Source organism: Sceloporus occidentalis, unplaced genomic scaffold (genome assembly GCF_023333645.1).
Source record: "Sceloporus occidentalis isolate IW3139 unplaced genomic scaffold, rSceOcc1.0.p SCAF_247, whole genome shotgun sequence".
In the NCBI taxonomy this organism is placed as follows: domain Eukaryota; kingdom Metazoa; phylum Chordata; class Lepidosauria; order Squamata; family Phrynosomatidae; genus Sceloporus; species Sceloporus occidentalis.
The window spans coordinates 575,810-719,988 of NW_028317227.1; the positions used below are offsets into that span (position 1 = coordinate 575,810).

Sequence of the window (144,179 nt, forward strand, 5' to 3'; positions counted from 1 at the left end):
ATGCGATTGCGGATACTGCACCATTGGTTTTATTTAGGGCTGCAACTAACGATTATTTTAATAATCGATTAGTTGCCCGATTATTTTTTTCGATTAATCGGATAAAAAAAAATATGCAAATTTTTTGTTTATTTAAAATAATTTAATGAACTGGATGTTAAAAAACAACTTAAAATTTACATTAACATTCTTATTTTGTTATGATGTAATAAAAAAACAATATTTTCAAAGTACAAAAACCCAAACACAATATTTATGAAACAAAATAACCCCAAACATTCTGAAAAGAGGTGGACTATTACTGTTCAAGAAACTTTGCACCCAGCACTTTGCACCCGGCACTTTGCACCCAGCCCTGGCACTTTGCACCCAGCACTTTGCCCCACCCCTGGCACTTTGCACCCGGCACTTTGCCCCAGCCCTGGCACTTTGCACCCAGAACTTTGCACCCAGCACTTTGCACTCAGCCCTGGCACTTTGCACCCAGAACTTTGCACCCAGCCCTGGCACTTTGCACCCAGCACTTTGCACCCGGCACTTTGCACCCAGCCCTGGCACTTTGCACCCAGCCCTGGCACTTTGCACCCAGCCCTGGCACTTTGCACCCGGCCCTGGCACTTTGCACCCGGCCCTGGCACTTTGCACCCGGCCCTGGCACTTTGCACCCGGCCCTGGCACTTTGCACCCGGCCCTGGCACTTTGCACCCGGCACTTTGCACCCAGCCCTGGCACTTTGCACCCAGCCCTGGCACTTTGCACCCAGCCCTGGCACTTTGCACTGTGCCCCTGCACCCAGTCTCCAACTCTGCCCTGCCCCCACATTCTGCCCTGCCCCCACACTCACACCCTGCACCCACTCTGCTCTGCACCCACACTCACACCCTGCCCTGCACCCAGTCTCCAACTCTGCCCTGCACCCCCACCCCCACTCTGCCCTGCACCCAGTCTCCTGCCCTGCCCCCACACTCACACCCTGCCCTGCCCCCACACTCACACCCTGCCCTGCATCCCCACCCCCACCCTGCACTCAGTCTCCTACCCTGGCCTGCCCCCCCCACCCTGCCCTGCATCCCCTGAAACCCCACCCCCACCCCCGCGAATCGCTCTGTGCGAACGGAGCCACTCGCACAGAGCGAACAGCTCTGTGCGAACGGAGCCACTCGCACAGAGCGAATCGCTCTGTGCGAACGGAGCCACTCGCACAGCGAACCGCTCTGTGCGAACGGAGCCACTCGCACAGAGCGAACCGCTCTGTGCGAACGGAGCCACTCGCACAGAGCGAACCGCAACTAAAAGAAGGCGCGTGTAGCGGAAGCGGGGAACGCTCGCGGAGGTAAGTAAAAGGAGCCGAGTGCTCCAACAACGAATCGATCACTCGATTAATCGATAACGGAAATCGTTGACAACTATTTCCGTTATCGATTATCGATTTTATCGATTCGTTGTTTCAGCCCTAGTTTTATTTATAATTTAGATAATAGAGGATTTTTCTACTTATGATTGATTGTCACCTGTTTGTATGCTACACCGAATGTTTTTTTTCTTTCTAATCGGGCTCATTATCTTCCACGTTTGTGAGTGAAATTAATTCTATATACACCACATATTGCTTCGTACTATATTACACTATCTTTGTTTTGTTTATTTATGTATTTGCTCCCCATGTGAAGGAGTGAGGATTTTTGAGCAGCTGAGGGTAATCTATAGTCCTGCATCAACATCAGTATTGCATTCAGGGCCCGCCCTACTATGGAGCAGAGTGGAGCAATTGCCCCAGGCGACACTTTTGAAGAGGTGCACACCGTGGCAGAGCAGGGAGACTCGCTGCAGGACTGCTGAAAGGTAAGTATAAAGGGGGGGATAGGGTAGATAATGACCCGTGGCGGGGGGGCGGCATTTTAAACTTCGCCCCAGGTGGCGTTTATGTCTTGGGCTGGCCCTGATTGCATTGCCATTGAATAGAGGATTGTACCGTGATTGCTTTTGTACCCTTCGTGACAATGGCTGTTTATCATTTCTATAGTGCTCGTGTTTAGCTGTAATTTTCTTCTTTCCCGTTTACTGAACCCATGCAAGTTATATATTGTTTCCTGGACAAAAAGGGCTTTTTTTGATACTTTGATTGTATCATACCGTTTACTTTAAACATAAACAAAAAAAAGATAATATGGTGAAACATTTTTCGAAAATACTTTTTCTGACTTTTACTTGAAAAATCTTTTACTCATCTAAAAAAGCTAATGAAAAAGCCTGCTAAATATTTTTGCTTTCTTTTTTCTGCACGTTATGGGGAAATAAGTACAGATAGCGTTTTGCTATTTCAAAACCATTTTTTCCAAATCTGGTAATTCTTCCTCGTGCCATTTCGGGTATCTTTTGAAGCTGGCCAATGCAATTAACCCCATCCAAACCATATATTTTTGAAGACTAGACACCCCAGGGTATTACAAATGTCAGTATTTTATCTCTTTCGATGCGCTAATTCTACCACAAGTCTTTGTCAGACTCTGGTAGTCATTGTTTGTTTTCACACACATTTAATTTCATGTATGAGTTAACAGATCCTGGTATATGTCACTGCCACACAACATCCCTATTAGGGCTGCAACAACTAATCGATAAAATCGATAATAATCGATAATGAAAATCGTTGCCAACGAATTTCATTATCGATTAGTTGAATTGATTTTTATCGATTATTAAATGAGGGTTTTTTCAGAGCAAACGCTCTGAAAAATACCCCTCATTATATAAACCGTTTCAGTGACTCACAGCAGCAGCTCCTATTTACCAGTCCCTCCCTGTAATCACTGTGACAGCTGGCCCCGCCCCCTTCATTCTCCCAGAAGGCCAGAACCACATGGCTGTGACACTCATCTAACTGTGTATAAAATTAATATTTGGGCTACTGAAAGTTAGGGGAGGTGGGAGTTAATTTAGGGGCTGTTATGGTTAATGGGGTGTTTAGGGTTCATTTAGGGGCAGTTATGGTTAATGGGGTGTTTAGGGTTAATTTAGGGGCAGCTATGGTTAATAGGGTGTTTAGGGTTAATTTAGGGGCAGCTATGGTTAATGGGGTGTTTAGGGTTAATTTAGGAGCAGCTGTGGTTAATGGGGTGTTTGGGGTTAATTTGAGGCAGTTTTGGTTAATGGTATGTTTAGGGTTAATTTAGGGGCTGTTGTGGTTCATGGGGTCTTTAGGGTTAATTTAATGATGAGGACTGAGGGTTAATTTTATTAATTTATTAAAGTTAACTTAAGGTGCAGTTGGAGATAAAGGGGGGCAGACTAAGGGGAATCTAAATCCTGGGGGCAGTGAAGATTAACCCAGTACTTATTTATAAAAGTATGGTCTGTGACTCTATGAGGGGACTATGAGATATCTGGGGGGTATAAGGCATATCTGGGGAGGACGGAGTGACATATCTGGGGGTATAAGGCATATAGGGTATATAAGGCATATGTGGGAAGGGCAGTGTGGCATGTCTGGGGAGGACAGAGTGGTGTATCAGGGTGTATAAGGCGGATCTGGGGCCACAGTGGCATATCTGGGGGTAGAGTGGAGTGGCATATGTGGGGAGGGCAGTGTGGCATGTCTGGGGAGGATGGAGTGGTGTATCGGGGTATAAGGTGTATCAGGCACAGTGGCATATGTGGGGGTAGAGTGGAGTGGCATATGTGGGAGGCAGCGTGGAGTGGCATATGTGGGAGGCAGCGTGGAGTGGCATATGTGGGAGGCAGAGTGGAGTGGCATATGTGGGAGGCAGAGTGGAGTGGCATATGTGGGAGGCAGAGTGGAGTGGCATATGTGGGAGGCAGCGTGGAGTGGCATATGTGGGAGGCAGCGTGGAGTGGCATATGTGGGAGGCAGCGTGGAGTGGCATATGTGGGAGGCAGAGTGGAGTGGCAAATGTGGGAGGCAGAGTGGCATATGTGGGAGGCAGCGTGGAGTGGCATATGTGGGAGGCAGCGTGGCATATGTGGGCCATGCATGGCTGTGTCGGGCTGTTTGGGGGCTAAAAAGCCACATTTGGGACGTGTGCATTTTTCAAATTGGAAATTAGACATGTGGACATTGTTGAACCAGGCCAATTCAATTTACCCCATGAAATCATTCATTTTTTTTTTTATTTTTTTTTAGTAGACACCCCATGGACATTTAACATGCTGGTATTTTAACTTTTCATGTAAGAAAATAAAGCACAAATTTCAGGATTTCTCATAAAAACATTTATAAAAATATCTCACAAAGGTGGGTACACCGCTTACATTTTTGTAAATATTTTAATTTTTCATGTGACAACACTGAAGAAATGACAGTCTGCTACAATGTAAAGTAGTGAGTGTACAGCCTGTAGAATCGCGTACATTTGCTCAACACACAGCCATTAATGTCTAAACCTTGGCAACAAACATGAGTGCATCCCTAAGTGGAAATGTCCAAATTGGGCAAAATTACCCATTTCCCCTTCCCAGTGTCATGTGACTGAGGAGCAGGTGTGTTAAATTTGGTGTTAACGCTCTCACACTCTCTCATACTGGTCACTGGAAGTTAAACATGGCACCTCATGGTTAATAACTCTGAGGATCTGAAACAAAGAATTGTTGCTCTACATCAACGGTTCTCAACCTGTGGGTTGCGACCCCTTTGGGGGTTGAACGACCCTTTCACAGGGCTCGCCTAAGACCATTGGAAAACAAATTTCACAGTATATAATTACATAATTTTATGGTTGGGAGTCACCACAACATGAGGAACTGTATTAAAAGGTTGCGGCATTAGGAAGGTTGCGAACCACTGCTCTACATAAAGATGGCCTAGGCTATAAGAAGATTGCCAAGACCCTGAAACTGAGCAGCAGCACAGTGGGCAAGACCATACAACAGGACAGGTTCCACTCAGAACAGGCCTCGCCATGGTCGACCAAGTTGAGTGCACGCGAAAAGATATCACATGTACAAATATGTGAGGGCTGTTTTCTTGTGAGATAGGTGTGTGTGTGTGTATGTATGTATAATATATATATATATGAGAGAGAGATTATTATTTTTTTGGCCTTTTTAAAATAAAGGTGTGTGGCCTGACCTCTCATGGGTTGCACTATCATGTCTGCCAACCACTGTTCAAAGTGAGTGCCTGTCAACTCATCTAATGGAGCAGAATGCCTTTCTTAAATTGAATCTGCTCAAGCTCTTAACTTGGAGAGTTAATTATCCCAAAAGTGCCCCTCCCCCCCAAATGGTAAAGGCAGTAGTTCTCCCTTCTGACTGTATCTGTTTGCGATGTGGTAACTCCTGCTATCTCCGCCAGGGTAGCAAGCTAAAGTTAGGGCCTGGTGTTTGTGCTTCTGAAATTCGCTTCCAAACTTCAAGGACTAACAGCGTTTGGATGCTTTGCCCTTAGGATGGAACAGGTGAGTGGGTGCCCAATGTCATGCAAAATGGTAAAGTTAGTTATTTTTAAATTTTATTAATTATATATCTTATAGTTAAACTTAAGAGTAATTGTAGACTGGTTAATCTTTATTGGGTGATGGTAAATCATTGATATTAGTTAATTAACACCTAATTAAACATTAAGATCATTGAACTAGTCCACTACTATCCTTAGCCCTATAACTCTAAGCTAATTTTGACTATCTTTCTTCCATCCTTTGGCATCTAATTCCCTATTCAATGTCTTTACACAAGCACAAACTTTTCTCCCGTGTCTAGTTATAAATACTGCTGTTTTAAATGCGGAAGGGGGATCTAGTTTAAAAAAAAAAAAAAGAAAAAAAAAAAAAGAATAAGAAAAAAAAAAAATGATGAAGTCAATCAAATTGGTCCGGTTTAAAGATGCCCCAAAAATGCACACAGCGCAAAGATGGCCTTGTACCTTCCACATAATTGAATTGGCCGGCTTAAAAAAATGTCCCAAATGGGACATGTGCACTTCAGTTTATCAACTTGGAATTGGACACGTGTCCCAAATGTGGCCTATTGCCCCCAAACAACCTGACAAACCCAAGCATGGGTGGTGTCATTGTACTCGAGGGATGTTGCTAAACACATTGGGGTGCTATTTGATAGTGACATGTACCAGGAGCTGTAAATTTATACCTGAAGTAAAATGCGAGTTAAAAAAAAAAAAAACGCAATCAAAATTACTACCACAAAGTCTTTCCCGGGACAAGCACTTTAAAAAGATAGAAATAGTTAAGCTCAACCCTCCCCTTACCCTATAACCGTACTCACGGAAGTCCGCAAATCTGTTAATAACAAGAGGACCAACCAGTAGAACAAAAAAAATCTTTATTAATGAAACACGTACTGCCACTATACTGGGGAAAAGATAATTTACAGTAAGTAAAAATTTCCCGGCGTATAGTGGCGGTACCGGTGGGATATATCAATATCCCCCAAAACAAAAAAAGGGAGGGAGTTAGAAATTAAAAGCGTGAAGAACCTGACTCCCAAACTCGGCTTCCCGAAGCAGAGGAAATGTCCAGTCTGTAATGTTTAATGAAAGTGTTCCAGGAGGACAGTGGCTGCTTTACAAATCCCCTCTGGAGAGACTGAAGAGCTGGAGCCTTAATCTGAGCTGGAAGAACCGCACCACAGGAGTCATATGCCAGACGGATGGCGTCCGTGAGCCATCTGGCTAAGGTTGATTTTTGACACTGCTTGACCCGAAGACTTGCCATGGAACTGAAGGAACAGATGGTCAGATGAACGAAAGGAAGAAGTACGCTTCAAATAAACGGTAAGAGCTCTAACATCCAGAGAATGCCATTCATTTTCTTCCGATGACAAAGGGTCTGGGTAAAACATTGGAAGGACTATAGGCTGGTTAATATTAGCTTGAGGCACCAATATTAGCACCTTAGGAAGGAAGGATGGCCTGGGATATAGAACCACTTTGTCTTGATGAAAAACTATAGTCTTCCGAGGCTGAGAGAGCCTGGAATTCCCCAATTCGTCGTGCTGAGGTGATAGCTACCAAAAATGCAGTTTTCAGGGAGAGGAATTTGAGTGAGACATCCTGAAGAGGCTCAGAGCACAGAGCCTTGAATACTAAGGTAAGATCCCATGATGGAAAAAAAGATCTAACAGGAGGTCTTTTAATCGTAATGGCCTAAAAAAATCTAATGAAACGCTCTGATGCTAAATAGACTAGCAGAAAGTGGCTGAGAGCAGAAATCTGATCCTTAAGGGTTGCGACCTTGAGGCCTGCTTCAAACCCCAGATTCAAAAAGTGTAGAACGACCAGGATGGACAGAGGAGAAGTCTGCAGTCCTTGAGACTGACGCCATTCAAGAAATTTTCTCCAAAAGGAGATTAGCCATGACTGGGTCTATACCTTGCCCTTTCAGGATTAGCCTTGCAGCAGCCATGCCGTCAATCTGAACATTTGAAGAGTGTGGAGTGGAATCCCGTTGTTCTCAAAGATGTCTGAAGATAACGGAAGTTCCCAATGATTTACTGAAAGTTGGCAAAGGTCTGAAAACCAGCTCCGGTTTGGCCAAAATGGGAGAACTGCCAGCACTCTTGCCTTGTCCATTCTGATCTTGAATATCACTCAAGGAATCATAGATACCGGAGGAAAGATGTACACCAGATTGAACCGCCACTTGATCTCCAGACCATCCATCTTGTAGAGAGAGGCAAAAAGGGAAACTTTCCCATTCAGTCTCGTCGCCATGATATCCACTTCTGGAAGGCCTACTTTCGTTTGGAAAACAGTCGGGTGTAGAGACCATGCTGGTTGGGAGCGAGTACATTGTTTGACCTGGAGATGGGCTCCCCAGCCGGTTTCGGACGCGTCCGTGATAACTATAAGCCAGTGCTTTGGTTGGAATGATAGACCGCTTTTTAAATTTATTTTGACTTTCCACCGTTCTAGCTGCTGAAGTACTTCTTGAGATATAAGAATGTTCGTGTTTAGGTACTCGTCCCTTCCGGACCAGTGGGACAGAACGTGCCATTGCAGACGTCTCATTCTTGCTCGTGCCCAGGCAACCGCAGGAATGGTGGATGTCATTAACCCCAATATGCTCATTGCCCTTCTGACGAAGCAGAGAGGATTCGTTTGTAGCTGGGTGATACTTAGCCGAATGCATTTGGCTTTGTCCTCTGGAAGGTACAGACGTAGAGAGATTGAGTCTACCAGAAACTTGATCTCTGTGGTTGACTTGGCTACGTTTAGAATCCAACCGTGGTCTTTGATAAGAGCAATAGTGTCCTGTAAATCGATTAAAAGTTGGGCAGAGGATGAAGCTTTTATCAGCCAGTCGTCCAGATATGGAACCACTGCTATTCCTCAGCTCAGCTCTGCCGCCAACAGAGTGAGAATCTTGGTGAAGACTCCTGGAGCAGTTGATAGACTGAAGGGTAGCGCCTTGAATTAGAAGTGACTTAAGCCTTTGTTTGTATTTACTGCAAATCTTAGAAGTCTTCTTGATCTTTCCGCTATCGGCACGTGCAGGTAAGTGTCCTGGAAGTCTAGGGAAGCCATATAATCTACTCTCATATGAGGGTAACCGAAGAGATGGTTTCCATACGGAAGTGTTGATATGGAATATATTGATTGACGGACTTCAGATCTAGTACTGGCTTGGAACCAGGAACAAGCAAGAGTAAACTCCCTGAAATAGATATTTCTTTGGAATGTTTTCTATAACTCCCTACTTGAGTTTTGATGCTGCCATGACTGGCGCTGCATTCTTTTTCATCGGGCATGAGACTAGGAAAAAATCGTGTGGGGGGGCTTGCAAAACCTGATGGCCGCGCCCCCTACTGAAGTCTGAGCGGCATCGAGAGCTGTAGTAGATAAGGGGGTGGGGGAGGTTGTTTCAATGAGTATGCCTGTGAGGGAATGAATGAGTATATGAATGAATGTGTGTGATAGCATGGATGTGTAAGTGCTGGAACCTAGGCATGATGGGACTGTGATTGCTGTTAGCAATCACACTCCTATCATGCCAAGTCAGCCAGTCCATGCTGAAACCTGGCTAGCTGCCCCCCTTGTGTATTGATGCTGCCAGCAGTATGGGGTCTGCACTTACAGCCACCCTGTACCAGCATGTACTGGCTGACTTAGCATGATAGGAGTGTGATTGCTAACAGCAATCACAGTCCCATCATGCCTAGGTTCCAGCATTTACTGGTTGCCTGGGTATGAAAAGAGTGTGTTTGCTGTTAGCAATCACACTCCTATCATGCCAAGTCATATTGTTGATTTTTTTGGTCCAATTGTGGTGTGTTACTTTTAATAAAAGCATGGTTACACACTAAAATTGGACAAAAAATACAATGCCCAGCCAACCAGTACATGCTGGAATCCGGGTATGCCTGAGATTGCTGTTAACAATCATAATATATAATTTTTTGTTCAATTTTGGTGTGTAACTTACTTTTATTAAAAGTGTGTGTGGGGTCACTTTTTAGTTTCGGCTAAGTGAACCCAGAATTTTCGGTTTTGGTCTAGAATTTTCATTTTAGTGCATCCCTAAAATAAAAAGAACTATTTCATTTTAACTTAACCAGAATCCTGAATTCGTAGTCACAAAACTTTCTAGGCCCAGAAATCAGTGAGAGGAAAAGTAAAGGATTTGTGTCATTTACTTTATTTTAATCTGCATATCTTATTAAAGGCCATATTTTCACACAGTGAAAAATGAGTGCGGCCCGCGCACGTATAAAATTCTGATGAAGTGGCCCACTGCAGAAAAAGCTTGGACACCCCTGGTCTAAACGGATCTTCTGAAGGACACTGAATCAATGCTACTGGAGGAAACGCCTATCCCAGTCAGAAATGCCACCTTATGGACAGCCTGTCAAGGAAGTGCGGCGAATCTTGTTTGATTGAGGCAAAAGCCGAATCTTGCAACCAGGGAGGTGACTGTCTTTTTGGTTAAGGACCATTCCGCTTGCGACCACCTTAACCTGCTAAGATCGTCTGCAATCCAAATGTCGCAGCCTCTTATATCGGTGGCCGGTATGTCCTCTAGATGACGTTGGGCCCAATTCATCAAAACTGCACAAAGAACCTGAAGGCTCCTTATCCGTGTCTTCCCCCCCCCCCTTGCTTGTTTATGTAGGAGACGGTAGTTGCGTTGTCCGACTGAACTTTCACGGAGAGACCTTCTATCTGAACGCTAAGAGGGCTAGAAGAACTGCCTTCAGCTCCCGTAAATTAGAAGAACTAAGCGAATCTTCTGGAGACCAACTGCCTTGCCTGAAGTGACAACCTAAATGGGCACCCCAGGCGATTCCGGACGCATCCGTGGTCAGAGTGATCCACTCGAGTGAACGAAAAGAGAGGCCTCTGGAGAGATGAGAAACGTTCTCCACCAGGTTAGTTGAGATAAGACCTGCCCCGATATCGTGATGTCTAGGTCTTCCTCCCGTCTCGACCAATTCCAGGAATTTTTCACTGCAGGGGCCAGAGCTGAGACTTTGCCCATCTGACCGCTGGGATGGAGGCTGTCAGCTGAAACAACTAATCGATAAAATCGATAATGAAAATCGTTGTCAACGATTTATCGGCCGGTCTCTCACTTCCGTCTTTCTCCCCCTCCCATACACCCCTCTGACTCCTCCCCCCTCCCATACATCACTCTGCCTCTCTACCCGACTCCGTTACTGACTTCATAGAAGCCTCAGCGTAAGTGAACGGCAGTAACGGAGGCTGTCTGTGCGTATCGTTTAGACCCCCACCGGCTGACAGAGGATCATCCTCTCTGTCAGACGGTGGGGGTCTGCATCGCACAGACAGCCTCCGTTACTCACCTTCACTTTCACTGCAGCTTCATAGAAGCCTCAGCGTAAGTTCCTGTCAGTAACGGAGCCGGGTAGAGAGGCAGAGCGGTGTATGGGAGGGGGAGGAGTCAGAGGGGTGTATGGGAACCACCCTCCCATACACCACTCTGGCTCCTCCCCCTCCCATACGGCGCTCTGCCTCTCTACCCGGCTCCCTCGTGTCTTGTGAACCTCCGTGGCTGACAGGAGGCAGAGTGATGTATGGGAGGGGGAGGAGCCAAAGTGATGTATGGGAGAGGGAGGAGGCAAAGTGGTATATGGGAGGGGGGAGGAGGCAGAGTGGAGTATGGGAGGGGGGAGGAGGCAGAGTGGAGTATGGGAGGGGGGGGAGCCAGAGTGGTGTATGGGTGAGTTATAGTGGTGTATGGGGGGTATTATGAATTTCAGGGCATATAGGGGGTATTAGGCATATCAGGGGGGCATAAAACATATCTGGGGGTAAAAGGTATATCAGGGGGCTCAGTTGCATATCACTGGCATATAAGAGGTATAAGGCATATATGGGGGCAGAGTGGCAAGCTGGGGGTCAGATGTGCATAACCGGGGGCAGTTTGGTAAATAAAAAAAATTTAAACAAGGCTTTTTTTCTCATAGTTCTTATTAAATATGAAAAATAGTTAACATATGAATTAATATTTACTAATAACTTTGTATTAAAACCTAGTTTGAGAAACACTGTGTTTGGGTTCTTGTAGCTTTTATGTCAGTAAAATAAGAAGGTGAATAGAGAGAGGCCATTGTGATAAAGAGATGAAAGTGTAAATTGTACGTTTTTTATTACATTATTTTAAATTGAAATTTTTTTTTTTATCCGATTAATCGAAAAAATAATCGGCCAACTAATCGATTATTAAAATAATCGTTAGTTGCAGCCCTAGAAGAGACGCGATCTCCCTTTTTATCTTCGCAGTTGGTAGAAAAATACCCTGGGAAACTGAACCTACCACTAGGCCCAAGAATTGGATCCTGGTGGAAGGCAGGAGGTTGGATTTCTTCCGGATGATGATCCAGTCATAGTCCAGAAATTGAATCGTGGTTTCTAAATCCGCCAGGAGCCTCTTTGAAGATTCGGCTTTGGTAAGCCAGTCGTCCAGATAAGGTATAATAGAAATCCCCCTTTCTCTGAGATCTGCAGTCAATGGACACAAAACTTTGGTGAAGATCCTCGGAGCCGATGACAGACCGAACGGAAGTGCTCTGAACTTGGGACATGAAGGTAGGGGTCCTTCAAGTCCAGCGTGACCATCACGTCTCCCTTCTATAGTAACTGCGCGACTATTAAATATTTTCTATCCGAAAGTGGTGATACTGGATACAGCTGTTCACCCTCTGCAGATCCAAAACGTGGAGGAATGAGCCGTCAGGCTTTAGAACTGGAAAGAGTATGGAATAAACCCCCTGGAAACGTTGAGAAACTTGAACTCTCTCTATAACGCCTTTCGACGAGAGAGAGGCTTGGTGAACGATTGGTGAACGATTTTTCGATGGATATGAGGAGATCAGGAAATGACTCCTGGGAAGATGCATGAAACTGATCCTGTACCCATCTGAAATGATGTTCCGGATCCACCCGTTTTGCGTTGTCTGTTACCATCTGTGTTTGAACTGCTGCAGCCTTCCTCCAACTATGTCAGAATTTCCTTTTTTTCTGTTTCTTGGGACGGTCAAGGATTTTTCTGTCTCCATACAGACCACGAAAATTCTGCCACAAGGAAGACGTCTAGAAAGGCCTGGTGTTCTTATATGGATATCTCCTATTCCACCTGGTACGTCTATCCTGAGGGAGAGCCCTCTTGGTATCTGACATCTGTTTTATCAGATCTTTTAAGGGGGCTCCAAACAATTTTTTCCCTTCAAATGGTAAATTACAAAGGGATGCTTTGGAGGCAGTATCTGCTGTCCAGGTTCTCAACCATAGGGCTCTCCGAGCTACAGAGGATAAACCCATATTCTTAGCAGATATTTTCACCATCTTGAGAGGAATCTGTCAACAATTTATTGGGCAGTCTCAAATTTTTCAGTAGCCTGGAGATTTCAGAATCTTGGTCTTCTGGTGACACGGCATCCTGTGCTGAGAAATGCCCATGCAGACAGACAGGAACGAAAAAACCTTTTAAATAGGTTCAAATTTGGCGCTCTCCATTAGATCCTATTCGCGCATGCTCAGCAGCGCGATCGGATCTTCGGTGGAACACAACGTTGCCCCCCCCCCCCCCCCAGGCAGCAACCCGTGCGCCTCACCAGACTGCCATCCGGATCTTCGACGGAAAAATCTCTCAGCAGGAACGCATCAACTGTCCATCCCTGTAAGGGACAAGAAAAAAACTGGGGATTATTTTAGGAGGCTCGCATTTATGGGTAAGGAGGAGGGGTTTGTTTTATTTAACCCTTTATTGTTTCAGCATCTTCTTGTCCAGTGAGAAGCACTACCCACTCAACTGCCACTGTATGCCAGGAAAATACAAGTTTACTTGAAAGTTGGGGGATGCTTGTCATGTTACAAGGAATATGTATTAACCCCTTAATGACAATTGCCGGTTCTGGCACATCATGCAATAACATCAGGTTAGTGACAATTGACGTGCCAGGACCGCCATGACTTTAAACGGGTACAGAAAGCGATCTACGTTCTCTTTCTGTACCCAAACAGTGTCGCTGTAATCATTCAGCAACGCCACGATCGGCACTAGGGGCCATGTCTGGCACCTCCCCGGGGCGGACGCCCGTTTTAATAGCGTTTAGGAGGCAATCAACGATCACCTCTTAAACTTCAGTGGTGTCGCTGGAATGCCTCGATTAGGAGGCATTCAGCAACACCAAATACTTACCCCAGGAGAGTGGTCACAGCCCCCGCTGCAAGTGATCTTCACCATCCGCAAGATGGCGGCCGTCCTGTAAAAAAAGCAATCAAGTTGAAAAAGTTCGCTAGACGGTCTCCAGACCCTCTAGAGAACTCTGGCTCCACTTGCAGGTTGAATACAGGTGCTGCATTCAACCACGCAAGTCAATGGAGCCCAGCTTTTCCCACTGCTGTCACTATCAGGGGAACCTTCAAATTGAAAAAAAATGTAAAAAATTAAAAAGGCAAAAAAATAATATATAAAAAATATTTTTGTGAGCAAGTCCTAAAATTAGCACATTAGCTTAAAACAATTCTCGCATGGAAAGAGTTAAAATACTGGCATATTAAATGCCCATGGGGTGTCTACTTTTAAAAAAAATTATGATTTGATGTGGTAAATTGAATTGGCCGGGTTCAACAATGTCCCAATTAACACGGGGGAAGGATGGCCACACATCTAATTTCCAATTAGAAAAATTCACATGTCCCAAATGTGGCCTTTTAGTTCCCCCAAAAAATGACAAACCCATGCATGTGGGGTATCACTGTACTCAGGAGATGTTGCTGAACACATATTGACAGTGGCATATACCAGGAGCTGTAAATTCATACATAAAGTAGGTGTGTGGGGGGGGGAATACACACAAAAAAATACTGCAAACTTTGAAAAAATGCTCGTGGTAAAATGTGTGCATACAAAGAGTTAAAATACCAGCATTTAAAATACCCTGGTGTGTCTAGTTTTCAAAAATATATGGCTTTATTGGGCACACTGAAATGGCCCGGCTCGAAGATGTACCAAATAGGGCATGGGCAGTGGATCAAATGCCAAATTTCAACATTGAAAAATGCGCATGCCCCAAATGTGGCCCTTTTCCCCCCCCAAACAGCCAGGCAAAATCATTCATGTGAGGTATCGCTGTACTCAGATGTTGCTGAACACATATTGGGGTGTTTTATGATAGTGACATATACCAGAACCTGTTAATTCATACCTGAAGTAAAATGTGTGTGAAAAAACAAATGCAAAAATATGACTACCACAAAGTTTGACAAAGACTGGTGGTAGATATGGTGCACGGAAAGCGTTAAAATACTAGCATTTGAAATACCCTGGGGTGTCTAGTATTCAAAAATATGATTTGATGGAGTAAATTTCATTGGCCGGCTTCAAAGATACCCAAAATGGCACATGGGGGGAAGAATTACCAGATTTGGAAAAAATGGCTTTGAAATAGCAAAACACTACCTGTACTTATTGCCCCTTACACTTATAAAGTGTAGAAAAAAGAAAAAAAACATTGGGTATTTCTAAATTCAGGAAAAATAGTAGAATCTATTTAGCAGGTTTTTTCATTACCTTATTACATTAGATGAGTAAAAGATTTTAACTAAAAGTTAGAAAAAGTCACACACTTCTAAATTTTTCACCATATTTTATACTTTTTTTTTTTAAAACAATGTCATCTAAAGAAAGCCCTCCTGAAAAACAACAATATATAACTTGTGTGGGTTCAGTAAATGGGAAAGAAGAAAATTACTGCTAAACACGAGCAGAGCAGAAATGTTAAAACGGCCATTGTCACGAAGGGTACAAAAAGTAAAATCAGCCTTTGTCACGAAGGGGTTAATAAGCTATGTTTGAGTTTGGTTTCCAATATTGTTGAATGGACCAGGCAGTGGCTGAGTGAGACAATAGGGGGTTGTAGTCGATGGCATATATTCCAAGTGACATACCCAAGGGATCTGTACATGCTCCCATTCTCTTTAATATTTTTATTAGTGATATTGCAGATGGTCTTGATGGTAAGGTATGTACTTCTGCTGATGACATATTTGCAACAGGGTTGATGTTCCTGTTGGGATAAGCCAAATGACAAATGATTTAGGTAAACCAGAAAAACAGAGCTGTGGCAACTTTTGTTTAATGTGGATTTAGGTTAAGTACAGGATAATGCACATAGGGCAGGGGCGTCCAACATGCGGCCCGAAAGGCAGCCAGGGCAACCGGGATCACAAGAGCCCTGCTACTTACCTGTGGGAGGGTCTTTTGTACTGCACAGAGGAAGCACATGACTCTGCTCCAGTCCTGCTTCCTCCTGTGCAGTACAAGAGAACGCAGAGGGAGGCCGCGCCCCCTGCTGAAGTCTGAGCGGCATAGAGAGAGCTGCAGTGCAGGTAAGGGGGTGGGTGTTTGAATGAGTGTGTGTGATTGAGGGAATGAATCTGTGTATGAATGAGTGTGTGTGTGAGAGCATGGATGTGTAAGTGCTGGAACCTAGGCATGATGTGACTGTGATTACTGTTGGCAATCGTACTCCTATCATGCCAAGTCAGCCAGTACGTGCTGAAACCTGGGTAGCTGCACCCCTTGTGTATTGATGCTGCCAGCAGTATGGGGTCTGCACATCAACTACAGCCACCAGCATGTACTGGCTGACTTGGCATGATAGGAGTGTGGTTAACACACCAAAATTGGACAAAAAAATACAATAATTTATATATGATTGTTGACAGCAATCACACTCCTATCATGTCCAGCCAACCAGTACATGCTGGAATCTGGGTATGCCTGAGATTGCTGTTAACAATTTATATATATATATATATATATATATATATATATATATATATATATATATATAAATTGTTATTATACACTTTTTTTTTTGTACAATTTTGGGGTGTAACGTACTTATTAAAAGTGTGGGATTTTTTTTATTTTTAAAGGTGGGGGGGTCATTTTCGGTTTCGGCTAAGTGAACCCTGAATTTTTCATTTTGGTCCAGAATTTTCATTTTGGTGCATCCCTAGGATAAATAGAACTATTTCATTTTTACTTATCCAGAATCCTGAATTTGTAGTCACAAAACTTTCTGGGCCCAGAAATCAGTGAGAGGAAAAGTAAAGGTTTTGTGTCATTTACTTTAATCTGCATATCTTATTAAAGGCCATATTGTCTCACAGTGAAAAATGAGTGCGGCCCCCTCACGTATACAATTCTGATGAAGTGGCCCACTGCAGAAAAAACTTGGACACCCCTGACATAGGGCATAAAAAAAACCCAGGGGAAGAGTGTAGATTATTTGATATTGGCCCTAACATCAGTAGTTGAATAAAGGGATTTAGGGGTAATTATTTCAAAGGATTTTAATGCTGCTCTATTGTATTGTCTAGCAGAATGTTTGTTTCTATAGGGGAGGTATTAGCAGCAGAAAGAGGCATGTGCTTATGCTGTTGTACAGAGGACGGGTGAGACCTTACTTGGAGTATTGTGTACAGTACTAACGTCTAAAGTATTTAGAAATTAAGCAGACTAGACTGCCCGAATGGTTCTTCTCTGCCAACACATTCTATGTCATTTATTTAAACTGTTATGTGGTGTAGGTAACAACCTTAGAACTGGCAAAAGGTTAAAACTACAAATAATTCAACAAATCCTCTTTTTTTATTAATAAATATAAAACTTTCATTTTCTTCCTTCCACCATGATAATATGATATCCAAACTTGGTCTTCACAGGAGGGTCAGTGTAAATAGGTTTGTCCATTGTACTGACTGCCAGGGCAAATGCTGCATCTTGGAAAGGTCCCACCATTGAGCCTCTTGTCATCCAACCAAGGTCTCCCTAAAATTAGTGCAGAAAATTTCGACAGTTCTCAAGCTGTTTATCTATAATATTTCTACAGTAGAATACTTATACTTACATTCTTGGATGAAAGTAGGAACAAGTCAATTGAAACTGGTAAATCAGTGTCACTGCCTGTTTCATTTTTGCCTTTTATATGGGAAAATGTATATTAAGAACCTCTCGTAAAATACAACTCCAATAATCCTCTGTTACTCAAAAGGGGTGTCATACCCTAAGCTGGTTTCATGGTATAACCCCCCATCTTAACTGAGCCTAGCCTGCAACACATTGTGTACCATCACCTACCGCTGTGTGAAAAAAGAAAGCACATCCTCTTTGAATTATATGGCTTTACATATTAGGACATAATCATCTGTTCCTTAGCAGGTCTAAAAATTATGTAAACATAACCTCAGATGAACAACACAACATTACACCGTGTGATTATTTGTTCAACAAAATTAAAGTCAAAATGGAGAAGTGTAGAACTACCTTTAGCAGCAATAACTTGAAGTAATAGTTTTCAGTCTTTCACATCATGGTGGTGGAATTTTGGCCCACTCCACTTTTCGTTGCTTCAATTCATTGAGGGTTGCCTGCATTTGTTTATGCACAACTTTCTTAAGGTCTTGTCGCAGCATTTCACTCAGGCTGAGGTCTGGACTTTGACTGGGCCATTGCAACACCTTGATTCTTTTCCTTTTTCACACATTTCTGCCAAGCTTTAGCTGTCTGATAGATGGCTTCACATTTGACTCTGGAATACTTTGGTATACAGAAGAGTACATGCTCGATTCAACGACTGTAAGATTACAAGGTCCGTTGGCTGCAAAACAAGCCCAAATCACCCTCCACCACCGTCATTGACAGTTTGCAATAGGTGTTCGTGCAGATATTTGTTTGGTTTCACCAAACGTGGCGCTGGGCATTATGGCCAAACATCTTCACTTTGGTCTCATCTGTCCAAAGGACATTGTTCCAGAAGTCTTGTGGTTTTCTTAGATGCAACTTTGAAAACCTAAGCTGCACTGCCATGTTCTTTTCAGAGAGAAGAATCTTTCTCCTGGCAACCCTTTCAAACAACCCATACTTTGAGTCTTTTTGTATTTGTACTGTCATGAACTTTAACATGCTGAGGCCTGTATAGTCAGAGTTTTGGTTTTTTTTGCAATTTCTGTGAGAATTGCATGGTCTGAACATGAGGTGAATTTGCTGGGACATCCACTCCTAGGAAGATTGGCAACTGTCTTTAATGTTTTCCACTTTAGAATCTCTCACTGTAGAATGATGGGCTGTAAATTGTTTGGAAATAGCCTTATAAGCCTTCCCAGATTGATGGTCAGCAACAATTGCCGAGTTTCTTTTTCTTCTTGGCACACACCTGAAACACACACACACACACACACACACACCTGAATGCTCCGGCCCAGGAAATTGCTAAAACTCCAGTTGTTATAGCAAGTGTGACCACCTCCGATGATCAATTAATCAAGGGCATTTGATTGGCAGCACCTGTCTGCTACTTGGTATCTTAATTCCTATGGAAGCAGTAAGGAATCGTTTTTCACAGATGGCTTCTCCATTTTGGCTTTATTTTTATTAAATAAATTGCCATGTGTTCTTCACCTGAGGTTGTATTTTACCTAATACGGATATGTAAAACCATAGAATTCAAAGAGGATGTACTTTATTTTTTCACACAACTGTACATCTATTGAAAACTGTAGATACTAGGCTTTTCAAGAACAAGAAAAGTTTTGTTATGCTTATTATTTGGTTTGGCAAAAGAGTATGTATGGATTTATGAAAAGTTTTTAAACTATTCTGGGGGGGAAAAAAATTGGTAAACTGCGACCAGTTTAAGGTTACCACATAAACCTATAGCAAGACTGCAACAATCTGGCTGGTCTGAGGGGGAAGATATGTCCAAATCATGGATTTAATAGGGTTAAACCCAGCTTCTATGTGATGGACACAGCCTACGTTTGGCAGCATAACATGTATCTGTGTTTAGCAACTGGATCCACCGCAGCTTTGTTCAATAGACTCATGTTATCAGTGAGCATCTCCTGCAATAATCACTGACCAGGTCCTGTATAATTTTTAGAGCGGTGAGTGAGGTGAATTTCACAGACTAATGTTAACCAGACTGTCCCCTCTCAGCCACACAAGACATATACTCAAACAAACATGCCGCTAACTAACACACAGTATTCTTAACCATGTGACACTCGCTCAAAAGATACACATCTCAACCACACATACCCGACTCAACCAAATAATCGTACCCCTGTCTGGGTCGGAGGACAATCACTCTTCCAATTGAGTTTGAGTAACAACATAACTCCAGCTCCCACGACTATCAGCACCTGCCTTTGTGTTATTGATGGGAGAGTGGCCCAAAAGCACAAATCAATACCATTACCCAGAAATACTGTTGACTCTGTAATTGCATCCTTGCTTTTATTAAGTGGGTGGGACTGGAGCTATAATTTAAAAGACTCTGTTATGGCACCAATTTCAGACTCTACATTTATTATGCAAAACCAGGGCAGCCTTTCGTAATACATAAAATTAGTAAAAATTATATGTGCTATTGAACAGACCCACAATGTACACGAGCGCAAAGCCTTACCCCTTGCCTGGCCTTGTCTTCACTATACTGTGCAGCCACTTCACTGAATCGTATTCCAGACTTTAGCTTTTCCATGGCTTCCATAACCTTTCCATGCTTCTCACACAGGATGTGTCTTACCTGAGAAAACACAAGCTTTTCTAGTTTAGTATAGTATAGGTCAGGGGTGTCCAAGTGTTTTCAGCAGTGGGCCACTTCATCAGAATTGTATACGTGCGAGGGCCGCACTCATTTTTCACTGAGAGAAAATATGGCCTTTAATAAGACATGCAGATTAAAATAAAGTAAATGACACAAAACGTTTACTTTTCCTGTGACTACAAATTCAGGATTCTGGATAAGTAAAAATGAAATAGTTCCATTTATCCTAGGGATACACCGAAATGAAAATTCCGGACCGAAACCGACCCCCACACCTTTAAAAATAATGAAAAATCCCACACTTAATAAAAGTAAGTCACACACCAAGATTATACAAAAAAAAATAATTATATATAATAACAGCAACCTCTGGCATACCCAGATTCCATGATAGGAGTGTGATTGCTAACAGCAATAACACTACTTTTATACTCAGGCAACCAGTAAATGCTGGAACCTAGGCATGATGGGACTGTGATTGCCGTTAGCAATCACACTCCTATCATGCCAAGTCAGACAGTTCATGCTGGTACAAGGTGGCTGTAAGTAATGTGCAATACTGCTGGCAGCATCAATACACAAGGGGGGCAGCTAGCCAGGTTTCAGCATGTACTGGCTGACTTGGCATGATAGGAGTGTGATTTCTAACAGCAGTCCCAGTCCCATCATGCCTAGGTTCCAGCACTAACACATCCATGCTATCACACACACACTCATTCATATACTCATTCATTCCCTCAATCACACATACTCATTTAAACACCCTCCCCACCCCCTTACCTGCACTGCAGCTATCTGGATGCTGCTCAAAGACTTCAGCAGGGGACGCGGCCTCCCTCTGTGTTCTCTTGTACTGCACAGAGGAAGCAGGATTGAAGCAGAGTCATGGGATGTCACGTGAACTCTGCTGGGTTCCACTTCCTGTGTGCAGTACAAAAGACCGTCCCACAGGTACTAAGCAGGGCTCTTGTGATCCCGGTTGCCCTGGCTGCCGATCTCACGCGGGGGGCCGCATGTTGGACGCCCCTGGTATAGGTGCTACCATCGCAGATTACGTGATTAACTATAGCAAAAGAATCACCACAATGGTATAATAAAAATAGTTATTAACTGGATTTTGGAAATAAAAAGGTTGCTCACTTAGGTGTGATATATAGACTCCTGGGGAAGCAGAACAGCTTAATCATTTTACTGTTATGGGGACTATAATCTTTAATATAGACTGGGAAGAAAACAAGCAGCTGGGTCAGCCATGAGTAGGCACATCCAAATTTAATACAGGGATTGTGTTTTAGGCAATTGTTTGAGGAACCACCAATGGAGACTGTTCTGTACTTCGTATTCACAAATGGAGACATTATTTATATGTCCCAGTAAGGGTTGTGTTTGGGCTCCAGTGATAATCAGTGTGGTTTAACATACGGAAAGATGTTACAGATTTTACAAAGGCTGATTTTTTTCTGCAATGGAAATATGCTTTTTGATACCACTTGACGACCTGGACATCTTTAGATGGAGGCCAGGAAAACTGAATTACCAAATACAAGACAAGGTTTTTTTCTTGAGAAAATACCCCATCTCTTATATTTGAAGTTGTCTTATAATTAGATCTCAAATAGAGGTCTGACTATAAGACTAAAATCCAGATCCCCCACCGGGCTGCAGGGGACCTGGATCCTCCTCTCTGGCAGCCGGTGGACGTCTGCGTGATGCGCTTAGACAACCTCTGCTGCTACCTGGCACTTCTGCCGGGGCTTCTATGACTGAGCACCGGAACGTCATGTGCTCCATCATAGAAGCCCCAGCGGAAGGGCTGGGCAGAAGCAAATACGGTATTTAAGAGATGTTTTGCTAAAGACTAGAGAATAGGGCTACAACAACTAATCGATAATGAAAATCGTTGCCAACAAATTTCATTATCAATTAGTTGAATCGATTTTTATCGATTATAAAATTAGGGTTTTTTCAGAGCAAATGCTCTGAAAAACACCCCTCATTTTATAATCAGTTTGTGACTCACAGCAGCAGTTACTACTTACTAGTCCCTCCCTGCAATCACTGCCGGAGAAAGAAAGGGGCGTGGCCAATCGGCAGTGACTGCAGGGAGGGATTGGCGCCCCTCATTTCCTGTAGTGTCCACATGGCTGTGACACTCATCTAACCGAGTATAAAATTAATATTTGGGCTGCTGAAAGTTAGGGGAGGTGGGGGTTAATTTAGGGGCAGTTGTGGTTGATGGGGTCTTCAGGGTTAAATTAGGGAGAGTTGTGGTTGATGGGGTATTTAGGGGGCAGTTGTGGTTAATGGGGTCTTCAGGGTTAATTTACTGGCAGTTATGGTTAATGGGGTCTTCTCTTCAGGATTAATTTAATGCTGAGGACTGAGGGTTAAGTTAATTCATTTAATAAGGTTAACTTAAGGTGCAATTTAAGGTAAAGGGGGACAAACTAAGAGGAAAATAAATCCTGGGGGCAGTGAAGATTAACCCTGTATCTATTTATAGAAGTATTGTGTCTGTGAACGAGTCTGTAAATCTATGAGTGCACTATGGCATACCTGGGGGGTATAGGGCATACCTGGGGGGTATAGGGCATACCTGGGGGGTATAGGGCATACCTGGGGGGTATAGGGCATACCTGGGGGGTATAGGGCATACCTGGGGGGTATAGGGCATACCTGGGGGGTATAGGGCATACCTGGGGGGTATAGGGCATACCTGGGGAAGACGGAGTGACATATCAGGGGGTATAAGGCATACTGGGGTATATAAGGCATATGTGGGGAGGGCAGTGTGGCATGTCTGTGAGGGCAGTGTGGCATGTCTGGGCTCAAATGTGCATAACTGGGGGGCAGGTTGGGAAATAAACAAGAAATGCTTTATCAAAGTTTTTTTATTATGCCATTTGTTTAACATCCTCCGTTACTTTATTAAATTTTATCCGATTAATCGAAAAAATAATCGGCCAACTAATAGATTATGAAAATAATCGTTAGTTGCAGCCCTACTCGAGAACATTGCTTGTTGGTTAGACCACAAGAAAACAGAAACCACTGTGGTACTCCATAGAAGCAAACTCTGAATACGGAAGATGAGAACAAATATAAATCTAAGCTAAAAGGATCAATAAGTATTGTTAGAAGCGCCAAAACAAAGTTAGGAGAATACTGCTATGTTAACTAAAAAGGGTGCTAACAATTGCTACATATGTAAGGAGAAAGTGTAAACAAGGAGTAATTAGCATAAAATTGAGAGTTTTATAAAGGAGGATAAATATCTACCCAAATAGGTACTTTTGTAAAATGTGTGGTTACAGATGAAGTTCTCCATAGTGAAAAGGATTAATCAATGGGACCCAATTGGATGCACCCCGATTATTAAAAGATCTTTGGAATATTCTTGCCAAGCCATTAGCAAGGTTATTTAAACAGCCGCTATCAAGCCAGGCCCTCATTTACAAAAAAAACCCCCACAGTACATCTTTCTGAACTGAGCTCACCGGGGGTTTACTTGAGCACCAGAACTGTGATAAACTGGTAAATTAGAAGGTCCAAAATGAACTTCTTGGCGCTTCCTCTCTTACCACTACTACCCACCCATGGATACATCTGTGTTTCTTCTGGTTTAACAAGACAGGGGCAGTTTGTTGTTTTTTTAATTGAAACGTTGCATAAAGCAAAAAAGGTAGGCACATGCGTCAAGTGTGAGAGTGCATTGAATCAATTTGTGGCTCAATGTTGTTTCCCCATCATTAAACGCTGTATCTGTTATTAGTGCCTTGTTGCAAATAGTTTTGCAAAGGGATTCAACTGGGAATGCTCTACAGTACCTTGACAGCAGTTCCACCTTTGGGTGCTTGCGCTTTCTTATCAGCTGCTTCCCCTCCAGATGCCCCACCTAAACCAAAATATAGACAGATTATGTTATGGCAGTTCACAAGTTTAACGATAGCGTACAATCACAGAATCAAATTGCACTTGGTTGGAAGATAGACACATTCATTATGTATTCTATGGAACCACTGACTGAAATTCACAGCGTTGTTGCTCCTATGTGTAAAAGTTAAAGAGAGCTCAGCTCCTTTCACCAGAAGGCCAAATCATTATGTAATACGACAATTGAGCAGTTATGTTATAAATGTGTAATCACCACAACTTGTAATAGTTTAGCGATTACATCTACATTATTCAATACTGACATCTTCCATGACGCTTTCCTTCGTTTACCGAGTTGGACTCATCTTAACAGACACTAACACGGTATTAATTCTATTATTGTTAGGCAGCCATAAGAAAATATTCCACCACTAAATTACCTTTCCCCCCCTTTCCGCTTTTTGGTTTCGGCGGCATCAGCGCACAAAATTCTCGAGCCTACCTACGAAAAAAATAAGAGGAAAAAATCGCTTTCGTCGCATATATGACGTCATTTAGCGACGGGACCCATAATTCCATCAGCGAGACGCTGTGGTGGAGCGCAGCGTAAACGTGAGAATTGCGTGTTTGCAATGTGAATATTATTTACGTAAAATTAATGAAGCAGCTGCTTCTGTTTTCTTTACTATGTGAACGTGCGCTGGCTGGTGTTGGCGCCAAACCCAGCGGCCTCCTGTGTGTACCGGAGACGTGTATGCCGGTGAAACAGTCCGGGTTGTGTGACGCGTTTCCACAGCAGATAATTATATCGAGACCGAACCCATGTAGCTGTTCATGTCTCTAATGACACGTGCTTTAAATCCTAATTCATACTCAGAGCCTATACAGCTTTCGCAATATAGGATTAGAACGGAAATGTAAATATAAATACGAAATACTTACATTCGCATAGTTCAAAAGCGTCGTAGGATTGCTGAACAAATCACGAGGTCTGTATCCATGTCTGGAACATGGTTTTATACCCAGATCTTACGGTTGTTTTTGCATGTCCCTTTTTGTTCTAGCAGCTAAGAGTATGAATGTACCGCAATCTTCTAAAAAGTTATGTGTAGAGAGGGAGCAGAAAATATTTGACACATTAGTCTGCCCATTTTTCTTGGTTTTGTCACAGATTCAGGATAAATGTAGCACTTTGCCTATCCCATGCGTGTTTAAATTCCCCGTATTAGTATTAGTCTTTACTGGTAGTGTGGTGGATAAATGGGACTGCCTCCCAACAGAAGCAGTAAAGTAAAACTTCCTTACATTACATCTATATGTCTGGCCCAGTAGTTTTAGATCATGATCTCTTGTCCTAAAATTTCACCTCTTTCCCTCCGGCACCTTGTTAAATCACTTAAAGCATTTGAATGTTTCTGTCACATCTCACTGTTCTCTTTTTTCCTGAAAGCTGCACCTACTGAGGTCCATTCATTCGCTTAGCTATAGGATATGGATATTAGGAGGCAGATTAGTGACATTTTTATATTTGCTAAACTATTTGGTTTAGCATGGTTTAAAAACCGACAAAAATGTGAGTTGGACATCACTGTTAGTTTACTACAGTCTAAACTTAAGCAATTGTTACTAACAAGATAATGTTGTCTCTGACACAGCCTGCTCAACTTCCGTAAGGAACCCTTCAAACTAAATATCTTAGATAATTACACTGATTGACAAGGCACAAAAGCAATAGGTTTTTTTGAACACATCAACAGTTCTTTTTGAATCAGTGCTCTGTGTGTTGTCACGTTCTGGTGTATGTAACACTACTCCAAGAGCAAGTTCTAATAGTATTTTGTCACTTTGTAATATATGTACTTCTTTTCATGTGATTATTAGTGCTGGTTTCATGTTTTCTTTATGTTGTATCTTGATCAGGGTGGATATCTATCGATTTTAAGAGTGGCTTCATTCTGTATAGCTAAAAATCATGCTTCAGCTAACAGAGATAAAGTGATCGCAATAAGCACACTATTTTAAGAACTGTGATTTACTGGGTTACATGTTTTTTTTCTTCTTCTTCAATACCCGAACCAAACAATTGAAGCAACCATTTTTTATGAATTATGCAAAAACAGTTTAGTATCCCATATACCAGGGGCGTCCAACATTAGCCCCGCGGAACCTTGAGGTGCGGCCCGCGGAATCTCGAGGTGCGGCCCGCGTGAGATCGGCAGCCAGGATCGCAAGAGCCCTGCTGCTTACTTGTGGGAGGGGCCATTCTCTGCTCCAGTCCTGCTTCCTCTGTGGGGAGAACGAGGGAGGCTGCGCCCCCTGCTGAAGTTGAAGTCTGTGAGCAGCATCGAGAGCTGTAGAGCAGGTAAGGGGGTGGGGTAGGTTGTGTGAATGAGTATGACTGATTGAGGGAATTAATCTGTGAATGAATGAATTTGTGTGTGTGTGATAGCATGGATGTGTAAGTGCTGGAACCTAGGCATGATGTGACTGTGATTACTGTTAGCAATCACACTCCTATCATGCCAAGTCATATTGTTGATTTTTTTTGTCCAATTGTGGTGTGTTACTTTTAATAAAAGTGTGGTTACACACTAAGATTGGACAAAAAATACAATGCCCAGCCAACCAGTACATGCTGGAATCTGGGTATGCCTGAGATTGCTGTTAACAATCATAATATATAATTTTTTTGTACAATTTTGGTGTGTAACTTACTTTTATTAAAAGTGTGTGTGGGGGTCATTTTCAGTTTCGGCTAAGCGAACCCTGAATTTTTGGTTTTGGTCCAGAATTTTCATTTTAGTGCATCCCTAAAATAAATAGAACTATTTTATTTTTACTTATCCAGAATCCTGAATTTGTAGGCCCAGAAATCAGTGAGAGAAAACTAAAGGTTTTGTCATTTACTTTATTTTAATCTGCATATCTTATTAAAGGCCATATTTTCTCAGTGAAAAATGAGTGCAGCCCTCGCACGTATACAATTCTGATGAAGTGGCCCACTGCAGAAAAAACTTGGACACCCCTGCCATATACCCTCACCAATGAAGAATGCATGTTAAAAGTACTTTGTAAGGGACCACTCGGCAATCATGCGTTTAAGTATAGCTGATGGCTGGAGTAATATAGCAACATTAAATTCTACAGTGCAAATAACAATTACTGCATCACATAACAATTTGGACATAGTAAAACGAAAGGTGGAGAGGGCCCTGCTTAAATAGGCCTATAATCATAAAAACTAACTGAAAATGTTTTAGTCTTGTATTGTTGCCCCTTGGAAATCCCATCTGTTTTAAATAACAGTTTGCCCCGACTTATCTAGCGGTAACAAGCCAAACGCGGGCATCCCGAGGGTAAGAGCTGGAAATGAGTTCCCCTTCTTGTGCAAGTTTTCCATTTCCAGCATGCAAGTCTAACTGGTTCTAGGGTCCTTATTTGAGTTTTGTGCGTGTTAGGATGTTTGATCAGAAATATGCATATTTGCATCTCATGAAGCAGTGCCCTAGAAGGTTGTTAACTAGACTGTAATTCCAGCGCTACAAAATTCTAGTTTTTAACTATACAAACAATGTAAGTAAATGTACAACCGTCTTTTCCTATGGTCTAATGTGCATAAGCGTAGGAGGAATACTTCTCACTGTAATTATGGTGACAGCTCTATCAAAATGTTCCATTTGCCTCCCACTCCATGCTGAACAAAAAGATTAACGTGTACCCAGTAAAGTGGAAATATAAAGCTGAATATTGGAAATATCTCCATCTTTAAGAGAGCCTTTGTATTGAACAACATGATAATCAAAAGGCTTAAGTAAGAAAATATCCTTTTTCTGTAATTTATGGACCTTCATATCTCCCTGTTAGTATGGTAAAAATACATACAGTATATTTTTTCATAAATATATTGTGTGACGTCCCTAAGTCATCACACAAGTTTCTGTCTGTGACTGAAGGAATAGGTATAGAGTTGTGACATGTCAGCCATAGAAAGAGAGAAAGTAAATTTGTTGAAGATGATACCTCTATTGGCTAACTGACATATAATGGATTGCAAGCTTTCGAGACAGCTAGACAGCTTGAAAGCTTGCAATCAATTATGTCAGCCAATGAAGGTACCCCCTTTACCAAATTTACTGAAGAAATAGTAATACTAGTAAAACTACGAACTGTTTTTACATTTGTAATTATGTACCTTTTGGACCTTCTGAATCTGTGTAAATAGATTTATAAATACAGTTGTGTAGAAGTACACACTCTTTGAATTCTATGGTTTCAGGACATAATAGCAATCATCTGTTTCTTAGCAGGTCTAAAAAAAATAGGTAAATACCATCAAGGAATATCCTACTTACAAATGTGAAGAATCAGTTGCATGCAAAAGCTCACAATGTTGAACCCAGTAAACACATTCATATTTAGTAAACTGATACATTTTTATTACTTTTATGCAAAATAAAAAGCAATACGGATCAATACATTGCAAACTGTACACAAATTCAGTTAATAACTGGAAAGAGACAATTGAAAATATGCAATAGATCCTCTGTAACAAAAGATTTGGCCATGATCCATCAAAAGAAAGCCTTTTGTATCGAAAACAATGAAAATTAGCGAATTGAAATCATCATCATCATAGCTCAAGACTCCGATGGTTACACTGTAAACAGAAATCAGCATGTCCAATAATTAAAGTACAACATCGAGGAATATATATATTTATATTTTCTATTTATAAAATACATTAATGTACAAAGATGTGGATTACTAGAATGTAGAATGGCTGGTATTTATCAGGAACGAGTGCAGGGTCATTTTTACAGTGGTGTGGCTGACCCGAAGTCTCTGAGTTTTGAAGGGACAGATTCTCAGGGTCATACTGTCTGGAGCTGATTTGGTGCTTTAGCTTTCAGTATGTTATGGGTGATATCCCTGCTTTGATGCATATTAATTATGTCTATCTTTAGTTAATAACAAGCCACGGTTTCCATGAGGACCGGTATTAGAGCCATTTCAGAAACACATTTAATGAGTCGCTACGTAGAATGTACATAGTAGGCTATTAAAAGGTTAATATTTAAAGAGTCTCGGAGTCGGCTCATTTAAAACGTTCCCAGGTATGTGTACTGATAGGAGGAGGCTACTTGTCACATGAAATGAGCAAACTTTGTTTAATGAGCACTATGGTCATATTTACTAAGGCAAAACTGGTGCAAATCTGTGTCCAACTTCTATAAATCAATTACCATGGTGACCAGAACATCACAAACATGGTTTAAACCTCACTTTGTCCAGAAATTTCTAAATTTTGCCTTGAGAAATATGGCTTAGAATACTGGCACCTTATACATGGTGGAATACATACATATATGTAATACAAAATTAACATATATACATTATACCTATACAGTATATGTCTATGCAGTCTCACAATATGTGAAAATGGAGTAGGAGGTAAAGCAAAACAAAAATAGACAATAGGCATTCAATTCTTCTAGCGCTTTGTCCACTGTTAAAATATGTTCTTCTGTGCCACCATCAGCAGATTTTAGTATCTCTTCTTAGTTTGTGATGTTTCAGTATCTGTCTATTCGTTAGTGTAATGTACCTAAGGTAATAATGCTAGTGATTTGTTTGCTCATTGACCACAACAACACTGCTATAATGTTGCAGCAATAGTATCTAGGATGCACTTTGAATATACCACAAAGGTGTGTGCGGTCATTTTATAAATTTTTGTTTAGTGAAAAGCCTGGGATCCTCAGGAAAATACTCAGAACACGTTTCTTTATCAAAAAGCCACTACTGCTGTTCCTCCAGCCCCTGATTGTCAAGTTACAGATAACCAATTATCAACATGTTAACACATAACTTCTAGTAATGGCTTCCGTTCAGTTCTAGTTCATTGGCATGTGACAGGCTTTAATAAACAAGGATTCTCAAAAAAAAGATTGTATTAGCTACAAATATACAATTTAATCATATGGGTAACAGTTTCCACGCAAGGCTTGGTAAGTGCTAGAAATGTTGTGCACCAATGTTTCGCACCTCCATCGATGTAGAAAGAAAGGTAGATAAATAAATAGGTGAATGCATTAAATTCAAACTGTTAAAAGTTCAACCAAATCATGATGATGTTTTGTGGAATGTGAAATTAAATAGTGAATCCTTCTGAGATATTAAATGTTTTAAAAATAATCATAGAAATAGACAGTCAAATGATGTGTACATGACTGCAGCAGTTTTTATAATGCAATACTGAGTTAGTCACACTGACACCCCAGGGTTGCCTTAGGACACTAATATAATCTTTATATTGGTCAACAAATTAAAATTGAATAGTGGATTTAGTGCAATAGAAAGACAGTCCTATATGTCGTATATTCAAAATTCAGTCTCCATTTGCCTAGTCACAGACAGAGCTGTATTCTAAGCTCAATATTTTCCCTTAACACCCTCATCTTTAAAGCAGTAAAATGAATAATGGAGCACAAAATATATAATCAAAATGCAAAGCTTAATACCATTGTGAAACATATTTTGGGTTACATGCAGAAGATCCTGTACATTCCAGTAGATATATTTTGAACGAGATCCTGTTTTGTAATACACTTACTATATTTCAGTCTGTGTTTGGCACAATTTGACTTCAAAGACCATTCATTATTTAGTTTGGGTATAATGTTAACTAAAGCAGGAAGCACATGTGCCTGTCTCAAACAGTCTGTGATTGTGTTTCAAAAGAAACCCACTCTTCATTATGTATTCAGGAAACCAATAATGAAGCCTTTAGATGCTTTATACACTGAAATCCACCAGTTAAAATTCAAAGTTAAAAAGGATCAGTCTGGAGATTAACTGAAATGCATGTTCAACAAATCACCTTTTTTATATAATTATTTTTCAGTTATTTTGTTTCATCAATTGATTCACTTTTGTGTACTTCATGGTAAAGTTTTGGAATTGCTACTTTTCTCAATTTCTGGAGCAAACTCATTCATGACTCTTCTTGCGAGAGGGTTGGTAGTCTTCAGAAGTTCAGCAGCTGAGGGGCGAGATCCCAGGCTACTCTTGCTGCCTTTTCTCTGGAGAAGAGCTTTAAAGTCCTCATTTTTGCTGGATGTCCGAATGGTACTCAGGGTGCCAGTTGAAAAGTCGCTATTTGTGGAGCCAGATGAATTTTTAATAGGTGATACTGAACTTTGCCTACTTCCAAATGAGTCTCCAGAGTCTTTCCATCCTAATAATTTTCTTTTGGACCTGGAAAACAAGTAACAAATATATATATTTGTACAGCTCAAGCATTATTCAAGCAACTTTATTAAATACTCACTATACATTTTTGCACCTGCACATCTGCTACTTCATGGAAAAATGGATTTCTGATTAGAAGTTGATAGACTTGTGCACATGGACCAAAAATAATTCGGATACATTTTTCATTTTTTGTCCACTCCGTTTCGGACAATGAATTTTGTTTCCTGCCCTTCCAGTTCGTAGAAGTTCTGAGGACTTTTTACATTTGGAAACAAAATTCCTTGTTACTCACTCACGCTCTCTCACCCACACTTTCTCTGTGTTTCCCTTCTTTCTTTGCAAATTGCTCCTGTCTCTCTACAGCTCAGCTTCTTGTTCTTCTACTTATGTGTTCTCCCCTTCTTTTTTTCTCCAGTGATTCGCTGAATTACTCTGGCCTCCCGCATCAGGGCAGAGCCACTCCCCCATTCCTAAAATCGGGGAGATGTTGTCCATATAGCACTTGGCAAGGCTCCACTCTGACGCAGAGAGTGCTCCAGAGGGCAGAATAATGCAGACAGATCTGTGAAGAAAGAGAAGCATTTCTGCACTTTTCTTTCTCTGTGGATTTTTCTGTATTATTCTGGCCAATAGGTTGTCCCAGTGGTGTGCGCTGAGCCTCTGCCCTGATGCAGGAGTGCTCCAGGAGGCCAAGGTAACGCAGCAGATCGCCTGAGACAAAAAAGATGAAGAAGGAGAAGAGAAGCGGAGAGCAATAAGATAAAGGTTTTCATTTGTTGGGGACCCACCTCATTTTCTAATATCTAAGTATTAACTAAACGTGCAAATTTCGTTAAATATTAAAATTCATAGGAATCTGCACGAGTCTGGCGGTTAATTCAATATTTATCTACACATACCTGTGTATGACTGTAAATAAGTCTTCAGTAGTACGGGAACTCACAAACACTTCATCATCATCTTCGATAATAGACTCTGCTGTTTTCCTTGATACACACCGATTTTCTGATGTATCTGCTAAAGTGCCTACAGTATAAAAAGAATAACTGAAAAACACTAATGGAGTGATTGCAGAAATGCATATCAGTAAATAAACCTGGTGGCTCACTTAAGTGTGTTTATTGTATTCCATTCCAAGGTGTATATTTTATGTAAGTTAAATGGAAACCCCTTAAGGACCAGAGCTATTTTATACTACAGGATAAGAGCTTTTGTTTTTAACTATGCTTTTCTTTAAAAAAAAAAAACCAAAAAACAAAAACTACTTGTTCTCACTTATGTTTATAAAGTACATATACTATTACAAACAGGAAAAAGTACCAAAAATATATTCATTGACATGCCCTGATTTGGAAACCACCCTATATGCCCGTATCATTTTCCTTTATTTTACATTTCTCTATTTTATGGTTTATTCTTAGGGTTTTTATTTTATTTTTTAACCCAATACCTAACTCTATTTATATCTAACAAATTCCCTCATTAACTAACCACCACCTCACTAACTCAAACAATTATGTATCTTAAAAAATGGTCAAAGTAAAAAATAAAAATGTATTTTTATAAACCTGGGTCTTGGGACCAGGGAAGCATTGGTTTATTACAGTTCTCTGTCTCGCTCCAACTCATGATCAAGGTGAGGAGAGAGGCAGAGAACAGAGACAAAGGCAGTGTCTTTGTCATCTGATGTTAACTATACATGTAGAAGCGATCACGTGGAAGGGGATCAGCTGTACTGTAGAGAGAGTGCTTAGGTTATAGAGCAATGCAATGTAGGAATAATTTAGACCAATGGCTTACAAGGAACATTATAGGTCCTATACGATCATTTTGTTACATACCTGGTATGCCATTGGTTGTGAAGGTGTTAAGGCATTGGTAAGAGGCCATTCTTAAAGATTTTTTTTCTTTCTTAAAGAAATTCTTTTTAGATCCTAGTATCCGTTCGGCATATTTGCTATCAATAGTATGATTTATAAGAAGAGCTAAATGTATTTGTAGTAGTAGTTAGTTTGTTTTGCTTTATTAAAACAGTAATATCAGTCTTAAGAAAAAATATATCCCTAGGACTAAAAACATTGGTTGGGGCGTTCTTTGCCCTGTGCATTTATCATATACAACGTATAGCTCTCCTCCTTGTGCACTAATCAATGCAGGTAGAAATAATTGCTGATAGCCAGGAGAGATTTTAGTTTTATTGTATGGTGCAAAGCATCAGAAATCATTGTATTAAAAAATATTTACCTATAAAGTAAATATTACTGGGTATTTTCAAAAGTGATTAAGATCAGACACAAGGCTGTGGTGAATATGACTATATTCCTTTATATACGCAAACCACAGAGGATTGGGTTTCTTAATTTATGCATTAGCCTAGAGGTTTACATCTTAAAAGAGCTTCAGTATCATAGTTGGAGCCTAATGCTACATACATTTAACCACATTAAAATGCATATATAGTTTGAATAAACATTTTACGAGGATGTGTTCAATGCAAATCTATTTATAATTTACCAATGACTTTTCATTTTTAATTCTCCTGTTTTTACACAGATACAGAGAAAGATTAAGGACCAAAGCCATAACTTTTTTTTTATATTAAAAAAAAAATGTTAATCTAATTTATGGACTGCAACAAGGGCATATGGTGCCTGTATAGGCATTTGTTGTAATGTAGCAATGGTACTGGACTGATATTTCTACATTTTTCTACAAGTTTTGCTTACCTGCCAAACTCTCGACAGATACAAGATCTGGTTGTGCAGCAGAAATAGTTCCTCCTGCATCATATTTCTTGAATTCAATAATGTCAGGATAGGATTTTGCTCCAGCATCAAGAGTGATCACAAGGCTTGGAGACAACCTCTGCTCAGAGTTAGTACATGTTGCTTGACTTGTTGGAGGTGGACTAGGAACTGGCAAGTGTAACACACTGGGTTTTTTAGGAATAGGCGGTGGAACCTTTACCTTTTTTTTATCTGCATAAGCTAGGCTTTGTATGGTGATTCTTTCTGGTATGTGCTTTCCTTTTATCAGTTCTTCCTCTTCAGCACTACTCTGGGAAAAGCTCATATCCCCTAAGGGGACTGCATACAAATAGCCTTCAGAAGGAGGTGAGGGTTCTATAGAAGGTGGTGTCTCCACACGAGTTTCTGCTTCATAGCTCTTTTTGTGTCTGATTGTCCCAATGACCATGTATGCATCCTGAGGAGATGACTGGTCTCTGACATATTCTCCAGGGGAATTCGGAGACATCACAGGAGATTCTGGTGTTACAGCAGAGGATCTGTAAGCAAGATTTATGGGTCTTCTGGACATTGGAGGTTTCTCTGCAACAGGAGGCTTTACCTTTTTATCTGGCAAAGGGAAAGCTTCATCAACAAGTTCATCAATAGGATCTATACCATCCAAGTTATCCTCTGGCTCTGATTTGCTTACTGAGCGAAGCCGGATGGATCTCAAATCTGATTGTGTCACCATTGGCATTATGGGCTGCACAGGACTAGTCTTTTGATTTAACTTAGTGCCAAATGTTGACTCAGAATGATTTCTACTGGTTTTCACTTTTCCCTTTGAAGATTTTCTCACACAAGTTAAGTCAAGGTGTGTAGGTGGTGTTAATGGTACGTCGAATGGTTGCCGCACCTTAGGACTTCTGTCGATGGGTGAAACAGCTGGCAAAGATGACTTTCTTTCAGGAACAATTGGCCTCACCCTATTACTTTGGTAAGGAGAGTGCCCAAGAATCAATGATGTTGGGACTGCAGTTGGAGTCTCTGACTGACTAGAGTAACCACTGGAAGGAGACATCAAAGCAAGAGGTTTTCCAGGTGATGAGATCTTTGAGTCTGGCCCTGTAGAGACTTGGGAGGGAGTTGTAGCCCTCGAATTGGATGTTAATGACTCTGAACTTCCTTGTGTCTTTGTGTACTCAATCACAGTGTTTCCTGTTGCCATGGTAGATGCAGATAACGTCTTGTATAAATCATTAGATTTGTAGTTACTGTGATCCCAGCTTTGTGAAAAAAACATGCTTTTTGCTGTTGGCATAGTTGCCGTACCTTGAATGGCTGACTGAATGTAACTATGCCCCTGGCTGTCAAAGGCAATGCAAAGACTTTTGGGTCTCTGGTCTTTAGGCATAGTGGATGCGGGCTGTAATTTCTGGGTGCTGCCATCTTTGATCAAAGAAACACTGCGTGCTGGAGGTGATGGCTTTTTCTTTGGCTTCCTCAAGGAAATACTACGTGACCTCCTTCTTTCCTGGTTATCTTGCTCAGCAACTACAGATACATTCTCTGTACTGGTACTCTCCTCTGAGCTCCCACTAGGATAGTTCAAGGCATAATCACCACTACCTCTCCTGTTCTCTGTGTAAGCTATATCCACTGAGGACAACGAACCTGAGTCTGTTGGCATAGAAAGTGACCTTTCACGAAATGTGCATTCCCCAGACAATATTGGCATGGTAGAAGAATTACTAATACCTGGTTGGACGGGATGGAAATTACCCTTGGATTCAACATCCTTTGCATGATTAACAGAAGGGCTTGGGAGGGTAGTACATACAGTGTTTCCATTGCTCCTTGTCACATTCTCTTTTCTAAGTTTGTAAGAGCCCCCGCCTTTAGAAATTCCAGGAGATGCCATTGATAACGTAGAACATTTCATAGTTTCACTAGGCTGGCTTTTCACTGGGCTAGATGGGGTCATATAGTTGAATGAGCATCCCTGGGTAAGACTGCCAGAGTCCTTTGCTCCATTGCATGATGCATTAGCATACATCACACCTGTACTGTCACCGTCGCTAGGGTTTTGCAAAATATGGCCAAGGTCACTGAAGGTCTTTCTTAAAGGCAGTTGTTGAGGATGTGGAGTAGCTGCTCTACCACCTGGGTGCCTTCCATGAGAACTCTCGGGTTTTGAAGGTTGCTCTTCTGTGACAGGGGGCTGTTCACTGCATGTCACACCATTACCTATTAAACAATTAAAAGAATGTATACGTATAATAAACACACATTTAACCCACCCCAACTCTGGTTTGCTTAATAATTATAATTTATAATTGGGTTAACATTAAACAATGATAATGGAGAATAATCCCATGTAAAATTAAAACTATCGTTTTCTACTCTAGTCATAGCATAGTTTTTCACTTTACTAAATAATGGGACTTGCAAAGGCATGAGGAATAGCTATAGATAAAATTACTTACTGTATAACATCTAAGTTCTCTGTAAATAATCATATATGCAATATGTAATACAAGCATGCTATCTTAATCCATATATTATATACAAACATATTTATCAATAATCCTGATTTGCTCCCAGGTGTCCTGAGAGGCCAACATATTTCTAGTATGTTTGGCTGTTCCCAGGTCATGTCTACAATCCATCTAAACATTGCCCCTTTTACAAATTCATGTAATCAATAGGTGATAGTACAATGAGACACTAGGCATTATCCAAACCAGTTTGAGACTGTTGGCAATTATGTAATTCTATTTTGTTTTTAACGAACCTGCAAATTCTGAGCCTGAGTTGTCTGAGTACAAGACAAAATTAAGTTTTGTACTTTTATTAACCTGTTTTTGCTGGAACTGCTGCTGATGCTCCTCCTTGTTTTGTGTTTGACTCTGTTGAGCATGCCTTGCTTTCTCCATGGTCCTGTTGTGGTTGATGGGAGAAACCAATAATGGTCCTTCTGCGTCTCAAGGTTGTTTTGGGGTTTACTGCAGTCTCAGTATTAAATAAGGAGTGGCGGGAAGTTGCATGTTTATCAAACACTTCGCCTGCAACAGAAAGAGTGAGGACAATAAGGCAAAACAGTCTGGACTTTTTTAATATATAGTGTTACAGCTTTGATCTTGGTACTCTTTTAATTGTATTGTTAACTGTTGAAATGAAAAATTGAAGTTATCCTCATTCAGTTATCACAGGTTGACCATATCTGTACAAAAGGTACATATTATTTATGTATGAAGCAAATGTACGTTGCAAAAGAAGAGCTTTGTGTAAGGAAGATAAGCCTAGCAGCAGCATTTTGGATAGATTGCAGAGGAGAGAGTCGAGAAATATCAACCAGATGACGGTTATTGTGGCTTCTTGGGTGAGGAATGGGCAGGAGGAATTTTTTAGGTGCAGGTGGCAGGATCTGGCAAGGGACTGAATGTGAGGGATGAAGGAGAGGTTTGAGTTGAAGATGACTCTGAGGCATAGCGCATGGTTAGTGGGGAGAGATAGTGGTGTTAATGGAAGGAGGGAAGATACTGAGTTCCGTTTTAGGTAGATTACATTTCAGGTAGTGTGACATCCCATAAAGAAATAGGAGACAAATAGTTGGTAATACTAGACATGAAAGAAGATGAGAACTCAGTAGGAGACAGGTAGATTTGAGTATCATCTGCATATGGATCATACCGGAAGCCAAATGAGTTGATTCTTTTTTCAAAGAGACGAAGTGTAAAGAGAGAACAGTAGAGGGTCAAGGACTGATCCTTAGAGGACACCAACAGAAAAGTGGAAGAGGTGAAGATGTCTTGCCAGAGAAGCTGACAGAGAAGGAATGGTTTGACAGATATGAGATCCTGGAGAGAGCTATTCTATGAGTGGGAATCAGAGGAGATACCTATGTTTAAAAGGTGATTATGAACTGGTAGCATGAACGGAATATACTTGGTTTTCAACATATCTAATTACTTCCATAACCTATAAACATTGGTGTTTTTCTGTCATACGTGTTTGTTAGCAGAATATGTATATTTTTCTCTTATCCACCTACAGTACTATAGACCACATACTATAACATTACACAAGCAGATATTTATGAAATTATGTTCTACCATGTACCTGATACATTAATGGGCACAATATTGGTCTGGATAGAGTTAGACTGGTGCCATCGTCTCTCCTCTGGGATAGGAAAAGGGAATGCTTTAATCCAGGCCACTTGCTTGTCGGGTGTAGTTGGTAAACTCAGACATGTCTCCCGTGGCCTGACTCCTACTGTGGTTGTCTCATCTTCACTCACCCTTCTGTTGGCCGGCTGGCAAGACATAACATATTAGTTATGGACATCTAGTAAATGGTTTAAACACTTATTGTCAACTAAAAAAAAAGATCCACCTAATAATATAACTGACACAAAACAAGCCACTCATGAGACATGACACATTTAAAATTCAATCAAAACAGCAAGCTTTGGTATTACCAACGCTTTGAAGTATGGAACACTTACCAAGTAGACAAACTCAAGCCGTTTGGGTGTGTGTCTTGTAGGAGTTTCTGGAGGAATTGTCGTAGACTGTGAGAGGGCGGAATAACGAAATGTCTGCCCGGTGACTTTAGTATCTAGGTATCGATCTTCAAATTCTTCAGAAAAGGAATCACCTAGTAAAATAATAGGAGTGGATAACATAACCTAAAATGCTGCTGCCATTGATCAGCTTTTTGAGATATTATTGCTTTAGCACAATTTTGACACTTACAAATTACTAAAATACTAGTAATATAAAAAATACAATTATGTAAAATTATAAAATGCCCAGGGAAAATAAAGACAATGTATTGACTTTAGGATTTTTATTTACTTAACTTATGTGCACAGAATGTCACCATGTAATCATTATGTGGTAAAGTACTGCACACACTTTACATGACATATACATACACATCTTGATATGTTTTATCTGGATATGTCTGTGATACACTTCTGAATGTACTTTGTTGTACAATCGTGACTTTACCTCATTGTACTATTATGAATAAAAGAGACTTGAACAGGAAAAAAAACAAAAAACTTATGTGCACAGCAACAAAGCCATAATACCACTGTTTCCAACACAAAAACATAATCATACAAAATTTCCTGCCTTCCTCAACTTCCCCCAAAAATCTTTTTGATCATTGCCACGTTCACCATTGAGCATATTAAATCTGGTATGGTGTGAGACAAAGGGATCTATTCTATATCTAAAAGGAGCGCTGATGGGAGAGTTGTTTCAACTCCTTGCCTTCACTACACATAATGAAGGGCCAACAACAATGTATTCTGACCCAGGTCAATTAGGCCCTTCAGTTTGCTGCTGCTCAATAGCCCCCTCAACCATCCCATTTACATTATGGCTGGCACAGCCTCCGTAGACTATATTAATAGGTACTACACGCCTTTAGACACAGAGATCCAAATATGATGTAATTTCCCAGTGCTCTGTAATGAGGATGGCGTCTATGGAGGGGACAGCTGCGGGTGCTGCCACGGGGTAGGCCTTGGGCAGTGTCTCTGCCAACACCAATGAGCTTCTACTGCATCAACATCTTGGGAAGACACCAATTAAACATTCACAGTGCTGGTGGAAAAAGTAAGTGAACCCTTGGATGTAATAACTGGTCGAACCTTCTTTGGCAGGAATAACCTCAAACATGCACTTCCAGTAGCTGCAGATCAGAGCTGCACACCATTCAGGAGGAATTCCTTGCATACATTTTTAAGCTAAGCCATATTCTTAGACTGTCTGGCGTGAAGTGCTTTCTTCAGGTAATTCTACAGCATTTCTTTTTTTAAAGACATTCTGTAGTAGATTTACTTTGGTGTTTAGGGTCATTGTCTTGCTGCATTGCATTACATCTACCGAGTTTCAGCTGGGGGACAGCCACCCTGATATTATCCTGTATGAAAAATTAATTGTCCCCTCAAGGATGGCAAGCTGTCTAGGCCCAAAGACAGCAAACCATGATGCACCTTCAACTGTACTTCATCGGTGGGATGATGTTTTCATCATTTTTATGCCCTTTTATGCCATACGTAGTGCTGCATGTTCTTCCTGAACAACAATTCAACCTTAGTACACAAAATATTTTCCCAGTGGCGTTGTGGAGTGTCAAGATCCTCTTTGGCAAACTGCAGGCTTGCAGCAATGTTTTTTTTGGGGGGAGATCAGCTTCCTCTGTGTTGTCCTTTAATGGACTCCATGCCTGTTCAACATTTTGCATATTGTAGGCTCATGAACAGAGATGTTGACCATTTCCAATGCCTCCTTCCTCATTTAGCATTCTGCGTTGTGCATCTTGGCTGTGCGCCTACTTCTAGTACTTCTAAATCGGCTCCATTTATAGACACTGTTTAACTGTGAACTGATGAATCAGTAAACCTTTTGAGATTGCTTTGTAACTCTTTCCAGCTTTATGCAAATCAACAATTCTTGATTGTAGGCCTTTTGAGGTTTCTTTTTTGTGAGGTATGGTTCATGATGCGTCTTAAGAATAGCAAACTCAAAATAGTTTTATTGTAACTAAATTACATTTCATATTTTAACCCCTTAAGGACTGGGTTGTTTTATTTTTTGTACCCTTCCTGACCGAGACTTGTGTAATTTTGTTGTTTAGTGTACCCATACAAGCTATATTTTGTTTTTTACGACAAGACCATTATTTTTATCACATCATGTAATTTCATATAAACAAAATAATAAAAATATGATGAATTTGAAAAAATCACTTTTATTTGGAAAATATTTTACTCATCTATAAAAGCTAACGAAAAAAAATGCTTAAAAAGTTTAGAAATACCCAATGTTTTTCCAAGTTATAGGGCATCAAACACAAATAGCATTTCCAAACCATTCTTTTTTTCAAATCTGGTAATCCAGTCCCCATGTTCTATTTGGGACATCTTTAAAGCCGACCAATTCAATTTACCCCGATCAAACCATGTATTTTTGAAAACTAGACACCCTAAGGTATTTCAACACTTTCCTTGCACTAATTTTCTACCAGCCTTTGTCAAACTTTGTGGTAGTAATTTATTTTGTGTTTCTTTTCACACAAATTGTACATTAGGTATACATTTACAGCTCCTGGTATATGGGACTTCAAAACATCCATATATGTGTTCAGCAACATCTCCCAAGTACAGGAAAGCAGAGAGAGTGCTGTCACGGGCTGGTGGACTGCCTCTCCTGAGTCAGCAAAATTAGGGTTGTATGTTGGTGTGTGTGTAAGCATGTTAGTGTGCATGTACGTAGGCTAGTTTGTGTGAGAGTATGGAAGCAAGGACAGTTAGAGCTTTGCATTGTATATAGATAACTGTCTTTTAGTATTAAAAATACATAACAAAAAAAGAAAATACATTTTTTGAAGCAGCCAGCTTGCTGTGTGATGCTGCAATAAAATCCCTAAGTAAAGTGATATCATCCATCAGAGGTTGTGGGGGTAAAAAGCCACATTTGGGACATGCACGTTTTAGTTTTTCAACTTGGAATTTTGACATCCGGTCATCCTGAGCCCATGTCTTAATTTGGGAAATCTTTGTAGCTGGCCAATTTAATTTTACCCCCATCAAACCACTTTCTGTGCACTAATTCTACCACCAATCTTTGATATTTTTTAAGTAATTTTTTTGTGCATTTTTTGCCAACAGATTCCATCAAAAAGGCTACACCAGAATCATTACACAAATGGCTCTACAGAAGGCACTTAGTGATGAATTATCCTGCCAAGGTCATGGACGATCCTGCAAGAGTGGTATTCTGCACCTGAGTAAATACTGCCTTTCAACATATTAAAAAGATTATACAATGCAACTGGAGCATCGCAGCCAACGACAAATCCTCACTAGCAATATTTTGTTTGACTCCACTCTTTTGTTATAAGAGGAGCTGTAATCTTTAAGGCCGATTAGTACACTCTGACCCCACGCACTCCTATGATGCCAGAGCTCAGACAAAAGAATATCTCTGTCTTGTTTCAAATGTTCTCACATGATCTCGTAAACTTATTTTTCTCATCCCCATACCGGCAAGAGATATCACATTAAACATCATACCGCATGCATGCAGAGTAAGGGATCTATATGATTACTTGTCTGTGCGGCTTCTCTTACATCAGTAAAACAGGCTTAACCTTATGGGACCAAATCAGGGGTCACAGGTCCTCTTATAGGACCACATACCATGACCTGGGAGACTGAGAAACCAGTTGCCAAACATTATTTGGCTCAACACCATTAACTAGCATAGCTATGTTTTGTGGGGATAGATCTCATCCTTCCCCTTATCAATATAAGTATCTTTAACACTTGCCCCGCTTGGAAATTCAAAGAGGCCCACTGGAGCAGATGAAGGAGAAACGGTAGGCTGTTCAGAGTAGGTTAACTAGACAGAGAGCAGAAGAAACACCTGGTAGTCAGCAAACAAGAGGCTGTAATTCTGTAAACCCCCTGGTGTCAGAGTGGCTTGGTCTGTTCTCTTCCTCTCCCTATAGCTGATCTCTTCCTCTTCACACTGGTAGCTGCTCATTCACAGGCACAGAGTCCCCATCTGGGCAGAGACACAGTGTGTATGCTGCAGACACAAGGTAGTTTATTTCAAACATGTATGTATTGCAGCTAGGGTTAGTTAATACTCCAGCTGCTGAGACTACATTTTCCATGACTCTCAGCTAGTCTGGTATGTTAATGGAAAGTGAGTATTCAACAACTGTCAAAGGTTAGCTTTTATATCCTTATGGATTGGTATTGCAGCTGCTTTGGAATGCACATCTCATGATCCATTTGGATAGCTGAAGATCATGAAAAATGTTATAACAGTCATTTTACTACCAAATGTTAACCATGACTGCTGCAAAGCTACCAAGCATCCTATATTGGCTCCAAGTCTTATGTCCCTTTTTACTACCCTCTTTTTTTGTAATACCTCTTTGCTTTGCATACACAGAGCTACACTACATTAAATGTTCTTGACTGCAACTCCCATTATGCAAAGCAAGCAACATACAGTACAAACACTTACCTTTGTTGACTACATCTACAATAATATTCAGCCAGCCATATTGCTAGCTGAACCTAATGGGGATTGCAGTTATAGCCTGGGGTTGTGGTGGCCTAAAGTATACACTAACTCTTTGTGGTTGACTGCAGCTCCCATTATTTACAGGCAGACATTACTGGCTGAACATCATATGTATTGTAGACTGGGATAGTTGTAACTAATCTTTACCACTCCAGCTATTGTAGACTAATGTTCTCATGTTGTGTATGTATGTATGTGCTGGTCTGTTAGCTACTATTGTGGTCATATAATTTTCCCATTAATGGGCGGCTAACCCCCATGTCTGTTAGTGTATGAAATAATGTAAGCAAATAATGTAAACAAATGACAATAAAGGTGCTGTGAGGGGCGATACGTGGGCTGCGGGGGACAATACAAGGGCTGAGGTGACAAGGGACTAGCATATGACAGGGGGCAGGGAACTAAAAAGCTAACTGGGGATATTACATCGGGACTGGGTATATGACAAGGGCAATAGATATGATAGGTGGCAGATAAACTGACAGGGTGGGAGTATGATATAAGAGAGATGCAGAGACCCCATAACTTTGTATTTATTCACCTTTATGACTATTAATGTTATGAAAAATTCCTTTAGTTTTTATTTAAATATTTTTATTTGTCATTTAATTTAATTGTTTGTTGGAAAGAAATGGGGGAGGGGCATAAGCTATCTTGCACCAGGGCCCTCAGGTCACCGCCACTAATGAGGCAGGCATCAAAATCAATTAGCAAATTTTTCTATCAATGTATACTGGAGCAGCAGAATGCTTACAGGTGATTTACGTTTTTAACAGCAAAATTATTAATTGATTTACATGGCACTATCATGTTCTGTAGCAGTGTACAATGGAACCTAAGGACTAGTACATTACATGATAAAAATAGACTTACAGAAACAAAAGGTGAGGAGTGCCGTTCTCAAATGACCTTATCTAGACGGGGGAGACGGTATACACTACCGTTTAAAAGTTTGGAGTCACTTAGCTTTATTAATGGAAAACAAGGGAATTTCTAGCTGTGCTAACAAAATTTTAAAGAGTTTTCTAATAACCAATTGACCATTTAAACTAAAACTTGTATTAGCGAAGATGACGTGCCATTGGAATACAGAGGTGGTGGTTGATAATGCACTTCTGTACTCCTATGAGTATATTCAATTTACAACATTAACACTGTCTACAGTGTGTTTCTGATCTATATGATGTTATTTTAATGGATGGAATTTGCATTTCTTTCAAAAGCAAGGACATTTCTTAGTGACCCAAAACTTTTTAACAATAATTTATATCATAGGTGAAAGTACAACTGTTCAGGGTGGATTATCCACACAACTGTATCTAAGTAAATAAAATAATACTACTAACCATATGAACAGGCTAAGTGAAGAGTAAGAGGGTATAGTGAGGCAGTAGTAGATGGGAGGAGGGGAGTTAATAGGCTACCCTGAATAAGTATGTCTTAGGGTTTTTTAAAGCAGTGGAGATATAGGGAAACCATGAATTAGTCCAGTATACAAGCATAAGAGATAGAGATTACAGCAGAGTGGAGGAACCAGGTAGGTGGAGATAAGTGGGGAGATAAACAGCAAATTGTTATTGTGTAATGTAAATCACACAATGTTTATTATATGTTATGTTATATGCTATGTTATAGCTATGTAGCACATCACACACTATATAGCAAATATACAACAAATTTACAACTCTGAAATATTGGCCCTAATGGTTAGAGTAATATATGACTGACACCAGTGTCATGTATTCAGGTTTATTCATTGAATTGTGAGTTCAGGTAAGTAGAAGAATGTTTTCTAGCTGATTTAACTATGAATTATGGAAAACTAACCTTGGCAAATTTTGAGTTTGCCATGCATAAAGCATTGCTAAGTTGGTGAGAGAAAGCAGGAGCCAAGAAGTGATGGGCATTTAGTAAGTAAAAGTGCTTAGTTACACAAACACAATAGAAATTAAGAGCAAACCTTATATTTGTAGGGTTTACCGGCACACACATTTTGCTATATCAAAATTGTAAGGCAGTCAGAGGAGGTAACTGGATAAAACCCTGAGATGATTGTTATTTATACGTTTGTAAGCTGTGATTCCCCACAACCAAAAATACATTTGAGAACCAAAAAACACATTATACACATTTACAGTCCACGTCCTTACCTTGAAGAATACTTAGGTTGAGCTCAGCTTCCTGATGAAGCTCCTCAACACAAGGCGGCCGTTTAGAAGATAAGAAGACATTCACAGGTTGTTGTTGCCAGTTTGCTAATTTGGAATGATCCACAGGTGCAGCAGCTGCAATAAAAATATTTTGTATGTAATAACAATGATAATGCAGGTTACCCAACTTGCACTAAAAGGTCAAAGTAGGAAATGTGCATTATACATGTTGTATTTGGCCAGTAGCAAGCCCTGTGACATGTCACTTGTTAGCATACCATAAGAGCAGTACCTATGTCTCTCGACACTGCAAATTCTGGATAGATTAGCCATAATAATCTCATCATTTTTCTATGGAATGTATATATTTTAATAGGTAAAATAGCTCTATATAATATAAGGGTCCAAATGCAAATTGTACGTTTTCTTCTTGAAATGGAAAACATAGATACATAGAGATGGACTAATTAATTGTACATGAAATGCAGAAATCTATCATATATACCGTTTTGGCTCGAATATAGGCCGCACTTTTTTCCCCCACTTTAAGTCTTTAAAGTGGGGGTGCGGCCTATGTTCGGGGTCAAGCGCCCGACGCCCGGGACTGCATGCCGGGCAGGCAGCTGGGTTAGGATACAGATCCCCCGCTTACGGTGCAGGGGACCTGCATCCTACTCTCCGATACGCTCAGACAGCCTCCCCTGCCAGCACTTTCCACGGGGGGGTGCCGGCACGAGAGGTTGTCTAAGCGCACGACTGTCCGCACGATGCGTTTTACCTCTGCCCCCAAGATTTACCAGAGCAGACTCCCGGGTGTCTTGCGGGGCCGGCGGGGGACATCTACGCAATACGCGTATACAACTTCCGGTGCCGGCACATCCGCTGAGTGCCGGCACCGGAAGTTGTATACGCGTATTGCATAGATGTCCCCTGCCGGCCCCGCAAGACACCCGGGAGTCTGCTGTGGTAAGTCGGGGGGGGGCAGAGTGGCAGCATATCTCGGGGGGGGGGGGGACAGTGGCAGCATATCTCGGGGGGGGAGGAGGAGGACAGTGGCAGCATATCTCGGGGGGGAGGAGGACAGTGGCAGCATATCTCGAAGGGGGAGCGTGGCAGCATATCTCGGGGGGGGAGACAGACTGGCAGCATGTTTTTTTGGTGCTTTTTTAAAGAAAAAAACTTTTTCTTTAAAAAAGCACCAAACTTTTAGGGTGCGGCCTATATACGGGGGCGGCCTATATCCGAGCCAATACGGTGTGTGTGTGTGTGTGTGTGTGTATATATATATATATATATATATATATATAAAATTATATTTGTTATAACATTAACAACTTAAGGACTAGGGATTTTCCTGGGTCAGCGACCAGAGCAACTTTTCAATTTTTGATATGTGGTTGTTTAAATGTAATTTTCCTCTCTGTCATTTAACATACCAATACAAGTTAAATGTTGTATATAATAAATATATATATAATAAAAAAAGGTGTTTTTTTTACTATTTTCCCATCCATTTTGTGTGTTGCTGCAAGAAAATACCTACATTTTTGTTCAGCAACATCTCATGAATAAAATGCACCATATATTTTGAAAACTATACACCCAAGTGTATATTAAATGCTGATGTTTTAGCAATTTCCGTGCCCTCATTCTACTGCTTCTCTTTGTCAAAGTTTGTGGAAGTATTTTTTGTTTCACACACACATTGTAATTCACGTATAAATGTACAGCTCCTGGTATATGTCACTGCCGAACACCACCCCAATATGTGTTCAGCAACATCTCTTCAGTACATTTGTCAAATTGTTAGGAGGTTAAAAGGCCATATTTAGGACATGCACATTTCAGTTTTTCAATTTGGATTTGGTCATCCTGTGCCCATGTCCTATTTGGACACTTGAAGCCACCAATTCAATTCCTGCCATCAAGTCAAAACTAGACACCCCGGGTTATTTCAGATGGTGGTATTAACACTTTCCATGCACAAATTCTACCACCAGCCTTTGTCAAAGTTTGTGGAAGGGATTTGGTAATTCAGGATATGAATTTACAGCTGCTGTTATATGTCATTGTCTAACAATACCCCGATATGTGTTTCTCAACATCTCCTGAGTACAGTGATACTACATGTGCATAGGTGTGTTGGAATTTTGACATCTAGGCATCCGGTACTATTTGGGACACCTTTGATGACGACCAATTCAATTTACCCCAATCAATACCTGGGATTTCTTTTTTTTGTGTAATTTCATGCAACCATTTTGCCACAAACGTATGCTAAACGTGTAAACTTTTTTTGTGTATGCTGCTATGTTATTCACTTTGTGTCAGCTTAAGGAGTATTTTCTGCACCCTAGGTAAGCAAATTCTGCTTTATCTTAGTAAATATTTTTGAAACGTAAACAAGCTATATACATTTTTAACTAAAGAAAAAAATCAGAGGTTCTCCACTGACCATCATACTGAGCTGTGAAATCGATCAAGGTCTTTGATTTTTCAGCTCCCACGTGGCTACTGTGCAATGCTATGAAACAGTGCATTAATATGGCATCCCAGTGTTCTGCTTCAATCAGTCACAAGGGGGTTAGGGTAAGGTCCTGATCCTACCTCTGACCACTCCTCCCAACAAAGGTGTTTTGGGCACCTGAATTGTTGGAATATATGATACTATGCCCGTTTTTGGGGTGTGTCTAATAGATACTGGAGTAATCCAAAGGAAATGGACCAGCTTGCTATATATATATTGTAAGGCAAACCATACCTCACAAAACATCCCTTATTAAAAATGTTTGTTATTGTGTAATGATACGCTACTTGTATTTGGCTAATATAGCTGAAATTAACATACGGACTGGGGATGCTGCATTAAGTAATCACCAGCAAACATTAACCCCTTAAGGACCAGGCTGTGTTTTACCTTTTGTACCATTGGGACCGAGGCTGTTTTAATACTTTTGCGGTGTTCGTGTTTAGATGTAATTTTCTCTTCACTCATTTAGTGAACCCACACAAATTATATGTTGTTTTTTCCAGGACAAGAAGGGCTTTCTTCAGATACCATTGTTTTAATCATATTATCTAATTTCCCATAAAAAAATAATAAAATATGATGAAAAATGTAAAAAAAACCCACATTTTCTGACTTTTACCCCAAAAATCTTTTACTCATCCAAAAAAGCTAATGAAAAACCCTACTAAATATATTCTACTATTTGTCCTGAGTTTAGAAATACCCAATGTTTTTATGTTTTTTTGTTTTTTTCTGCACGTTATGGAGCATTAAGTACAGGTAGCGTTTTGCTATTTCAAAACCATTTTTTCCAAATCTGGTAATTCTTCCCCCCATGTGCCATTTCGGGTATCTTTGAAGCCGGCCAATGCAATTTACCCCATCAAATCATATATTTTTGAAAACTAGACACCCCAAGGTATTTCAAATGCTAGTATTTTAACCCTTTCCATGCATGAGATTCTACCACCAGCCTTTGCCACACTTTGTGTTAGTATTTTTTTGGTATTTTTTTTTACACAAATTGTACTTTGGGTATACATTTATAGCTCCAGGTATACGTCACTATCAAACAACACCCTAATATGTGTTCAATAACATCTCTCAAGTACAGTGATACCACCCATGCATGGGTTTGACTGCTGTTTGGGGTTAAAAGGCCACATTTGGGAAGTGCGCTTTTTTTCCCCTATTTTGGTCAGTCTGTGCCTATGCCCTATCTTTGAGCCTGGCCACTACAATTTACCTCATAAAACCATATATTTTTGAAAACTAGACACCCCAAGGTACTTAAAATGGTAGTATTTAACCCTTTCCATGCATCAGATTCTACCACCAGCCTTTGCCACACTTTGTGGTAGTATTTTTTTTTATTTTATTTTTTCACACAAATTGTACTTTGGGTATAAATTTATAGCTCCAGGTATACGTCACTATCAAACAACACCCTAATATGTGTTCAGGAACATCTCCCGAGTTCAGTCATACCCCACATGTATGGGTTTGTCTGGTGTTTGAGGTTAAAATGCCACATTTTGGAAGTGCGCTTTTTTTTTTTCTCCATTTCGGTCAGTCTGTGCCTATGCCCTATCTTTGAGCCCGGCCACTCCAATTTACCCCATCAAACCATTCACTTTTTTAAATTAGACACCCCTTGGGTATTTGAAATGCTTTTATTTAAATTTTTCCACGTCAGGATTTTTGGGAAGATACAGCGCTAATTTTAGCACTTGCTCATAATAATAAACTTTATTTTTTTTATTTTATTTATTTTACTCTTTTTGGACTTTTTTTTACATTTTGCTGGAACTGGATAGTTCCTCTAAAGCATAATAATTTTTAAATGTTACCATGTTTTTTTTAAGCTTTTTCTTTTTTTCTTTTTTCTTTTTTTAATTTTTTTCTTTTTTTTTTAAATATTTTGCTAATCACATAGTGATTAGAAAGCTGGCCTCCATTGACTTGTATGGTTGAATGCAGTACCTGTATTCAACCAGCAAGTGGAGCCAGAGTTCTCTAGAACTCTCTCAGGAGACCGTCTAGCGAACTTTTTCAACTTTATTATTTTTTTTCCTGGGCCGCCGCCATCTTGCGGATGGTGAAGACTGCGTGCAGCTGCGGCTGTGACCGCTCTCCGGAGCGGTCACAGTCCATCAAGAGGTAAGTGTTTGGTGTCCCTGGATGCCTCCTGATCGAGGCATTCCAGCGACACCATTGAAGTTTAGGAGGTGATCGTTGATCGCCTCCTAAACGCTTTTAAAACGGGCGTCCGCCGCCATACAATGTATGGCGGCTGTTGACGCCCCGGGGAGGGGCCAGACATGGCCCATCATGCCGATCTCGGTGTTGCTGAATGCCTCGACATCGAGGCATTACAGCAACACCGTTTAAGCTTAGAAAGTGATCATTGATCACTTTCTAAGCTTGTTTAAGTCTGATGACGTGTCAGGCACGTCATAGGTCGTTAAGTGACCGTTTTGCATGACGTGCCTGACCCGGCAATGGACGTTAAGGGGTTAAGTACACAGGGACATAAATACATCCGTATCCAAATATTCACAGTGCCTATCACATTAGGGACGTAACGTTTTCTCGGTGTACATACTAAATACTTATTGTCTATGAAGAGATGAGGCCTCTCTGGGAGATAATATCTAGCTCTCTGAAGGTAGATAGAATTAGCAGATCACTATAAACTAGAATACATGGCATTTCAGTTAAGGAAGAGCTGATTTTTCACAATCCTTCTATTTCCTTCCTAGAAACTGTTTCCTGAGATCAAAACATTTGCCAACTGAAACACAATCAGTTCCTCTTTTGTTTAACTCAGGTTATTTGTGATGTAACCACTTTTGTTAATTTACAGAGCAACTTATGGTTCTTAAACACTATTAAAGGCCCAGAATGGCCATCTCCACACTGAGCAAACCACCCATACTCACCTGGTCTGCCGCTCTAGTGGCTGGATATGGCTAGCAACATACTACGTCAGCATACAAACATAGCGTACAGCTGCATGTATCCAGCCATCTGCCCCACCTATGTCACCAAGTGCCTCAGCCCTGGCTAGAATTCAGTGTAACATATATATGATAAGAAGTAACTATGCTCCATATATACCAAATATATATATGCGATTTGTTAGATAATCAAACACTGATTGTATGCACCTACAACTTCTATTCATACAATTCATATTCTAACATTCAATGGTAGTACATTAGGTTTCACTTTGTATTCCTTAGGAAAATGAGTTGCATTCTTTTCATACCCAGTCAGCTTGCTACCTATTGCAAACACAACTGCCAAGAACACAGATATTGCCAATATCCTGTCAGTATTTCAACGGCCCTGCGGGTATACAGCACAATGACACGCTGTGTCCTCACATCTAAGTTCTAAAGGCTGATTTTTAAACTGTTTATGCTGGTACTCACTGTTCTATGTTAGGTACAGTACAAAAATATTAAAAAATGGGCACTATTTCTGCTATAAAACATCTTCTTCCTCCATATAAGTGAGATGTCTTATTTTTCTACCCTATTACTTGAATGGTCTATATTCTGATATACAACAGGCATCTAAATCACATTCATTTTTCATTTTGCCAATTACCTATAATTTTAGTTCCCATAACAACTCATCTTTCAATGCTATTGCTCTGTCCTCATTGGGAATTCTAATAGGATAGTTTCTATGTGAACAGAACTGGCTATTCTATGCTACACATGGAGCAAGGCTATATATATATATATATATATATATATATATATATATATATATATATATATATATAATAATCGTAACATTTCTTGTTATCCTTCACTGTACAAAGATTGACAAGCAATATCCAGTAGCCAGGATAATTGGGGTTCTCTCTATCAGCACTATATGCAGCATTGCTAGCCAAATAAACAAACAAAAAGTACCCTGGGGATATTATCTTTAACTATGTTCGATTTTATCAAACAATTTGGTAGCAGTTTCTTATAAGGCAAAAACTTCACATTTGAAATAAATAACCATTATTATTTATTGCATTACATATCATTATTTAGCAGAGTGTCACACCTATATCACACTTATCTTGCTTTCCACTAACATTAAATCATTACACTATTAATGGACTCCCACCCCGTATTACCTTAATATATCACCAATATACATCTGACGCTGATAACTACTTTATGGGTTTCACCCTCAAAAACAGTAGGCAGATGTCCTGTTGCCCCCCTACAGGCTTTACGCATCTCACAATTTTTTTCCCAGGTGACCTCACTTACCATTACTCTACAATCACAAATTACATACAGCTGCTAAACAATCAGCCAACCACCGAGCATTGCAAGTAATAATGGAGTCAATAGCAGAAGCCTGCAGATTTCCCCACCATGCCCCAACACAGGTTACAATATACCTTGGTGTGCACAGAAAAATATAAGACTTCAAATTTTTTTTATTATCCTTTGTAGTAAAAGGAACCTTACAATCTATTAAATATATCACTAGGTCCCTTTTATTCCCTAAAGGTACTAGACACTAATGCATGTAACAGATCATGGTTCAAGTGTACCCTACCTTTCCACTGAACATCCTTTTCTTCTTGAGCTCTCCAGCTGCGATGCAGTAAGCAAGTACATTTGCCAGGGTGTGACACAGTTCCCCAACAGTAAAATATCAAAACCAAATGCGTCAAGAGGCTTACATTTTAACATAACACACCCAGGTTCTATCTGTTAAACAGGGAAGGGGGAAGCCGTGACCTTGTGGTTAAAAAGAGGGAGTAGGGCTGCATGTTATTATCTCTTTTTATATGTTGCATATAATGCTTTGCTTTACACATACTTTTATACAGGAAAGGAGACAAAAATAATTAAACCCAAGATTAGCAAATACTAGTGTTACAACTGAGACAGTCACAAAGATGGGTGATATTTCACTGGGCCTTACAGAGAATTTTGTGAGACTTGTTGTTATATATTGTTGTTCTGGATGTAGTCCAAGAATGTGCCATTAGTGTAGATAAAATAACAGATTCTGGGGCTACACATTTACAAAAGGACTCCTCCAATATACATATACCGGTATGTCTATATACACACACACTCCAAAACAAAAGGATGATGTTGTATACAGCATAATTTTACCCTTAACCTTACCCTTGATAAAAGTTAACTTGGCAAGGCATACCTACTTTGTAACTTATGTACAATTTTCATTTCCACAGAATGTACAAAGCTGATACAATCTTTGGGCAAATATGTGTTCACTCGCAGCTATTCTACTTGTCTTAAAACGAAATTAACAGCAATGCTACTTTTTTTAATTTAGGTTTTATTAAGAATCAAAGCTACCTAATCCCATTCCACAGCAAAGCATAGTTTTAATATGAGAAACGCTCACATGGAACATGGAACACCTGTGCATATGTGCCAACAACTTCTCTTCTTAACTGTTGTCACTTCTTCCAGCTCATTGCCCCAGGATTTCACCAATGCCTAACTCTATCAGTTAGCTAAGTCAGCTACTTGAGTTTACAAGCATACAATCTTTCCCCATTTCTTCACTACATTTAAATAACCCTTGCCTAAGTAGTCAGTCACTCTCTATCCCATTCCTGCTTACTTTCTAATACATTATGATTTTTGCTCTCCTCTCTTTATGTACCAGTTAAGTCGCCAAAGTTCTGCTTATTCCAATGCGGAAGAGTTCCAAACTTCCACTGGCATTAATATCATCATAAAAACTCTGTGGCGGGAGCAGCTGCATGCAAACCACACATCACCAAATACAATACTAAGCGTCGGATTGAGTGGTGTAAAGCACGCCGCCAATCACTGGACTCTGGAGCAGTGGAAACGTGTTCTGTGGAGTGACGAATCACGTCACTGAATCACGTCACATCTCTGTTTGGCTGATGTGTGCGTCTGGGTTTGGCAGATACCAAGAAAACATTACTTGTCTGACTGCATTGTGCCAACTGTAAAGTTTGGTGGAGGAGGGATAATAGTATAGGGCTGTTTTTCAGGTGTGGGGCTAGGCCCCTTACTTCTAATGAAGGGAAATCGTAATGCTTCAGCATAGCACAAAATTTTGGACAATGCTTGGCTTCCAACTTAGTGGGAACAGTTTGGGGAAGGCCCTTTTCTATTCCAGCATGTATGTGACCCAGTGCACAAAGAAAGATCCATAAAGACATGGGTGGATGAGTTTGTTGTTAAAGAACTTGACTGGCCCACACAGAGCCCTGACCTCAACCCCAATGAACATCTTTGGGATGAACTGGAACTGAGACTGTGAGCCAGGCCTTCACAACCAATCAATGCCTGACCTCACAAATATTCTACATGATGAATGGGCAAAAGTTTCCACATAAACACTCCAAAATCTTGCGGAAAGCCTTCCCGTAAGAGTGGAAGCTGTTATGGCTGGAAAAGGAGGACCAACTACATTGGTCTATAATGGTTATGTATTTAGAATATAATGTCATAAAAGTCCCTGTTGGTGTAATAGTCAGGTTTCCTAATACTTTAGTCCATATAGTGTATAATTTCTGCTAATTTAGTGAAATTTGGCTGAACTATTTTTGATGGCGTCACCGCTTTTTCAAGGAGCAAAAGTGTTAGGGCAAATGGGAGTTCCTCTTTAAGCATCCGCATAAGGCACAGTGATAAGTACCACTATAGTTCGTTAGTGGCAAAATGCAGTTTCTTCATAAAATAGAAACTGTTAGCTATCACAGCTTCTAATCTGGGGTGTTTGAAATGGTAATATTTGCAGGTTTACTATTGTTGAGTTACTCTAAACTAGGGCAGTGGCATTCATTCAAGGTTAAAAAAAAAAACAACTTTTGTAGTCGGGGTCATCAATAAGATGGGCTGCCCAGGGTCCATGCATTCTGAACTGGCCCACAATAGTTCACCTATTTGTCCTATGGTTACTTTGTGTTACTCCTCTAAGAAGAACGCAACATAGAGCAAAGGCTTGATTATATAGAGGGCTTCAGAAGGAGCAGGTGGCAATAAGAGCACAATTAGGAACAACAGTAAGAGAATTATTGTGAGGGCCCACAAACAAAAGCTTACCTGATGTCCCCCCTATAATAAAGATGACCCTGTCTGTGGTTGTTGCAGGTTAGTTAGCATTTTTGATACATGAATCAATTGTGCCCAAAAAAATATCTTATGAATTATGGATCACAGTAATATAGATCAAAGTTTCCTTGGTGATCTGTAGTAAAGTATTGTTACCTCCATGTTTCAGGTACTAATGGAACTTGGAAAATAATTAAGTATCAAGGTAAATGTCACCTTCTGTCACTGCATTTATCAATGTTGCCTTTATTTAAATGGAAAATAAACTCAATATCCAAAATACTCCCATTTCAGAAAATGAAATTTCTATTAACATGTGGAGCTTAAAGATATTAAGGCTTCAACACTTTATTAGATACTTTGTAAGTTGTTTCACTATTATCATCTGTAGATCAGTTTAATTCTTAAAACTCCTGCTTGGTATTCCTGACCAGGGCTTTGATTTCTGCAACTGCTGCATAATGACAACCCCAAATTAGCAAAAAGCCCACTCCTGTTCAATATTTTGCACACTCAATATTTTGTGGACCAAACCAATGCATTACAAGAGTGAACACCACATGACATGTTGGTCATAGGCAGGGGCAACACATGAAAGGTGAATAGTAGCCTCCTAGCCTGCTCTGATTTTTGTTTCTATTGTTAAAAAAAAAAAAAAAAAAGTATTCATACCATGATCTGGTCCTTTCTGTGCATATTTAGAAAATATTTAAGAGACTTAATGACCAAGGTATTGCCTGTGAACACCCCAAAATAATGTTTTGAGAACATTTTGACACTTTAAGGAATGTCCCTTTCTTGTTTTGTGAGGGGATTAAATCAGCTAGCTCAACATCTTTCCAGTATCCATGGTAACTGTGCAGATACAAATATATACATATGCACTTATACTGCATAAACATATTGCACCAATCAGAACCGTATCACCACCAACTCTAAATATAGTACAGTTTAGTTCTGTGGCATCCATATCAACGTATGCAATCATGATTTGCAGATAAATCTCTTACCAGAATGTAGGTTTACACATGGAAACACATAATTACACGATTGTTCCCACATCAGTGCACCTGACAAAGAATATCAGATACAGATTTCATTTGACATACAAAGGGGTATTTCTTTGAGAACTGGCTATATGTATATTCCTTGTTCAACATTTTATATTTGTAAGATAGGGTAAGTATACTTCTGCTCTTAAAGAAAAACCTAAAGGAGGTTTGCGTACTGTTAATTGTAATATGAACAATTTAATCTAATTTTTGCTCTCAACCTTTACTGCCAACACTTCTGCTTAAAAAGCCCAATGCAGAGCAAATATTTGGGTATATTATATTATTGCCATTTGTTAACCCAATTTCAAAATAATGGTGGTCTGGTTAGCAAAAATAAGCCCTGTATATATTTTTAGTATAGTAAATGAAATTAAGGAGATGGAACATGTGACACGCGATACAAGACACTTCATCGGCATACAATCTGGGTAACCTAGCTAAAATATAATTAATGGCTTTGGCACATACAACCCTGATAAGCAGTGAAATGTTTTTTTGCGTTCTTATTTTTGGGGTACTATATAAATCGTATCGTAAGTGCCTACATGTAACAATTAGCAACATACTGTATTATAGTACCAGACTCGTACTGTTTCCTTTTCCGACATTGTGGGGTTTTTTTAGTTTTTTTTTTTATATATATATTATTCCTTTTGGGTCCTCGATTGATCTACTTGCAAAGGGAAAAACAACAGTGCAGATATGACATTATTTCTTATGTAGAAATATTCCTTCTGTTTTTTTGTAGTAACTAAGCAAGGTTCTAAGTTCGATGAGTGAGGAGAAGGATGGAAACGGGCAAATACATATGATAGGATTCTGCATCCCCCCATGCGTTTGCAAAAGGGACAACACGAAAATGTAAAGGGATCACACATTAAAGTGCATACGATGGTTTGGGTGCATGATGTACGAAACCGATTCTGTTAAAAAATTTATATAGTAGTCTAACCACCTTATCAATCTATAGAATCTACAGAACAATCTATATTCAACCGGAACATTCTGCTTTGTTGCTATCGTTATAACACCAGTTTTAAAACTTTGTACCAAGATAAATTTTATACAAAAATGATATACAAAAAGGAAACTATAAACAGGCATCTCGTGAACCTCTTGGGCTAGAGTTTGATTGCACCTGCATGTTTCATCCATAAACAGGCCATTAATTAAAAACATGTGGTGCGACACAATAATGGTAGCTTTCATTCCCAGCAAAATGGAAGAATGATAGTAAAGCAGGAAAGTGCACAGTAAATAACATCAGGTGTTTCAAGATTATTTTATACATCAAGAGTTTTGAATAATTTGAAACATGACAGTTCCTCTTTAAAGTACCATGTGCCCTCCTCTCATTCTCTCTTTTTTCAGATGGTTCTCACTGTAAAGATTTAAGTTACACCATATGGTCTTCTTTGCACAAGTAAACATTTTTAATTTGTTTGCTCACACATTCTATAAATCACAGTACTTGCAGTGATGCACAGTCATCTCCATTCCATTTAAGTGTCTCCATGGAAACCTGTTAAATAAACGTATTAAAGGGACAGCTTACTGTCCCTGACAACCGTACCAAAGAAGAACGCATATTAAAGAACTTCGTGCAGTCTTTAAAAATAAATAAATAAAAAACACTTAGGTATGATATGCAGTTAGGTAGCTGCAGCACCATGCCTCTTGTGTGGTCAGATAGTTCTTGCCACTGATTGGCTGTCTGAAGCAGCCAATTAGTAGCAGGAAACCGCTCCTATTGAAATCAACACATGTGCAACCCCTCCCTGTGACGTTCGCAGAGCCAGAGCTATCATATGAATTAGAGTGCATATGATGGCCGGAACGATACTGACACATTAAAGAGGGAATCCAGAGAAGGGCTCCTAAAACAGTGAATAGTTTGCAGGATAAAAATTATCAAGGAAGACCAAGGGATCTCAATGTGTGTAGCGTGGAGGAGAGAAGAAGGAAAGGGGATATGATGAAAACGTAAGAGGATTTAACACCTTCACAACGGAGGGCGTACTACTTAGATCATCAAAAAATTGCCCCCACGTGACCAAGATGGGGGAACTGCTGGACCAGCAACAGCAAATAAGATTCCCCCCAAGCCTTTGATTGGGAGCAACCACTGAGGCTATCCTTCATTTCCCAGCTGCCATAGACAGTTTCTGGGACAAAAAACAAAAACTGTCTGCGTTTCTCACCCTAATTAAGTTGTTTATTTGTTTACACTGTACAGCCAATACACTGTATTTGCAGCATGCTCACACCTGTTTGGTAGGCCTTATTTTACACATTTGTATTATTTGAGTCTGGAACTAGCTTAGCGCACCACCATTTTTCTTTTCCCTATGGACTAATGATATATGGTACCCAAAGTAAAAAAAATCCCTAGAAACAAGTCAGAAAACAGCCTGAGGGTACTCTGGAGAGTACTTTGGAAAACTATGCTGACACCTACATGATATCAGAGTGAAATTCCAGGCTAGATTACCCCTTTATTATCTGTAAATATGCTCTTTTAAAAAGAGTGCTGGGCACATTTCTTCAAAAGTTAACAACTGAAGGAGGTATACTGTCAGGGTCCCAACAGGGACACAGTCTAATAGTGGAGCCCAGTTGCAGGGAATGCATACACTTACAAAGCACAGTCTTGCAGGCCCCAAATCACACAAGCAGTGTGAGCAGGCACTAAGCCAGGTCCAGCAGCACGGTACAGAAGGATAATCAGAAGCGTAGTCAGATAGTCCAGATTCAAGGACAGGCAGCACCGATTCATAGTCAGGTACACAGACAAGAAGTCAGATATCCTATACCAGGCCACAAAACAAGCTCAACAGTTTAAGTATAACTGAGCAAGGCAGGGGTGTACCTAGAGTATTTGGCACCCAGGGCAGATCCTGCATATGGCACACCTGGTAGGCCTCTGCTCTTAAAACAGACTGCCTGTGCCACCGTTGCCCCTGAAGCAGCCTGCCTGTGCCAACTCTGCCCCTTTAGCAAACTGCCTGTGCCACCTCTGCCCCTGAAGCAGCCTCCCTGAGCCACCTCTGCCCCTGATACAGTCTGCGTGTTCCAACTCTGCCCCTGAAATAGCCTGCCTGTGTCAACTCTGCCCATTTAGTAACCTGCCTGTGTCACCTCTACACCTTTAGCAACCTGCCTGTGTCACCGCTGCCCCCCTAAACAGCCTGTTAACAATTTATTAATTCGGGGGGGCACAGGAACCTGGACGGGAAAAGAGTTTCCTTGCACATTGTGCGAGCTCTACAGTGGTAAGCTGTGAGCCCGCATTAGGCGACCATCGGGCCACCGGACACCCCCCTGATGAGTGGCACCCAGGTAGACCGAACCCTCTTGCCCCCATTTTGGTAAGATAATGGAGCAAGTAATCTGGGGTAGAAGCAGGTTTAAATAGTCTTCTGAACAGGTACCAGGCAGGCCCGGACTGGCCATCGGGCAAATGCCCGGTGGGCCGGGGCCGCGGCAGGGCCGGATTGACTAAGGGGCTGATGGAACTGAAGCTCCATGCTCCTACCTTAAAATAGGTAACCTCTACAGCCGCATTAACGCAGGGCATAAGGGGCACTTGCCCCATAAGCCCGCCGCAACTGCGACCGGGTCCGCCACCCTAAGAGGCCGGGAAGCCCCCACCAGGGCCGGCCTTACGGGTGTGCGGCCGCACAGGGTTTAAATTAAAACATCAGGGTTTTTTTTGTTGGTTTTTTTTTAACTTTATTTAACATCCTCCATGTTAAATAAAGTTTTTGTTAACTTTATTTAACATGGAGGATTTTAAATAGTTAAAAAAACCCCCCCGATGTTTTAATTTAAGCCCTGTGCGGCCGCAGACCCCTAAAGCCGGCCCTGGTGGGGGCTTCCCGGCCCCTTAGAGTGGCGGACCCGGTCGCAGTTGCGGCGGGCTTAAGGGGCCCTGCATTAATGCGGCCGTAGAGGCCGCATAGGCCCAGTCAGTCCTTACGGGTGTGCGGCCGCACAGGGTTTAAATTAAAACATCAGGGGGTTTTTTGTTGGGTTTTTTTTAACTTTATTTAACATCCTCCATGTTAAATAAAGTTTTTGTTAACTTTATTTAACATGGAGGATTTTAAATAAAGTTAAAACCCCCCCCGATGTTTTAATTTAAGCCCTGTGCGGCCGCAGACCCCTAAAGCCGGCCCTGGTGGGGGCTTCCCGGCCCCTTAGAGTGGCGGACCCGGTCGCAGTTGCGGCGGGCTTAAGGGGCCCTGCGTTAATGCGGCCGTAGAGGCCGCATAGGCCCAGTCAGTCCGGTCCTGACTGGGCCTATTTTAAGGTAGGGGCCTGGAGCTGCAGCTTCATCAGCCCCTAAGTCAATCCGGCCCTGCCGCGGGCCCGGTCGCAGTTGCTGCTTGCAACTACCCAAGTAGGGTGAGGGAGGGGGGTTAGATAGTGAGAAATGGGGAGAGGGGATAGATAGTGAGAGGGGGTACATATTGAGAAGTGGGGAAGGGGGTACATAGTGAAAAGGGGCTACATAGTGAGAAGGGGCAGATAAGATGGGGAAAGGGGGTTGTGTGAATGCGTATGAGAATGAATGAATTCATGTGTGGATGAATAAGATGGGGAAAGTGGGTTGTGTGAATGTGTATGAGAATTAATGAATTCATGTGTGGATGAATTGCTTGAATGATTTGTGAGACTGCATTAATGAACGTGTTAATGATTTGTGTGAATGAGTGAGTTAATGCAAAGATGGTACATGAAGGGTGGGCTTTAACAATAAATAAATAAATAAAAATGGGCTGCTCAGGCTTAAATGCCCGGGCCTATTTTTTGTCCCAGTCCAGGCCTGGTACCAGGTGATCAGTACTTAGTAGCTGCAGGTGGAGGTACCCTGAGTACAGATACCAAAATAGCAATACTATGCATCAGCAGAACAGCCAGAGAAGTGGAAGGCAGAACAGAGAACCTGCCTGTAGATTTGAAGTCTCAGGTTCAAGTCCTGTACCAGGCACAATCCCAGCAAGCTGTCTGCAGGCCTTTAATATGAGCTGGAGCATAACCCTGACAGGTACATACACAGAGAGGAATATAAAAAGTAACATAACATAAAAGTTGGGAAGCAAATAATTTTGGTACAACCCTCTATAGTATTACTGAGCCAGAAGAACAGCTGGGAATGTCATCAATAAGACCAATATAGAAAAAAATAGTGCTAAAAAGAGAACAATGAGCTAAAGTAATTATGGTTTTGAGAAGAAAACCTATGAAACCAAAATTAGCCTAAATTTGTCAGGTTCCCATTTGTTACAGTTGTTTGTTACCCATTTTCCCCCATGATGGACAATGGCAGTAGTGTCCAAAAGGGCCTGGCAGCAGTACTAAGGTGTATAACGGAATGTTAATGCTAAGAATAATTAAGATGATCAACAGAGATCATCGTGTTGCACACAATCCTGTGGATAATTACACGTTCGTGTTTGCTATATTCATACCTACACCCAAAGTAGCTGAAGTTAACCAATGGTGTATATATGGGAGTCACTACCCTAGTTGTTTCTGCACCTAGATTGTGTAGGGTGTTATTTTTGCACCGTGCATCCTCTGTGCTGAATCCTGGGATATTAAGTCAAATGCCAGCACTCAGCTTCAGAATGATATGTGGCCTCCGTAGCGTAAATGGATTGGTTACAAGCAAACCTGGGAAATCTACAGGTTTCGCCACTGGAAAACTGCTGACATGCCCCACTCCCTGCCCATTTCTCTTTTTAAACTGGGGGTGTCTCGCAACATCAGCAGGACCGCCCACTGACATCAATGGGACCGCCCACCAACACCAATGGGACCGCCCACCAACATCAATGGGACCACCCCCAACATTAGCAGGTCACAGTCACACCATGGAAACACCTTAAATTTATTTTTCTTAGAATTCATTTTTTACAGTGCCTTCCAAAACTGCATATTCTATAAATAAATGAATGTTTATATTCACAGCATTAATTCAAATTAAAAGGTATTTCAAAATCTTTAAAGGAAACTGTTTTATAAATTATGTTTTTGTGGCATCTTAAGGAAATGCCCCATTCTTCTAAATGAGTAAGCAACTGCTAGGCAGAACTATTAGTTAAAATGATTAAAAGGCATATTTATACTTGCACTTATAGAATGTTTAAATATAGAACTGCATTTGGTCAGTATTTCCAGTATCCAGATGGATAATGTCGGTGGGAAGCACAAGAGAAAAGAGGGGGGTGTATAGTCTTGGAATGTAGAATGATAACCCTATTAACCCTATTAACCCTCTAAGAACATCTTCATACATGTTTGTATGCACTACCAGAGGTAGGTTCTGCTATACTATGTTAAAAAAGACATTCTCACATCTAAAATATACATTTTAACTGACATAGTATTCACATATCATATGACTAATGTAATAACGCATAACCACAGATACAGAAAACAATCTGGTATATACTGATACTCTCTTACACAGTGATTCATATCTCTAGTTTGAAGGCTAGTGAGCAGACTGTGTACCAATTTGAGTTTGTTACACCTAATAAACCTTTCAGACCAGTGATTGTTAAACGTAACCACTGAACAGTTATGCTGCCGAATATGATGACACCATATAAAACAATAAATAAAAATAATAGTTTAAAGAAATGCAATCCAACCTCGGTGTAATTTAAGAACTTGAGTCTAATCCCCGCCTCCACTCAAAAAAAGATATATATCACGACTGACAAGCACACGCTGGTGCATTTGGCTAGGTTTATCTGAGGTGAGCATTGTATTATAAACTCTTTCACAGGAACCTTGTCTGTTTTTCTCTATATACACACAATATTGCACAGTTCTGATGACATTGTAAGTGTGATATGTAGAAAGGTATGATACATTGAGGGTGTTATACTGAATTTGACACATTAAGGGGCTGTTATATGAGAGAATACTGTCCATATACCATATTTTTATATTCCCTAGGTACATAAGAATACGAGGAACTCAAGGCTAGTTAAATAACAAGAAATAGTCTTGTCACTGGATTCAAATGATTATATGAATGCAAATATTTACATATTTATTAGTATATTTACAAAATGCCTCTAAATAATAAATCATAATATTTTTGGTATGTATATATATATATATATATATATATATATATATATATATATATATATACACACATTGTTTTATACTGATAATATGTTTGAAAGTAAAAGATGATTTTAGCTTCAGTCCCTTACCTTTGTTACGCGAGATACTCATCAGTGCCTTATCCATATTCCAGAAAGCCCCTTTATCAATTCAAAATGTCTCTGTGATCTGTGCAAATTCCAAGATTTTTCTCACACCTCCTAGTTTACTCCCACTTGCTTACTCCTTCAACTGTTTTTTTTCCTCTAAAGATAGATCCTCTAAAAGGAGGATCCAAAGGACAGCTGTTCAAACAGAATTTTCTCCTGTCTAGATAGAGAGATGCATAGATCGATGCATAGATATATTCTGAGAGATCAAACGGTGTGAGATAAAATGTGATTTTTCTTCAACAGCCGATAAAAAGAAAAAACAAGAAATTGATATAGGTGTTATATGGTAGGAAACTACCACATACATTATATATAGTAGCCGGTTTAGGAGTCAGGTGAATGGGTTAGCTACACTTTAGTATACGCCATGAAGAAGATGTCCAGCTTGCCTGACTTCTGTATCATAATGTCCCATTGCATTTGTCTATATTCTGTTTGCACAGGTCCAGCAGTCCTATTAATCCTGCAAGTGTATGGAAGTATCCTAGTGCCAGGCCCTTTCTGAACAGCAGACATCAGCAGAAATGAGATGTACACAGAAAGACTCGTCTTTGTGAATGCTAGTGTGTTCTGAGCACTGCTGGTGGAATATTTCAACCTCACGAAGAGAAAACGGGGGAGGAGAGGAAGGCAGCAGGAACTTGTGTTTTACTAAGCGTCTTTTCCTAACAATTGTTTTCCCCTCCCTATACTTCCTTCCGTCACATAACGTAGTGTTTTCCTCCATTGTGATATAACCCTAGCTAAGTTGACTTTCTATCTGATGTTGGGATGACCTCCTTTCTGAAGTGTATAAGGACAAGCTCAGAAAGCAAAGAGTTACCATCTAGGTACTAGAAGGTGATGCATAAAAGAAAAACATCTAAAGTATGATCACCACTCCAATAATAGATAATTCAGGATGTGTTCCAATAGCTGGATATGAAAGACTCTTTTTACAATAAAACTTAAATTTATTGAGTAGTTTTCTGATTCACACGTAAAGCTGCTACGACACGTCACACTGTCACATTACTGCTCATTAACAGTTAGTTGCTAATTAATTGCCTCATTTGTGTGCAGGTGAGAATCCCCATTGGAATATCAGGGCAAACATACAGAATAATGTTAACCCCTCTTTCGTTAGTTAGAGATACTGCTTCATAAAAATACAAGGAATATAGAGGTCACAAATACATACTTTACTGAGGGTGATAGATAAGTTTAACAGCCTCCCAGTGGATGTGGTAGAGGATTCCAGTTAGGGAATTTAAACATGGTTGACATCCTGACCCTTTTTTGACAATGGTACATGGTTTCCATTGAAAGAGTATTTACCATAGTTAACAGCATTTTGTGTTTCAATTATACAGAGCTAGACTGGGAATGAAAATCAGCCCAGGAAATATTTAGAGACCAGCCCCATTTATTTTATTGCATGATCCAGCTTATGTGCCCACACGCCACATTAAGGGCGTAACTAGAAACCACAGGGCCCCGGGGAAACCGGTACCGTGGCCTTTATTATTTAGTGTGTGTATATACTCCGTTCAGCCATAACATTATGACCACCTGCCTAATATTGTGTAGGTCGCTCTTATGCTGCCAAAACAGACCTGCACCGACTAGGCATGGACTCCACTAGATATTTGAAGGTGTGCTGTTGTATTTGGCACCTAAACGTTAGCAGGAGATCCTTTAAGTCCTGTAATTTGTGAGGTGGGGCCTCCATGGATGCATCCTGGTGCCATATGTTCTCCAGGTAAGTGACACATATGCACCAGGCCATCCGTGTGATGCAAAGGAAAGTGTGATTCATCAGACCAGGCCACCTTCTTCCATTGCTCCGTGGTCCAGTTCTTAAGCTCATGTGCCCATTGTAGATGCTTTTGGTAGTGGACAGGGGTCAGCATGGGCACCCTGACTTGTCTGCTGCTACACAGCCCCATATGGAACAAATTGCGATGCACTGTGTGTTCTGACACCTTTCTATCAGAACCAGCATTAACTTTTTCAGCAATTTGAGCTACAGTAGCTACAGTAGGAGAGGGAGAATAAACAGCATACTGCTGTTTAACCACATAGGGGAACAAAAGAAGGAGACCCAAAAAGGAGAAAATTATTTTTGGAACTGTTTCAGTGGACATATATGTCATATTTAAGTATGTTTGTACTGCAGGTGTTTTCCCCCCCAAAAAGGCATATGCCTCTGATACTGCTACAAAAATCGTCCATAAGAAGTGGTTCAGAAACTATTTAAAACACAGCTGCATTGGTAACCAGAACATACTACAGATGGATACATGTCAAAGCCATAGCAAACAAATGTGTTTTATGGTAAATAATTTTTTTTCCAATTTCAAAGTTGTGTCCTCGGGCAACCTATTGATGAGAGTTTTCACATCCTATATTTCCCTTTTAAGATGGTATGATGTATGATGTATGGTAAGCTGTATGTCACTGCCATATGACAAACATATGTAATCTATAATACTTCTCTGTTTTCCTGCCTGTTTCATAAACCTGTTCAGCATCCTCCCACGCCATAATCGAAATCGTATCCTAGCAACTAACTCTGCAAAAACTTTATTAAGCTGCCAGAAAACAATCTGAGAAAACTAACCCTTTTACTGGCAACACACATGACAGTTTTGTGATGGCACATCCAAACAATAATTCTTAGATATAATAGAGGTGGTGAGGGTGACCTCTTTCTTCTATAAACGTTCTCTAATGTTTCCTAGTGATGTATTTTGTGAGTGAAAGTGACATGTACCATAAAAGAATGTTCCCTTGCAGTATAACTGCATGATCTAACAATATGCCATTGATTACCCAAAGCTCAGAAGCAAAATGAATATGTGCTTGGTGTCCCTCCACACAATGGGACTGTTACAGGGAAGATCTTCCCAACTGGCCTATTTACGCTTTGGAGGCAAAGCTTCCTGGAGTCTCCAGGTGAAAACCTGAGAGTTCATAAATATGCTGCTCATGCACACTTAACATAATGTGCTTAGAGGGGTAAAATGGTGAAAGAGCCTGCAGAGTGCCTGTTGTTGATAATTTCTGTAGCAAGCGGTGGAGGGCTGACAAGGGGGCAGGTTTAGAAGATTTTAGGTTAACACCAGAAGCCTTATTCCCCATTTGTGTTTTCTACTTGCAATTCTCAAATAGCTACCGGGCTATCTTCCACAAATTATGTTCCACCTTTATCCATTCAGTATATTAGCATAATGTATCTTACACATGTTTTGTTAATGGCTTGTTTTTCTAATGCAGGTTTGTTTTCCAGTGCTAGGAATGATTTAGACATCTAGCACTTCTCAATCATGACAGCTGTCACATAGTTTTACCCAAACTGCTCAGATCTGCTATTAATAGTAGAGGCGACATGTGTGTGTGTTTTTTTTAACAATTTGTTCAGCTACACATTTTCCTTATCCTGAGAGTATCAGTAAATAGGCAAATCCTTTATACACGACAGGTCTCATTGCAGAATAAAATCAGGCTGTGCTTCGGACAGCTAGATGCAGTCAGGTGTAAAAAAACCAATTCTTTTAAAAACATTTTTACAGCTTAACAATTCAAAAGTACTCCTAGTGTTCTTAAAGGGGAACTCCCTCCTTTTTATTTTTAACAGATGAAAAGTCAGTTTCCCAAAATATTGTGCTGTTTTCTTTTTTAAAAGAGTTCAGGTTTTTGCATAAAATAATGCTTTCAGGCAGCTGCATATTAGTCATTTACATGTGTTCTAACTCAGTTATGTGTAGACCAATCTAAAAGACAAACACCCTGACTCCTTATTATGTCGCCTTGTGGTAACAATAGAACGGTTCAGCCTTTATCACCCTGACAGACCCTCTAAGTATGAATGTCTAGTCTAGGAAGGAATGGACTTCATTAGTGTTGTTGTCATAAAGTTGTGTGATGTTTAAGCAGGGGAAGCCACTCAGAATTACAGGACTGTCAACAATGGCAACCTCCAGGTCTGCAAATTAAGAAAGCTTATCGAACAAAATGAGACAATATATTTTATCAGTGCTAACCTACATTTTTTTATCTAACACGCCAGACACCTTGTTAAATATGGTACCAGGCTTTACATTTTATACTACTTAATATTATTATTGTTTATTATCTTGTATCTATGATGTGCCAACAAGTACAGGAGATGAGTGCAGTGAACATTATTTCCATCACCATAGATCATTCCAAAATATTAACCATAATGCTGTAGTTCTTTTATGCATTTATTTATGTCATTAAAGATTTAATCAAATTTTATATTAGAAAGCTTTTTTGAATAATTAATTAATTCAAAGCATGCTCTAGATAATTATGTACTGCATGTTCTGCATGTACAAAAAACAATAAAAAAAACAATAACACACTGCTCTGTATGATAACAGACTGCCTTATACGTTATTCTGCCTAGATATAAAGACATTATACAGTGGTCAGCATTAATATAAAGGCTGTCCATATTGCATACTGCTCTGTATGAATATAAAGATTGTCCACGTTATGTAATGCATATTGTGGATTAGACATGTGCACATGGACCAAAAGTGATTCAGATTAATTTTTCTGTCTGTTTTGCCCTATTCGTTTCCAGGCAACAAATTTTGTTCTCTGCCCATTCGGGTGAGTCAAAACTGGGGGGGGGGGCACTTTTGATTAGGGAACAAAATTCTTTGGCCGGTGCCCACATTCACTCTCACACTCTCATGCTCCCTAAATGTTTCACTACCTTCTCTGCCGAACACTTCCGCTTCCTCTGCGTGTTCTTCTAATTCATCTTCTATGGTCTCTCTTCTCTAATCTATTTTAAATATTACTCCTTAATCTGCTATCTTTTTCCTTTGTCCGCATCGCCGCGGACATAACCCTCTGCAACTTTCGCCAAAATTGTGGCACTACAGTGACGTCCTCCCTGATCCTACAATGAATTGAGGGCAATATGGCAGTGCTTGTGCTAAAAGTACAAATTAATTTTTGTACACTGTTTAAAAGTTATCTTTTTTTAATGCTACAAATACTGAAAAAGTAGATAAATGGAGGCGTAACTACAAGGGAGGAGCTTAACCAGGAACAGGTATCACCACGGGGAACCCACGACCGGGGCTCTGGATGGTCTCAGTCCGCCCCTGCTTATATTAGTAGTCACGTCTTAGTTAGAAATTCAAGTAGTTAGCAATCTCAGCTTCACAGGCCAAGTTACCAGGACATGGTCTTCTGTAAGGTATCACTGTTTCATGAAGTTGTGCACATTAGAAATTGAGTTATTGTGTGCAATAGGAACAGTTTTGAGAAAATAAGATCAAATAGGTGTTTTAAAAGGCATGTTTTGTTTCAACCAAACCGTAAAAGCTTTTAAAATCATAAAAAAATTAAAATCTTAAGTCAAGCTCATTAACATTACAAAAAAAAATTTAAGCCCTAGATAACTAGAGAACGTGCAGCCCAAGAAATTATTTTACATTTTCTTTATTTTACTTATTAGTACTTCTTACTTTACCTGCAGCTTTTTACACTAATCCCAGGTTCAAATAAAAAAAAATCTCAGGCTCTCCCAGTCCATTATTGATTTTTTTCTATGCTGCCCTTGAATCGTATCCATTTTTGCAGTAGAATGTTGATGCTCATATTTGAAATTCCTTCCCTTTACCTTCTGGCTAGTCTGCTTTTCATAAAGGCTACTACTGAAAACATTGGTTGTCGCCATTAGAGAGTACAATGTTTGTATTAGGCTACTATTTGAAAAAGGTAATGTTTGAGTATGAGTTTATTTATATAGTTCTCAGGTGGAATCATGTTCATTCTAGGTGTGCTTTAATTATTTTAAAGAACAGTGCAGTACTTTTGCACATGAATTTACTATATTGTTTTATTCTCTCTCTAGAGATAAGTGGACTTTCCTTTTGGATTTTCATTGCTTGATGGATTAGACAAGATGATTATTGTTAAAGAAAGAATTACAACCACTGTTTAAACCCCTTTTCTGTATTTCTGTATTTGTAACTGCAAGTTTTCCTGTGTGGGCTTGAAGAGCTGAGGGCTCAGAATGTAATCTGTAATGTTAAGAGTCTAAACTCCCCCTTTTCCTCTAATCCTTTGCTAACACTTGTAATCAGATTATAGAAATGTCTGTCTTTAATATTTCACAGAGGTACTCATTAACTGTATAGCCATTTCTCCACATGGAAAACTTTATGTGGGGTTAAAACCCTCTGTGGCTCTCAAACCACCTTTTCTTCTGCAAAGAAAATCCTAATGCAGGCTGCATCATCTAATGGAGTGCTTCATAAATAGATATGAAATACACATTTGTTATAGTCATTTACCAAAAAATCTCTATTCAGTAACAACTTTGAACCAAGTATTTAGCTGGATGTGTAACGGTTATTTGGACACCACTCATTCAGAGTGGTGAACTATAATAAGATTTTTCTTATGTGTCATCGGTCAAACTGGAAAAACATATCTTGAGTTTTAATCTATCCTGAACAGAGAGGTAAATGTTGTAAATTTGACAGTTTAAGCATCTGGATAGCAGCTGGATCCACGGGTCACGGTGTTTGCAGCTTATCTACCAGATATACCATCTACTCTAATTGACTGCAGTCAATGTCTACTAAACATTAATATATCTTTTGGATCTGATAACAACATTTATTACATTTCTTCCCACACAATAATTCTAAGAAGTCCCTGATGATTAGAATTGACCATTGCTGACACTTGCATACTACTTATAGACATGGCTTCTTCATTTTGGCTTTATTTTTTATTTTTTTTTAGTGTGGAATAAATCATGACACGGTGTAATATCTCTATGTCATGTGTTGTTGTTCATCTGAGGTTTATTTACTACTTTTTTAGATTTTTAGACCTGCAAAAAATGTTTATTGTTATGGTGTCCCGCTATGTAAAACCATACCATTCAAATAGGCTGTACTTTCTTTTTCACCTGAGTATATATATCTACATAAACAAAATTGTCCTGTTAAGCTGTTTGAAACGTTGGGATGTGTGGCTTAGATACACATTGATTAAAAGCATTAATGTGCATCCTCAAAGAAAACAATAGTTTTTTTGTTGTTTGAGATAGGGTGCATTTTGCTTTCCAAGGCAATGCAACAACCTGTTGAAACAAGGGCGTAACTAGAAAATGATGTTTTGCAACTTCCTTGTTCTTTAGTATAAACATAACATCAAACAAACACGCAGATGGTAATTCAGAAACTTTCTCAAGAACCTATATGGTCTAATTCTTATCTGAATATAATGGAATCTCCTGAAAGCTTTTGATAGTTGGTTACAGAGCTGTTTTGCTCCTTCAGTTTGCAAGATAGCAGCAGTGTTATAGTTGTGCCTCTTTCTGCTGGTAATAGGTGTAAATACAGCAGTTGTACACAACATGCTATTTTTTTATATTATATAAAATCTTGCATAGAATGCAGAGGTCATATCGACTAGATCAGGGCTCTTTCAAGTCAATAACTATATAAATGCTTAAACTTCTTTAGGACAAAGTTATTTCTATAGTTGTGGAGGTAAGTATTTCAACCATAATCCTCCTATCTAATTTAACCCCTAAATGACAAAATGCATTGTTTTCAATGGGTTTAGGGACCGCCCATTGTCCTTAAGGGGTTAACATATCCACACAAATTATATATTGTTTTTTACATATTCAGCAGGTGTGAAAAATTCTGTAAAGTAAGAATGTTTCCGAAATAGACAATTTAATAGTTTCATATTTTAATAATTTAACAAAATGTAAATTGAGTGAATTTAAGAAAAATCTAAATCAACATTTTGTGTGAGCACCCTTTGCCTTCAAAACAGCATCCATTTTTTCCAGGGATTTTGTAGACATATAGTTGTATGATTAACCCCTTAACGACAATTGCCGGTCCTGGCACGACACGGAAAAGCATGTGCTTTACGACAATTGACGTGCCAGGACCGGCACGTCTTTAAACGGGTGCAGAAAGCGATCTGTTTTCGCTTTCTGCACCCAAAAAACGTTGCTGAATGCCTCGACCTCGAGGCATTCAGCAACGCCGCGATCGGAACGAAGGGGCCATCTCTGGCCCCTCCACGGAGCGTCAACATCCGCCCGTTTTAAAAGCGTTTAAATGGTTTTAAATGGTTTAAATGGTGTCGCTGGAATGCCTCGATCAGGAGGCATCCAGCGACACCAAACACTTACCTTTCGATGGGCTGTGACCGCTCCGGAGAGCGGTCACAGCCGCAGCTGCCGATGATCTTCGCCATCAAGCAAGATGGCCGCTGCCCTGTAACAGGAACCAACACATTTTAAAAGTTCGCTAGATGGTCCAGACCATCTAGAGAACTTTGGCTCCACTTGCAGGTTGAATACAGGTACTGCATTCACCATGCAAGTTAATGGAACCCAGCTTTCTAATCACAGTGTGATTAGTAAAAATAAATTAAAAAATAAAATAAAATTAATAATAATTAGAAAAAAAATAGTAAAAAACTAGTAAAATGTAAAAATCATTTCCCACTGATGTCACTATCAGGGGAACCTCCAAGTTGAAAAAAAATGTTAAATTTTTTTTTTTTAAAAAGACAAAAAAAAAAATATAAAAAATATATTTTTGTGAGCAAGTCCTAAAATTAGCATATTAGCTTAAAACAATTCTCGCATGGAAAGAGTTAAAATACTGGCATATTAAATGCCCGTGGGGTGTCTACTTTTAAAAAAGGTATGATTTGATGGGGTAAATTGAATTGGCCAGGTTCAACAACGTCCCAATTAACACCGGGGGAAGGATGGCCACACACCTAATTTCCAATTAGAAAAATGCACACGTACCAAATGTGGCCTTTTAGTTCCCACAAAAATGACAAACCCATGCATGTGGGATATCACTGCACTCAGGAGATGTTGCTGAACACATATTGGGGTGTCGTGTGACAGCGGCATATACCAGGAGCTGTAAATTCATACATAAAGTAGGTGTGTGTGGGAAAAATACACACACAAAAATACTACTGCAAACTTTGAAAACATGCTGGTGGTAAAATGTGTGCATGCAAAGAGTTAAAATACCAGCATTTAAAATACCCTGGGGTGTCTAGTTTTCAAAAATATATGGTTTTATTGGGCATACTGAAATGGCCCGGCTCAAAGATGTACCAAATAGGGCATGAGCAGTGGATCCCCAAATGCCAAAGTTCAACATTGAAAAATGCGCATGCCCCAAATGTGGCCCTTTTGCCCCCAAACGGCCAGGCAAAATCATTCATGTGAGGTATCGCTGTACTCAGGAGATGTTGCTGAACACATATTGGGGTGTTTTGTGATAGTGATATATACGAGAACTTTTTAATTCATACCTGAAGTAAAATGTGTGTGGAAAACCAAATGCAAAAAAATGACTACCACAAAGTTTGACAAAGACTGGTGGTAGATATGGTGCATGGAAAGAGTTAAAATACTAGCATTTGAAATACCCTGGGCTGTCTAGTTTTCAAAAATATATGATTTGATGGGGTAAATTGCATTGGCCGGGTTCAAAGATACCCGAAATGGCACATGGGGGGAAGAATTACCAGATTTGGAAAAAATGGCTTTGAAATAGCAAAACGCTACCTGTACTTATTGCCCCATAATGGGTAGAAAAAAGCAAAAAAACATAAAAACATTGTGTATTTCTAAACTCAGGACAAATAGTAGAATCCATTTAGCAGGTTTTTTCATTACCTTTTATAGATGAGTAAAAGATTTTTTAACTAAAAGTTAGAAACAGTCATTTTTTTCTAAATTTTTCACCATATTTTATACTTTTTTTAGTAGTAAATAATATGATACAATCAAAACAATGTCATCTAAAGAAAGCCCTTCTTGTCCTGAAAAAAACAATATCTAATGTGTGTGAGTTCAGTAAACGGGAAAGAAGAAAATTACAGCTAAACACAAGCAGCGCAGAAATGTTAAAAAGGCCATTGTCACGAAGGGTACAAAAAGTAAAATCAGCCTTTGTCACGAAGGGGTTAAACAATTATACAAAACAGGTGCTAATGGTCATCAATCGCAGAAGGCAACAGTGAAGAATGTTGGTGGTTCCATGCAAGTTAGTGGCTGCATATCTGCAAATTGATTTGGGGATTTGGTTAGAATTAATGGCCTCCTCAATGCTGATAAGCGCAGACATATACTTGATCATCATTGCAACGTGACAACAACCTCAAACATACAGTAAAGCCATTAAGAACTTTGCCAGCCCCTTCCTCACACAACACCACTGGGCAGCTCCACTCCTCGGTGCAACACAACATTATATGGCAGCCCTTCCTCCCTCCTGCATACAACACCATCCGGCAACCCCTCTTCTGCCTGCACAGAACATGGTGTGGCAGCCCCTCCCCTTGCACACAAGACGATCCAACAGCTCATCTTCTCCTTGCACATAAAATGATTCCCACGGTAACAAGGCTTTTATAAGTATAAGGATGCACACTGGGAGCAGCCACCTTTACCTACTTTCTGTTATGGATTCTATATTGTAACGTTACCGTTTTCCTTTAGTGGATGCCAAATGCATCTGACAGCATTGGGAAGCAGTGGCGTCGCTACAGAAGGGGCAAGGAGGGGCTTGGGTTAATCCTTGCCCCCCCTGTTGCCCCCCCCCCCGAATTTGGAATAAAGTCGCAATGCAACTGAATTGTCTGAATGAGGGACAGCATGAGTTAATATGTGGGTGAATTGTCTGAATGAGGGAGAGCATGAATTGTCTGAATGAGGGAGAGCATGAGTTAATGTGTGGATGAATTGTCTGAAGGAAAGTGTGAATTAGTGAGTGACTGTAAAAGTGTTTGTGTGTATCATAAATGTATAATTATGGAAGGGCAAAGATGGCACTAGCAGGATGTTTGAGCCTTGGGGACCAAGATGGCACAGGCAGGGTATATATGGAACAAAGATGTTACAGGCCGGGCTGCTTGGCGACAAAGTTGACTTGTGCTGTGCTATTTGGGGACAAAGATGGCAAATCTTGTGTGTTATCTGGGTGCTGGTCAGGTTCTATTGTGCCATTTGGACTTTGGCTTTGGGGTGTGCAACCTGTGATCTATGCCTGTAATTTAGGTTTTTTTAAATTAGACCTTTAATGCTGTGTCAATTCCAATTGATCTATACCTGCAAAGCTGGGTTTTTGTGTTGTTCTGTAGATCCGTATCTGCTATGCTATGTTTCCATACATACATATACATATACATATTTATGTATATCTGCAAATACAGGGTTTGTATGTCTTATTCAGTTGATTAATACATGGAATGCTGTTTCCATGTATTTATTTGACCTATATCTGCAATGCTACGTTTCATATATTATTATTGTATACCTGCAAATACAGGATTTGTATGTCTGATTCTGTTTATTTGATATATACCTTCAGTGCTGCGATCACAAGTGAATTTCAATTGATCTATACATGCAAAGCTGCGTTTATGTGTTAATGTGTTGATCTATACCTGCTATCTGCAGCAGGGTCTAATATTTATATATATATTTATATATATATATCGGCAGCAGGGACTAATATTAATATATATCGGCAACTGGGGCTAATATTAATATATATGGGCAGCAGGGGCTAATATTTATATATATATCAGCAGCAGTATCTAATATTTATATATATCGGCAGCAGGGTCTAATATTAACGAAACTGCCAGTTCAGCTGTAATTTTGGAATCATGTTTGCATCATAGTCTTTACTTCAAAGAGATAAGTACTCATTATGTAGTTAAAAATGCATGTCTAACGCGTATATGCGATGGGGCCATCACATAAATCAATAATAAAGGGAGGGGCTTGTTGGGGGCATTAATACAAATAGTGGTGGCAGGAGGCCATCATACAAGAGTGTGGGGGCACCACATTAATCTATACTAAATAGGTGCTGGCTGGGGCATCAATACACAAGGGGGGGTTTAAACGACAATGCGGTGTGAAAAATCCAACCTGATGTAGCTGTCTGTGACATAGATTGTGTCCGGCTGTTTGTGTGTTTTTGGTTATCAGTGTAGCAGAGCCTGTCCTGGGGTGTGTTTGGGTGTTGGTGTGGCAGAGCCTGTCCTGGTGTGTGTGTTCAGGTGTTGGTGTGGCAGAGCCTGTCCTGGTGTGTGTGTTCGGGTATCAGTTTGGCAGAGCCTGTCCTGGTGTATGTGGGTGTGGCAGAGCCTGTCCTGGGGTGTGTGTTTGGGTGTCAGTGTGTCAGAGCCTGTCCTGGTGTGTGTGTGTGTTTGGATGTGTGTGTTTGGGTGTTGGTGTGGCAGAGCCTGTCCTGGTGTGTGTGTTTGGGTGATGGTGTGGCAGAGCCTGTCCTGGTGTGTGTGTTTTGGCTGTCAGTGTGGCAGAGCCTGTCCTGGTGTGTGTGTTGGGGTGTCGGTGTGACAGAGCCTGTGTTGGTCTGTGTGTTTGGTCATCTGTTTCCTGGCACCTAACTTACAATAAGAATTATTTCATTTATACTTATCCAGAGATAAAATGCCCTCCTGAAGTTGTAGTGACTTTAGGGGACAAAACGTTCAAGGCCCTGAAATTATTTAGTGGAAAAGTTATATATTGTGTTATAATATTTATTTCAAGGATTAGTCGCACTAAATTGTGGCTTCAGGCTTCCCATGTTGAATGATCAAGTATTATGTTACTTCAATAACAAAAGTATCATTCCATAGCACATTACTTTTGGCAATATATATATCGTGGAAATTATGAATGCCCCCCCAGTTTGACTGTGGTATCTTGTGTGCCCCCCTCTATATATTGTTTCTAGAGTCGCCACTGTTGGGAAGGGTCTCTGACCCAACCCACAATTGCCCACAAAACTGGGATAGTGGGAAGGCTTTATGAGACAATGTGACATAACACATAAAATGTGACTGTCCATTGAAAAACAGGACAGTTGCGGGTTATCGATAGTTTCATACTACACGTTTTTGCAATAAATATGGATAAAGCTTGAAATAATTTGTATTGAATAGACATGACTTAAAATCAACAAGGTTGTTGGCTTAATTTACAAATCATTATTTCTTAGCATGAAGTGTGAGAAAAGAATTCTGGTATTGTCATGAGCAGACCACTCTTCGTTTAGTGAGTCTAGAAATGCATGCCCCTGGGAGACATTATAAATATGCATAAAGATTTGAGATTCCATGGAGACCCTGTTGATAATTATTTCAGTGTACACTTCTGAAGTGAAGCCTGAGGTATAACGTATAATTAAACAAATATTTAGGCAAATCTGAAGTATATATATATATATATATATATATATATTTTAGATGCAGATATATATATATATATATATATATATATATATATATATATATGAAAAATGTGTGTGTTTTAAGGAGAGCGTAACTTATTTAGCCAGCTCATTGTTGCAAAAAAATGGCATGTTTAAGGATTTGCACAGAGGAAACAGTATACTTAGAGGTAAAGTATTGGCCTGACAGGGACATACACGCAGGGCCAGTATGACTTGGCTGGCTGTAAATTGCCCAGTGTATCTTTTTAGGTGGTAGCCCAATAGGGACCCTGTGTTAGGGGATTATGTTAATGTTATCTTTTAACTCCTCCCAAGGGGTATTTATTTCCAAACAGGGGGGTAAGTACTCTTATGTTGTTTATGCGTGTGCCAGCATTCCCAGGGAATCCCGTCCTATTTTGATGTTATTAGCTGGGGCTAATTGTGGGATATTACTATATGTTTACATGTTTGAAGTTTATGTAAGTCGCAGGTGTTTTAAAAAAAACTGGGACCTTTTTTAAAATCCAGCAGTTCTCCTTGGTTTTATTGGGTGATTGATGATCGGCCATGCCCATGTCAAGACATATTTAGTAGGTTAGTAACATAACAGTGAAGGGACTAGTGATGCATATAGCGGCTGAAAAGACGTTTACATAAAAATGCCAATGTGATGCATACATGCAGACAGGCCTGGATTGGTCATCAGACACAATGGGCAATGCCTAGTAGCTAAAGTGCTTTATGCCTCTTTATGCCAACCTTTCTTACAACTTCCCTGCATCAGGGGCTAATACAGGGTGTTAACAGTCCAAATCTACTGGCATTGGATAATAATGGTGGCACCATTAATCAAATCTGGAATCCAGATAACCTGAATTATCATAGATGAACACATATCACCCCCAACCTAAAGCAATGACATCTGCATGTTGTGTTTCTCCAGGGGGCTGGCTGAAGACGTAATACAATGTCAGGCTTCAAGATCCTTGGATTAAAAAAGCATATCAGTTATACAGGAAGATAATTTAAGGCACAACCATCCTGGTTCATAAGTGCTTCAGTATCCCCTCAAGGAAAAAATCTTGGTATGCCTAGGCCAAAAATGTTGAAATTTACTGCCTAATATATGTGCTCTGTATACCCTTCTTTGTCCAATTTTTTGAATTGTTCCTGTAGGTTGATAACTATTGCCCCATAGTTGCTAACCGTGATGGAACCCTCCAGCCTCCTCCTTTGTAAAGACTTCTGTGACTACCCCCAGCAGGATATCATCTCATCACTTGCTGAGGGAATTATCCCTGGGAGACAGCTAGGATATGCAACCAGGGAGTGACTGCCATTGTTTTACTTTAATATCAGACCCCCACCCCATGGTGCACTACCATGGGCGTAGGAACCCCTAAAAATCTGGGGGGACAGCATTTCCCCCATCAGATCCCCACTTTCTCACACTATCTACCCCCTCTCCCCCCTCTCACACTTTCTTACTATCTACCCCCCTCCCTACCCTCCCTTCTCACACTATCTACCCTCTCCCTACCCCCCTTCTCACTAGATACCCTCTCCCTACCCTCCCTTCTCACCAGCTACCCTCTCCCTATCGCCTCCTTCTCACTAGCTACCCTCTCCCTACCACCCCCTTCACACTAGCTACCCTCTCCATACCCCCCTTCTCACTAGCTACCCTCTCCCTACCCCCCCTTCTCACTAGCTACCCTCTCCCTACCCCAGCTAGCTAGGTTTCAGCATGTACTGGCTGACTTGGCATGATAGGAGTGTGATTGCTAACAGCAATCACAGTCCCATCATGCCTAGGTTCCAGCACTTACACATCCAACCAGTAAATGCTGTAACCTAGGCATGATGGGACTGTGATTGTTGTTAGCAATCACACTCCTATCATGCCAAGTCAGCCAGTACATGCTGGTACACGGTGGCTGTAAGTGATGTGCAGACCCCATACTGCTGGCAGCATCAATACACAAGGGGGGCAGCTAGCTATGTTTCAGCATGTACTGGCTGACATGATGTCTTCACCCTTCAAAGAGGGAAAGGGTAGATAGTTAGGAGGGGGTAAATAGGGAGAAGGGAGTGAGACAGGGGAAAGGGGGTAGATAGGGAGAAGGGAGTGAGAAGGGGTAGATAGGGCAGAAGAGAGTGAGAAGGGGTAGATAGGGCAATCATACTCCTATCATGCCAAGTCTGTGAGTAAATCCTGGAATCTGGGTATGCCTGGGCATGATAGGAATGTGATTGCTGTTAATCATATATATATATATATATATATATATATAATATTATTTAATTGTTTTGTCCTATTTTGGTGTGTTACTTTAAATAAAAGTGTTAGATTGTTTTATGGTGGGGGGGTCATATTCGGTTTTGGCCAGGTAAATGCTGCACAATAGTGATTGGGGTTTTGTTACAAGTTTTGTTACAAGTTTGTATTCCTTTCTTTTTTGGGGATGGGGGGGTCGCCAGAGGAGTAGTCCGCACAGGGCGCCAGAACACCTAAGGCCGGCTCTGTGTACTGGTTGGCTGGGCATTGTATTTTTTGTCCAATTTTAGTGTGTAACCACACTTTTATTAAAAGTAACACACCAAAATTGGACAAAAAAAATATGACTTGGCATGATAGGAGTGTGATTGCTAACAGCAAACACACTCTTTTTATACCCAGGCAACCAGTGAATGCTGGAACCTAGGCATGGGACTGTGATTGCTGTTAGCAGATTTCTGTTAGCTGTTAGCAATCACACTCCTATCATCCCAAGTCAGCCAATACATGCTGGTACAGGGTGGCTGTGAGTGCAGACCCCATACTGCTGGCAGCCTCAATACACAAGGGGGGCAGCTAGCCAGGTTTCAGCATGTACTGGCTGACTTGGCATGATAGGAGTGTGATTGCTAACAGCAATCATAGTCCCATCATGCCTAGGTTCCAGCACTTACACATCCATGCTATCACACACACAAATTCATTCATTCACAGATTCATTCCCTCAATCAGACATACTCATTCACACAACCTACCCCATCCCCTTACCTGCTCTACAGCTCTCGATGCCGCTCACAGACTTCAGCAGGGGGCGCGGCCTCCCTCGTTCTCCCCACAGAGGAGGCAGGACTGGAGCAGAGAATAGCCCCTCCCACAAGTAAGCAGCAGGGCTCTTATGAGCCTGGCTGCCGATCTCACGCTGGCTGCACCTCGAGGTTCCGCGGGCCGCATGTTGGACGCCCCTGCCTTATGGAGAAGCTGCGGCTCCAGAATTTTAACAGATTGCTTCCCTCATGGTCTGATGATTTGTGTCACTCATCACTGATGGCAGGAAAGCACATTCATTGAAACAAATGGTAGGGCTTTTCACGCATGTGCATGTGCAACTCCCCTGCAACACTCCTCGAGGTGGTAAGTATATCCACAGAACATGGCAAATAGTGTGGGGAAGGGCAAGAGATAAATAGGCCAGTGCATATGGGGGACTCTGCACTTTCATCATGCATGCAAAATTGCATCTTCAAAACCATAATCCAAACAGTAAAGGTTTCCCATATTCTTTACAGATCAAAAGAATTTAAAACTTTTCTACAACACAAATTGCTGATTTTCTGGTTAACAACTGGGAAAATGGCTCACACCCACAGGGGGGATGAATTATATCATACATGGCCAAAAACATAGAGGTTAGATTCACAAATTCACTAAATATCCAAACTATGAACATCACTTAATCAATAATAGCAAAATCAATAAGCAAGCAGACAAATCAATTTGTCAAAGCAGACAAATATTCTTTCCTCACTGCATACAAGCTTTGCATTCTATTAAGAGGTGATTTGCAAAGCTCACAAATACCATTTAATTACTCAAGTACTCAACTATATATTCTACTTTATTGCTGAAGTTTGAAAGTTATGGCATATCTTAAATTGTACTGATAAGGGGGAAGGTTGGCAATTGATTTTGGGCCACTGCAAAAAGTATCTGTTTTACTTGGAATTCTCCATATAGCTACTGGAGTTTTTAGCATAACAATGCTAAATTAACACTCTGACTAGATCCTTATAGGTTCCTTTATAGGTTTTCCATGGAGTTTGTCTGGGGTATTGTGGGCTGCACAAATCCAGAGTACAGGGAGTCCATTGTCTACCAAATGAGTTTTGGATTCTTTTGGTATTAGGCCATTTAGGATAAATGTCACCTGCCAACCTGCCAGCTCTGGCAACTTGCTCCTGCTAAAGCGATGTGCTGGTCTTGCATGATGCATAGCTCAGAGGGTGAAGTGACCTTGAAGAAGCTTGCTATGCATTAAACAGGACCAACCAAGCTCTTCTTATGGGAGAACCTCACGGGTGGTCTATGGTAACACATATTAATGTTGGTGAGTTCAAAATGCAATTAACCTGCAAACTCACTCTTAAGCGAATAAACCCTAAATGAGGGTATTGTCTGTATCAGCATTGTAATAATAATTGGATATGATGGAGGAACTAGGCAATTAATGAAATTCATAGAAACAGAAAGTGACGGCAGATAAGAACCAGTAGGCCAATCCAGTCTGCCCAACCTCTGAGTACTTTCCTTTAGTACTTGCCCTTATCCTATATCTAGCTTGGCCTTATGCCTATCTCATGCTTGCTTAAATGACTTTACTGTATTAACATCTACCACTTCTGCTGGAAGGCTATTCCATGCGTCCACTACCCTTTCCGTAAAGTAATATTTTCTGATGTTACCATTAAACCTTTGCCCCTCTAGTTTATGGTTGTGTCCTCTTGTTGTGGTAGTATTTCTCCTTTTAAATAAACTATCTTCCTTTACCTTGTTGATTCCCTTTAAGTATTTAAATGTTTCTATCATATCCCCCCTGTCACGTCTTTTTTCCAGGCTGTATAGGTTAAGATCCTTTAACCTGTCCTGGTAGGGTTTATCTTGTAATCCATAAACCATTTTAGTAGCCCTTCTCTGCACTTTCGCCAACATTTCTATATCCTTCTGGAGATCCGGTCTCCAGTACTGTACACAATACTCCAAGTGAGGTCTCACCAGTGATCTGTACAACGGCAGTACTCTGAAAATGAGGAACAGTGTTTGAAGAAATGTATGGAGAGGCTAAAGTGCTGATGGCAAAGTAAGTTGGCTGGAGTTGTATGGAGAAGTTATAGGGAGGATGAAAAGAGCTGTTATAGAGTATGTGGTGACTGAAATGGTATAATGAGTTTTTTAAAGGGTAGTGGATACAAGGGACTTGATTCAGTGACCCATCTTAACTTTAACTGGTGTTAATGGTATTTGAGAAAGCATGGAATATGATTCTACTTTATTGCTGAAGTTTGAAAGTTATACAACTTAGACAATTAGCACAACTTAAATGTATACATATTTTACATTTATATCTGAAACCTTAAAACCCATGATCCACATGTAAATAAACTTAATGCACTGTAAAAAGCTAATAAAATACCTTTTATATGCACCAACAATAGTTTACCAGTGACATCTTAACCCTTATATAAATTATATGTCACAGAATAAGGAGTAACAGATTTATTTATTATACACTAATGGATGCACCACATAGGGTCTCATGAGCTTCTTCTGTGGCAATGACTTGCACTAACATCAGACATTTTCCTTTGATTTTACATCACAGAGGATTAGATGTACAATCAGGACACTCTGGGCTGTGATTATCAGAAATGCTCCCTAAATGTGTAGGTACATTTGAAAAGTTGTTTTTTTAGATTTTTGCTCTGGGCATTTAATTGCTTACTTGTAAAAATGATTTTAGCATTCAGTTTTTTGGCATTTTTTAAGGGTCATTGAGTCAAGTCTAGGATTACTGTCAATACCAGTTGCATTATGGGTTTTAGCAGGAACCAGAGCTTCAGTCCCAATGGTGATTTTGAAATGTGCATGTGCTGCAGTAGAATTAACCATAAAACTATATAATATATGATAGCTATGTGTACTGTAATGCATTTTAATTAGGCTTGGTGTATATTATGTGTATTTTTTTTAACACATTTTTTATTAAAAAATACAGGGGTTATTGCTAGTGAAAGAAATACTGAAAATATTGACACCCCAGCACTGGATGGCATACGATGTATACTTTAATTGAAAAACTGAATATCACCTTTGAGGTAGTTAAACAACATTACGTTCACAGTCATTGCAGATTTCCTATGTTTCCTGTGTATAACAAATTGCAATGTTTTTGTGTGCTCACAAGATCCTCAAGCGAGTATGAATAACATTAACCTATAGGTGACTCAGAACTCTGGAATTCCATGTAGTTAGACTGCTTAGATTTGGACAGATATCCATCCAACCTTTTGTGTGTGGTGGCTTTAAGACCTATGTATTAAACTACTTATCTGTCTACCTAATATTAACACACATTTGTTTTTTCTTTAATTGCACCGCCTACTTTCTTTGATGGTAAAAATAACATTAACATGCTAAACATGTCTGTACTGCAGTACTTGCACATGACAAGCAATAATATTGTGTACTTGTTTATTAGGTTAGGTGACTCATTTCATCCCCTGCAGAAAAGATGCAAACAGGGATTATGCAGATTTGGGTGTAAGGTAGGTAGGGGCAGAACAAGATGGAGGTTTGTACCTGTTGCTGGCTGCATTCTGTGATGCTTCTTGCTTCTCTGTTTGTGCGGTGAGTTCCCCATCATTCTGCAGCAGGAGCCTGTCCTCCTATCCTCTTTCTTTCTCTCTCTCTCTCCTTTCTTTGCTCCTATACTCCCCCTCTAGGTATTTACATCACCTCTGCCTGTCTGCAGGTTTCAGCATCTCTTCTCCCTCCCTTTCTCCCTTCTGTCTCCTCCTCAAGCTACAGTTTTTTTTTCAGTTATTTCTATCTCTCCTTCTCTTTTTACCTCCCAATATCCTTGCCATTTTACTTGCACAGTGTATCTCCTCTTAGAATATTAGCATCTCTATTCCTTCTCACCAAATTATTGCTGTCAGTATCACCCTCCTCCCAGCCTTCTTTTTTCTCCCTATCCTCAAATCTCTCTCTCTCTATCCCCACCTTCTTTTACCTTCTCCTGTTTCTCCTGGTCCTCATAATTCCTCTTGCTGATGCACCTCTATTTCTCTATTCCCTTCCTATCTTGCTGTCTATCCCTCTCGTCAGTCTGCAGAGATCAGCTAGTCAGTGGTCCAGCCGCTCTGCCTCACTGTATCTGGTCCCCTCTTATCTCTCTGGCTTATTCTGTTCACATACGTCGCTCTGCTGATACCCCTCCCTGCATCACCACTGCATACAGCTCCCTCCCTCCGCTTCTCTGCTTATCACCATACCTCTTTCCCATTCTACCTCCCCGCACAGCTAACATTATATATATATATATATATATATATATATATATATATACAACCTACACGTTGTATATGTATTTGTCTATGAATATATCCCTATTTTGCTTCTTATTGTCTCCTCTACTTAATATCTCTGCATCCCTTCTGCATTTTCTCCTTATCGTTCTTTCTTAAGCCCCTTTCTTTTCCCTTGTGCTATATCTCTCACTTCACGCTCTTTCCCCCTTTTCCTTCCTTTCTTCATTCTTCTAACTAGGGGAGAATGGTTTCGCAGCAGGGATGTGTCTCAGAGATGCTGATGTGAGCACAGTTGAATGATGTAGTCAAGTCCTTGCCTCTGCTCAATGTATATTTTTCCTCCCTTCCCTTATTTTCTCGGTTTCTCCTCCCCTACAGTCTTAAAGGGTCAGTCCTATGTAGGAACACTGCCAGTATATTTCATTGATTAATGAATGTGTGTCATAAGTAAGAAAGTGGCACAAAGGACATAACATGGTTAACATATTTAAAGATTACTATTTTAGAGGAACAAGTATTGCAGTTGTAAATTTAATGGATTGGGGTAAATCTTGTATCAGAATAAAATAACACTTTTAGGTTTGGTGCAAAATAATGTCATCTATCCTGCTTTCCTGTAGATATATATTTGTTGACATGTAACGTAACTAAATATGAGAATCCAATCTAACTTGATTAGAGTATTGCCTTGCACTTAGAACTAAGGTAAATTGTAATGGAGTCTTGTAGGACAGGATCAATGAATGTTACAGAAATATTTATTTCACGCCTTCCATTTTGACACTTGTGTTATATAATGCTTTTTCTGTGCCAATTATTTCTATAATGATAATAATTATTATTATCATTATTAGTTATATTATTAAATTGGTCATCATACACATAACAGTCGGTAATGAACACGCATACATAGGGAGTAAAGGTTGGGTATAACATTGACAATTGTCATATAAATAGTCCCTGGAACCTATATATATAATATAGGTAAGTAATTAAGATAATATTTCTGCTGGCATCTCTTAGATCGCAAGCATTACAAAACTTTGCTCTATGCACATACAAAAGCCGCAGTATAGTCAATTTCTAATCCTGCTTCTTGGGCAAAAAAAATCATATTTTTATTTTCCAGACATGGCATTTTGTGCTAACTGCACATTCTTTCCCTTGATACTTTTGTGCATTGCATTCAATTAAAATCAGTCCAAACATCTAACATGGTCAGAGGGACACTTTGTTTTAGGGGGTGTCCTTAGAGGCACCGCTAGGGTGGGGAGATTTTTACAAACCTTTTATGTGACTTTGTGACAATTGAATTTTGATCAATAAAAATAAGTAATAATGTCATTTATAACCTTCCTTTCTGTTATTTATATACACCGTAGTGTCATAGGGCTGTTAGAACACTGTGATTCACCCATACTCAACAAACTTCTAGAAAAGGGTGGCAGATGGGTCTGTTCACACGTGTTGGCCTTTCATAATAAAAAGTGAAGTGAGACACTTAAAACCACAACTCTCCTTCCAACTTTCCCTTTAGTGAATAAACCCCAGAGAGGGATTTATTACCAATGAGGTAGTGTCCCAAATACGAAAAATACAGGTACAAGGCCCAACAAACTGAAGTTTATTTTAAAAAAATGCTTGCATTTATGAGACTTGTTAAAATTTAAAAAAAATTGTTGAGAAAAGGTATTTAATAACCTAATGCCTCCTACTTACTGTTAATCATCCGGTAATAGCGTATATATACTTAATGGGTTTTGGTGTCTACATAAGGAAATTACATGGGTCTAGACTCTTAAACCTATAGAAGACCCTACAAATGATGGATGATTACTATGAATATTAATTTACAAAAATTTTTACAATTATTGTAGCAAGCTGTTTCTTTAAATGCTGCTAAGGGCTTAAAAAAGGTACATAAAGGATCTTGGCTGTTGCAGTTACTGCAAAAAAGGTAGCCCAAAACACATTGTGACATTTTTACAATTTTGTCATATATATATATATATACTATATATATATATACACTATGTATGTATGTATGTATATATATATATATATATATATAGTATATAGCTATCTATATCTCTCTCTCTCTCTATATATAATATATATATATCTATATCACAATTAAATTATACTGAAACACACCCCTTACATTTGAGTAAGGAAAGCAGACAGAAATACATCTGCAACCATCTAGTTACAGTAAGGGGCTAAGTTTCTATTTCCTATGAGAGGATGGTCTGTGCACAGAGTTAGCTCTGTTAACCTGCAGCACTGCGTGGCTGTGACAGCCTTCCTTGACGAAGTTGAGTAGATGCTTCACTGCTCTCTTACGCCCTCTTCTGATCATTGTTCAGCCATTACAAGTATGTAGAGAAAACGGTTGTAGGTGTTTATTGAGTAAGTGCTTTTAGAACTATGAGAGGCTGGCCACCTAAAGAAGTACTATGTAAATCTAAAGCTCTAGTATATTCTCTATGTTTTTTTGGGAAAAAAGGAGCAGACAATTAAAATGCTACATACCTGTACGTAGTACATACATTAGTATATGAGGTAACCGTGAAAGAGCACTTTTTAAAGGGACGTTTAACATCTCAAAAACTATTACAAAGAATTATTCATGTTAAAGTACTTACTTTAGGTAAAAGCTGCAGTTTATGAGTTCTTTACGATGCATTCTTAAAAAAAATACTTACCAGATGGACATCTCTCATCCAACATGACACCACATCCTGCGTGCCCATAAAAATGTATGCTTGGCTAAAAGGTCCTGGGGGTGAGTAGGAAGCTGCACCGGGCCAGGCCTAGGGCAGCCATCAATTAAATGCACCACTGTTTACATCCCATGCCTTCTGATATGGTACTCAGGCATTTTGAGTGTACAAATAAATATACATTGTGTAGTCAACACTAACAAAACTAAAAACCAAAGCTCTCAGAAGTCGATACAGGTGAAATCCACATGTTTATTGCATTAAGATAGTGTATACGTTTTCATCTTCTACATTTATATAATAAAAGTGTGGATTTCACCTGCATCTACTCCTGAGTGCAGTTATTTTCTTTTTTACTGGTATTTACTGGATACTTTGCACCACGTTGGAGCAATGGGGCTATTTACCTAAGATCGGCACACGGTGTATACATTGTGCAAGTAGAATTACTGAATAAATCCCAACTCTCCCCAATCAGCCCATGGTTGTACAATAATGCAGACCCTTGTGGCTGAAAAACCACTCTGGCCCCAGGCCCTAAGCAGTTTTCTAGGATGCCTAACAAGTTATCTGTCCCTGTCCCACTAAGCTGAGGTCTTGCAGTTAGCAATGTGTGCCATGAATAGTTATAAATGTACAAGCAGCAGAAACACTGTATATAAATCTATAAACTCTCTAACAGCGATGATACCATGCCTTCCTAGTACCCAATTGTCCTAATTGTCAGGTACTGTCCCATCTCTGACCTCTCATGACAGGCCCACGAAGCTATGAAATCAGTTGAGTCTTCAATCACAACTCCCATGTGGCCTCCTCCTAATTTATTGAAGCTGTGCATTGGAATATGGCGTCATAGCTTGGCATACATTGCCAAATGGGTATCCTTGTTTATGTTACCCCTCTAGGATGGTCCTTTTTATTGTTGCGCTAATATTGGCTTTTAGGGTAAGGTTTATTAAATTTGATTTTGATATTTACTGCTATGTGTAATAAATATTTTTAACATTTGCTAGGGAGTGTTTTCACTGATTGTGAATTACTATATGACAAATGAACACAACCAGCTGTTAAAAGCTGTAACACAGCTGTCAGTAGAAAATAAGCAAGCATTCTGCTCTCCTGAGTTCACTAGGGGTGTAGAATTAATCTGTTATGATAACATAATCCTCCCAACAAATCACTGCGGGGTGATTACAGAAACTCAAACTCATATAATTTAAAGGGACACTCATGTCATCCTATGCACTGAATGGTCCCTTTCCATTCCTGTGTGGTCCCATTCCAAATGCACGGAGGGATTCTCACAATCCTCCCAGATGAATTTACCCCTTTCCCTGCCCTCTAGCTATTTGGCTTGCAGGAGATCTGTTTGGCTGAACACAATTACTGCAATGTGATATAGTCACCACTATTCAGCACCAGCACTGGGTCTGTGAGGTTTGAAAGAGTCCCCCTGTGCAGAAACTGCTCGCATTAAATTCAGCTGGAGCACTTTTCTACCAATGGTTGGCATTGATACACCAATCAGTGGCACAAAACATTGTCCTGCGGAGGAGGGATCTATAGTTTTAGTGAATGCATATTAAAGTACTTATTACTTAATAATACACGGTATTGATAAGGCTGCATTTGACACTACACTATCTTCTTCACATAAATATTTGTTTACTATAACTAATGTAACTTCACTTTAACCAATGTGACTTAAATATACAATCCAAGTGCATTTCAGTACTGGACTGGGATTGCTGGTTTTGATAAAGCCCAACTGGATAATTAACTATATGAAGGGCTCGCTTTCCATGCAGTAGCCCCCCAGTGATTCTGTTTTTATTCTATTTTTTCAAGCATTGTTTATAATAAATAAGTACCCCCCTCCAACATTTTGTTACATAGACAGTACATTGTACATACCCTGGATTGCCTCTGTAGGTGTGAATTCAGCCGAACATCTGCAGAAGGAGAGCTGAGTGGTCCCGCTACATCTAACCCAACACGAGGTTTATTTAAGAAAGTGTATTTTGTCCCTCTGGAAAGGGAGGAGAAACATGCAGTCTAAGGTTGTGCGTAGCTTTTTCCCTCCCTGCATCTCTCCCAAAACTAATTCCAGATTCTCCCCTCACTGCCTAGCCAGCCCCCTATCCGCTGGGAACAAAGACTTTAACCCATACTTTGCCATACATAAAAAGAAAGTTAAAGGGGTAAAATAAAGTTCGACTACGTCTATTTAACATTCATTCGTACAGCCCCACCCCTAACATAATACAGCTGGAAGATATAAAATTCAGATGTTTGGAGAGTGTTAGGGGATGCAGAACAGTTTACTTAGCTGAATGAGAAAAAATGGATATTGCAATATTAGCCCAAGAGGCTTCTGATGCCTGTAAAGCTTATGTAACTTTATATCGTTTTCTGTGTTGGCTCAATAAAAAAGTATCAATTTAGCCAAATGAAGCTATGAAACTGCTGGATCGGTTTTTATATTGTAGCCTTCATCATATTCTCACATTCAATTGCTATGGCTTATAACATAGAAATTCTCTAGAAAGCGTTTTTCATACATCCACCTTCCATTCCTCTCACTGCTGTTGATCAGCAACCTTTCTGTCAAGCTATTTTGATCACCCTTTACTCTCCTGCAGAGCAACTTTGTTGTCCACCTCTTCATCTTTTATTGCCTGTGCTGCAAAAATATGTAATTTAACACTAGATCATCATTTCTTGATATTTCTCTCCACGTGAGTCGCTTCAGGTCAAGAATTCCCTCACCTCCTGATGCTACAGAACCTCACAACGACCTCTTCCCTCATAGCTTCTACTGTTGTTTGAAGAACATCGGAAAGCTAAAAAAATTAACTGGTCTAAATCTTCCTGAAAACACCTCCTAATTTGTAGAAATTCCTTGCATTGAATAAATAAGTTTTACACCTTTAACCACTGACCCTTTAATTTTAGGCTAAGGAGGGGGTTTGCAAAAGGAATATAGAGTCAACTGTCTTCATTATGTATTATACATGTCTCCGAACATGTCAGTTATCCAAATAAAGACACCTGTTTTGGGGTTTGTGGCTAGAGGTAGGGAGGGCCAGACGTAGAAGTTGGCTAGGTCAGAGGTGAGGCTGAATAGCCATCTTGCTGCCCTTAGAGTTGTGAGGTCTCCATGCGGGACAGGGATAGGGGTTATATGATGTGCCATGACATGACCGTGCGGTAAAAGAGCGTCCGCTTGCACAGTGTTCCACTGGCTATAAAGAACATCTTCAGGCAAGGTTAAGGTGTGAAGTATGAGAGATACAGTAAGGTGTGATGGAGTGACTACCTGGGACAGCGGCACAGCACCTGAAAATTGGGGCTATCCTGGAAAACTAGGACCATTGGAAGGTATGATTATAAGGGCCTAACCAAGGCAGGTTTGTCACAATAGAAAGATGCACAGGTTGTCTTGTGAAATAATCACAGCTTTATTCTAATTGCAGTTTTATGTTGAGACGCTCAATCCTTAAATGGTTGCATAAACCGCATGGGCATTGTCACACCAACTTGTGTAGTGCATACATGGACTTGCTACTTGGTAGAGATGGTATGGCCAATTTCAGTATGAGAGGGGTTAATTTGATTGTACAGTCATGTGGTGCCAAAAGGTCTTGTGAGATAAATGTGTCCTTTGAAGCTCGGACTCCAACCGGGGCCTTCTACAGGGTGTTAGGTCCTGCAGTGGAGCTGCCGTTTTGTCTAGGTTCAAATGTAGACGACCATATGCCTGTTTCCCCCTCATAATACTGGATTCTTTGATATGCTAAGTGACCACTAGCAGTCAGGAAAACCATCTCATATCCAGGTCATATCCAACACATATCAATAATAACTCATATATTCATTATCATACCTCCTTGTGTGCATACCTAGAACGGGGAAAGCGCAGCCTACAAAAAGAGTACAAACATGACAGCGCAACGTAAACGGTTTGGAAGGAATTGTGAAGTCTATGATGGTCAGTCATATGTAGCAAGTGTGACATATCTATGGACTTCACAATTTACAGGAAATTCATAAATGCATGAATTATGGCTGTGGCGAGCACAGGAGGGACGATAAAATGAAAATAAGTTATTTTGACGGATATGTTTCCACTACTCAAGGGGGAGGTCACTTATGGTACACCTTCCCTCTGCTTATACCACCTCTGGGCCGGCTTGGAAACTCGAGATGAACTGGGAAAGAGTATAAAGTTAGTGAAAGAAGATTGGTCAGTGTGCTTACTAGGGGCCAAGATCTAATTTTGAGTAAGTCGCCATCTTTCCTTGCCGGAGCCCTACGGACAGAAAAACTGTTACTTGACCATTCAGTGAGTAGTTAGGTTTTCTGTAATTTTCTCCTTTTTATTTTATCTGTTTGGTGTAAATAATCTGTTTATCATATTTTTGTGTATGCACTGTGATTTTTTTATTCATAATAAATATTCGTTTATTAAGTTCTGCCTTTGTCTGGTAAAGACTCATGTTACCTGAAGAGACCGTTTTATTGGTAATTTAAATCACATAATTATTGTGTTAAAATATACTGTGTGGGTTTTTTTAGTCTGATTCGTTTGGGGTACCAAGGCACTCCATTTCTAAATTGTCTTGGTGGTGGCAGCGTTATTTTGATATTTGTTATATCATTATAGTTAATTGCGGGTGGTATTAAGGGTGGATATTTGTATTTTTATCACTATTTCCGGTCTAGTGCAGACAGATAGTGAATTTTAACCCTTTTACCACCAGAACCAAGTCACGCGCACGCTTGGAGTAGAGTGCGTTCGTGACAGGCATTTCAAAAATATACCACACAGTCAGTGGCGCATGTAAAGAAACCTTTTAATTATCCTTTTTTTTTTTTTGCAGGATGTGCTAATTCCTCAATATACTGTAATATCCCTGATCGTATTTGAAAATACATAACTTCTTGTACCAGAAGGCTGCATCTGCCCTGCATAATGCATAGTTCAATCTGTGACGTGACTGACAGAATCTTACGGATTCATATTCTACAGCGCTAACCATGTTCTTCTTGCAGGAGTGAAGTTAGAGAGTTAAAAGTGCAACTCTCCAGTAAGCTTAACAGCAAACTCCATATTTAGTGAATACTATGGTTTCCTTTGTCTTTAACATATACGGTACTTTCCTCCCATACTTTAACGCCCTTTGTGTATTAAAAAGATTTTTAACCACTTTACCGGTTTCTATCATATCACTTGTCTCATCTTTCTTCTGTTAAACATGCTTGTTTATATGCACAGAGGTTAAAAAAATGAATGACACAAAGACATCTAACCGCTAAACATTTTGGAGCTGCAGCGCCCTCATGTGGTATTTTCTATACCTACAAATCACATGAAAATTTTTTTTTATTGCACATTATTATTATTATTATTTATAAGGCCAACAATTTACGCAGCGCAATACATATATTCAAGGGGTATGACAAGACGAGATTTGACAGACTAAGACAAGCCGATACTTTAGGTGGAGAGAACCCTGCTCGCAAGCTTAGTACCATGTATTATAATATTCTGTAAGGTAGCATTGAATGTAGCATCATATGGATCACTCTGAAAGTGATATTTGTCTAATTTATGTGACCATTTGACTTTCATTCATTCAAAAATAATTATTATATTTATTGGGAAAGTTAGGGAAACTAGGTAGCAGAGAATGGGTTATATTAGGCTAGGTTTCCACTTGGGTTTTTGTCCTGCGTTTTTTTTCTTGATAAAAAACGCCAGGAAAAACACCAAGAAAACTGCCACTGCATTCTCCTGCGTTTTGGCGTTTTTTCTGGCGTTTTAGCCTTTCTGTGGAAATTGCATTTTTGACCTTAGGCAGTTTTTCCAGCCTTTACACGTTGGAATTTTCACCCAGCAAGGGATTAGGATAAATGGCAAGTATCTGCCCCCTCCTGGTGTCATTTCTTGTAGAGTTCTACTTAAACACGCCCCGGCGGACCCTTTTGTCTCTTTTCTGTGGTTTGTAAGGCATGCTTTATTCCGAATGTCTGCTCCTCTAGGAAGATTGGCCCCAAATGATGGTGCAAATTGTTTGCTGTTGCTTTTGGCACGCAGGATCCAGTTGGGTATGTTTGTTTGTAATGGCATGTTTGTTCCAAATGGTGTAAAATTCAATATGAACTTTTGTTCTGTGTGAAACTGTTTGTTTCCAGCCTATTTCTCGTAGGACACACAGATACTGGGTCCATCCTCTGCATTGTAACAGTGGAAAAAAACGCCATAAAAAACACCAAGGCAAAACCCACATGGCTTTTTCATGGCGTTTTTTCTCTCCCATAGACTTCTATTGGAGAAAAACGCCAAGATTTCCTTGCAAAAAACGCCAGAGTGTCAACATGCTGCGATTTTGAAAAACTGCCACAGAGCCCAAAAAAGCAGAAAAACGCCAAAGAGGACTGAAAAAACGCCAAACAGAAAAACGCCAAGTGGATATGGCATTGTGCGATTTCCTATTGAAGAACAGCCAACATCTGGCCGCAGCGTTTTTATGGGCGTTTTTAGCAAAAAAAACCCAAGTGGAAACCTAACCTTATGGTGCCAACGGGTCTGTGAAAGGAAACGCTTTATAACTGATAACACTATTTGCAGGCACTGGCAGGAATTCCTCTGTCATTTTTTTAACACCTCTGCGGTTCTCCCTTTCCTTCCATGGAGTGAGGTTGTTTTACATGGGGCTGTCACAACATCCCGGGGGAGGGGTTGTTGTTGCACAATGTAGTGTAAGCTAGAGCTAGGGGTTGTAGTGTGTGTGCTGTGCTTGGAAGAATCAAGAGTGTTCCTGGAGGATCAGATTTACTGCGAGGACTGGGGTTTGTGAGTGGACATGGAAGATACCAGGGAACTGCCTGGGTGAGGATGAGCCATCCAACCTACTTGGACCACATCTCCCCCTAATGGGTGATCAGGCTTCCCTGTGCGTCACTGCTTCATTGGTAGTCTAAACTAATCGAATGGAGCCAGTTACTCAGTAATATATCTGAAAGGCTGTAAGGCAACACTATGTGCTGATCTTTTAAGATTATTTATGGAAAATATGGCTGATGTGGCCACCATATTACTGTTACTTGCAAAGTTACTGTACCACTGGTAAATAGTAAAGTATCTATTTTTAAGGGAAATCCAGCTGGAAATCAGAACACGATTGTGGCACACATGACACAGCATGCAGTGTAAAGGTATAAATCCTTATGTTGCAAATAGTGTCTAATATCTTAACACCAGCCACATATTTTGCTCAGGCTAACAATGGCTCAAAGTGTCTGAGGTCTGCATGAAAAGTGACACTTAATTGAAGCGAACACTAAATCTACTGTCTGTAAACCATGCTGAGAAACAAGAACTAAGGGACACTTACACTACCATTCAAAAGTTTGGGGTAACTTAAAAATGTCCTTGTTTTTGAAAGAAAAACACATTTTGTCCTTTAAAATAACACGACCATTGTAGCTGGAAACAGCTGATTTTTAATAGAATATCTTCATTAGTGTATAGAGGCCCATTATCAGCAACCATCACTACTGTGTTGAATGGCACATTGTGTTTGAGAATCCAAGTTTAAGTTTAAAAGGCTAATTAATCATTTGCAATAATGTTATAGCTAGAATTTTCCTTGTTTTCCATGAAAACAGCTCAGTGACCCCAAACCTTTCAACAGTAATGTGTGCATAACTTTAAGTAGGTTTTCCTGCATTTTGCTTCAAGTAACAAAAACCTACATTGCTTGGTACTCCACAATAAAAATATGCCACATACAGAAAACAATGGTACTGAGGCAAACTCATAGTGGCCACTCTTCACCACTCACAGATTCATTCAAATGTTTTAATATGTCCATAAAGTGGTCTAGCCTTATGTATATTTCACAATAGACATTAGCCGAGGAAATTGACATTCAATGGCATCAGCGGGGATGCAAATGGTGGTGGTCTGTACTGAACCATGGCTGCAAGAAAGGGGTGAGGGTCCTGACTGCTCTTCGTAGGTGAAGGACACATTTAAGTGGTCAGGGGCAAGTCTACTAAAGTTCCTTCCATCTCTATCCATTGTTTGAAGTGGTAGATGCTCACACAACTATCTGCTGTAAGGGCCCCAAGCCTCCTTTATGCCTCCATAAAGGGAATCGTTCAAAACAAAATGTACTATAGGTGTGTGAGGGGCCTTTAGAAACCCTGCAAGCAGTAAGATTTAAATATTTTGGAACAGATCAAGTAAGGGGTGATAATGTAGATATTGTATGTGGGGTCAGTCTATTTAATTTGAAACCTAGCTGCCAAGGCCACAGACCAGGCGCAAGTCTTAGAGACGTTAATTATTTCAGAATTAATATATTTGATTTGTGGATGTATAACAAATACCAGCATATTGTCAGCATACACCATAACTTTATTCTGGTGAGATACGAGTCTCAGGCCATGGATGGTGTTACTTGCACAAAATTGCCTCCAGGAATGGTTCAATCATCAATGTGAAAAGGAGAGGAGACAGAGGACAGCCTTGATATTTTCCCCTTCTAATTTTCCACCACATTTTATGAGGATCTACTCTCTGTGATCTGTGTATAATGCTGTGATTTTCACATATTACACCATTGGCATTAAGGTAGCAAGCATAAGTTGCCAGTCAAAAACCTCTTCTGCATGTAGTAAAGCACAAAAGTTGTTGGCTAAAACACCTAGCCGTAACAATCACTGTCAGGTTCCTATCAGGTGTCTCTTGCAATTGTCTGGAATGAATGTAACATTATCTGTGTGAACCTTATCCAGTATGGAGTTACAAACCTTGACCAAATGGGCAGAAAGTGTGGTTTTAAAGGCCTTATATTATGATAAGCACAGCGGTCTTCTTAGTTTGCTATGTTTTCATGGCCTGATAAAGCTCTTCTACAGTAATTGGGTATTTCAAAAGTAGAGTTACCTGAGGTGTCAGCAACCAGGAGGTGCAAACCTGGATATATATTGTTTTTTTCCTAGATCTTACCTTAGAAATATACTTTTCATAACATTCAGGCGAGCCAACCGACATATCTATTGCCATATTTGCAGAAGAATCACCTAGAGCGTAAGAAGGATCAATGACTCTTATGATTCAAAAGGTATCCTATTTATCTATGGGATGCTAAGAGTTCCTGATACACTGGGAAAAGATGAATTAAAACCCCCAAGTAATCTTAGTCTGGAGTGGAATCAAAAGCTATAGTACTTGTTATGTCCTGTCTACCCATTGTACAGCGCTATGGAATTTGATGGCGCTATATACAACAATAAATAATAATAAGAAGAAGAAGAACCAGTGAGTGATTACATCATGTGGCAGGGCAATGAGTGTTAAAAAGCCTCAAGTTAAAACAACATCAAATAGTCAAGTTTGGAGTGGCATTTATGTGAGTAGCAGTATGCATAGTCACAAACGTCAAGGTGGAATGCCCACCAGCAATCAACCATGGCATAGTTAGCTTTGCTTGCAGATAAATAATTCTTATTAAGAATATGCATTGTTTGATGGCGAGGCTGCATAGGAGAGTAATCTAAAGTAAACTATCTCAGACTGCAGCCATTCAGGCAACAAAATAATCTCATCAGTTTACTATATTATGTATTATTAGCAAGTAGGAAAGTAAAGTAAATCCTGATCCTAAACTAAAACTTTGCTTATGAATAACTTTAGAAAGAGACGGTTTCAACTGTGCAGATAATAAGGGAGGATCAAGTAATGGTTGAATCATGAAAAGCCCTTAGGACATCACTGTGGGGAAAAGCAAACAGCCTCTTTCTACAAGCCCCCCCAAAAAGCATATATTAAGGTCAGCAGAAAAAAAAAGGTTAATATACATGCTTTGTTTGATTCTTGACAATATAATACTCACAGATTATCGAACATATATAAATGATTGCAGTTCCATCCACAGAAATGTACAATAATGGAGCAACGTCTAATCCATGAAGACCTCGTTACTGCTAGAAGCACAGCTGCAGCCACTGGCACTTCATTGAAAGTAAACCAGTGTAACACAGAGTCAGTGATTGGGGAAAACCAAAAAATAATCCGCCCTACTCGGTTTCATAGAGTCCTGAATAAACCCACAGTGTATCTAATAAGGATGGCACATGTCTACACCAATACATTCTGTATCTTGTGTTCCAGGCTTAGGGCCAGAAGATCTGCAAGAAGGAAATATGGGTAGCGAGTTACATAAAGGATTTTCATACTTTCAGAAAACACAAATGTATCAACCCTCTGTTCAGTAAATCCCCAGTGGTAAAAAGATTAAATACATATTGTATATGGAATGATGAAATACAAATGTTGCACGTCCTATGCATTAAATATGTCTCTTAAGCGCAGCCTATATTATACCTATTATATAGAGAGTCTGTGTTTAGTCTCACTAAGTGCTGTGGGTAAGCAGCTACCCAAGGTTTTCTTACTGCTATTGATGGGATGCATTCAAGCTAACATTACAAATGGCTTCTGTTGTTTCATACAGATCCAGTTCTATTAATTACTTTTTTGTGGGATAAGTGGACCAGTGTCCTACCAAAGCCTACCATGAAATACCATAAGCAATATTTTGCCTTAACTGTCATAAAATGTACCCAGGCTATTATATAGTCCCCTACCAAACACATAATTTTATTGAGTATCACCCTTAGATATATCATCATTATGGAATTTGAGATAAATGACATATATGAATAGCTCCCAAGTGTTCCAATTTACAGGGGCACGCTAGACCTAGTTCATGTAAAATCCATTTTGGAGTTTATTTTGTGTAGACTTCAATGGTGTCCATTGTCCATAGTCTTATGGGCTTCATAAGCCTAAGGCTAGGTTTCCACTTGGGTTTTTTTTGCTAAAAACGCCCATAAAAACGCCAATTCAGCCACACGGCGTTTTTTTAGTGAAAAAACGCTGCGGCCAGATGTTAGCTGTTCTTCAATAGGAAATCGCACAATGCCATATCCACTTGGCGTTTTTCTGTTTGGCGTTTTTTCAGTCCTCTTTGGCGTTTTTCTGCTTTTTTGGGCTCTGTGGGAGTTTTTAAAAATCTCAGCATGTTGACACTCTGGCGTTTTTTTGCAAAGAAATCTTGGCGTTTTTCTCCAATAGAAGTCTATGGGAGAGAAAAAACGCCATGAAAAAGCCATGTGGGTTTTGCCTTGGCGTTTTTTATGGCGTTTTTTTCCAGTTACAATGCAGAGGATGGACCCAGTATCTGTGTGTCCTACGAGAAATAGGCTGGAAACAAACAGTTTCACACAAAACAAAGTTCATATTGAATATTACACCATTTGGAAAGGCTAAAACGCCAGAAAAAACCCCAGAAAAAAACGCCAAAACGCATTTTTCCTGGTGTTTTTCATCAAGAAAATAACGCAGGACAAAAACCCAAGTGGAAACCTAGCCTAAGACTGGCTTTGTGTCTGCAGATTTGGATTTAAATTGAGGGGTTGCTATTATGTTTTTCAATACAATGTATGCATCCAGCTTAACGTATCTTAAGTTTTGTGTTATCGTTTCTTTTTAAGTTATGGAGAACACCACAAGCAAGATTTGCAAATACTTGAATGTATACTGTATATTATTTACACAACTATATCACATTCAATAGCTTAATGGTTTAGAGATGAATAATCAAACAATGACCTGCAACATTGACAAATGTTCCAAACATGCTTCCAAACCGCTACACTGTGCTGCAGTTATATGGTCTTCTTTCCCACATAGGCATTTCAGGTGTTTTATGATTTGAATCAGTTGTTCAAGCAACTTTTAAACATCACCCTAATAATGAAGATTTAACGGCTGGAACAATGAAAAAAGGTGAGCTCACTTAGACTCACTGGCCACTTTATTAGGTACACCTGTTCAATTGCTTGTTTCATCTTGTACAGCGCTGCGGCACTGGCACTTTGGCATTGAAATCCCTGTAGGGCCACGTGAAATCATGGTTACTAGGAAATCATCCTTTGTAAAACTGGGCAACAATTCACTATTTACATGGTACCTACTAGGCCTGAGTAGAGTTTTAGCCTAATAGAGCAATTTCACATGGAATTTTTGTCAAAGAGTGTGGGAACATGAATTACTATTAGAATCAAACACAAATCCCACAGATATTGTCAGTGTAAACTACTGGAAATTGTGGAATGGGTACAGTTTTTTTCATCAGCTTGAGCTCTCTGGGGACACTAAAGAATATTTTCTGGAACGTTTTGAAGGGCTGTGAGAATTCCCAGGCTAAACAACATTTAAATGATTGTCCCATGAGATGGATAATGAAGAGATATGATTGAAGCTCTTAGAACCAGTTGACCAAATCAATTAAAAGGGAGTAACTGTTGAAAAGAAGAGGTTTTAGAAATTAAAGGAAATAAAAAAACAACAGTTATTAAGGACACATTGGAAAGATCCACCAATCAGCTTTATTGTTGGGTTGATATAAGGAGCCCAATGGTGAGCTGTAATTAGGAAAAATATAACTTGCTAAAGGGTGAGGTTCTGAGGAATCAATAAGCTACACAATACAGTTGGGAGCAGCTGTATGAGAATATGATTACAAAGAGCTAAATGTTTACTCTGAAAATAACCCACACATCCTGCAGATTAGAAGGTCATAAACAGAGTCATGGAACTCATACACATAGATATCCCAAGACAGATTCTGTCCTCCACCTTACAAATTGGCATAAAGCCCACTTAAAACTCATGAAAACAGTATCCCATGACTAAACATTAACACAATAACATGCTCTATTGAGTCATACTAGCCTCAAAAAACATGTTGGGGGGAGTTGTGGTTTTAACTCCTTCAATTCACTATTCATAATGAAGGGCCATCACGAGCAAATGGATCCAGCAAGATTGGCTTGTCCCTGTATATAATGCTTAATGCAATGGGTGAGGAGATGATGCATTATACAGGATCAGCCAAGCTCTCCCTGCAGCAGAGGATTACTAGAGTTAACCGTTCATGATGTATAATGAAGACAAGGAACTGAAACACAACTCTCCTGCCAGCTCTCCTTTTAGTATATAGATAGTATATAGTATATTGTGCGTTGACAGACTATCCATACGTGCACAGCAGTTGCTGGTGTACGTGTTCCAATATGTAACTCAAGCAACAATGCATGTATTAGCTAGATAGCACCAGAGATAACCATAGGGCAGACTCAGCAATGATTTAGTAAAAATGAATTTGGGGTATGCTATTCATAGTATAACAAAATGGTTATTCTACTGATATGTTTTTTCCCCCATCATATAAAACACTGTTTATAGACTAGAGATTCAGCAACATTTTATGAGATGCAACTCCTTATCAATAGCAAGTGGTCACACTACCTGTCAACAATACCAGTATATTTATATACGTACATATTGTTATGTCAATATTTAACCATAGAGAAATTAATATACAGACACATCCACACGTCAGTTTATATATATATATATATATATATATATATATATATATATATATATATATATATATATATATATATATATATATATAAAATACAGGAACAGAATACAACCTTAGGGAATGACCTAAGGTACAGTGCCTGTACTTTCGAGCCATTGTAGGCATGTATGACAGCTTGCATAAAAAAAAAAAAAAAAAAATTGGACCCTTAAAAAACTGAGAGATTCTCATATTAGATACATAGAATCCTTCTCATGAGTTTTTTGGAGGGGGCTCTTTCTCCACCCTTAAAATTCAAAGAGGCCCACTGGAGAAGCAGCAGAGAAGGGAGAAGGCTGTTTAGGGTAGGTTAACTAGACATAGAGAGTAGAAAAAAAACAAAACACCTGGTAGTCAGGGGAATGCAACAAAAAAGTTTTTATTATGGTAAACTATCAGCTGTCAGAGTAGTTTGGTCGGCTCTCTCTCTCTCTCTTTTGCTCTCCTTCACATTTCACTCTACCTAGGCAGACACAGTTTACATTCTGCAGACACAAGGTAGGTTATTTTAAACATGGGTGAACACAATAGGAATTGTAGACTGGGGTACTTTTGGCCAATCTTTACAACCTCACCTATTGTAACCTAAAGTTTTTATGTTGCGCATGTACATACTGGTCTGTTAGCTACTACTAACATGGTTGTATCCTTTTACTATTAATGGGTAACATTTGCCAACACATTTATGCAATAGGGAGGAGATATTGGGGTGGGAGAAGGGAAAGGCGGGGAGGACAATACATGGGCTGCAAAATTGCAAATTAAATTTATGAGAATTGCAAAGGTGTGGCCGTTCCCAACAGATCACTATTATGAGGCAGTAAGCCAGCTAAGCAATTTGGATGTGTTTTCCATGCTCATTTGGGGATGTTTTGTTATCTCCACTTCACACAGAGTTACTTTCAACTGATTAAAGAGAAAATGTCATCTTTGGCGTTTTTGCCAAATAAATAAAACTACCTTTTACCTATACATTTTTGTCACCACCAGTGTGATTGTTTTATAGATATTTGGGATAAGAAGAAATACTCATATTAATTCTAGGAACAATTAAGACATTTAGAGGGTTTCATCTTGAGCATAAAATACAGTGCGTTGTCAAAAACCTGGTTTTATTTCCTTTTGATCCAATAAATTTCCTTTTTATGCGGACCAAAGGCTGCCACTGTTATTAGTCATGTGATACTTTGGTGACCTTCCCTGCTCCAACGCCACACTAAGCTTGGTGTTTGTGCAGATGCTATTTATACCACTCCTACATTGACTTCCATTAGCCATTTTTTTACCATATGCAGTATGATAAGGATAAAGGTAGTTGTAGATTGGGCTAAACTAACAGAGCTAGAACATATACCGAGGGCTAATATGCAGCTGCTGGACAGTCAAAATGTTCAAGCATTGTACTGTAAGCAGCCCGTGTCATATCTGAGAACTTTCGAAGTGGTGGGTTTTGTTAATTTTTCTTAACTGTATTAAGATAACACAGAACATAAACACTATGGTTACCATATTTCCAAAGAGAGTTCCCAATCCATCAGTTTAAAAATGTAAACATACAAAACTGATCAATACTATTTTGTATTAAGGATTACAAAACACTATATTTTCTGTGACACATTAAAATACATAAATCGACAGCTTACAACATATATATATATATATATCCACATTGTTTTTGGGTGTTTGAATGTCTTTAAACAGTATTAGATGCATTCATTATCTAGTTTCACATTAGTATATGTTTGAAGAACGTTTCCTAGGCAGGGAATCTTAGGAATCTAAGCAAAAGTGTTGCTTATCGATGACCTTTAACTTAACCCTCTAATGCAAAATAAATACATTACCATATTTCAATCTATGATAAAATATACATTTGCCAAACTATTAAGTAAATAATCCCCAAGATGGATAAATGAATCAGAAGACTTGGAATAAATGTAGTTCCAATAGAATGGTCAATAAATGTGTTCTTAAAATGTATGTTATTAAAGGACACCCTTTAAAATGTCCCAGACACCCCCACTAAAGGAGAATGCATATCAAAGTACTCCGAATACCTTATTTTCCAACATAAAAAGAACAAAATAAAGAAGCTGCTGATGTGGTATTTTGCTGAGGGCTTCTATGGTCCAATATGCTGCTAATCAGGAAAGGGTTCCTATTAAAACCAACAGGAAAGCTTGCTGAGCGCACACACACACCGGAATCTGAAGAGACTACACTACCCTTACACACACCTGCCCATTAATAGGCATATACACATGCACTGCCCTTACACAAATATACACACACCAGCTTACAAACACACACATATATACACATACACTGCCCTTACACACACCTGTCCATAAACACGCATATACGCATACACTGCCCTTACACACAACTACCCATTAACACGCATATAAACATACACTGCCCTTACACACACCTGCCAATTACTACGCATATACACATACATTGTCCTTTACACACGACTGCCTTTACACACATATACACATACACCAGCTTACAAACATACAAATACCTACACTGCCCTTTCACACACCTGCCCATTAACATGTATATACACATAGACTTCCCTTACACAAGTCTGTCCATACACACGTGTATACACATACACTGCCCTCACACTCCCCTGCCTTTACACACACACACCAGCTTACAAACACACTGCCCATACACACACACGCATATACACAGCCCTTACAGACACACCAGCTTACAAACATACACATATACACAGCCCTTACACCCCTTTCTCCCCATCTCTTTCTTTTCTTATCTTCCATCATCATCTATCTTCCATCCTGTGGTGGGAGCGCAAGGTCTGTCACTCCAGGCCTCTGCTTTAGTGATCCCTCATCACTATCAGCCGGCTATTGATGCAGAGCACCGGGGTGATTTCAGATCCGGGCGCTCTGCATCCTTTGCATCATATAGAATCGCTAATGTTTTTTAGGGGCTTTGTGGTGAATCACATTGCTGGTAGTAATGTGATTCAACACGGAGCCCTGTTGAGTTGGTTAGGGAGATCCGTGATCTCCCCAACCAGTCCTGGAGGCTGCAGCTGCTGATCGGTCGGCTGTGAGCCCCCTCGCAGCTGCGCCGAGGCGAGTGCCTCACTCTTCCTACGGCCCTGCATAGGGGGATCCTTCAGAAAAACGTACACAACAAAAGCGTAAAGTGGCCTCACAGTTATACGCATTGAAGTGCATATGATGGCTTAAGTGTCCCTTTTTAAAGGGCAATTTCATTATTCCTATATTATATGGAATGAAAATTAAACTGTTACAAAGACCTACCATTCAACTCACCACTCGTGAAGAGCAAAAAGGCGCATTTTTTTAAGAATCAATATTAATTAGGCTTCCAAACCATATGATCCAATAACACAGATGAGACATATCCAAGATGATATAGCCAAACTGAAAACATGTTTTACTCAAAGGTTAGATAAAGAAAATATCAGCCGTTTTTTTTTTTAAATATATATTTGGCAATCATTTAAATATAAGAAAGAATTACTTTTTTTGGAAAGTAAATAAAACACACACAACTGATAAAGAAATTGATATATAGGCATCCCCTTACCCACATCCAGACTGGGATTCCGTAATGGTGATCTCAGCAGTTTGTGGTTACAGAGCACCCAGTACATGGCTCCTGTTCGGCGATGCATTCTCGTGATTCTCTTGTGCAATGAAAGTAGTTCCTCCTCAAGCTCTTCAAGGAGTGATACTGAGTGAATGCTTATATCAGAGAGCTGCAGAAGTAGTGTTATCAGGCAACGTACATGTGCATCTTGAAATTCATACACAGGAACAGCATCACCTGGAATGGGTGACACATTTTTGTATGTGAGAGATCTTGCAGAATGGTTGAGTGTTGGTTTTGGAGCATCACTGAACAACACAAGAGGCAATGCGTTTCTGAAATGACCTGGCGTTGGTACCAATGTCATACCATGTTTTGGAATTTCTGCACTCTCTCCGAGACTTTTGCAAACAACTGGACTCTGAAGCGTTCGTTTTTTTGATGCCCCAAGTAAACTTTGCAGAAAGTTGTGATTTCCCCAGGGTGACTGTGGGCTAACGGTTCTTTTGTAAAAAGGCATTTGGTCCAAGTATGGGATGAAATAATTTATAACATGCACATAGCACAAACACATCTATTCATAGTTTCAAAATGCAAATAATCGATACACTCCTTGTATTCAAATCTTCTTCAATTATCCAGATGGTAAAATACAGTGCAGATGGATGCTTGTATCAAAAATACTTTTCCACAAGTTTGCTTGCTTAAAGCTATAGCTGAGTACATCCAGCGATCCAAGACAGAGATGTGCGCAGACAAACTGAAAGACTTGTCTCTGTGATCTTGGTCATGTTGTCTTGTTTTTAGGGGTGCATTGCCAAGCATTCCTGGCACAGATAAATCTAACGTCCCATATCCTTGCAGTAACTGATATCACACTTCATGCAGCCTCTTCCTCTAAATGGTAGGGCTTGTAGTATGCGGGATTATTAAACGTTAGAGGTTTGCAGATTCCCAGACTAACCAATCTCCACCCACCGTACGGATGTTACAGTAACCTCTTCAATGCCGGAATTCAAAGCAACCAGACATGGAATAAGTACTGGTGTTTCACTTTAGCAAGTTTTTGAATACAGCAAAGAAAAATTCAATTGCTAAACACTTGCCTATGAATTAACCTGTTCATTACCCTACAGATGTACCAGTATGTCCATAAAAAGCAAGGCAGTGCATACTTTAGAATGAACCAGTATGTCATATGTCTTCTTTGGTGGCAGGGGTCTCTCCCTGCTCTTACACAGGAGGTAAGGGCAGTCTAAAAACAGCCTTGGCTCTAACATATATATATATATATTAGTGTAGATGTCTCGCATTTTATAATTGCCCCCCTCCGTACTTTGGTCCCGGTTTCCCTCCCCCAAATATGAAAGCTGGAGACACCACTGGATCACATTCAAAAATAAAAAGATATAGGGGCTTCAGCGATGTCATGGTGACCCTCTACAATAAAAACATTTGTGGGGTATTCCTGTAATAAGGGGATGTTAAACATAATTTGGGTCCTTGTTAGGCAGTGGAACCTACTTTGTATAAGAAATCGTATTACAAAACGTATTAAAAATTAGCACTTTGATTTAAAGTGTTTCTATAGCATCAAATGAAAAATTGTGTGGGCACATGAAAGTCTGTACTAAAGGGGTTCACATGCTTATTTAATTTTAGAGCACCCGGGGCTTTAAGGCCTTAAGGACCAGGGCTGTTTTACACATTGTGTCTTGGGACCATTTGGCACCGTTTCTTTGCATGCTGCTTCCAATAGAAGCAAATTTGGAGCAGTCGGCAACATTGGCGACATACCAGTTATGTCATTGGCGACAGAGGTTATTGTTATACAGGAGAAAAGTATATTTAAAATACCATTTATTGGCTGTGTTTAATTGCGTGCTTTTGAGACCAAGTTGTTAGGTCCCTGTCTGAGGAAGGGGCCTAACTTAAACTCAGCCAATAAATGGTATCATTTTAACTATACTTTTCTTCTGTTTCCTCAACGGCTAACACGGTACAAAGCCTTTTATTGTTATACAGCGCCAAATTCCATAGCGCTGTACAATGGGTGGATAGGACACAAGTAGTATGTAACATAATTTGACTTACAGGGACAACAGGTGAGGAGGGCCCTGCTCAAACAATTAATCATACATCTTTACATGATGTTACGTTAAATACTGGTAAATGTGTGCGATATAGAGAGCCTTTGTTATGCAAAGTGAGATGTATTGTATTAAAATACAAGTTGCTCAAAACAAGCTAACTCAAGCAAGCATTAGTTACATATTGGCTTGTCACATTTAAAAGGTCACCATTCAGGAGTGTGTCAAATGCTACATTTTACAGATTCCTGCTTCTAAAATCTGTACACAGAAACCCCACCTCGTGCAGAACATTGGGGTAGTTAACTTCTTGTTTATTCCTCAAGGGTTGGCCTACTGACACCACACCATTTGGTAGAAGCAGAACAAACTTACCTATAAATGTAACTTTAGTAATGCAAGAGGGTTCTTTCTGCAATTTGTGCACACCCCAAATAGAAAAATATGTTCCATGGCAAGTCTTGTTGGTTTAGTTAGTTATAGTTAATACTTGAGAGGGGCCCCCGACGCCAAGAATAAAGATTGTTCCATTTCCTGATCTGAAAGGCTAAGAGCTGAGATTCGAGTCCCACAGGAAGTTATGTGAATCAGTACACCAGTTTCCACTTTTCAGGACTAAACACTAATATATTTAACACCATCAGCCTGTACAGAAATAACCCTGTGAAAACCAGTTTCATGGTATGAAAGTATGGGGAGCCCATTTGGCATGACTCCAAAACTTTTAATGCTTCGTAAAATACAGTGTTAGTGTTATCTTGAAACAGTATGCATACTTCATGAACACTCAGTGCTCCCATTTAAGTCACCAAAGCAGGCAACTTCATGTACAGCAGCAAACAACCAGTGCTCAGAAAGAAAGGCAGCTGCAACATCATGAGTAAAAATTCTAACACTGAGCGTGCGCAAGTATACCGATAAATGCTTCCTGCTTTAGGCTGAGACAGCTGGGAAGGCATTAAACTAGTCATTTTCTAACTAGAATGTTGTCAAATTGGCATGCAATAAAAAAGCAAAGCAATGGAATCAATGCAAAACAGACTCCAATAAGCACTTGATATGAATATGGCTGGGGTGTTCCTTTAAGCAGGGTTAGTCAGCCATGGCGGGCTTGAGCCCAATTCATTAGACTTCAAGTAAAGCATATTGGTTCTAACACCACTGGCTTGCTTCTAAGCACCAACTCAAACACTTATTTCTAAATACCAATTAAACTCCAGTGTAGACATTTTCTTTGCCCACTGTTCAGTAATGAGTACACAATACAAATTCAGACGTCAAATATTTACTGGACAAGAGATTTATTTTGTAAAGAATGGGGAGATGTGTTTAACCACTGGTTTGCTTGGCTGCCAGCCTCTTGTCTCTCTCTTCGGCAATGGTTAGGCGGATACCCTTTCCACGGGGCAAGGAAATCCAGGGCTTGTTTCCCTGCAGGAGGAACCAAAATAGTGTTTAATAGTCATGCTGTGTTGCTTTGTCTCCTCACTTTAGCATAGCATGTCGCTGAATCCTGGGTTTCTCCTAAATAGAATACTATGACCCACTTCCTGTTACTATCTTAGCCCGCTGAAAGGTAGTTATGGTGCAGATCAGTCAAGAGCACTTACCATAAACTATTCCATAGATCAATTCATAAAGTTAGACTACTGCGAGCCTACTTTCTGGGTACCCCAATATAAAATCTCAGCTAAAACGATACATTTGCAAAATGGGCGACAACGGTGAAACGTTGCTCTCAACACTGATATCTACAGATTACCACGCATTAGAAAAATTTTTGAAATTTATGAAAGACTATTTAAAAAAACAAAAAACCCCTAACAACTCACTTTGCCGATGACGAAAATGTTGGACAGCCTAGTGGCAAAGGTGTTTCCGTTGGCATCTTTCACATGGACCACATCAAAAGAGCCAGGGTGTCTCTCTCTGTTGGTGATAACACCAATACGACCCAAGTTGGCACCTCCAGTCACCATGCAGAGGTTACCTGTGGGGGGGGAAACAAAAAAAAAAAAAAAAAAAAAAAAGCTTTACAGAGTGCTGAATACCAACCCAACGCACAGTACTTAAAAGTACACAAGGGGTTAAGTTTTAAACATGTCGGTTTATAGAGTACTTATTAGGCTTGTTAACAGTTCTAAATAAGCTAAAACAAAGTATCTTGTTCAGTTAAGTTTGAAAAATGTGGTAAACTAAACCAGCCTCATACTCACCGGTATCAAACTTAATGAAGTCTGTGATCTTTCCAGTTTCAAGGTCAATCTGGACAGTATCATTGACTTTGATCAGCGGGTCTGGATAACGGATGGTACGGGCATCATGTGTTACCAAGTGAGGGATGCCTTTAGTTCCCACCCAGGTCTTCCTTACTTTGCACAGCTTGTACTAGAAAACAATTCAAACGAAATGTCATACCATTCAGGCACTACATTGATGCTCCAAACCACAAACTTAAATGTATGTTTACAAGCTCTTCAGTTATCCCAGAAACAAAGCCTACTTAAATATGCTCCCTGCATATGCATTGTAGCTCACCTACAATAGTCCTTAAGTGGCAAGATAATCACACTTTATGAATGCCATAATAATGCTAAAAAGACTCACAGTAGAAGAGGCATGTGCAAATTGGGCACCATTTCGCACCTCTACTATTGTGGTTGAGCGATACGGGAGTAGTGATCCACAAATGTTCTTTATATTTGAAATATACTTCATATTGTTTTTATGGGGAAGGCATGCTAATGTTCTGTGATAACAGCATTTGTTGCTACAGTACCAAGCTCTTATAAAAGGGAGCAGATCAACCTTTAACTGGACTATGTTTTAAATGATTGCTCAGTGGAGGGAACATAATGGTACCCAAGTACACAGTTCTACAACATACAGTAGCTGGCACACTACATGTTAAAATAAAAACTCCTATCACCTCCAGTGGAAAAGTCTTTGATAATGTGGGTTCAGGTCGAATACCTATATAAAATAACGCTAAGCCTACCTAGAACATATAACTGAACAGGCTATATTTTTAATACAATACTAAGTTACATGAGTTCAAACTTTTCGGTTCTTGAGCCATGCAGGCGTGATCTTAAGTCACGCAGCTTCACAAAAACAGAAGGGCAAAGCTGAAGAGTTTTGGTGTGTGAATTTCCACAGCATTTTAGTGACATTTTTACATAAGTTAAGTGTTGCAAAGAACAGACAAAGCCTGTACACCCGCTACTGGCGAGACTATAAACATAGCTGTTGGGTTCAGAAGCTAAATAGACCAGGTACGACAGTTTCTTTTGCCCAAGGAAACTTGGTGGATTTAACTTTAGTTCTTGGGAGAATAGCTGTACAAAAATAATAAAACAAAATGATCTAATTTTTAACCAGCTGAAACACTAATCAAACTAAAAAGTCAACATCTACCCTTCCTAATGACATTGTGTAACAATGTTTCTCCTTGGTATCAACTTATCGCTTTTAGCCAGGTTTGGCTTAACTACTTAAAACATCTAAAGCTTACCTTAGCCTCTTCAGCTGTGATTCTGTGCACTGCAAATCGGCCTTTGGTATCATACACCAGACGAAAGTGTTCACCAGTCTTGTCGATGCTGATGACATCTGTGGAATGATTGTGTGGTCAATTACTATACATTAAACTTAAAATGGGTAGTTACAAGGGCAAATTTAGTACCCCATTCTAAAACCTTTAGTTTGGTGTTACGCATGGACATATCCAGATTAACCAGCCATTTTAATTAAGTTAGTTTTTATAAGGCGGCAAGAGACTTAAGACTGCATATGCTCTAAGAAACCATTTAAAGCTGGAGCATTTATACTTTAAATGAATGTACATACAGGCTGACTAGATGTGCCAAATGGTTATAACCTGCTGTTAAACCATGTTACACATGAATATCCCATTGCAATGAGTGCAGCCTACACGAAGAAAAATATTGGTGCACAGTAAAGAATGATGTTACACCAGAATGTAAAGCAAAAGTTAACACATTTGTAACAAAACTATCTTGAGAAGGCTTTCAAGTTCCTAAGGCAACAACCAAACTGTGCCTGGATTTATGCCACAAAGGCTACTCCTATGAGAAATTCTGCTGCACAGAACATAGTTTTATTTTACTTTGTGCTTATTTTTATCTACAACCTGGAAGGCTGCTATTGTTGACAATTTCTCTCACTGAGCTGATCTATTATGAAAATGCTACCTAGTGCTGCTTGTACTATGGAAGGTGCAGCTAAAGACACTATGCAAAAATTGGAACTTTAAGAACTCTGAATGCTTTTATACGATACTAGTAAGCAGATTTTCACCTTATGGGCAAAAATAAGAGGTACATTTATGAAATGTTTGCAGTATAGGTGGAATGATGCCTTTAGAACAGTGTTGAGTGCTCCCATAGAAGAATTATGTTTTGCTTCTAAATGTACTGTTGCTTTTCAAAAGCTTTTCTATTAAGAGCTTCAGTCTTCAGATAAAAAAAAAACCTTGCAGTCCTATCAACTTCCTATTTTCTAGGATACTTGTGTTTACAGCACTTGGATACAATGCAGCCCTGCATCTTACAGCTTCTAAACACTATAGTACTTACATTAACCCCTTCAATCCCCTATAGACTTACCGGGACGTCCAAAAAACGCCCACAAAGAAACCTCTGGACGTCCTGGTACGTCCAGCCCTTCATGCAGCGTCAGGGACACATCCCTGCCGCTGCACGGGAGACCAGGCTGTCGTTTGACAGCCTGGACTCCCCCCTGGCAGCAGAAGCCGGCATCGCCGGCTTTCTGCTGCCCGATCTCCCGTAACAGCTTCCGGCATGAAAGCCGTTTTTTTTCTTAATTTTTTTACATTTTCCCTTCCGGGTTACGTAAAAAAAAAAAAAAAGTAAAAAAAGAAAAAAAAAAAAAAACACCTTACTTCCCATTGCCCTAGCACAACATCTAGCCAGTATAACCCTTCTGCCCCCTTTCACAACCCCCAAACCCGTTAAGCCATAGGCATAAAAATTATACACCTTATAGTATGCTCCCTGGTGCTGGGAAAGTCTATATAAATTAGGTATTTCTGAAACAGGACACCTGAATTGATAAACTTGGAGGGGATTTTCCATCACTTTACCTGATTTTGTGAGGATTCAGAGGGAAAATGTAAAAAAAATAGTTTAATTTTCTAATCTTCGCTAGTTTTTACTAAATTTCTCATTCTAAAATTTTCAGCTAATCATCCAACTATGGTATCAAACGAAAGCTCTATCTATCTCTCCTTGAAAAAACAATATATAGTTTATATGGGTACACTATTCACAGGAAAAGAGAATAATCGCTAAACCAACATACCCCAAAAATGGCAAAATTGCTCTGGGCTTTGAGGTACCAAAAACCCCTGGGATTGAAGGGGTTAAGGAGAGGAGTTGAAAAGCTCACAACAGAAACAAAAAGCATAAGATAAAGTAACACTTGCCAGGAAAACTAAGGAAAGTGGGCACCCCCCCCCCAAAGGAATGTATAGCAATGCAGAGATGTGCTCTCTGAATTACATGGAGAACAATAAGTATAACAATCTTAGACGGCATCTTCCGCCTATCACAAATGTAGCATCCGCTCTTCCAGCAATTAACTACTCACCCATGAATCCTGCTGGGTATGTGATATCTGTGCGGACCTTGCCATCAATCTTAATGAAGCGCTGCATGCATATCTTCTTTACCTCATCCCCTGTCAAAGCATACTTCAATCTATTCCTTAGAAAGATGATCAGGGGCAGACACTCGCGAAGTTTGTGGGGACCGGTAGATGGACGTGGCGCCTGTAAAGAGAAGTTTATTAATATGAAGATACAGATAACATATGGGCAATTCAGTATTGTACATAAGATGATATTTATGGAACAAGGCCGCATGCAATTGTATAAACAGCCGGATAATAACAGCTTGAAGCCACATTCATTTTACACTTACAAGACTTGATTTCATTGCAATGACAGCATTACAAGAACTTAGCAAGATATAGAATGCATACATAGGTGCAATCAATATTTAGATACTCACAAAGACTCCAGTGAGCTTATCTAGCATCCAGTGCTTGGGTGCTGCAACGCGCTTTAAATGCTTCTTGGGTCCGCGAGCCTAGAGAGAGAAAAAAAAAAATTGCACCCTTAGATAAAAAAATATCTTGCACATGCCAGTTACTTAAGAAAATGTAGCATCCAAGGTATAAACTACTATTCCCATCCTACTTAAACTTTACTCTCCATACAGTAAATGGCTTTATATTCTATATCCAAAGATGAATCTAAGGTCAAACTGAACAGCACTGGGCTTTTATGGGGGCTAGAGAGTTCTGTTTTAGTTTGCCATATTTATAAAGAACTATGAACACCGCCAGCAACATGGTCATGGAATAACCCACCTCGCACAGATATATTAGGCCCCTACACAAATGTTTAAATAGTATCGCCCATACACGAAAGGTCTTTCACGCGGCACACGAAACACATGACTACTTAACACAAATCGCACTAAATAAAGGCGTAAAGAATAAGGAAACGCATCTTAACACACATGTAACCAACAAGTAACGCAAGCAGTAATTAGAGGCAAACTATAAACCACAAAGTGCTTTTATTTCGCAAAACCCCACATTAATACATAATCTGCCGTCTCGCTCAATAACCAGCACGAAAGTTTGTAGCATCCATTGCCCGGCCACTACGAGGGACCCAAATGCACTCGCGGCCTACTGGTCCCTCGTACCGATCTCTTCCCGGTTAAACCCCTCCATTATGGATAATCCCTCAATACTGTTCAAACACAGACGCCCGAGTCCCGTACTCCATAACTATATGATAGTAAGGGCCTAACAACACAATATCAACGAAGATGGTGATAGATTAAGTTCAGAGAAAAGCAGAGAACAAGTCTCACCATGGCTGCGTCTGCAATGGAAAGGACCTCCTCCTTCCGGAACCGCCGAGTTAACAGTGCGCTGCAAACGGAAAGCAAGAAGGGACTTACTTAAACCGTGTGTTCTGTATTAGTGTGCTGCACTCTGCTGGAAGGTAGGTAGTATTGCATGTTTCGTGCTCGGAAATCGATTTCTAGATATATTTTATAGCACAAGGTCATGTTGTATTTCACATTAATGTCCACCCGCTGTTCCTCTTTGTTGTTGTCTGTTTTTATATCCACAGAACTATTTTGGCAAGTAGACACAACAGCGAAAAGTCCTTATGTACCAAACAGTCTTTAGTCTGTTGTTGTTGTTAATATGTGTGTTATTCTTTACATAAATCGTTTTACAAGGCAGGGTGGCAAAAGGTAGGGAAACGTTTACAGAACACTCAAGGAGAATTAGTAACAACAGAAAAGCTATATATCACATACTCTTCCCTACATTTTGCCATCCTGCCCGTTTCATATAATTAGCAAACCTCCAAAGTGCCCCTCTTTAGGAAGGACATTGACTCTTTTAGGGGTGAGCCTAGGAATAGTTGCACCTGCATGCAGCATTTCTTCATCTTCACCTAGTAACTAAAACACACTTACATACTAACATGCAAACTAGATGTAACACCTTACACATAGCTACACATGCTATCTCCTGCCTCTCCATCCAGGCCCACCCTGACCCTCTAGAACCATAGTCTAACACACATGCTAAGATCATATGCTCACATACACATTCATGCTAACACCATACATTAACATATACTGTAATACCATACGGTAATATACCAAAGCTAATACCATATACACTCTACCATGTGTACATACTCATGCTAGCACCCACATTAGCACACCCCTGTGAGGTGTGACGTGTAGGGTAGCAAGGTGTGATTGATAGATTGGGGTATGATGAACTGATTTTAATGTAAGTGTTTATGTGTAAGTATGTGTGCAAATATAAGTGTTATAGAGAGTGCTGGTGTATTAATTACTGGGGGGCAGTACCTGCCTCCAAGCCAGAAGGTGTTTACATGAATTAATAAAGAAATAAAAGTTTCTTACAAGAATATCGTGAAGAATAATGTGATCACTGTTTTGTTCCACTGAATAAAATTTAACTTTTTCATCTAAATTTTTTTGCAGTAGCTAATGTTTTGATTCCATTACGTGTAATGTATTTAATTTATTGGGGCCTTTTAACACTTTTGCTTTCTGGCATCTTAATACAAATAGCATGATAAAAAGAATGTTTTTTATAGTTATTTGTATGGCAAATAGTGTGACTCGGGTATGTTTAAGGGGTGCGTGTGGGTATAAGAGCCGTGAGATAAACTATATGGGGCTGGTCTCCAAATGTTTCCAGGGCTGCTTTTCATTCCCAGTCCGGCCCTGTCTATCTGCCCCAGCCAGGAAGAGCGAGAGGACTTTAGGTCTCCTTTTTCTGCTGCTGCCGAGTACATTATGTGCCCATATTTGCTTTTTTTTTTTATAAAGTGTCTGCCTTCAGTGGTGGATAAGCCATTAGGTACACTAGGCATGTGCCTAGGGGCCCTCAAGTAGTTGGGTCCTTGGCATGCTAATGCATAATCTGTCAGCAGTAACTGCACAGTGCATGCTACAGTACCTGGACAACCAATACTTAGCATGGCTATTTTTTATTTTATTAAACAAAGGCTGTTGTCTCAGTCGCACAAGAAGAGGAGTACCTATACATGTAAGATTAGTAAGGACTGTCATTTATGTGACTCTGAGGCTATTGAAGCTATTTGTGCAATCAAGTAAGGGATTTGGAAGAACAGCATATTTTCATACCGTCCAGAATTTGGATGCAAACAGGAGGTGCCTGTATAGGGCTATCACTATTTGTGCAGCTTTTAGAAGACGAATAATGCATTTTTTACAGCACAATTCAACATCTAAACAAACTTCTGCTATTTTTACACACATTGTTAAGACTAGATTTGTAGAATGCTTTAATACACGTTATACCCATGCCCAGCACACGTTGTAAGGTCCCAGAAAAGAGGGACATGGGATTTGAGTCTCAAGGAATGATGCTCAGAAACAGGATACAATTACAATTTAATTTGTAAACACATTTCTGATATCTCTATACATGTTATTGTGGGGTTTAGAAAACTGACACCTATCATACTCAAGCACTCCTAGAGAGGAATAGCAAGGAGAAAAGAGGGACAAAGGATTTGAAGAAAGGGGTTTCCATCCTAAACTGGGAAAGTTGAGAAGTGTGCACTAATAGGGGACAGAACATTGGTAAATATGCACACACTGTATCCAGGTATCCAGGTTTTGTATAATCAAAGCAGCAGTTATGCATGCCTCTTGGTGCGGGACAGTCACAATTTTGCCACTCTATCCCGCTGCAGGATATGACTTTTCAGGACCAAATCCCATGGTCCTGATTTCATCCAGTGGTGTCTGGGGCACTAAATAATGCGTACTGGGCTTGCACAGATTAAATGACCCTCTACCTCCCAAACCCCTCCCCCTACATCCTGATTCGCCGGGGTTGAAGTTGGGCGGTATGGTTGTATAGTTATGGTTATTGAAGTCAAGGAGTTTAAAACCACAGTTGTTCATCCAACTCTGCCTTTAGTAAATAGACCCCTTGGATTAGTATAACCTTTCCATAAATGAGTCACGAAGGATTGTGTTTATTATAAATAATACATCTGAAACAGGAAATTTTATTAACAATTATTGCAAACATTATCAAATAATTACACTTGTGGTTGCTACAACTGGGGTTATGAACTCAAGCTTGTTTCTGGAAATTCAGGATAGTTGGCAGGCATTTTCACCTTAGGATTTTGATGAGTAAAACATTAAGCTGGGTTTGTCTTTGCATCCTACTTGGTAAGCATTTCAAAATAATTCTTCTGAAAAACATCTATGTAAATTACTTTACATTACTGGGTCTTACAAGGGTAACAGGTGTGTTAACAGTACTACAGTGTAAGAAGTTGCTTTATATACGTGCATCTAAACGTCTTCCAATTTAGCTACAAGAGGCTCCTTTAAATTTCTTACCAGAAAATCTGCCTCATCCTATATAAGAGGAAGCAGCAACTACTTCCTGCTTCTATAGCTGTCCTCAAAACTGAAATTAGTGACTTGTTTGCAAAGTGAATATTTTAGAACCTACCTACCTACCTACATAAACAATCTTTTTTTCCCCTCTTAGATGTAATAGCTTTCTGTAACCGGTTTTCTTCTATTAGAGTGTATGTGAGTATTGGTGAAGTACTCCTCCCATTATAATGAGAGCACCTGACTGAGAAGATGTTAATGATGCTGGCTGGATTTCGCACTACCTTCCATGGCTCTTTCCCATCTTGTTTGCTTTTTACCCCTCCGTGAAATGACCTGTTAGTGGCCTCTACTATATAGGACTAGTTGGGTGACTGTAGCCAAGATGCCAGGGCTTCCCCAACACTTACTGTTTCTCTGTCTGTTTATTGGCCTTTTCCCCCCAGCCATTGGAGGGAATGGTTTGAGGGCACTGGCAAGGTCCAGTTCTTTGCCACTAATTCGGACGCTGATGGAACATGGGCCACAGGTACCACATGTGGCTGCCAAACGGGACTTTAACGTGCAGCACCTGCGTTTCATGCTGGAGCTGTATAGGAAATCTGCAGATAGTGATGGCAGACCAAAGAATGGCCGGCAACCAGGAGTTGCAGTGAGGCTGGTAAGGCCTGTAAACCAGTCATCCTTTATTGCAGGTGAGTAGTTTAATTACCAGTCATATTTGTAATGATGTGGCAACCTCCAGTTTCAGTGTGACAGAATAATCTGGGTTCTAAAGCGGGATGCTTGGCATGTATATGTGTGTGCGTGTATACCAGTGTATGTCACAGGATGTCATTGGTGCATTAAGGGAAATGCCTGCCACAATGTATGTTGCATCTGTGCGTGTAACTTATGGGTATTTAAACCTCTAAAAGGAAAGTCTCAACAAAAAATGCATTTTCACCTACTTTGCGCACTTTAATTTTTTTTTACCAGTGTACCTGTCTGCATTTTGCACCAGTTTTTTTTTTTTTTTTTACTGCTTTTAGTGACTTTCTAGCAGAAAAGAGTTTCCAGTGAAGTCAGTGTTTCTTGACCATGAGTGCAGGGGTTCTTAGAAAACCGTGTAAAAGTGTTAAGGGTGACAGTCTGCTGTCACATGCATCACGATCTGCATTTGATGGCTGGAGAGTCCTACAAGAGAATACAAAACAGACCCTAGAGCCAATGTTTGGTACCAGAGTGCCCCAACATTTACATCATAGAGAACCATATGCAAGCACTCAAAACATCCCAGGTTCATAGAGCATGCCCTATGATTGCATTCTAGTTTTTTTTCTTATTCCTTTTGAAATGATGTTTTATAGGGAAAGTGCCAAGAGAGGGTTAGGTACAATTCTGTAGGAGCTCTACTCCATTGGCACTTGCAAGCCACAACAAGAGGCGATGTGCCTCCTCATGAACCTGCAGGAAGATGTTTGGAGGCGAATGGGGGAGCCTAACTAAGAGAGAAAATTGGTTGCGTTAATGGGAGGGAGGCATTACACTGGAGAAATGTGTAGCAGGGAGGGCTGACAATGGGAATAGGGGGCGATTGCCCCCTGGGATGCTTAGATTTGAGGAGTTTGGGTCACGGGCAGATGTATCAGTGATTTTACCTGTATTTTTTCATATAACCACTGGGATTTCTAGCATGACAAGGTCATTAGGCAAAATTGACACTCTAATTGGACCCTTTTTGGGTTTTCTATGACGTTCTTGTGACCCAAAAGTTGTAAAATTCAGTCCATCAAATGATTTTTAGACTCCTTTAGTGGCAATTGGCTCTTGACCTAAAGATGTGTGGCTTTTTAAAAATATTTAATAAATGTGTGTCATAGTTCATGTTCTCCTTCATTGTTGAATGCGAGTCTGCTGTGTGTGGTGTATATAAACCCAAAGAGAAATAAGCAGGAATCTTCTGCAAAATGAACCAGGGACTGAATGGTCCCTGGCCATCATTGCTGCTAGTCACAGCACAACACACCAGTCAGGATGCAGAAGAATATGCACTTTTAACTCATGACAAGGCAATGAAAGTAGTTTGACAGTCAGCAGCTTTAGACAAATCACATCAGACAAGCAACAATGGCGAATACACAACCGTAGTATAGGTAGACTAGACAGTGAGAATCATACAAATGGAAACAAGGCTGAAACACAATGTTACAACTTTAACCCCCTGCAAGTCAGTGTAAAATTACAGTCCCAATAATTTTCCTAAAAGGGGCTACAGACAGATGATGATGCCCGTGTTTAGAGATGCCGCTAATAGGTCAGCAATTTCTTTGGAATCACCTACTACACACACTTTGGTTTTTGAGAGAATAGTTGGTTTAAATATGTCTATTTGAAATCCCTTGTCTATATATTCATAGAGGAATAGGCTACATATGCTAAATCATTAAAGATATTTTTAACTTCTCAGGCGCTTCTAGAGATTGCTGTAAAGTCCACCAGAAAGAAACAGTTTACAGTAGTTTTTAAGTACGACGTATTCCATATTTTATGTAATTAACATGACATTGTTGGATACATCGTTGCAAAAAGGATCTGCAAAAAGGATCTACACAAAAGTGTGTTAAAATCTGGCAACATATTCCAAACACACCACCTGAAACTGCATTCCTCCCAAACCACTCATTCCCTTTTTGGTATTCTGATGCATTTCATGGCTCAAAGAGCATGTTCACGAGACTGGGGTGACTAATCAAACCTTGTTTGGGTGGTTACAAATTTCTTGGTTATGTCTTAACATCTGTCATATCCCGCTGCCTTCTGGCACCATTTCATCATGATGTAAGGGTAGTTCAAAAGATGACCACTCCTCTGAGGGTATGTTAATCAATTTTAACTACTGTTAGTGCTGTTGGAGACCTTGTGGTCCCGGTTCAACAATTCCAATGCCGAACTGGATGTCGGCTTCATGCTGGATCTTCATTAAATTATAAGTTGATAATAAAATTCAATGAAATATGAGTGCAATATATATATATAGAGATGGGAATTATATCCAAAACTCCACATTGTAGTCAATACTGTGTATTTGAGGGAGAACCTGTTGTGAATGTCGGCAAGAAATCTGACGACACCAGTTCAATGAGTTGAGTAAGCAAGAGCTTCTTTGTTCAAGTGCGCACAGGGGAGAGTCCAGTTCGCAGACTTCTCTCCCCCTCCTTAATTTTCTAACAATATATAGGCAAAGAAGCGCAAACAGTTATTTGCATATTGTCTAGCCATCTGTTGGTATATTTACTTTAATTTGCTGACACACGCGGTTTAAAAAGGTCAAGAAAAAAAAGCCCCCCCCAGACATGTGAAATCTTTACTTACAGAAGGTCAAGAAAGGGACAACTTGTCCTTTGTCGTGGTGGACTCTGATTCTTTGCAACAAGGCACTTAGAGCAAAGAAAACACACGAAAACATACCATACGTACACATTCTTCCAAGACACTAAAAAAAGATATAAGTAAACTAAGAAATGAGGTAGACAGGTGATTGTAGTGACATACCCACTAATGCCACAGCCTCTGTCAAAGTTTCACCCTCTGTTCTTGAATCAGTTATAAAATGTGGTTGTTCTATTGACCTCCAAGGGGCAAAAATATTGCCAGATTGTTGGCACTCAAAGTGATTAAAGACAGTAGTGGTGTCTGTTTACCAAGTTACTGGCATACATATTGGCAGATTCAGCAACAGGTATTTACCAAACTGAAACTAGGAGAAGTAACCATTTAAGACACAATGTTCTAATATATATCTAATATATTCCATACTGTGTTCCAATTTGAAACCAGGTTCTGCCAAATTCTGCATAAACCAATAGTAAATTGTTTTATGTTGCTGTTAAATATACTTTGCCAAATTTAACAATTTTGTAGCTAAATACATATAGAAGTATCTTTCCTGGTAAAACCTTTTCCCAGAAATAATTGCGTAAAAAAATGCATTGTTCTATATTTTTCTAGGGAACCCTTGTTGTGTGACACAAAAGCACACACATTGTCATATGAACATAGGAAGTATTTTTTTTTTATACGCCTTAATTTCACATGTCTGTTCATTTTAGTTATAGTGTGTATTAACAGTGTAACTACATTTTATTTCCTCTCTTGTAGAAGGTCACTTGCACGTACAGAATCTTTCTTTCAAACCCCAAGGTTTGGTACAAATAAAGCAGTTGGTAAAGGCTACTGTAATGCATCCTGGTGCACTTGTTTTGGGTGATGCTTGCTTCTCCTGCAAATTGGATTTTCTTGCAAATGCTGGTATCGTACTGAAGACCAGAGTTTTTCCTGGGAACCGAAAGTGGGCGGAGACAGATTTCACATCCCACCTCAAAGCTCTCATTGAAGGTCCAAGGATGCCTTTGAATTTTGAGCTGCAGCTTATATGCAGGAAAGTTAGAATGTACCCTTTTACGGCAGTCTCTCCTTCTTACATCCCATTCTTGCTCCTCTATCTTAACCAAACTTTACACAGTATAACCAGTGAAGAAAGGGTGGAAAATGAGGAGCAAGGTAATGAAGAGCCAAGCCTACTGATAAGGAAACCTCGTCAAACAGGGGCCATAGGTACTAAGCTTCCAAAGTTCTCAAACCATAGTGGACAATCAAGGAACTCATGTGTACTACGCCCATTTTGGGTCAGCTTCCACCAGCTGGGATGGGATCATTGGATCATTGCGCCCCATAGGTATAATCCTGGCTACTGCAAAGGAGACTGCCCAAGACTCCTTCACTCTGGTTATAATTCTCCCAATCATGCCATCATCCAGAACTTTATAAATCAGGTGGTTGATGGGAGCATCCCTCGCCCTTCATGTGTCCCATACTCGTATGGACCAATTAGTGTTCTTATGATTGAACCTGGAGGCAAAATTCTCTACAAAGAATATGAAAATATGATGGCGGAGTCTTGCACCTGTCGGTAGAAATGAGCAGACCTTGCTTTCACTTTTGAAAAAAATACAAGCACTTTAAAAAAAAAAAAAGTCACTTTAACTATTTAATATATTTTTGTATATTGTATGTGTGTTTACATGTGTGTTTGTGATTTACTGAATTATACTATAATTATGCAGGTTTGCCCAATATTCCTGTGAATTGTCCCTCTCCCAGCCAGAATTTAAAATAAATATTTTTTTCACTTTTTGTAATCCTTTTTAAAGTGTTTTAAGATTGTTGGAATTCAGCTTAGCTTTGACTATGTTACTGAATTTGACACTGGTGTTTTAACAAACATGTTTGTTAGACAAAAGTTGGCCATAGAAACAGCAGCTAGTAAGGGCATAAAATATTTGACCCTAACTTTATTGCCCAAGATTCCTCAAAACTCCAGTTGTAAGACAATTGAATGAAATGCAATCCTTGGAGGATAGCAGAAGCATTTAGATATTTGCATCTTCTTTGGTATACAATTGTCCCAGCATCAAAAGGCAAAAAACTAAATTTAAGAGTTTTTTTTTTTTTTCTTTTCTTTTTTTTTAAGAGATAAACCGTTGACCACTTGACCTATTACGTATGCTTGAATAGGTACTCTACCTCTACAAATTCTCAATCTCTAGCTGTAAGTTAACCCCACATAAAATATCATTAAAGAGAGAACATGAGAAAAAAATGCCTCTTGACAAGAAACAGGATTTTCCGTTCAATGTCATATAATATGAAACTAAAGTTTTGGTTTTTTTTGTTTTTTTTATGGTGAGGTGAATGCTGCAATAGAATATTAACTGAGAGAGACTAAGTGGGTGCCACAGGGTTGGGTTACAATAAAAAGAATTGCCGCTGCCCACTATAGTCACAATGGTGAACTTCCCATTTAAAGAATTAATATAAAATAAAATAACAAATTGTCAGGTCTCTACAGGATATAGGAATGCGGGAGCTGCAGGTTGACACGAAGGAAAACAAAGCCCGGTCCAGGATTCTTAAGGCATCGGTGTATCACAAATCAGTCAGATTGGTGCAGTAGCACAAGGGGTAAACTGTCTCAATATGTCAACAAAATTGCAAAATCACTACTGCAACACACAAGCCTCATTGGTTACTGTATGATTCCAGCATGGTCCAAAATATAAGCCAGACATCAGGTTCCTGACACGTTGAGTCTCTTCGTAGTTCACCAAGATGAACCGACGTGACAACAATTAGATTCCACCATGAACCACTACCAGAATTGTGATAAGGTGAACAGGTTATTGCTGTTGTCTTGGTTTCAGGTGACTATATTGGCAATGCAGCTCGAACACACAAAACAAGGTCTATGTGGAACTGTATGGACTTAATACACAGTGCTATAGGTTAGGCTGTGTAAAATAATACAATATCAACAAATGTTAAAGTTCTGTAGCTTTTTTTGAAAAAGTTAAAATCAATTGGACAGTTAATTAGCATTTATTATAGTGCAAATTTTAAGATATGGATGCTTATAAAGGGTAAATATTAGCACCAGCAATATAATTACACTTTAATGGCCTAGGGTAGTGAGCCCAGTCACCTCCCTCCAGTACTATGTTATCATCACGTACACATGGGTCTGAACAAACCCTTCCACGGAGTGTTCACTCAAGCCAGCGCTGGAGGTGACCTGCTGAGCACATCTCCTGCAGGTTATTTTGCTTAGGTGTGTGGAAGAGCCAATGCATTTGGGGGGATTCGGGATTTGCACAATGGAGAACACAGAAATGTAAATGATCCACAAAGTTAAATGCATTAAAGTGCATATGATGGCTGGAGTGTCTCTTTAATAATATGGCTAGAAATGCGTGCTGCAAAACATTTCAGGTCACATTCTGCAGTCACCAGCAGAAAAGGACACAATAAGACACTGTGTAGAAATCAGTCATATCTATACGCTATAATGACAAAATTATTGAGACACAGCTCTTAATAATTGAATTCGGGTGTCTTGGTCAGACCCGTTGTCACAGGTGCATAAAATCAAGCACCTAGCCATGCACTTACAAACAAAATGGGTCCTTCTGAAGAGCTCAGTGAATTCAAGAGTGGTACTGTGATAGGATGCCACCTTCGCAATAAGTCAGTTTGTGAAATTTCATCCCTGCTGGATATTCCACGGTCAACTGTGAGTGGAACAGCAGCAACTAAGCCACAAAGCAGAAGACCAGGTAAAGTCACAGAGCGGGGTCACCAAGTGCTGAGGCGCATGGTGCATAAAAGTCGTCAACGCTTTCCTGACACCATAGCTAAAGAGTTCCAAACTTCCACTGGCATTAATATCAGCACAAAAAAAATATGTGGCGGGAGCTTCATGGAATGAGTTTCCTTGACTGAGCAGCTGCATCAAAGTCTCACATCACCAAGTACAATGCCAAGCTTTGGATCGAGTAATGTAAAACACTGGACTCTGGAGCAGTGGAAACATGTTCTGTGGATTGATGAATGATGCCTCTCTGTTTGGCAGTCTGATGGGCAAGTCTGGGTTTGGCAGATGCCAAGTGAACATTGCCTGTCTGACTGCATTGTACCAACTGTAAAGTTTAGTGGGGGTAATAGTATGGTGCTGTTTTTTAAGGGTTGGGTTACAGCCCTCACTTCCAGTGAAGGAAACTCTTAATGCTTCAGCATACCAAGAACTTTTGGACAATGCTATGCTTCCAATTTTGTGGGAATAGTTTTGGGAAGGCCCTTTTCTATTCCAGCCAGGCCTTCTCGTCCAACATCAATGCCTGACCTCACAAATGCTCTAGATGAATAACCAAATATTCCCACAGAATTACTCCAAAATCTTGTAGAAAACAATGGAAGTTGTTATATTTTCAAAGGGGAGGCCAACTATATATTAATGTCTATTTACTCCGATCAGTCATAACCTGACAGATGAAGTGAATAAGGCTAGGTTTCCACTTGGTTTTTTTTAGCTAAAAACCCCCATAAAAACGCCAATAGCGCCACCTGGCGTTTTTTTAGTGAAAAAACGCAGCAGCCAGATGTTAGCTGTTCTTCAATAGGAAATCGCAGAATGCCATATCCACTTGGCGTTTTTTTGTTTGGCGTTTTTTCAGTCCTCTTTGGCATTTTTCTGCTTTTTTGGGCTTTGTGGCAGTTTTTCAAAATCGCAGCATGTTGACACTCTGGCGTTTTTTGCAAGGAAATCTTGGCGTTTTTCTCCAATAGAAGTCTATGGGAGAGAAAAAACGCCATGAAAAAGCCATGTGGGTTTATTGCCTTGGCGTTTTTTATGGCGTTTTTCCCACAGTTACAATGCAGAGGATGGACCCAGTATCTGTGTGTCCTACGAGAAATAGGCTGGAAACAAACAGTTTCACACAAAACAAAGTTCATATTGAATTCTACACCATTTGGAACAAACATGCCATTACAAACAAACATACGCGACGCATCAACTGGATCCTGCGTGCCAAAAGCAACAGCAAACAATTTGCACCATCATTTGGGGCCAATCTTCCTAGAGGAGCAGACATTCGGAATAAAGCATGCCTTACAAACCACAGAAAAGTGACAAAAGGGTCCGCCGGGGGGCGTTTAAGTAGAACTCTACCAAGTAAATGACATCAGGGGGCAGATACTTGCCATTTATCCGAATCCCTTTTAGCTGGGTGAAACTTCTAACTTGTAAAGGCTGGAAAAACTGCCTAAGGTCCAAAAAAGCAATTTCCACAGAAAGGCTAAAACGCCAGAAAAAACTCCAGAAAAAAAAACGCAGGAAAATGCAGTGGCAGTTTTCTTGGCGTTTTTCATCAAGAAAAAAAACGCAGGACAAAAACCCAAGTGGAAACCTAGCCTAACACTGATAATCTTGTTAACGTGGCACCACCTGTCAGTAGGTGGGATATATTAGATAGCAAGTGAACATTTTATCATCAAAGGTGATGTTTTAGAAGCAGGAACAACAGGCAAGCATAAGGATCTGAGGAAGGCCAAATTGTGATGGGTAGATGACTAGGTCAGAGCATCTCCAAAACTGCAGCTCTTGTGGGGTGTTCCCGGTCTGCAGTGGTCAGTACCTCTCAAAAGTGGTCCAAGGAAGGGGTCCAAGGGGGGGTGGGTGAAGGCTGACCCGTGTGGTCAAATGCAACAATTACTGAGTTACTGTAGCTCAAATTGCTGAAAAAGTTAATGCTGGTTCTGATAGAGAGGTGTCAGAATACATAGTGCATATTCGTTTGTTGCGTATGGGGCTGCGTAGCCGAAGACCAGTCAGGGTGCCCCTGCTGACCCCTGTCCACTGCCAAAAGCACCTGCAATGGCCACGTGAGCTTAAGAACTCAACCATGGAGCAATGGAAGAAGGTGACTTTGCCTGATGAATCACGTGGCTGGCCGGGTGTGTGTGTGCATCACTTACCTGGAGCATACATGGCACCAGGATTCATTAATGGAGGCCTCACCTCGCAACTTACAGGACTCAAAGGATCTGCTGCTGTCTTGGTGCCAGATACCACAGCACATCTTCAAAGGTCTAGTGGAGTCCATGCCTCGATGGGTGGCAAAAGGGGGACATAAACTATATTAGGCAGGTGGTCATAAAGTTATGGCTGATTGGTGTAGACTCTTAAACATGTAAGACTTTTACCAGGGCAATACATGGAAGGCTGCTAACCCAAAGGGCTGCCACACTACTACATTAAATGTTCACTTGCTGCTTAAAATATACCACTCACTGACATGTGCCATGATAACTGATAAGATTATCAGTGTTATTCACTTCTCCTGTCAGTGGTCTTAATGTCATGGCTGATTGGTGTAGTTGGCCTAGGCCAGAATACATCACTGGGTACAATGTCCTAATATACTGCAGAAAGAAAAACATATTATTGAATTCCATATTTTCATTCCCCCAAAATTTGGTAACAGTTTTTCCTGTCTAAAATGAAGTATAAATACATATTGTAAGAGACAACGAAGAATCTCCTTTTTAAGATATGTCATGGAATGGTATCCAAAGTGCTTTTTTAAAACACTGTATTGAACTCTCAGGTGATTACATGTTTCTGTTTTGAGGCTAAGTCGTTTTGGCAAAAATAGCTTGACAGTCTAATGTTTTAAGATATATAATCAATTTTAAGACACCTGCTTTCTTCCAGTGGTGCTGAAAAGGATGTTTCCATAGCCTTATAACAAAAGCAATTTTCTCTTGAGAATTTTTCGCTTGTCACCAACCCTCTATGACATTTCAATTAATTACATAGTATATATGACTCATTAAAACAAACACAGATTTAATTATTCTGTGAATTTCCATATTTGTTTTTTTTAATTTGCAATACAATTACTAATTATCCAGGTAGGGAGTCCAACATTATACATTGTGCATTTTTTTCTGCTCATTTATCTATTCCAAATGTATCCCTTGAGGTGAATATAAAATACTTTTTCATATTTTAATATTATATGGTAGAGCTAAAACAGTTTTGAAATTATCTGCATTTCCACATCAGAAAATCCCAATTCCCTCCTGGCCTTGACGGTTCCTTTAACTCTCTAAATAGGGTAGAATAGGGGAGATTATTAATGAAAAAGGATTACAATTTGTCATGAACCAGGTAAGCAGGTCCCCACTATGTTCCCCCTTTTCACTATGTACCCCCTCTCACTATCTATCCCCTCTCCCCATTTCTCACTGCACCCCCCGCCCTCACCCTACTTACCTTGTTGCCGGAGCAAGCAGCAACTGCGGCCGGGCCCGTGGCAGGACCGGACTGACTGGCCCTATTTTAAGGTAGGGGCCTGGAGCTGCAGCTCTATCAGCCCCTTAGTGAATCCGGCCCTGCCGCGGCCCGGCCCACCGGGCAAACGCCCGGTTTGCCCGATGGCCAGTCCGGGCCTGTGTGTAACTATTTATAATATAACAAGCCTGTATTATTTCTTAGTGAATTCCATTCGATGAATGTTGACAGTGCTTGTATTTTTGTGTATTGTACAGCTGGGAAGTGTGCCAGACCTGCTATATAAATATCATTAAGGAAAACAATTACTTTAATGGCATTCTCCGTAAAGGACAATCGCAAGTAAGGACATAGTTTTCCCCTGTTTACATATGCTTATTTTGCAAGAAAGGATGCCTAACAGCATAACACCAGCACTTTTGAGCATTTAGTGGCGGAAATGACCTGACAATTGTATTGCAGTGCATGCATTGATAAGCAAAAAAGGTAGTGCTTCACTTTAAGTGGTCTTACCATTGTGTACGTTAATGTGGGATATGACTGTACTGTATATACAGCAAAACACTACTACAGTCGAACAATAGAGAACAGCAGGCATCTAGCATGGTGACTAGGAGATGTTCTTCTGAGTAAGACTCACTCACTTTTACAATACTGGTGGTGCACACCGTCTGTAACGATGATGTGAAACTGATAATAATAACCTGTCTCCTAGTGTGTCTTACCCTATATCTTATTTGTTCTGTGTGATTAGTACATATCATGTATCCTACTCTCCTGGAAAGAATGGAGAGGTCATGTGTGTGTACATTGTTTATTGTACACATTTTTGGGCAGTTGTTAATTATTTCTTTTAAGATTTAGAAGTACTAAATTCCATACCTGTGGGAAGTGGGTAGGAAATTTTTCCCCAGCTCTACCGACATAATGCTAAAAAAAGTTTAAAATAAATCTTCCTTTTTTCTTGTGTATGTGTTAGCATGTTTGTGTATATGTAGATGTGTGTTTGTGTGATGATATGTGTGTGTTGGTGTAAGGATGTGTTTGTTAGTATATGTGTATAAGCCTGTAACTTTGCGTGTCACGGACCGCAATGCAGCCTATCTGCTGAGTACCCGCGTCGATATGTACCTGTTCTGCTGCTCGGCCACAGCCATTCCCAGGGCTGTGCTTCTAAGTACCCGCGTACAGCGGGCACTTGTGGCTTATCTCCTCCCCAAGGGGTGGGTGGTATGCGCGTGCGCCATGCCCCCTTTTTGTTAAAATTCATCCGTGGAGGCGACTCTATGCGCATCACGTCATTGGCTGGGGGCGGGGCTTGGGAGGGTGACAGGTTTTAAAACTGAGCACTCACTTCCATTCAGTGCTCGGTTATTGTACTGGCTGAGCTGCTACTCTTGTAGTAATTATTCTACACTACTTTTTGCTGATTTGTGCTTGTTCACGACTACTCTGAATTTTTCTATTTCTGACCCAGCTTGCCTGACCATTCTATTATACTCTGTTGCTGATATTTGCCTGTTCCTGGCGACGCTGATCTCTCGATTCCTGACCCGGCTTGTTTTGACCATTCTAATCTTGGGACTGTGTTCGTTACCTGTGCCTATCGTTGCAATCACTACACAGCGTGAGAGTGTATGCGTAAGTATGTGCACCAATGTGTGTGTTAGTAGGGTTAGGGGGCAGTGGGCCACTTGGATTTGCCTGCCCCTACAGAAGGTGCCAGCCCTCACCTCCTTACAAGTCCTCTCTGTCATAAATCCACATTCCAGGAAAGCAATGTCCAATACTTCCTTACAATCAGAGGATTATAATTAGGGAGCATGAATATTACCTATAGCGACCCCACAATTCATCATTAACTTGACACTAGGCCTTTTCCTTGGTTGAGTTTATGTAGGGGAGGGGGACCTTGATCTTTCATGGAGCTTTGCCACGTAGAGGAACATTTGAGGGGATTTTTTTAAATTGTATTGTGTGAGTTATAAGTCTTCTTGCATGTCCTAACTTGCAACTCACAACATTTAAACTTGTGTGTGCTTGCTTGTATACAAGTTGCCTTATGAGTGTTAGAATATGAAGCTATGTAGCTTCATTCAAATGTGGTTTGTTAAGGTCAACTTCTTAGACCCCAATGTGTACTACTAATGGATTCCCCCATGGCAGCTGAGGTGACTCCACAACAGTGTTAAACAAAGCTATAAAGAAGGAATAGAAACTAACCATTCCAAGTAAAATGCTAACTGTGGTGTTATACACAACAGGCAGAATATCTAGTGAATGTAATAGAAACCCTATTAGGAGGACATCCATTAACAGACAAATAAGGATCCATGTTTTGTTTAGTAGAAGCATAGACAGTGTCAAAAAGATGTTAAGAAGCAAAAAGCACATGACACCCACAAATATGTTAAATCCCCTAACCTCTCCACCCATGGACAAGTATTTTACTATTCCCCAAGTGAACCACATAGTCCCATAAAATGTAAATGCAAAGCCCTCCAAGGTCTTTCCACTTGATAAAGAAAATATGCCACTTATATGAACCATACAGCCCGTTACAATCAACAATGTAATTGTGGAATGTGCTTCTACTGTAATAGAAAAGGCAGCAAGTGTATTGAAGGCATGGCCAATAACATCCACTTCTTGATTCTTAAAGGAAGTAAAATAAGAAAACTGATGGCTTTTTGCTTCCCTTACTTTAATGAATTTGAGTCGGGATAAGACTCTTTGAGTCATCCATTTCCCAGGCGGGAGCTTGGCATCTGTGTTTAAGCCATAAAGCTTCTCAAATGCATTTACTATAGAGTATAAGAAAATGGCTATGTTAACTGCTTGTGGTGCAATATTTGTAATTCCACTGGTATTGTAGCTAAGTGTGATGCAATAAATGGCAAAGAGTGCCGTGTATATACCATCCCATAAATTATGCAAGGACATCATTGCTGCCAAGACTAAAAAAAGCATTGCAAACACAATCATGAATGGAAGAGGTAAAATTGACACATTTGAAGTATGTGGTTCATTCAAAAGGCAGTATCCTTCAAAAATTTTCAGGATCGCAGTTAAGCTAAAGAAAGTGCCATATAATATGCCCCCTGACCCGAAAGATGTAATAGAGCCCCCTAATTGGTATATTCCTGCTGTCCATAGCCAGGGGACCTGGCCAACAAAGAAAATATCGGTTATTCCCAAGAGTTTTCCACTGAAAACACTCGATGATATTATATTTGCTATTACTCCAGTTACAATAAATGGGTTGCTTGATGTAAATTTTTGGTTACATTTTGGAGAGTGAATTTGTTTTTTAGCTGATGATGCAGTTTTTTGTTTTGTAAAATAAATCAATCTCACTGCCACCAGATAAATGCTTACAATGGACACAATTATAAAGTTACAAGCAACAGCTGATGGTCCTAAATTCTCATCTTTGAACAAGCCAATGAGATGGAGGTTGGCAAGACCAAGAGCAAAAGCCATGATCGATAAAGGTCCTTGATTGTGTAAGGTTCCTACACATCCCATAATAAGGAAGGCACACGAAAGAGCAATGAGACCAGGAAGCATTGCATTCTGAAATGCTTCTGTGTTTTCTATGACATTGTTCTCTGTCAATAGATTGATAATACCAGAATTGCACCAGAGCATTGACACTGTCATGCAGAATGTCACAACCATAGAATCTGTCGTGTAGTTTTTCTGGATCCCTGAAGGGAAAAAAAACAAGCTATAGTCACTCTGACACATGACTTTTTTGTATATATTGGAGACTTCATAAATACCTAAAAATGATTTAATGTTCTTACAAAGCGATTGCTTCTCCTTCATATGTTATTTCTTAGATTTTGGAAACAAAACTTCTAGACTGGCATCCTTAACATTACATATGCCTCATTTGGGTCTATTCACTAAGAATCGAGTGGTCAGTGTCCTGTGAGACAACCCTACCTATGCCCAGGGGTATACTTTGAGTACTAAAAAAGATCTCACTCACTCTTACTCACGCTCTTTCACACTCACTCTTTCGTATGCTGTGTTACACTCACTCATTCTTACTCACTCTCTCACACTCTTGTTCTCTCTCTATGTCTCCCTACCTTCTCTGCTGACCATCTCAGTGTCCTTGTCTCCATTCCCTCAGCTCTGCTTCTTCTCTTGCCTTCTTTCTTTTTTCTGTCTTCTTTTTTTATCAGCTTCTCCCTGGTATCAGCTCAACTGACCAGGCCTCAAGGAGCACTCTCTTTCGCATAAGTACTCTGGGAGGACTTGTCAACTGATACCAGGGAGTTGATGAAGAAATAAGGAAGATATGGAGACAGGTACAGGGAAGTGGTCTGCGGAGAAGGTAGAGAGACGGAATTACCAGGAGACCTGGGACCTCTGTGAGCCAGTGTGGTACCCCCCTGATGAGTGGCACCTAGGTGAAAGGCCCCCTTGCCCCTCAGAAGAAGAAGGTCAATGTCATCACTCAAAGGGTAAAACGTATGGGAATAACAGATGTTATCCAGCTTTGGCAAATGATGACCTCAATTGCTCATCTTTGGCCCAGGGAAAGGCTATCCAAAAAATAAAACAAATACAATGGAAAAGGAATATAAAAATTATGATCCGTGCTCAATGGCAACAGATTGTAAAAAGCCCACTAGTCCCACAGGAGTATTTATATTTACTCCTGTGCACCAATGGCCTCAAGTGTTTGGGGGCTGTTGGCCAGGGATCAGATTTTTTTTTTTGCTGTCATTTTTTCTTTTCTGTGTGGCATCTTTTTTCTTGATTTATTTTTGGATGCCCCTGAGTAGAAGATGAGTCAAGGGTATAATTTGACAATATTGAATACTGAAAGATGATCAGTAATTTCATTATATATCCTTCAAGAACCCAAGACCTCACCCCTCTACCTAGGTATCTTAGATTGTTGGGTAGGTTGGGCATTTTTATGTTTTTTATTTATTTTATATGGACGTGAAGAGAGGCACAGAATGGTGCCCATGTCTCTCCAAAGGCTGTTCTTGTATCACATTAGCCTCCCTTAACTTTATTTCTCACTCCCATTCCACTCACATTCTGAGGTCCCTGTCTCCCATAGGGTACTTTTATTTATTCTAAACGCCCCATCACTTGACCAGGAAATGAGGGTGGGGAGGTATAATTGGGTACAATACACCCCATTATAACTTTATTACCCTCCACCATGTACAGGGTATGGGAAGAGGTTGACAATCATCACACCCTTGTTTAACAAGGTTTATTTGTTTTTACTTTACTATTTTCTCTTTTCTTCATATACTTGTGCAACGGGGTCAACCTCCAAGTCACCTCGCTAAGTTTCAACTCACATTTGGAACTCACAATAAACTCATAAATTAATGTGTAGGGGAGATACTTCCTTTTTCTACTGACATAAACTCAACTCCTGCAGTCCAATGAGAGTGTTCAAATTTTTATAACTTCAAATGTGAGCTGGTTTTAGTGAATTTTCCAGTTGTACATTGGTCCAACCTGAGCAAGTTGCAAACTTGCTTTTTTAGCCAATGTACATGTCCTCTCAGTTTAGTGAATAGAACCCACTGGTGATGATTAACAAATGCAATAAGTTGTAGGAGAATCAGTGTGTTTAAAGTAGTACAATTGATTAATCTGAATGGTTAGCAATGCAGTGACATTAAGACTAACTAAAATGCGGCAATTTGGTGACATGCCATATGATCCCTAGCTCATTGGCTTGTTGGTGGATTGGCTGGTCCACAGTAGCTTTGGAACTGCAGCTTCTCTTTTTTTACAGATAAATAATGCATATTAATGTATGCAATCATTGGTGGGTGTATACAGGGCATGGGAAGGTAACTTTAAATCATGTCGTCTGGTAGCAAGATAACAGCACTTATATATTAAGCTAAATATTTTAAATAATTATTTATGTACCAAACATTGCAATTTCTATTACCTTTAAGATGTCCTTAAAATATTCTTTTAAACAAATACAATTGTACAAAGTCGATTTATTTAAAGTCGCTCTTCCTGGAGTCTGACCATTATAAAAAATAATGCTATTGTTACCTGAGTGTGCCAAGATAGCAGATAAAATGATTAATAAGACACCCAGGGCTGATCTTGAAATAAATGAACTTGGTGAGCTGTAGTAATATACTGCTAATAGCAGGGTGCCTGTAACAAGAGCATATAAGAAATGTCAAACAAAATAACCAATTAAAGTACAGTTAGCATTAAACATTAAGTGGCTTTAATTACAGTGTGTTGAGTAAATTAAGTTAACTGGAAGCTCCAGGGAGGTATCCTTTATTATATGATGCCTACAGTAAATAACAAAAATGTATTATATTGAAAAATGTATTGGGAAGATCTAGCTATTATTTGGGCTATCCAGAATTTTCAGTTATATGTACCGTTATATGGTAGGGAATTTACCTATATGCAAAAAACATATATCACAAACTACATTAACAATACTTCCAAGATATGTTCTTTTCCTAGGGGGATATAACTATAAAATTAGATATAGACATGAACATGGAAATGTAGATGCTATGTCAAGACCTTTACATTTTCGTAGTGCAAATGATTATATTGACAAGTTTTACTGTCATTCAGTAACATCAAAGGAAATAGATAAGCAAAGTATTAAAATATAGCCTTAAAGGTTGTCCAAAATGGGTGGATGAGATTTTTTTTGCCTTCATGAGATTGGAATGTAATATTTTTGTAATCTTTATGGAGGGATTGAGTAATCTAATATTGGATTAGATCTAATAGTAACCTAATACCAGAGATTGTAAAGATTGTCCAAATGAAAGAACAGGTGAGAGGCCATCTATGGTGGACAAGTATCAATATGGACATTGAAGTGTATGTGAAATCTTGTAATGGCTTGATTCAGACATCCAACCAATTCATGGTCAACTACATGTGAGAAATGCCTATTAACAATATGATTCATCTGTTAGTGGCAGATGCACATTTAAAGTGGCCTGGAGTTATTCCATTACATTCTATTAATGCTCTGAGGAAACTTTTTGCAATTTTCGTTATACCGCATGAACCGGTTAGTGATAGTGGACCACTCACATCTTTATAATTTATGGAGTCTCTGAATGTTACTCACAAAAGAACACCACCTTATAATCCAGCATCTAATGGATAAGTAGAAAGATTTGTGCAAATATTGACACCATATATTAAACGATAACTACACAGTATGACCAAAAGTATATGGATACCAAACAATCATATCTATATCAGCTTCTTGGACATCCCCTTACAAAACCATGGCCATTAATATGGGGTTGCCCCTCACCCCTTGCGGCTATAATAGCCTATTTTCTTGTCTTGTTTGTATTTTCTTGTCTTGTTTTCTGTGCAGCATCCATCCTAAAACCTACCATACATGAAATTGTAGAGATCCTATTAAATTTTTGGCTGCAGCGGGCCACCTAGAAAGGTAAGTGGTTTGTCTATGAAATCCTCCATGGATTTGGTTTTAGAGAATATTTAGTTTGTGGGGGTTATTTTGGTTATGCCCTAAAATCAAAAAAATAATGTGTTTGGTTATCTGTGCAAACTGCTCAGTTTAACAACACACATGTATGAGTTTTGGGTCTCATACTAGCATATCTATATGTTCAGGAGACAAGGGAGATTATTTATTTGTATTTTCAAATTCTTTGGAAATGTGAGGTGCCTTTAAAATACTTAGATTTTACATTCAGGGAATATATAGTTTGTGTGGTTTTTCGATGTTTTTGTTTTTTTTACTTGAAACCACTTTGCGTACTCATAATTTAGGGGTCTCATGTAGCCGTGTAGCTCTAGAATACCACACATACGTGGTATCTATATGCTCAGGAGAAATTAATGTTTAGTGTTCACCCGTCAATCAAAAAGTGATCTTGGTTTTTGGTTCAAAAAGTTTGGTTCAACCTTGAAAACATCTTACCTTTCATTGCTTTGTACCCCCATGATTTTGGGTCATTTTATGACTTTGATTATATATTATATATATATACAGTATCTCACAAAAGTGAGTACACCCCTCACATTTTTCGGATGTCCGGAATTTTCATTTCGGTGCATCCCTAGCTAATATTAATATATATTGGCAGCAGGGGATAATATTAATATATATCGGCAGCAGGGGCTAATAATATATATATTGGCAGCATTAATATATATATTGGCAGCAGGGGCTAATATTTATATTCGTATTGGCAGCAGGGTCTAATATTAAGATATGTTGGCAGCGGGGGCTAATATTTATATATATACTGGCAGCAGGGGCTAATATTAATATATATATATTGGCAGCATTAATATATATATTGGCAGCAGGGGCTAATATTTATATTCATATTGGCAGGAGGGGCTAATATTTATATATATTGGCCGCAGGGGCTAATATTTATATATATCGGGAGCAGGGTCTAATATTAGTATATATCTGCAGCAAGGTCTAATATTAATATATATCGGCAGCAGGGACTAATATTAAAGAAACTGCCAGTTCAGTTGTTATTTTGAAATCATATTTCAATCACGGCCTTTACTTCAAAGAAAAAAGTACATATTATGTAGTTAAAAATATATTGTATATGTAGCATTTTATAATTGCCCCCCTACTTTTGGTCTCTGTCCCCCCATGTGCCCCCCCTAAATATGAATGCTGGAGACGCCACTGCTTTGGGCCCAATTTGGACATTTCCACTTAGGGGTGTACTTTTGTTGCCAAGGTTTAGACATGAATGGGTGTATATTGAGTAATTTTGAGGGGACAGCAAATTTACACTGTTATACAGGCTGTACACTCACTACTTTACATTGCAGAGTATAATTTCTTCGGTGTTGTCACATGAAAATATATAATAAAATATTTACAAAATGTGAGGGGTGTAAGAAAGATGTGATAGAAACGTTTAAATATTTAAAGGAAGTTAACAAAGTACAGGGGAAATGTTAGAACAAGAGGTTATAATCTAAAACTAAAGGATTTAGTTTTCTTTACAGACAGGGTGGCACATAAGTGGGGCGGTTTCCCAGGAAAAATGGTAAAAGCTAATAAAATAAGGAAATTTAAACATACGTGGGATAGGCATAAAGCTGTCATGAATCTAAGACAAGGGCTGGTTAAGGTCTTACATTAGGAAAAATTGGCAGACTAGATGTGTAAATAGTATATAGACAGATAAATACAGTACACTATTCTAGCATATGTGCCCGTCACTAAAATAACATGCACTTTCTCTCTCTCTCTCTCTCTCTTTCATTCTTTTCTCCCCTCCCATTTTCTTCTCTGTCTTCTATATTTGATTGATGAATTACCCTTCACTTAACATTACCAAGCACGCACAGATTATTAATAAGGATCTATTCTCAAAAGGTTTTGAGAATTTAACAGTTGTAGTTATATGTGCTACAACATGAATTCTGGATGGACAGGCAATATTGTTCTCTATCCAGTACTAAGGGTTAATGATGATGGTTTTTACTTAAAACATAATTAGTTTTAAAGTTGATTAAGAATGACTGCCTCTAGTAAAATTATTCTAGTCTTATTTGCTATTTGACTTATTATTTCTCTATAGCATGTAAAATTATATTACCTGTGATTCTCCCCATGGAAATCGTAAGAAATCCTACAATCTCTTCTTCCTCCATGACGTTGCACTATAATTTCTGCTAAAAAGATTTATCCGGATTGCAGCTGGTGAACCAAAAAATTGTGGAGGATGTAGTCCTGCAGAACTACATACTTAAGACCAGTATGAAGTGTTCTTTCTGTTATACTGACATCGTTCTTGTTTGAACTGGCAAAACCTGTTTTGACTAGGATATAAAATATTGCTGACCTACATGTATTTGTCAAATAACCATCCATTAAAACTGACTACTTTGTTATAATAGGTAGATTACTTTCTGGTTACCACACTTAATCTTCCAAGTGACATGCATTAAGGAAATAAAATATATTTGTGGGAAACCATTTACAACTTTAGATTTTCGAAAGGGATTGATGATGCTCAAAACAGTGGAAGAAATATAGAACTACATTTAATGACGAAGATATTTTTGTTGCTCATACACATGAAAAACACAAAAAAATTTAGTCTTCAAATTACATTTAAAAATGCACTAGCACAGTTCAGAGCTTTTAAGACCTGACTATGGATTTATGTTCGAAATTAAGAAAGAGTCATATGGCCATATGGCACACCATGGCACATATGTGGCACACTTATATACAACTTCTGGCCACACTTAATTCAATTGGTGGCTGCCGGCCCTAAGGTGCTTGGGCAACCTTGTCATCCCTAGTGGGGCCCTAAGATAGTTGATAAGCCTAAAGCTGATTGATGTACTCCTCTGATCACGTCAGCACTTGGTATGTAAACAACTAATTTAGCCTTCCAGGTTTCTTCACAATGACTTCATACATTTTCGTTTTAGGTTACCATACTGATTGATAATGATTACTGCTTGGGATTTTGAAGTTGTTTGGTTGTTTCCTGTCAGTACTGGAATTGCTGCTTCATACCAGATGAATCACAATTGCTACCTGTAAACGAACAATGAATGAAGTAGGGGACTGACACTCAAAGGCAAATGACCAAATCTTATAAAGAACCATAACTGAATGCAGCTCTGAAGACCTCTAAGTTGTCATTATTATTTTTTTAGTTCATTTTTTTAAATTATTTGGATTTATATTTTCTGGCACTGAAAGGCATTTGCACCCCTCAAGGCATAGTTTAGTATTTTATAACAATTTCCCTATGAAATTAGATCAGGTAAAGGAATTGGAACTGCAATAAAGTTACCATTCTGAGGAGAAATCTTCTTATCAGGAAGCTTTACATAGGGTATGTGTGATTTTCCTAGGGGAGTTACTAGCCAATTTATTGGTATATTTGTAAATACTAATGTTTTGTATTTTAGGGTTAAAATAATCTATTTTATTTCTATAGTTATATTTGTATCTGTGTTTCTCAAGATTATATGATACCTCGCAATACAACTTTGGATACATTGTGAAATATAATAGGATAGCTTGTGTGACAGATATTGGTTGATTCATTGCCTAGGCATGTTAAATGGCGCATGGAAAATAAGTCTCGTGATTTCTCCAGTAGTATGGGGTACATCCTTCTGTAGATATAGATGGAGAAAGAGGCCTTTTAAGAAAGTAACCATATGATGAATGTGGGCATCATGTTTATGTTGAAGGGGAGCATAGGAGGTAGTCAATAAAACTGTTTTGACAGGGTCAAATATAACCAGAGATAATCCACTCACGCTGTGATTTTCATGACGGCCTTTGTGATGCATTACAGCAATATAATTATGGGAACTAGCAGCTATAATGCACATTATGTTTATGTTTAGTTAATCCCTACATTGTTGGTATTTTAAGCTATTGTGGAACAACATCTGACTGACGTTTCCTTGTTTCTTAACCAATACGGGTTATCTTCTCATGTGCAATTTTCTACTTAACTGTTCTTTTTTGTTCTAGATATTTTCATCACCTCTATTCAAGAATTTCAAGAATTTTGTCAACTGGTTCCAGGAGTCAGAATCATTGTTTCAATGTATTTCCTTTTCACATTATTGTCGATAGAAAGTAATCACATTATTTCTTTTAATTAGGTAATCAGGTATGTATTCAGATAACATAAGATAGAACTCTTTTTCAGGCACTTTGCTTATCCTGAGAGTGGGTTGTCGAACATAAATATACTGGCTTTAATCCCCAAATGAGATATAGTCAGTTGGATATACCCTCAAACCATGTCCTGTAACGCCACCGAATCCACTCCATGATCCACTAATGAACATGGTAATTACGGTTGAAAGAAGACATAAGCCCATCGGGTTCAACCCGTCTACCTATTGTCACGTTCTACCCAGGCTGCGGAGCTGCATATCTCGCTCTCGCTTCAGTTTCCCGTTTTGCTTCGATCCATTCCTGGATTTCCTTTTGCTCTGTTTAGATCTTCCATTCCTTGCTTCTGCTTCAGCTCTGTTTCCTTTATAAGGTGTACCCCACCCATGTGTTCTGTTTGTCTCAGTCTGCAGTCTAAAGGTATGTCTCAGTGCTATGTGTTTGGTTAACATGTTTGGTTTGTTTCGTACTACTGTCAGCAGGGATTAGCGTTAGGACCCTCCATCATTGGAGTACTTTGGCGTAGTGGTGGGCTAAGCATACTATGGCCATATGATGTGACGGAATCTCCAATTGTCATCACACAGTTCTAGGCTAGTTCTTGTATTCATGTTTGTCTGTCTCTTATGTAGCTTTGCCCTTCTTCCTTGTATCATTTGAGGATTCTGGTTCCTCTCTCCTCTCCCCATGTCCTAGTCAATATGGCCTATCCTTGCTTAAAGGAGAAGCGTCCGAGGATTCCGGCTCCTCACTCCTTCCCTTGTGTTCCTTGCCTTGTTCCCCGTCCTTTGTTGTGCCCTATTTCATGTATATTTTGTCTGGATATGTTTCATGCCTGCTCCAGGGTGCCTGCAGGATTTCACTTTGTTCTGGACTACATCCGCTGCTATATCAGGGCGCTGGTGTTTGGCTGCACAACCCTAGGTGCTCATCACCTGGGTGAGTGCGGTCACCCTGCAATCAGGCCCTGTCCAACTCCACTACTGCAATGTCACTCCTGCATGTTTGCCTCAGCAGATTCAACACGTCCAGGAGCATCAAACACGGCTCGAAAAGCAGCGGGAAAGCCATCCGCATCGTCCAACAGGGGTGAATAATGTTCCATGAGGGGAGAAGCCCAAGCAAGGGCCTCACCCCGGAGTAAGTTAATAATAAACGCCACACGGTTAGCATGAGAGGAAAAAGTGTCTGGTCGGGTTCTGAAATGGAGCTGGAATTGATTCAAAAACCCCCTGCATTCACGAGGATCCCCAGCATACTTGTCAGGAACAGGCAGGCATCTTAGGAGGTTTACTCCTGCACACAATCTTTGGGCGCGCTGGGTCCTTTCAGTCATCTGTTTGGACCCAGTCCGTGACACCTATCCTTCCTGCATTCGATTCAAAAGAAGGCAAAAAAAAATTACTCTAGTTTTAGGATTTTGCTACTTAGGGGATATATAATTCCTTTGTGACTCCAAAAAGCATATTTCTAATTGAATCAAGCAGCTCTAAAATATTAATGTTTATTTAATCATTTACAGCCCTGTATTTTCTGCTTTTCTAAAAAAAAATATCCAGACCTTTTTATAAGACATCCTATGTATTTGATAGCCCCATCTCTCTTGGCAGTAAATTCCATTCTTTTATTGTGCTGACTGTAAAGAATCCTTCCTCCGTCACATATGAAATCCTCACTCTTCCAGTGTCTTCTTTGTACATTTCTGTTTATGGGAAGGTCACAGGAGAACTCTTTATATTGGCCTTCGTATATTTATACAAAGATATAATATCCCCTATAAGATGCTGTTTTTCTAGTGTATATAAATGCAACTTTTTTAGTCTCTCTTCATAATTACGATATTCCATTCCCTTTACTTATTTTATAGTTCCTCTTTGCACACCGTGCACAGAATTGCACTGCATATTCAAGCTGAGGTCTTACCATTCACTTAAAAAGAGGAAAAATTATATCCTCCCATGAATCCATACAGTTTTTTTACATGCCAATATCTTATTGGCCTTTGCAGCTGCTGACTGGCATTGCCCACTGTTGCTAAGTCTGTTGTCTACAATTATTCCTAAATCCTCTTCAGTAATTTTTCACAGGGAGATACCATTTAAAATATCCTCTGCGCTGATATTAGTTTTCCAAAAACGAAAAACTTTACATTTGTCTGTATTGACCTTTATATTCCACTTGCCTGCCCAGTTTCCCACTCTAAGAAGCAACATCAAGGTATATGTTCCCAACAAACACTGGGACATGGCTCTCAATGCAGGATGGGAGATAATAAATAAACAAACCAACCAACACACCAAAGAATGTGCCAGATCCCCAAACAATAAACAAAATGCATTGCAGTCCTTGGGCCTATAAAATAACAATAGAATATAGTGACCAGAAAAGGAGAAATCAGTCAGAACGGCAGACGCTTTTCCTACTAAACATGCACACTCATTAGCAGTCTCATGTTTAATTATTAACGTAAACAACTAGGTGAACACAAATAATGTTACTTTCTTACCTTCTACTGCAGGACAGGACCATCACATTTTTTATTGCTTTTGTTGGATGGATCTAGATACAAATAGATACTTCAATACATTAATTGTATGATGTGCCATGGGAGTAACCTTTGCAAATACCAGCACACCCTAACAATAACATAGAATAATACCTTCTATTGTATTTGTTTATACAGTTGCTAAAGGTGAAATAAAGACAATATTTCAGACTTTCAGACTATGAGTATGCCAACCTCTTGACATAATTACCTTTGTTTAATGGCAGGTTGAAGTCAACAAAAGCTCATCAACCCGTTTAAAAAAATAAGAATAAATGTACTACATACCTTTTGTTTCTTTATATTTGACGGAGATGTGATTTAGGGTAGTTGGTACTTTTAGTGGTAGTGGGGCATACCCCACTATCATTGATCCCAACATGTTATCTGGGATCAAGCTTTTTACCAGCATGACAGCTGATGCTTTGTGTATTTACCATGGTAGCAAGCAGCCACATTGGGGTGTCTGCTCCATAGGTCCATCGCTTCCTAAAAGCAGGAACCAGAGATACATTTTAAAATTCTTTCCCTTTTTTGTACGGAAGTGGAAGTTAACACGGTAATGAGTCTGAGGACATATTGGGGTAAGTTAGAGTTTGGGAGGGGGGGCATTGGTGGATTCCTAGGGAGACTCTTTACCTGCCTGCCCAGTCCTCTTTTATGTTTAGTTCACCCTAACATAACCCCGTCTGGTCTGCCCTAACCAGACTTAAATGAACCTGCCGGCTATGGAGTCCCTACATACACTGAAACGCTTGATGCGCCCGACCGGGACCAACTGGTGCAAGGTTGTCTGGTGGTTGAAGAGATTATACTGCTAATCCTATTATGGTTTTGTGTATAAATATCTTTCCTGTCCTCAATAAACTCAATTCTGTTTTATTGCACCCTACACCAAGTCTCGGTTAGTGCTTGAGTGAATATGAAGGGTTGAGCAATTGAGCTTTCGGTGGCAAGGAAGATCTCTATGGTGGAGCTACTTAGTTCAAGTACAGGTCTCTTTCACAGAAGTCTTGTGCATACTTTCAATCATGTGCAACTTCCTCCAGGAGGAGGAAAGCTAATGTCCGGCAGCCTCCTTTACATTACACTCAGATATTGAAAGAGGACCCAAGAGGGCAGCTACATATGTGGTACCTAGCTGGCACTCTATCCCATTTGGGTTAAATCCCTGAATTGGTTAAATATAGAGAAGACACAAAGCAGCAGGTCCATGAACATAATATAAAAGTGCTGGTTTCAATTTAAATCTATGGAAGTAAAGGAGAGATTACAGAATGTTCCAAAACATAGACAATCATCCCCTTTGAACTCAGACTACTCCCTTTTTGTATGTAGTTGTTCACTACACAGACCACAAAGCACTTAACACATTTACTACCTAGTGTTTCCCAATACCCCTTTGATATTTTTACCATTTTCACAATTGCCTTTTTGTGTTTAGTGTACCCAGGCAAATTATATAGTATTTTATAAATATATTTTAAGTAAGGCTGTCCTTTAAACCATACATATAATAAAATATTTGTTAGCACTAAGATATAAAACAATGGGAAGACATTTTAGCAATTTTGCTTAGGATTTCTTCTACAGAATAGTCAAATCTGATACCTTTTATTGGGCCAACACAAAAAAAGAGGTCATGTTTTCAGACCTCACAACTCTCTTCTCCAGGTGGAAGAAAAGACTTTTGAGGTACAATAACCTTTACACATTTTTCTTTGTTGGTCCACTTAAGGGTTTAAATTCCAAATAAAGACTTTTTTTCACTAGGGAATAATATGTCTATATCAAATTTGTTGCCATTTTTGAAAACAGAAAGTGCCAGCCATTCCAGCAGCATCCTCTTCTCTTTAGTGGAGAACTACACAGCCTTTTATTTTTAAAGGGGAACCACAAGTTTGCCTTACCCTTTTATACTGCTGCATTTGATCTTGAGCTGTGTACCAGACATTTGCTTGACCTTCACTTTTGCCTTATCCTTGTAGCCTGACTATGCCTTGTTTATTGTTCCCCTTTCACTTATTTAACTAAAAGTGTTTGATTGCCCTTTTATTAACTGGACAATATCTCCTCTGCCTGGCACATCTACACTCTATTTTGCCTTCCTGAGCTTGTTACTCTTTTGCTTTTTATTTTAAGTCTGCTTATAATTCCTAATGTCTCCCTACCTTCTCCACCAACTACTTCTGTGTCCCTGTCTACCTTCCCGCAGCTCTAAGACAGGGACACGGAAGCAGTTGGCAGAGAAGGCAGTGAGTAAAGGAGAACAGGGCTGTATATCTATACTTGCTCCTAAAGGAACTACATTATGGCCTGGGACAATTTTACTGCTATTCCCCAGTCACACCCAGGTAGTGGTTTCTGGTGAAAGTGAGAAATCTACTTTACAAAACCCTATTTAATACGCTAATAGTGACATGTTAGTTCCACAGGGAAGCATTGTAGAAATTGTCTCTGTAATATTAAAGGGAAGCCAGAGTTTAAGGAGACTAAAATTAGCTAGGCTATAGTGCTATGATGGATAACTCAAGTGCAGCTTCACAGTCCCTACTTATCCCCCTATCCAGAGCCAGCCCGAGTGCATCTGTGGACCTGTGTTGCTTTAGCTATGATAAAATAGTCCCCAAACTATCCCGCAATCTGTAATGGAACATGAAGTCTAGTTATGATATGTGAACACGTTTAACTAAACTTTACAGGAAGGGACTATTGCTTGCCCAACCCTTTGTTGTTAACATATGTAGTCAACACACACTTCAATAAAGGGGTGCTTTTGTCACCACAAATGCTTTGGGGCAAGAGCCCCCTTGTCAGTGTGCCTGTCCAATGAAGACAACCCAAACTTCTCCTTTATAGGGTAAATAGTCCTCAACCCGGAAACAAAAGTACAAAACACTGGGAGCCACTTGTTGTCAACTTTATTAGGGTGAGAAGCGCAGACAGTATTTTGTTTTTTGTATACATTGTACAGCCAACACACTGTATTTGCAGCATGCTCACACTGTTTGGTAGGCCTCATATTATACATTTGTATTATTTGAGCCTGAGACTAGCTTAGCGCACCGACATTTTTTCTTTTCCCTGTTTGCACATATTTGAGGTTGTTGGCTCCTCATCAGTCTGGTTGCAGCTTGCTGTCCAGGGGTTAAATGGGAGGAGGTTTAATTGCACCTCCCCCAACACATTAATTAAAAAGTTTCTCAACGCGTTTCGCCGACTTCAATGTCGGCTTCCTCAGGAGAATTTCAAAAGTCACATATTGACTTTTGAAATTCTCCTGAGGAAGCCAACATTGAAGTCGGCGAAACGCGTTGAGAAACTTTTTAATTTCGATTATCGATCTTTGGACTTTTCATAAGGACTTACTGATCACCATTTCTACTACTGTGAAGGACATCCTCACACTGCTTTTGCGCATAACTTATTCGTTATGCCCATCCGCTTGTAAGTTTTTTACCTTTATTTATTAAAGAAATATCAACTTTTATTGCACTATTTCGTTTTCTGATCTTCATCACAGAAATGCCAAGACAGAAAAGAGTCTGGTTTTTTGACAAGCGATCACTTTCAAGTACACTTGTGAGTGCA

General features: G+C 39.8%; 4 protein-coding genes across 4 annotated transcripts; 1 reads left to right on the forward strand and 3 right to left on the reverse strand.

The window, feature by feature from the left end:
- Nucleotides 1–17,114: 17,114 nt before the first annotated feature.
- LOC149276099 (peptidyl-prolyl cis-trans isomerase NIMA-interacting 4) lies at nucleotides 17,115–24,402 on the reverse strand. The gene is made up of 4 exons (XM_089503904.1): nucleotides 24,366–24,402; nucleotides 23,880–23,947; nucleotides 19,912–20,031; nucleotides 17,115–17,273 (listed from the first exon to the last, which is right to left on the reverse strand). The coding sequence occupies exons 1-4, from the start codon at nucleotides 24,400–24,402 to the stop codon at nucleotides 17,115–17,117; spliced, it is 384 nt and encodes a 127-aa protein (XP_089360030.1).
- A 6,464-nt stretch (nucleotides 24,403–30,866) lies between these two features.
- On the reverse strand, nucleotides 30,867–103,691 carry LOC149276100 (NHS-like protein 2). The gene is made up of 8 exons (XM_089503908.1): nucleotides 103,604–103,691; nucleotides 45,190–45,312; nucleotides 38,419–38,570; nucleotides 38,031–38,226; nucleotides 36,767–36,973; nucleotides 33,906–36,155; nucleotides 32,079–32,205; nucleotides 30,867–31,182 (listed from the first exon to the last, which is right to left on the reverse strand). The coding sequence occupies exons 1-8, from the start codon at nucleotides 103,689–103,691 to the stop codon at nucleotides 30,867–30,869; spliced, it is 3,459 nt and encodes a 1,152-aa protein (XP_089360034.1).
- Nucleotides 103,692–107,000: 3,309 nt separating this feature from the next.
- LOC149276101 (small ribosomal subunit protein eS4) lies at nucleotides 107,001–115,714 on the reverse strand. Its single transcript, XM_089503909.1, has 8 exons — nucleotides 115,698–115,714; nucleotides 112,626–112,686; nucleotides 111,750–111,827; nucleotides 111,328–111,508; nucleotides 109,211–109,308; nucleotides 107,913–108,084; nucleotides 107,529–107,686; nucleotides 107,001–107,127 (listed from the first exon to the last, which is right to left on the reverse strand). The coding sequence occupies exons 1-8, from the start codon at nucleotides 115,712–115,714 to the stop codon at nucleotides 107,026–107,028; spliced, it is 867 nt and encodes a 288-aa protein (XP_089360035.1). The 3' UTR covers nucleotides 107,001–107,025.
- Nucleotides 115,715–116,028: 314 nt separating this feature from the next.
- On the forward strand, nucleotides 116,029–120,652 carry LOC149276102 (bone morphogenetic protein 15-like). The gene is made up of 3 exons (XM_089503910.1): nucleotides 116,029–116,035; nucleotides 116,144–116,392; nucleotides 119,838–120,652. The coding sequence occupies exons 1-3, from the start codon at nucleotides 116,029–116,031 to the stop codon at nucleotides 120,650–120,652; spliced, it is 1,071 nt and encodes a 356-aa protein (XP_089360036.1).
- Nucleotides 120,653–144,179: the final 23,527 nt, after the last annotated feature.

Bases quoted from the DNA above. Each gene is read 5' to 3' on its own strand.
- LOC149276099 (XM_089503904.1), bottom strand. From the start codon at position 24,402: ATGCCGCCGAAACCAAAAAGCGGAAAGGGGGGGAAAG. The intron at 23,948-24,365 runs GTAATTTAGTGG...ATTTTGGTTTAG, and splicing joins AAGCGGAAAGGGGGGGAAAG to GTGGGGCATCTGGAGGGGAA. The intron at 20,032-23,879 runs GTACTGTAGAGC...GTGTTTTCTCAG, and splicing joins AAGGTGGAACTGCTGTCAAG to GTAAGACACATCCTGTGTGA.
- LOC149276100 (XM_089503908.1), bottom strand. From the start codon at position 103,691: ATGCATCGCCGAACAGGAGCCATGTACTGGGTGCTCTGTAACCACAAA. The intron at 38,571-45,189 runs GTATTCTTCAAG...TTATTTTACTAG, and splicing joins GGAAGCTGAGCTCAACCTAA to GTGATTCCTTTTCTGAAGAA. The intron at 32,206-33,905 runs GTAAGCAAAACT...TTTATACTGTAG, and splicing joins ATCTGTCGAGAGTTTGGCAG to GCACTTTAGCAGATACATCA.
- LOC149276101 (XM_089503909.1), bottom strand. The intron at 111,828-112,625 runs GTGAGACTTGTT...TTCTCTCTCTAG, and splicing joins CCATTGCAGACGCAGCCATG to GCTCGCGGACCCAAGAAGCA. The intron at 107,687-107,912 runs GTGAGTATGAGG...CCCCCCCCACAG, and splicing joins CTTCATTAAGTTTGATACCG to GTAACCTCTGCATGGTGACT.
- LOC149276102 (XM_089503910.1), top strand. The intron at 116,393-119,837 runs GTGAGTAGTTTA...CCTCTCTTGTAG, and splicing joins CCAGTCATCCTTTATTGCAG to AAGGTCACTTGCACGTACAG.